The 139785-nt window shown below is 43.6% G+C and overlaps 12 protein-coding genes across 20 annotated transcripts in view; 6 read left to right on the top strand and 6 right to left on the bottom strand.

Moving 5' to 3' along the window:
• The window catches only part of oga (O-GlcNAcase), a 14415-nt gene extending 5846 nt beyond the window's left edge, over positions 1-8569 (top strand). For both annotated transcript variants that reach the window (XM_071903868.2, XM_078288597.1), the window contains exons 13-18: positions 2474-2559; positions 3724-3828; positions 4259-4350; positions 4452-4644; positions 4768-4927; positions 6009-8569. In XM_071903868.2, the coding sequence (XP_071759969.1) occupies positions 2474-2559; positions 3724-3828; positions 4259-4350; positions 4452-4644; positions 4768-4927; positions 6009-6145 (773 nt within the window). In that variant the 3' untranslated portion in view covers positions 6146-8569. The remainder of the gene's footprint in view (positions 1-2473; positions 2560-3723; positions 3829-4258; positions 4351-4451; positions 4645-4767; positions 4928-6008) is intronic.
• A 597-nt stretch (positions 8570-9166) lies between these two features.
• Positions 9167-11806, top strand: npm3 (nucleophosmin/nucleoplasmin, 3). Its single transcript, XM_071903845.2, has 5 exons — positions 9167-9304; positions 9519-9604; positions 9921-10040; positions 10149-10242; positions 11059-11806. Exons 1-5 carry the CDS (start codon positions 9232-9234, stop codon positions 11163-11165), a joined length of 480 nt encoding a protein of 159 aa, XP_071759946.1. The 5' UTR covers positions 9167-9231; the 3' UTR covers positions 11166-11806.
• Positions 11598-17178, bottom strand: LOC139915278 (sideroflexin-2-like). The gene is made up of 12 exons (XM_071903857.2): positions 17154-17178; positions 15659-15823; positions 15395-15565; positions 15189-15287; positions 14385-14460; positions 13806-13891; positions 13614-13674; positions 13406-13472; positions 13226-13275; positions 13076-13125; positions 12857-12904; positions 11598-12713 (listed from the first exon to the last, which is right to left on the bottom strand). The coding sequence occupies exons 2-12, from the start codon at positions 15811-15813 to the stop codon at positions 12614-12616; spliced, it is 963 nt and encodes a 320-aa protein (XP_071759958.2). The 5' UTR covers positions 15814-15823; positions 17154-17178; the 3' UTR covers positions 11598-12613.
• Positions 17179-21667: 4489 nt separating this feature from the next.
• Positions 21668-31506, bottom strand: trim8a (tripartite motif containing 8a). Of its 2 annotated transcripts, none has more exons than XM_071903974.2 (7): positions 31250-31506; positions 29889-30492; positions 24560-24655; positions 23816-24049; positions 23579-23610; positions 23350-23465; positions 21668-23165 (listed from the first exon to the last, which is right to left on the bottom strand). In XM_071903974.2, exons 2-7 carry the CDS (start codon positions 30456-30458, stop codon positions 22510-22512), a joined length of 1704 nt encoding a protein of 567 aa, XP_071760075.2. In that variant the 5' UTR covers positions 30459-30492; positions 31250-31506; the 3' UTR covers positions 21668-22509. The 2 variants fall into 2 exon arrangements, with proteins under 2 accessions (XP_071760075.2, XP_078144946.1); XM_078288820.1 differs by having other exon boundaries at positions 31254-31506.
• Positions 31507-32210: 704 nt separating this feature from the next.
• On the bottom strand, positions 32211-41888 carry sufu (suppressor of fused homolog (Drosophila)). 2 transcript variants are annotated; one of them, XM_071903945.2, is made up of 13 exons: positions 41549-41888; positions 41067-41201; positions 40545-40681; positions 39029-39171; positions 38219-38304; positions 37507-37579; positions 36594-36750; positions 36287-36389; positions 36034-36072; positions 35715-35849; positions 34188-34326; positions 34023-34091; positions 32211-33927 (listed from the first exon to the last, which is right to left on the bottom strand). In XM_071903945.2, exons 1-13 carry the CDS (start codon positions 41695-41697, stop codon positions 33838-33840), a joined length of 1455 nt encoding a protein of 484 aa, XP_071760046.1. In that variant the 5' UTR covers positions 41698-41888; the 3' UTR covers positions 32211-33837. The 2 variants fall into 2 exon arrangements, with proteins under 2 accessions (XP_071760046.1, XP_071760054.1); XM_071903953.2 differs by lacking the exon at positions 36034-36072.
• Positions 41889-47204: 5316 nt separating this feature from the next.
• zdhhc16a (zDHHC palmitoyltransferase 16a) lies at positions 47205-54334 on the top strand. Of its 4 annotated transcripts, none has more exons than XM_078288730.1 (11): positions 47205-47251; positions 51319-51576; positions 51678-51872; positions 51985-52073; positions 52192-52220; positions 52360-52493; positions 52677-52760; positions 52862-52947; positions 53086-53209; positions 53318-53388; positions 53534-54334. In XM_078288730.1, exons 2-11 carry the CDS (start codon positions 51343-51345, stop codon positions 53634-53636), a joined length of 1149 nt encoding a protein of 382 aa, XP_078144856.1. In that variant the 5' UTR covers positions 47205-47251; positions 51319-51342; the 3' UTR covers positions 53637-54334. The 4 variants fall into 4 exon arrangements, with proteins under 4 accessions (XP_078144856.1, XP_071769439.1, XP_071769448.1 ...); XM_071913338.2 differs by lacking the exon at positions 47205-47251 and adding an exon at positions 50354-50487; XM_078288731.1 differs by lacking the exon at positions 47205-47251 and adding an exon at positions 51135-51183.
• On the bottom strand, positions 47790-50250 carry mettl18 (methyltransferase 18, RPL3 N3-histidine). Its single transcript, XM_071913572.2, has 2 exons — positions 49889-50250; positions 47790-49551 (listed from the first exon to the last, which is right to left on the bottom strand). Exons 1-2 carry the CDS (start codon positions 49991-49993, stop codon positions 48580-48582), a joined length of 1077 nt encoding a protein of 358 aa, XP_071769673.2. The 5' UTR covers positions 49994-50250; the 3' UTR covers positions 47790-48579.
• A 2318-nt stretch (positions 54335-56652) lies between the features above and the next one.
• ubtd1a (ubiquitin domain containing 1a) lies at positions 56653-64581 on the top strand. Of its 2 annotated transcripts, XM_071913372.2 has the most exons (5): positions 56653-56924; positions 57393-57479; positions 62379-62606; positions 63156-63341; positions 63639-64581. In XM_071913372.2, exons 1-5 carry the CDS (start codon positions 56873-56875, stop codon positions 63851-63853), a joined length of 768 nt encoding a protein of 255 aa, XP_071769473.1. In that variant the 5' UTR covers positions 56653-56872; the 3' UTR covers positions 63854-64581. The 2 variants fall into 2 exon arrangements, with proteins under 2 accessions (XP_071769473.1, XP_078144886.1); XM_078288760.1 differs by lacking the exons at positions 56653-56924; positions 57393-57479 and adding an exon at positions 58515-58741.
• Positions 64582-64910: 329 nt separating this feature from the next.
• On the top strand, positions 64911-75517 carry rrp12 (ribosomal RNA processing 12 homolog). The gene is made up of 34 exons (XM_071913360.2): positions 64911-65097; positions 65877-66106; positions 66636-66719; positions 66849-66925; positions 67044-67149; positions 67248-67364; positions 67532-67670; positions 67778-67905; positions 68010-68108; positions 68198-68289; positions 68384-68495; positions 68934-69034; positions 69130-69244; positions 69359-69501; positions 69613-69734; positions 69844-69908; positions 70014-70176; positions 70293-70447; positions 70736-70803; positions 70938-71031; positions 71163-71321; positions 71438-71518; positions 71626-71731; positions 71852-71959; positions 72050-72207; positions 72305-72396; positions 72933-73088; positions 73190-73362; positions 73521-73631; positions 73722-73771; positions 73884-73962; positions 74404-74459; positions 74572-74654; positions 74781-75517. Exons 1-34 carry the CDS (start codon positions 64959-64961, stop codon positions 74881-74883), a joined length of 3864 nt encoding a protein of 1287 aa, XP_071769461.2. The 5' UTR covers positions 64911-64958; the 3' UTR covers positions 74884-75517.
• An 827-nt stretch (positions 75518-76344) lies between these two features.
• On the bottom strand, positions 76345-99296 carry antxr1d (ANTXR cell adhesion molecule 1d). Of its 2 annotated transcripts, none has more exons than XM_071913082.2 (18): positions 98886-99295; positions 94504-94575; positions 94337-94408; positions 93543-93624; positions 93366-93396; positions 93205-93278; positions 93018-93086; positions 92855-92935; positions 92625-92685; positions 87378-87476; positions 86723-86792; positions 83228-83306; positions 82808-82903; positions 82686-82724; positions 82314-82412; positions 82037-82201; positions 81826-81906; positions 76345-77717 (listed from the first exon to the last, which is right to left on the bottom strand). In XM_071913082.2, the coding sequence occupies exons 1-18, from the start codon at positions 99035-99037 to the stop codon at positions 77418-77420; spliced, it is 1722 nt and encodes a 573-aa protein (XP_071769183.2). In that variant the 5' UTR covers positions 99038-99295; the 3' UTR covers positions 76345-77417. The 2 variants fall into 2 exon arrangements, with proteins under 2 accessions (XP_071769183.2, XP_071769199.2); XM_071913098.2 differs by lacking the exon at positions 76345-77717 and adding an exon at positions 79650-80077 and having other exon boundaries at positions 98886-99296.
• Positions 99297-101199: 1903 nt separating this feature from the next.
• znf488 (zinc finger protein 488) lies at positions 101200-105215 on the top strand. Its single transcript, XM_071913761.2, has 4 exons — positions 101200-101320; positions 102211-102430; positions 103021-103252; positions 103638-105215. The coding sequence occupies exons 1-4, from the start codon at positions 101310-101312 to the stop codon at positions 104735-104737; spliced, it is 1563 nt and encodes a 520-aa protein (XP_071769862.2). The 5' UTR covers positions 101200-101309; the 3' UTR covers positions 104738-105215.
• A 3391-nt stretch (positions 105216-108606) lies between these two features.
• On the bottom strand, positions 108607-113263 carry gdf10a (growth differentiation factor 10a). The gene is made up of 3 exons (XM_071913481.2): positions 112796-113263; positions 109856-111033; positions 108607-109679 (listed from the first exon to the last, which is right to left on the bottom strand). Exons 1-3 carry the CDS (start codon positions 113043-113045, stop codon positions 109488-109490), a joined length of 1620 nt encoding a protein of 539 aa, XP_071769582.1. The 5' UTR covers positions 113046-113263; the 3' UTR covers positions 108607-109487.
• Positions 113264-139785: the final 26522 nt, after the last annotated feature.

The following is a 139785-nucleotide window of genomic DNA, read 5'->3' as shown; positions in this document are numbered from 1 at the left end:
TAATGAGGCTATTGATGTAAATATAAACCATCTGAATGATTTGCTCAAACTGTATGATGGTGGGCTCTGTCACCTGGTATAAGAAACAAAACAACACTTCTCTCTCTTGCTCTCTCCCTCATTCCTACTCTCTCTCTCCCTGAAACACACACCACACACATTGATTCATACAGAATCTCATGCAAATGATGCACCATGATACAGTTTGAGTGACATTCAGTCTTGTGATGATATCTCCAGTTTTTTGGAGTGTTCTTTGATAGTCTAAAGCACCAGCATGGCCTGTAAGTTACTCCCTGTAACGCAGTTTCATTCGCAGGTTTCTGTCCTGTCGGGCTATATGGTAAAGCTGAGGACTCTAGCCTACAGTACACAGCAGGCAGCATACCCACACTGGCAAAGCCACATCAAAACTGGACACCACTGGTATAATGCATCAGAAATTGATTATAACCACTCTACCAACAGTGGGGTTTTCCTTAAGCAGGAATCCCAGATTTTTGATGAATATCCCTACGAATATGATTATTTTTGATGAAAACCATTTATCACAATTGCAGTACCCAACAGTTTACCTTGCTGCAGGTTTTTACACCAGTCCCCCTCCATTCATCTTCTTCCTTTGTTTGAAGCTGTGCAGCCGGCACTTAGTCACAACCTCCCTGGTTTTTGTACTGCGAACACTTACTAATGACTATTTTCTACTGTTTTCTCCCTTCACCATGTACAGATGGAAGAATCCTCAGTACAAGTTTCTACTGCTGTTGGATCGACAGTGGGCGATGTATGCACAGTGCAGGCGTTGTCTCTTTCTTTTGTACATGTTTGGATTTGATTTATTTTATTTTTCTTATATCAGACCGATAAATGTAAAAGATTGATTTGGAGGAAAGGAAGCAGCCCTCCGGATGAAGTCACATTTTGCGCAGCGATTTAGCTTTGAATGATAAGTGTTAACTCCCAAATTTTTCTCTCTGACAGCTTCTCTCTAACTTGTTTTTTGTTTCTATCAGTAGGCTTATACAGATGGCTCAGACCAGCCTGATGCACCTACTCAAGGGAATTCACACCTAGCTTTGAAATTTAACTGTGACAAATGATCTTCATTCTTCTCACAGATAGCTTTAACTGTATAGTTATGGTCAGTGTGCTAGCCCAAATGTTTATGGCCATGTTGGTTGGACCATGCAAGACCAAGAGTTGCAGGTTTGCTACCTAACAGTGACCGCATCAAGCAGACTTGGTAGATAATTCAGGTGGAAATATTCCACTAAGAGATCATTTCTTAGTCCCTTATTTCACTTGGGAACGCTGAGTGAAGCAAGTTCTGAGTTCCTCCCCGTGGGTGCATCTGTGTGCTGTGTTGTGCCAGCTCCTCAGAGGAATTGTCTATGGTGTCAGGGTGAGGTTGATACTTAAAAGCAACAATGCTAGGTGTCATACCCGCGCGCTGCATTTGTCTGGTCACATGACAGGGCTCCCCGTCACCACTGTACATAGCCACTCAAGACTGAGACGTGATGCCACCTTGTAGCTGTAGAGAACTGTGACAAGCCGCTGTAACTTGCTAGCAGCAACACTACTGTATGTAGTCGCTAAGAACCAAGTGTTTTAGATATACTCCTCTTATATGCTGGGTCCCTGCAGCGCACCCCATCTCTGGTCTGTCCTGATCATGGCTTTGAATAGGAAGTTGAGAGGCCCCCTGATACAGGGGTGTTCATACTACCTCTCATTCTGTCTTCCTGGTTTGATGACTCATGCTCCCTAGTCATGTGACAAGGCAGATAAGATGAGAATGTGACTTCACACGAGGGGCTGAGATCAGTGGGGTGATGGCAGCTGAAGCTTACAGCTTAGAGTTTGAGTTGTATGGTTTTGGCTTCTGATAGCCAGTATAATATTTGTCAGCTCAATCTGCTCTCTTAAAATGAAGCAACGTACCCTTACTGAAACACCAAGGCACACCAGTTCTTTCCTTATGGCATTAAAATGGCATCCTCTCTTTGATCATTGTCCCTCTGCATGAACGAGCTAGATTCTTGCAAGACCGTCATAACATGTTATATGAAGCTTTTTGACAGTTTTTCATTGACATAGTCAATTTCAGGGTGTAAATCACAGGAAAAAAAAGTAGATTTGTTTTAAGCGATTCTTTAAGCATACGAAAAAGCATTAAAAAAAAAGCATTAAGCATAATTTAGATTTTGCACCAGATTCCTCCTGAGTTGCACACACGTAAGCTTTAGTTGCTTGAGCCCCATTTCATCATAAAATATTTCCTTTGATAATTTAACTATTCCAAACTAAGTCCTTTTGCGTTTTTCTGAATTCAGAATTCGATTGATTCGTTTATTTGGATTATGCTAATAGATACCTATGACCCCCTTCCTCCCCATCTCCCCACCCCATCATCTGTGTCAGAGAGCCCCATCTTGTGGTAACAATGTCCGCTTGGCTCTGCTCCTAACAGGGTGTCGTAGTCAGTCCTCAGCACAATTCCTTAGTGGAGACCAAGAGCCCTGGGCCTTTAGGGGAGGTCTAGCAGGAGAGTTCCAGGTATCCAATGCACTGAATTCACAGCAATCAAATGGAAAAAGAGTGTTATGAGTAAAGAAGACAATGGTATTGCGTGCGCAGGTATGAAAGGGTTTGGTCTGTCTAAGGTGAGCTGATTGTGATGTTTCGGGCTCTAAAAAAATGTGGTTTCATCCCCTTCCCTTGTACCCCAAAGAAGTCCATGTCCTGAGCTATGAGAAAGTGCCTCAGTGTATTTATAGACATTTGTCATCAGTTTGGGATACATCAATCTGTCTTAGGGGAAAGGGTGACCTGAAACCCGTCCATGCAAAAGAGGTTACAGCCAATGTTTGGCGCGGCATTTTCTAATTGACTCTCTATTTTGATTTCTTTCAGCGACTGCCCAAAGGAGATGCTGCTTTTCCCTAGCGCACGCAGCGCAAGCAAGCATGGCTAGGTTTTATTTTCATGACATCTCATTTCTTTGCAGGAAAGCACAGCGCAAAAATTACCCCCCCCTAACCCTTTGCACGCGCAAGCGCAAGCATCGCAGCGCCAGCGAGAACGCAAGCGTGTTCGCAAATGGAAAACTCCATGAACAAACACACTTGTCCAGCCTAGAAATAATATCTCCAACTTTGGAGAGTAGCAAGACTCATAGTGGCAATCGATCCGCTATTGAATTAATTATCTCAGATAACTCTTATTTCATTTACCTCTTTGGTTTTGTTCCTGGAGTTCTCTCTGTCTCTCTGCGCAAGCATCATTACTTTTCTCAACAGGAGGGTCCTGCGCAGCGAAATATTGCGATGCCTAACAAAAGGGAAAGGAGCATCTCCTTCAGCCAGTAAAACCTTACTCAGACCAAAACGCTACCCTCATTTTGTTTCATTTTATTTGAAAAACAAATATGGATTGCCTGTTGTGCTATGTTCTTTTAGCAAAAGTCAGAAAGGTGTTGTGTGACGTTTGCTGCTGTTGTCCACTGTCAGATCAACAAGGAACATGGGTCATTTTATGTTACATCTGTATATGATGTGGGGTTTTTTTTACAATATTTGTCAGTCCAGAGCACTGTTTTCCCCAGTTCCTTTTGGTCTGATAGTAGCTCAACTGCAGCAAATAGGCTGTGAGGCAGTCAGCCAAGGCCAGCACAACACCTGGTCACCTGGAAACTGAACCTGTCTGTTTTGATACCCACAGCGATTGTTGCCAATAGATGGGGCAAACGATCTTTTCTACCAACCTCCACCCTCAATGCCAACCTCCAAAATCTATTCCATAAGGCCATACTTTCCCAAAGATGAGGTGAGATGTGTGAGTGTGTGGGTGTGTGTGGGGGGGGGTTAATGACTTGAAAGCAGCGATACCCCTTGTTTTTGAGCATCACAAACCAAAAATGTTTAGAACCACTGCATTACATGTATGATTGCTGAAATGATGTTGGCCAGTCACTAGTATTCCCAGCAGAGCCGGCCTAGTTTAAACAGTGCATGCTTTGCGCTTAATGTGCCATGCTGCTACACTTAACCATTCTGTAGACAGCAGACTTATGTGCTGAATGTAAAGGCAGCTTTAGGTAGCTTCTTTATGTATATATCTGTGTGGCATTTTCTGGGCTTAGCTAATTTGACGTTAAAAATGCACTCTTGGAGGGTGCCATAATGGGTTAAGTTATTGTGTGTGTGTGTGTGTCATCTCATACCCTCCTATGCCATTTGTGTCTGTCTTTTTGCAGGCTTCTATCTATAAAATCTGCAAAGAGATGTACTCTGAAGGAATAGAAGAACTTCCTTTCCCTGACCAGGATCCCGACCTCATAGGAGACAGGTAAGACATGGAGTTGTATTCTAGTAAATGTTCACAGTCAGCTTTTCTCTGCAGTGCAAATCAATCATATGGCTCACTAAATTCTCACTATCTGTTCACAGGTTAGTAGGAGGTTTCCTGACTTTGAGTCCGGACTATGGCTTTGTGCTAGAAGACGAGGAAGGGATCTGCGGTTATGCTCTTGGTACTGTGGATGTCAAGCCCTTCATCAAGAAGTGCAAGTTGAACTGGATTCCCTTCATGCAAGAGAAATACCACAAACCTGACTGTGAGAAGGACCTCTCAGAGGCTGAGGTAGGATCAGCCTCTCTACCTATCATAATCTTTATACCATGTGGCATGTGATTGTGTCACCTCTTTTGAATTCATGCAATTCAATTTTACATTACTATCTCTGTCTATCTGTCATCCTTGTAGAAGATGATGCTGAGTTTCCACGAAGAGGAGGAGGGTCTTCCAGAGTCGTTCCTCTCCAACTTCCCCTCTCTCATCAAGGTTGACATTCATGCCAATGTCACTGACCCCAGTGTGGCTAAAAGCATGATGGGATGTCTGCTATCTTCCATCAAGGCCAACGGTAGGTGGCAGCCATCATCAACTATGAGGACTACTACTGACTACTACTTACTACAACTACAGGAAGAGTGTGTGAGCAAGACGAAGAGAGAGATCATCTATAGTCAATGTGAACATATTTTTAGATTCTTTTTGAAAATGGCCACTGAGTCCGCCTCATGATCTGGGATAGAATATTCTGTAGCCTTGTTGAATAAAACAAGAAACTTGTCATCACTATTAATTGAAAAGTTAGGCATGTTTTAAAGTCCTGCAGTGGAAAAGCCAATCCAAAGTCTTCTACACAATTAAAAGAACCTAAAAGTCTAAACGACACATCGTGTCTGTGCAGGACATTTTTAAAGAATTCTGTTTTGAGAAAATGCTGAGGATTTCGTATGAAATACTAATACTAATACTAATTATTTGGCATATCTCCACATTGGCTATGGATAGGTCTGTATTCATTATTTATGCTCGTGTGCCATTTGACAGTAATTGAATACAGGATTTTTATATTTTTTAATAGGGAACAGGCCCATCTGTTTTGTTTTTTGTTCTGCTTAAGTGGCCTTGCTGTTTTTAATTTCAGAGCCTTGGTCATTTAATTAAAACAAAGCATTTTGGGATCGTTTATATTAATTCACTATTTTCAACTGTTAATAAACACTGACAGCACGCATATGTTCATTTCTGACATTGTGTTATGAATTTCATAGCCTATATGATTAGAAACAGTTTAATGTATTTGATAGAAGGTATAGCCTATGCTGCTGAAGACCTTTTTCATGTGTTACCAGCAGCAAGAGGCGAGTCGGCACCTCAGTCATCAAGCACACACTAACATATTTAACTGTTTGGATAAAAACTATACATGGTTAGACCAGCAATGTTATGTAATCAAAAGAACATTCTGTTCAACGCAGTGCTATAGTGAGATTTTACTGTTTATGCTTGCTGTGCACTTTTACATGATGTGCCATTGTAAGTAGAAAGTCTGTCAGTAACTGGAATTTATGGTGTTAAAATCCCTCTGATAGGTAATGCCCCCTCTTTTGCTGACTGCCTTTGTTTCCATCTGCTTTTTTGTCTTTCACTTCCAGGGTCCCACGGTGTATTCTGTGAGGTTCGTCAAAGTGATAAGAGGATGTTGGACTTCTATAGTAAGCTGGGCTGCTTTGAGGTAGCCAAGATGGAGGGGTTTCCCAAAGATGTCATCATTATGGGACGCAGCCTATGAGGAAGTGTACTGCTCCAACAACCGCTCCAAACAGACAGAGAGAGCAAGCAGCAGTCAACAAGGCTCTTGAACATGTTTGCTACCTTCATGAGACAAACTTCCATGATGATTTTATACTACATTACCATCTGGGCTAGCCCGAGATAACCTGTTTTTAAGATTGTGTACAGAAGCACAGCAGTCGCACAGATTCTCAGTGCTATTCCTAGATGTTATGGCTCTGTTGGATTCAAAGAATCCAAAGCTAAAGGGCCAAGAAGTGATCTGTAGTCTCAGTAAGTCAGTTGATTTGAGCCAACATGGAAGAGTCGCCCTCCAGCATTGAATTCTGGGCTACCTCTACTCGTATACCTCCAGGAGGCAGGAGGTGACAACTCCATAAGCCTTTCTGATTTAGTCCAGTAGCCGCTACATGGATTATGGCCCGCATGCCATAACGCAAAGTGTCTGTATCTGAAATGGAGAGAGCAGAGCTGTGAAATGAAGGCGACCTGTGTCTCACGTAGTGCCTTACTACCCTTAGGTCCTGCTTTTACCAGCTTTGACAAAGAATGCAGCTGTAGACAAAAGTAGGACACCATTATACGGGTTGTAAGGTGTTATGTGAGATTTTGCCTTTCATCATCACACCATGGTATTTCCATTGGCTCTTCAACAGGTTTGGGGAAAGAGGCCTTAAGTATACCATTACCATTTTCTCCTGATTTTAAGGGGCACGTCTCTAACAAAAAATCTGGCATTTATATGCCATAAGACGCCGCGTGCATGCGTATGGAGGGTGAAAAATATGGCTTTTGTGGTTTGTTACAGCCCTAAATAGTTGATAGTGACAGACCAGCAAAGTGAAGTATTTGTTGAGACTTTTGAAGACTCAGCTAGAAAGTCCTCTGAATTTGGAAAGTGAGAGAAAAGCTTCTATTGTTTAATAAACATAGTTCTCAGCCAATCCCTTTCCAGCGCTTTGCTTTTGGCCATACCTTTTTTTTTTTTTTTTTTTAAATCAACAATTTTTAATTTATATTTCCCCTTTTAACTATTGCCTTTTGGTTCATTGCCTTTGAATTTTAGGTTTATGTTGCAGAGCCCAGTGTCTCAGGGGCTTGTTTCTGCTTAAAGGCTTTCTCACCTGTGTCAGTCAGTGACAGCTAAAGATTTGTGACTCACACATCGGCCTTATGGCTCAAATTCTGGTCGTGCAGCCTGCAACTCCCTGGCATTAGCTGTCAAATGTCTTATCAATAGCCTACCTGATCTCACACTCCAGCACAGACCGCTTTCAGGAAGCTTGAACTGATTGACACAGGGTTCCCACGGTCAGAGAAAAACTCGGATGGTGTGGAAAAGTTTATGGAAAGTGATACATTTTCTAAAGGTTAGGGAAACGTTCTGTTTTTTTGTTTCATAAATGTGTTTTCAATTGGTTAAGTAGTTCATGTGAAACTTGCCCATTGGTATATCTCGTTACCTTTTGAAGAAAACGAAAAATGTCCTTACAAAAGCCCCAAGTGATAGCTGTGCCCAGTGAAAAATGCATTCAGACATTCCGATCAGCTATTCAGCGGAAAAATGTAACATTTGAAATTGGAGGCTGGCAAATATTCACATTGGAATATGATGAGTAAAAATATATAGGAATCCTGTCGACAATTACGACTAAGCTTCAACCCTCCCACTGTAACGAGCTGCTCAGTTCCTCATGATAACCACTATACCAAGACCTGAACTGTAAAGCGGAAGGTAATCTGGGCTATATTCAAGAGATTGCAGTGTTAGCACATGTTCAGGTCTGCTGTGCTAAACTATATCTTTTGCTTGGCACGGTAGTAGTGAGCGATCATGTCACGTTTCTCAGTTGCATTTGGTTGCATTCCTTCCTGCATTGTTTACAACATTGCACACTCTTGAATGTATGTTCTCTCAGTGAAGCCTTGGGCAGCGCACTTAGGACCGCTGAGGTTATTGAATCCTGTCACCAAAGTGGCACTGACTCCCACACCATTGTACTAATTGTGGGGGTCTGGAACTAATATTCCTAGGCCTTTTCGTATCTCTCTGTTGAATGTTTTATACTCCGACGCATTTCCCATTTCTTTTGAGTTAAAAAAAAAAAAAAAAAAAAAAAAGCACTTTGACCGTAAACGAGTGTTCTTCTGTTGGTTACACGAGGATCATCTGTTGCTCATGCTCTTCAGTAGCTGCCTGCCAATGTGATGCTTTGATACTGTGTACATTCATGATGTGCATGAGGTGTATTGGATTTGCTGTGGCAGCCATTAGAATAACCTCATTTTATGCTACATAGGGGGGAAGAAGCATGCCACGCACCTCTATGTGCATAATACGCTAGTACATAGACAGTCTGTAAACACTGTTAATCATAGTGTTATTATTTTGTATATCTGTTTATTAAAATTATGTCCAGCATTCTGTTTTTCTTAAAAGGATGCCACACACCGCCCTGTTCTGTCCAGCCGTCCCACCTGGCTGTGTCCCAGTGAGGCGTGAAACTCAACATCAGACTTGCTCTTCATTCTGAGATGAGAGCAAAGTCCTCACGCTTGTTTTAAAAAGGTTCTTTTTGCAGTTTGTCTAGAGCTTTCTCCTCTGCCAACTTGATTTGATAGACATAGGCTGTAACTGAAAGGGCTTCGATTGTACATTTTGATTGTTGGAATTTGAGTTTAGGGTTGGGGGAGGGTGGGGAGGGGGGTCATAAAAGTAACAATTTATGTAACATTTGTATGTAAGATAAGATTCAAAACTAATAAACCATGATAAGTGTTACTCCCTTCCTCTTCTTATTTGTGTTGCACAGAACTTTGTTTGGATTGAAGGGGTTAAGATCACATGATCTATTTAAACCTCCTTCCCTTTAGTGAACTTTCTGTTTTGTTTATCAGTCGTTTCTGTTTTTGACGGATGAAAGAAAGGAAGGATGTGCCCACAAATGAAACACACCTCCCTCGCCGTGCCGTGGCGCATAGTGATGACGCGTCAGACACGCTCATAATTTGCGACGCGCTTGTTATTTTTGTGGAGGCTTCATTTAGCGAAAGTGTCCGTAGAAAATCCCAATCTCAGACAAAATGTCTTTCCACGATGATGAGTCCTCGGATATCGGACGTGTTGGCCAGTCGAAGTTGGAGAGCTACCTTTTCAGTAAGAGCATTTTACAGACCGTGCAGCTAGCGGACCTAGCTATGATTGTGTTGTAGCCAGGTTGTCGCACACGTGGGTTTTCTCCATGTGAACCAGACAGCGAAAAAGATGTGCTTGTTTTAAAAAAATCCTCCATTTTCTGTAATATGAGCCAATGCTGTACATCAAATCAAACGTGAAACACTTGCAATAAAATGCAACATTGTCCCTTCAGGCTGCGAGCTGTCGTCTAAAGTTCCCTTCTACACTTTCCAAGGGGATGAAGAGGAGGACTTGGAGCACTTCCTTGAACTACGAACGGTATTTGCAATGGCAACTAATTTACATGTTTTAGCCAGTAATTTTGTATCATCAGATCACCTGGGATGCAAAAGATTATGTCCTCATTGTCACTAAACAACCACCAAGCACTCATTTTAATGCAGTGGTTACAAGGCAGTCCTCCATAAAAAGTACAAGTACCCAAGCTTGTTTAACGTTGTTTCAGTGTCCTCTTTATTTCTGATATAGTGACAACATGAATCCAGCAATCAGATCATATGCTGAGCAGACTAAGTGTGAGTAAAGGCTTAAAGGCTGGATGAATGTAAACTGAGTTGATCTGTGTTACCTGTAGGTTTGTCTGGGAGAGGGAGCCAAGGAGGAGAGTAACGTGGTGGAGGTGACAGCCATGAACCACCAAGGAAAGACGATCTCAGTGCCTATTGCTAACCTTCATATCAACTGCCTGCCTACGGTACAGTATGATGACTGCTCTCTATAGGCACACTAATGTGCCACAAGTGAAAACAGTTTCAACAGAGCCTTTTGTTCTGCTGTCTCATCTCCTCCCTCCTCTCTCCAGGTGAGTCTGGGGGAGTTTGAGCTGAAGGCTCCAGTGACGATCCGGCTGAAGTCTGGGACAGGACCGGTCACTGTCAGCGGTTTACACCTCATTGGTAAGAGAGGGCTGGGGCCTAATTTCACTCATCCATTCCAAACACACATCCAACCTGCCTAGCATTCTGCAAGCCACACTTTAATTTGACCAATATGGTCATAAACACTGTATTCAGATCTACACAAGTTGTGGATTGTTAAAGTGCAGCTACTGGTTAGGCTGTTGGTCATTCTTGTGTCATTTATTGGTACGGTATTGTTAATAAAGAAATCTAGCATCATCTTCACAAAGAGTGAAAAATGTACACAGTGCATTTTATGAAAAATCATCTTATTAGCCAAAGACAATAGGCTTATGTTAGGTGTTTGTCAATCACTGTATTTAACTCAAAGCACAATGTGCTGTAGGTTATATTTAAATTGTATTACAATCTTAGGTTTGAATCACCTGAGTGCTCCCAAAACAATATTAGAATAGCTGGGCTATGATGCTAGAAAACTGGGATTCTTAAGGTTCAGAGATACCTTGAGTATTACAGTTTCAGAAAATATTGTGATTTTCTTTCAGTTGACCCGACTGCAAGAAAAGCTGAAATATTCCTTGCAAGTGTTAAATCAATAACACTTGCAAATGAAAATCCACAAATTCATTACTTTCAGACTTTCAAGCTGTATTTCAATTCCCATTTTTAAGAGTTCAACAAGCTTGGAATGGGTATAAATTTATAGATATTCCAAGGAAACCACAATTCCACAATTGTTCTACCCCTACTACAATCCACTGACTGTAATGAGTGCATGCAGCTGCACATATAAATGTAATACCTGCATGCCATCTAAAGCAGCGATTAACGTCGTCTTCCCTCCTCCCACAGCCTCAGAGGTTGCAGACTCCGACCTGTCTGACGAGGATGATGAAGACGAGGATGAAGAGGAAGAGATCATCCCCATCAAACCAGCAAAGAAGAAGCAGAAGCTCTAGGCCCCACGAGTCATCGATGGGTTATAAGAAATGCCACAATCCTCTTGTACCAGATGGACACACTTTACACAGTTACTTCTTCCACAGCTCAGTGAGGGCAGAGTGTGGTCAAGGCTGAACATGCTGCTGGAGGAAGGGATATTGAACTGTGAGCTTTGTATCTCGTGGGGTGTCGATGTTCTCGCCTCACCGTTCTTCAGTCTCTCTTTGAGAGCTCTTGGTCTTGGCAGTGTATTAAACTGCAGGTAGAGCAGCCGTTGATAGAAGAACTTTGTTTTTGTTACTAAAATGCTGTTCGGTCTTTTATACTGTATAATATACAATCACTGCTGAGATGAATTTATTGCAACAGTGGTGGAGAAACGTCTTTTACCACCGGTGGATCCTGGTATCGTGTCTGCAGCTACACTGTTGTCATAGTAAAACAAAACATTGTGTGTATACTTCGCATGGCAATTTTTAATTCGATCATTTTTGAAAATTGGGTTTCCAGACAAGTGTGATTTCAGCTGGTCTCTGTCTACAGATAGGCCTGGGGGTTCACAGTGTTCAGATGATTTAAACATGAATATTGAAATTGTATATTTGTCATACATTAAATGCTCTCAGTTCACCAGAGCACCTAATTGGTAGTTCCAAAATACTTTTTATTCTTTCTATGCGAGATGGCGATCTTGTAGCGTGACATATTTTGTACATTTGGAGATTGCATCAAAATAACAACTTTGGATTGTCTCTAGTTTCATTTATCTCTTATGAAGTCACACTAACTGCACTGATTTTTAGCCTATCGCAATCATGAAACATGTATCTACATGGCCACCTAAGTATAACACACACTCCCTTACCGCCGTCTCTGGAATTAAATGAGGCACAGCACAGGTAGTTTGTAAATCAGATGTGTTCAAGAAACAGTCAGCTTAAGTGAATTTGAATCAATACTGAATGACTATTTGCGTAGCATTTTTCTAAAACAAGTGATGAATCAGAGGATGAATCAATGGGATGAAAAAAGTGATGGGAAAACTAAAGAACCATGAGCTGAGAGCAAGATATGTCAATAGATATGGATCTATGCCTGGGAAGCACTTCTACTTCAAGTCAGTTGTTGTGGTGTGAAGCCATTAGCCAAGCTGACAATAAACCGCAACAATAGATAACTCATAGGACTGGCTGTACCGTGACATAGCAAAAGATTTGATATCATTTAAAGCTTTACAAAGACAGACATGATCTGTCGACTCTGCATCTGCGCATACACATTATGATCCCATCTGCACAGCGCAAACATCCTCACTGTAAACACGCTCTTTGTAAGACAGTTGTAAACTTTAAGTCACTGAGAGAGAAAAGATCATCTCCAGGGAAATATTACAAAACACATTTTCAGGGTCGCTGGGGGGGAGGGGGGGAGGGGGGGCTGTAACCGGTTCATCTGCAGAAGATTATCAGAGCCCCTTGTTGAAGTAGACATACTGCACTTTCTCTCCATATTGAGACGCAATGGAGTTCCTTAGCTCTGGTTCCAGTTTGGACACGGCAATGGAACTAGAAACACACACACACACACAGAGGAAAGACCTTCCTGATCACCTATAAGCGTCTGACAGAAAAAAGCATTTAGCTCTACATTGATGATTTACAAGGGTTTTCCTTTCTTCTATCCATTTGTCAGCTGTTGTTTAACTCACCAGTTCTGTGGGAAGAGTGAGCAGGCTGCTGGCACCATGAAGATAAGGCTGGGAGAGACACAGGGCAAGACATGGGAGAGAGCGGGGAGAGAGCGGGGGGGGGGGGGGGGGGGGGGAGGAGATGCAGTGTTTAAGCCCAACGCTTCCCACAGTCCTGTCCGGCAGATAAATGAGAATGTATTGTATGCAGAATTAACCAGCGCGGCTTTGTTCACTTACAACACTCCCACCATCATCACTTGCAGAGGCGCGTGGAGGAATGTGATCCTCTGGAAAAAGAAAAACGTAAAATCAGTTCTCTGTTTACTCTACAGAAGAATCTAGTAATACAAACCCACACTACACCGTACGCACACACACACAGCTCACCTGCATGAATTTATACTTCTCCAGTCTCTGCATGATGATGGGCAGTATGACTGGAAGAGCGGGACAGGAAAAAAAAAAAAAGGGGGTAAGTTGAGGGAGGGAATGCTAAACAAGATACCGCTGAGAGCCAGATGTCCACATGAAGGTAACGCTAACACGACTTCTGTCCTGACAACTTACTCATGCCAGGGGCTGCCATGGTAACGCGAGAGATGACCACCTGCGTGATACCCTTGATGGCAGCTTTCTGTTAGTTTATAGCGGAGGAGATGGAAGTCAGGGGGGGGGGGGTTGAAGGAGGGAGGGAGAGAGGGAGGGGGGTCTAATTAAAGGAAGCTTGAATAAATATGCGGGGTGAATTATTAGTGCGTGCTTCACAAGCCCTCACCCTCGAGTGTCCCAGCTTATTGCCGTTCTCGTCTGTGACAGCGATGCCAGTGAGAATCTCCCTACGGACGGAGACAAAGACACACCCATAGTGAGTCCACATTCACTTGAGCTCACCAAAAAAACCCACATGCACACACACACACACACATATATACACACACACACACACACACACAGCGGTGGTACTCACTGTTGTCTCATCATGGGGATGTTGACACAGTTAGCTGCCGCCACCGCTGCGAAGGGCACCCAGCGGGCCACCAGGGGGGGGGCTCTCTGGGAGGGGAGGGCGGAGGTAAGAGGAGGGGGGAAACCAGGGAGGGATGAGGAAGGACAGGGAGTGGGCAGTGAGTCTACAGACAGTGTCAGCGAGTGAGCTGATGACCTGATATCACATGATCCGTTTGGGGTTTTGATGTAACTGTGCGCATTTACAGCGTAGGGTCATCAAAGAATCTGGCTTCTCATGTCTCAGCCCTTCCTTTAGGGGGCGTTATAGGGAGCGGGGGTGAGTTTTGTTGGGGAATTACCTTGAAGTTTCATATGACAGCGTGACAGTGTGTAACAATCTAATATTAACTAATTAACGTCATCATGAAAGTATGCTTCCTATTATTTTCCAGCACAATGAATGCATATCAAACCATGATTCACAGATCAAAACACACCCAACTACACTGAGAGGAGGTTTTGTGAAGCTTTACACTACTATCATGAGGTAGGACAGCTTTATGGGTCCAGCGTCAGTGTGCTGTTGTCAAGTCCTTACCTTGGTGTAGAGGTTGAGGCCTACAGCTGTGGCCAGAGCAGTGCTTGTAGCTGTGGCATAAGCCACTCCGATCTGCCTGTTAAGAAAAAAGTGCATTAAAAAAGTGCAGAAAAGTGCATTAAAACAAAGTAATTTCATTGAGAAAAAAGAGACAGACGTCACTCACATCAATATGTGATACCCTGATACAATGTCTTAAAGGAATAGTTCACCTCAAAATCCAAATTATATCATATATCATTAACTATTGAAGTTAACGATCTTTTTACAGCTCCAAAAGAAACATAAAATCTCCATCCAGTGTTTTGTAGTCAAACAACTGCACAAGACCAGTATTTTCCCCATTATCTCCTGTATTTTCCTCACTGACCATGCTCTGGTCCCACGCTCCCTACAGTAGCAAGCAGAGTCTTTCACCAGAGTGCTGTATGGGTGCATGCAAAATCTGATGGACATTTTATGCTTGTTTGGAGCTGTAAAAGAGATATCCGCATTAACTTCAATCGTTTGGGAGAAGGCTGAGATGGAACTACGGGGGCTAACTCTCGCTGTGTGATTGGTGGTGCGACAAACTTCAGTGGAGTTTTGAATGACATGGGGGTGAGTAGATAATGACTGAATTTTAATTTTAGGGAGAACTATTGTAAAGTACAGTGAGAATAATGAGAGTAGCTATGAAAGAATCGTACATCCGCTTTGACAAAGGTAACTGTGGTCTTTTCTGTGTCCTTCATTTCTGGCTCATGTAATAATGGGAGATCTGCTGGCTGATGTTATGACCAGTACCACAGTGTAGTTACTTACGTGTTGGAGATAGGCGATGCAGCATTGCGGTTAGTGTAGTTGACCAGGGCGTTGAAAGACTGGTTCACCCACTGCCAGAACACCACTGCCGGTACTGTCCTGCAGAACAGCACAAATAAACACACACACATACACACACATCCCTATCGTCATCCTCCCTTGTGATTCTCCACCCTGCTGTGAACGTGGAGTTTCCGGGCTCTCACCTGTAGAACTGCAGCATGAAGCCAGTGATGGCCATACCACCAGGCACCTGGAAGGACATGCGTCCAATCAGGTTCATACGATCGCCGGTGTCTGGGTGGAAGGCAGAGTCGTACAGTTTCTTAGCGTAGAACAACTGCTCCTCTGTGGTGCCGGGTGGTACACTGCCCGCTCTGACACACACACACAGACACACACACACAAACAACGTATTACAACTGATCCAGCAGACATATGCCATGGATAGGTGAGCGTCATCTCCCCACCTGCAGCTCTCCACCAGTTCTTTGGCCCGGTCCAGAGTGGCATCAGGCAGCAGGGCAGTTCGACAGTCTGTGATGTTGAAGAAGTGTTTCAGCCGGCCGGTAAATGTAGTCTGGTCCCACCGGGGAGCATCGATGTCAAAGTGGCTCAGGTCCATTCTTAATGCACTGGGGAGAAGAAGGTGAAAAAAAAATGTACAGTCCTACGGCATACAGTATTTCTAACTCCTGTGGCCCATGTGGCCTACTTTGAGCCCTGAAACACTATAGGAAAATCATCAGAGAAAGGCCTGAAATTGCATTTTTCGATCTCTCAAAAGAGGAAGTGCGTTTCTGTCTTGTTGGAATGTTGTCTGTTTGCCCTGCTGTTTCCTTTCAGCTGAAACTTCGAAACAAAACAAAAAAACATAATTTTCCCATAACGTAACTTATGTATATATGGTACTCCATAGTTAGTATACAATGGCCTTAAGGGGGTCCCCAGCAAAATGAGGAATAATGTAATTTCAGTGTAATTTAACTCACTACAAATTACCCTAGAGAAATGAAAATGAAATGAAAATAATAATCACAGGTTTGACTCTCACCACTATTATCTCCCCACTTACAGTGTGGACAGTTATGCGATTTAACACTAAATTCCAGCCTGATGTTGCCTCAGACAAAATCTTATCAGAAGGGGGTCTGTGGCCTAATGTGTGTCTATTTGGGGGTCCCTATCACTATAAAACTCCTATTACCCGAGGGATTTATGGGTTTGCTGTGATATTTGTACAGTAAACCTCTAAAATGTCTTAGGAACTTAGGACTCCAGTTTTTCCTGAACCTTTTTGAAGCGATGGGCATTCTCAAATCTGTCTCGTTGCCATTTAACAGCATGAAAAACCTGACACGACACATCTCCATGCAGTGAAGTATGCCTATTGACTCATCTGACTGCCCAGACTTTGAGCTCTGCATGTTTACCAGCAGCCCTGCCTGCCTGCCATATGCTGCTCATTTACACAATTCATTACCGAGCGCTGGAAATCTTTCCACGCAGTTCATTTGGCTCATCAGCGAACATCATGTTTGAAAGTACACGGGGTTTTTACATACCGATAGAAAGGGGAATATTACTGTATAACTCGGGGAAAGCACAACTTGGGGGTTTCTGGCCGCTGCTGTTGTCAGCTGGTGGAAAAAAGAAACTTCTGAAATGAGAGTTGCCTGTTGGTTGTAGCTGTGTGTGTTTTTATGCCCCGACACATTGCCTCAGTGCGGACATTCAACATTTCTAATTTAATCTAACTTCATCTGACCCAAAGCGATGCGGTAAAAAGGTGATGAACGTGGCAGGACAAGTTCCACTCAGACGCAGAAGTAGCTAATTATTATTCTATCATATACAACTTTCAGCAACAGTGAGTTTAAATCAGGCATTCAGATATTTGCGACATGCATTGATCTGAAATCGGTATTAAAAGCAAAAATAACAGAAGTTTGCTAATGTAAATACCTGGCTGAAACAACTTCCTGCTCGCTTTCTCGTCAGCGTGACGTCACCAGGGGGCGTATGTTTTCCATACCGGGATGAGCCTCTTTGGCTATTCAGATGCATCAAATCAGCAAAATCAATTCATAGCCGAACAATTTGTACAGTTGAATGGTTACAACAAAGCTGCTGGTGAGTCTTCCACGCTGTCTGACTGTGGAAGTGAGATCTTTACTCAGATCACAGGATCCTTTGATATGGGCTCTATTCAAAATTCAAAATTCAAACAAAAAATATTAGGCTACACATAACATCTGATCATTACTTTGAAATTAAAAGTTATCAGCAGAAGCTTTTGGACACTGTACAGTGCACTATTCCTTTAAGGAAAGAAACATTGCAATTCATTACAATAATTCATTCATTCATCAATAATTCATTCATTTCTATAACTCTAATTTCCATACCTTTTATGTTATTTTGGACGTTGGGGCCACAGAATATTTCCCACCACAGTATGGGGTCACCAGCTAAAAGAGGTTGGGAACCATTGGTATAATATATCAAACACTTTCCTAATGGAGCAAGCTCACAGGTGTGTGTGTGTGTGTGTGTGTGTGTGTGTGTGTGTGTGTGTGTGTCCCATACACATGTGAAGGAGAGGTCTCCACTTGTGTTTTGTGGCTCCGCACACAGACACACACACACACACACACACACACACTCACAGGGTGGAACCTGTGTCACAGCAATGTCAAAACCTGGAGTTACTATGGCAACAGCTCAAGCATGCCACTTTGTATTCTCACTCAAAGATTGATACAGCTGTTCTCCACAGAAGGACTCCGAAATGCCCTTTAATTTTGCTTTATGCCTCTCTGAAATGCATGTCACGCTCACCTACACTCAAACATGGACACACTGTTGCAATTCAGCAGTCACACACACACACGCACGTACGCACACAAATACACACACACACACACACACACACACACCCTTTCCGTCTGGTTGTTTTGGTTAGATACATTGTTGTAATATTTTTGCCTGTTTGCCCTGTTGTTTCCCTCCAGCTGAAACTTGACAGAGGACTGCTTTACGCTCCACTGATTTACAGAGGAGCAAAAATAGACCTGCAGATCAATAAACATTGCCATGGATCTTTGTCTTTGATGTTTGTGTGCTGAGTGTGTGCGCATGTGTGTACGCTACTATCCCGGATTTGAGTCTTGGCACAGATTTCAAAGGCCTTATCAGATGAAGGTAGTTATCAGCATTCTGCATGATTGATGAATTGTAACTCTCTGTGTGTGCATACATATGTGCATGTTCCTGTGAACATTGGTGGAGGACTGCTAAGACTGTGTGTGACTGTCCAGAAGATCACACTAATACCCCTCCACTCACTCATTTATTCCATGGACTATCATGCATTATAATGCTGCTACTTCTCCCCTCCACAACTGACTTGATGGAACAGTTAGGCACGCTATTAGCTGTGCAATAGTACTGGAACTGTATCAATCATTCATCAGAGTCCAGAGAGCAAACATCCATCCGTTATTTTGTGATGAAGTGATGTATTTTACCTTTTTGTTGTACCCACTTTCCCTCAACCGCCTTGTCTAGATTTGCTTCAGTTAGTGATTTCCCAACATGACTTTCTCCCCTTAATCAAAACACAACATGTCTTGTGGCCGCATTGCATTCTGGTCTATTGAGGCTACTGCCTGTGATTGCTCTCTCTGCCTCTTCTACGATGGATTTCTCCCTGTATGATTGTTGAACCTCGGTGCAAAATGGCGACTCTAGAAAGAAGCCCTTGTTCTTTGATTGAGGCTGACACCAAAACCTGACGTTTACGTTGATGTTTTATGCATTAATTCATTTTCCATACCCGCTTATTCCTATTCAGGGTCCCGAGGTGGGGTGGGGTGGGAGGTGGGGTGGGGTGGGGGGGGGTGGGGTGGGGGGGTGGGGGGGGGTCTGGAGCATATCCCAGCACGAATTTTCTGCTATCAAGCTCCATTGTAGCTGCGCTGGAAATATCTCCACATGATGTCACATTGTCTACGCTTGCCAAGAAAAATACACCAAACAACAAAATGGACCCAGAAATGCAAGATACATCGCCAACAGCTGTTTTGTTAACAGTATGGTTTAGGGTGGATTTTTCCTTTAATATAATATAGTTCTCTAAAAACAACATGCTCTTCCAACCTGAGGACAAGTAGCAGATCCATGCTGCATTGCTAATATTGCAGAGATATTACTGATATTTAATGATACAAACACCTGTTCCTGTGTCTCAGTTTCATCATATGGAAACAGACTCAGAGGAACATAAAAGACCTTCTGGGTAATACTGTAACAACCTAACTCTGTGTGTGTGTGTATGTGTGTGTGGTGTGTGTGTGTGTGTGTGTGAGAGAGAGAGAAAGAGAGAAAGAGAGAGAGAGAGAGAGAGAGCGAGAGAGATAGTGCCCACTGTAACTCCAACAGCATCCTCAGCCCCCGGGTAAAGCACACAAACAACAGCTGCACAACAGCTGAAAGTGCCCCATGCATGGAACATACACACACACACACACACACACACGCACACAGTCTCAGGTCCTGCTGCAGGCAGGGGCGTGTTATACTCATACATACACAGCTCGAACACACCTGCCACAACAGAGCACAGCTGTCAAGTGCATCATCCTTTACCCTATACATAACCTCACCAAAACACACACACACACACACACACACACACACACACACTAAGCCTACTTCTGCGCAAATGGGCAAACACACACTAACTGGGTGATTGTTCGCTGACACCTGAGCACACATTCGCTCCCACAACAGGATTTGACTCGTACCGAGCCCAAACCAAACACACATGCAGGCTACATGCTTTTCTTCAAGCCTAATATTGGTGCCAATACTGAAATCATTGCCGATGTTATGTCACTGATTGTGTAATGATGTGCAGTGACTGATACTGTGATGCAGAAAGAAAAGAAAAATGGAGGTGATTCAAAAATATTGCTTCAGAAATCTTGCATCTCAAATACACTACTTAATAGCAAATGCGATTTTTTTTTTCTGTTTTCACGCTGAATTAAATTTCCCTTCCAGTCAAAGCTCAGCTTTCTTTGAAATGAGAATCTCCTAATCCTGATATGTTTTGCCTCCTTAAAATGGAAAAGTTGATATAAATATGCAGATATATGAATGAATTTATATGGATTAAATTAATAGTATGGCCTCCTTCTGAATATCTATGTTTTATTAATAACACACACAGAGAAGCGAGCAGTGCACAAGGGGAATGCTAATAGGCTGCCACATGCATGCCCCACACACACACACACACACACACACACACACACAATAAATGTCAGAATGATGCCACACTCTTCACACTGTAACTAAACCTCGGCTCCTCCCACTCCTCTGCCTCATGTATTCAGTGCTAAAGGGGCCGGGGTCTTGGAAGGCATATCACAAATCTTCCTTATTCACTCTCTCCAATTTGAATTAGACAGGAGGAGGGGAAAAAAGAGAGAGGAAGACTGGACTAGAGAGGAGGAGGAAACAGAGAGGAGGGCAGAACATTTTATAACCCATAAATAAGTGATGTGCCTCACATGCACAGTATCCCCCCCCCCCCCCCCCCCCCCCCCCCCCCCAACCCATCTTCTCCCCTTTCTAACCATTCATCCCTCTCTCCTCTCCTCCTTCCCGGCCCTCTACTCCGCCCCTCGGCTCATTCCGTCTATCTCACCGTCTCGCTGGGGGGGAGGGGAAGGATGAAAGGAGTATGAGTGACAGATAAGTAGATGACTATACCGTCCCAGCCCTCATTAAAACTCTGCGCTTATATCATCCGCCATCCTACCCCTCCTCCTCTGCGTTGAGACCCAGCAAATGATACCCCAGGAGAGGGAGGGAGGGAGAAAAGGAGGGCGGTGCTACTCATCAGTTATTCCTGTTCTGTGACCTAACTTGCCAACCAGCTCCAATAATGAGACAAAGAGGGATGAGACAGTGATTGTGCCAGAGACCAGGATGTTGACAAGGAAGTGAACTGTCCTAAATTGGCAAATAATGGGCCTGCCTCGCCGGGTCTGTAACAAATCATTGTCCAAACCTCCTCCATCATGCTCCCGGATTCCTCCGAATACAGTAGATCCCGTGTCTTTTCTGCTTTTATGAGCCACACAGTCTTGGCCTATGAATAGACTGTGGGCCGGTTACAGGGTGGGGTGCATTGCAATATGATGACGCTTTTTTGACAGGAAGCTTCGACATTTCAAATGTGACCCGGTGAGCCCGAGTCCAAACTGTGAAACCTCTTCACCTAAACAAATAACAAAACCTCTTGCTTCTCAGTACAAACAGACATCCAAATATAATCATCATGGCCAAATCATGTTTGAAATAATAAATATATGTCACTTGGTTTGAAGTATACAGTATAACCACGGAAGATAGCCCATGAGATTCCACTCAAATTTTCAGACCAAGGCTTGAAATACAACGGAATGTAATATAATATGCTTGTTTATTCAATATTTTCACTGATTTTGGTCCTGTATAAAAAGTCATGAAAAACCTGACAAGCATTTGTAGTCCAGTGTGTTTCTAAGCCACGTGGACTTTGGAGTGCATGGAGAGGCTCCCTGCATGCTTTCAGCCGCAAACAGGAAATCAAGAGCTAGGAACTTCCAAGTACAATAACAGCAAGTTAACAGTCTTTAGGCACTGAAAGTCTCTGGAGTCCATATCAAGGCTCTTGGATGACGGATATGTTTTTCCTTTAAGGTGTACCTGCTTGAATGGATTTAAGACTACATATTCACATTAGCACTTCCAGTCAAACTGAAACAGAAAATAAGGAAGAACACAAATGATGACTGGTATATGGTTTTCAAATTAAACCATTACTTTTGTTGCTGTGGTAAGAGATTCTGTTTCATTCCAGATACAGACTCTGGTAATGTCAGTGGCTCAGATGCCTTGAAGCTACCAGACTACCAGAGCCTTGTTCCAACCAGACCACCAGTACAACTCTAGCCACCCAGCCCCAAAGCCTACACAGTGGCCTTTTATATTTAGAACAACCACACACTGATTTACCCTTATTGTCATAACATGGAAACGATGAGTGCTACCAAAGTAAATAGGGCACGTTTCCTAAAAATAGGGTCAAGTGAATGTTAAAATAAAGTCATCTTGGAGGAGAGCGCGAGAGTAAATTGGCATGAGAAAGGCAGAAATAGGAAGTGAGGAGGTGGCAGAGGCAACAAATCTTTCAGCGAACCAAAAAAGGGAAAGGAACAAAAAACAAAGATGGGACAAATTCTGATGCAATTGCTGTTCTGGTTTATTAACTGGTTACATAGTGCTTGGCTGAGGACTGGCCGTAGAGCCCATAGAAGCCGGGGGCTCTGGCTGTCTGTGAGACGTCCATCAAGCCCCTCATGGAAAGACCCTGCAGCGGCTGGCCGGAGGGCAGCTGGGCATGAGGGTTAAACTCCTGAGAAGGTATCCAGGGGAAGGAGTTTGGTGCTGGGTGAGCGGGGCGGCCGCGCGGGGCGGCTCCGGGGCAGCAGCAGTTATCCAGAGTGCACATCAGTACTTTCCTCCCTTCGTACTGCGGCAGCATGGCTTGCTGAGAGGCGCCTCCGCCGGGGAAGTGCAAGGGGGAGAACATGGTCCCTGAGTGGTGGCTAGAGCTGGACCCCAGACCCACGATGTGATGGGCCGAGCTGCCAAGGCCCCGGCTAGGGTTGGGGCCAGTGTGAGGAGTCTGGGAGAGGCCCCCAGAGGAATACAAGGAGGAACCACGATGGCTCTGGTCCGCCACGAAGGCTTTTTTGCTACTGGAGGCCAGATCCTGGGAGGTGGAGGTTCCAGGCTTACTCTCCGGGAAAGCCATGCCGTATTTCCTCTTCTCTGTTCCTGGACCAGCCCCTGCGCTGGAGCCAGTGCAGCCGCTGTGAGACAGAACAGTCTGAAGAATGGGCGACTCACTGAATGGCTCTGAGAATGGAAAGTGGAGAGAGAGAGAGAGAGAGAGAGAGAGAGAGAGGGGGAGAGAGAGAGAGAGAGAGAGATAATACATAGTTATTTCTGACCATATTAAATCCCCCAAATTGTAGTTCAACATCCTAAAACCACACTTTCCCCCCCTTATCTTTATTTTCTCATCGCCCCTCTCTCTTACCCTCCAGCATTTTGCGCAGGTTCTGCTCTCTCGTTGACAGTCCGGAGAGGAAATGATGAGAGTTGAGCTGGCTCACTCTGTGTGGCGGGAGGGCACTGCCCAGGTGCGAGTTTGACCTGACAAAAGACACACACACACACACACAGTCATACACTGAGCTTCTTACATACAGTGGGTACAACTATGTGACAGAGAGTCCTCATGCAGTAAGTGAAATAGAAATGCTTACCTGTCCTTTAACAGCTGGTAGGGTTTTGTGTTCTGAAAAAGACAATCAGAAGACAGATGAGTCATTCAGGTCCTCCATCTGCTCTTAAACCTCCCACCAACAGAGCCGGTAATGTGAGGTATACTGAGGAATACATATGGCTTCACAGCACAGGAGGGTTTTGCGTGTGTGTGTGTGTGTGTGTGTGTGTGGCATGCATGCGAGGAGAGGAGAGAGAAAACGGGGGAAGATTTCTACCTTCATGAAGTTAATGTTCTCTGCTCTTTGGAAGAACATCTGTGCTGAGCTCAGGAGTTTGTCTGCTTCCTGACGCCTCTCCTTGAGCTGCAGAGCCTGATGGGAGTTCTTCTGCCGGTGCAAACTGTGAGCGCTGTCCAGCAGCTGCATGGTTTCATTCAGGTCCGCTTCTAGCAGCGCATGCATCCGCTGATACTGGGCTCTCACACGCTCCTTCAGTTCAGACACTGCGTCCTATAGAGAGCAGACAGGTTAGACATGTCACCCACAAGTGCAAAATAGCTTTGTCTTTTTTGATGGTTTTTGCAATCTCTCAGCATAGCCTCCAAATTACATAAATTGTTATTAACACTATTGAACAGAAATCAAATAAAGACATGGGTTCAAAACAAAATAAATTATACTATAAAGATTACAAAATCTTCAACTGAATTGACTGGGTTTGCTATTCCGGCTTTGAAGAATCAATGCTTTTGTAACAGCACTGTAAAGACTAAAATTGACGTGGGAAAGCTATTTTGTGAAATACATTTTCCACCTAATACACCAGCCACGTTCAAAGCCATTCAGAGATAAATCACAATTTCCTTTCATTTCTCAACAGTGAACAAAAGCAGAAACTCATTTGATTAAAGCACCCACGTAAAATGACTGGTTCAGAGGACAAAGACGATAGAGGGTGTGCAGTGCTGATATGTAGCATTGTGTCTCTGTAACAGTGTGTGCGAGTGTGTGTTACCGTACCTTCATCATTGTCTTATCTGACTCCAGCTTGCTGAGCTGCTCATCGATGTTCTGAACACGACCATCCAGTCTCTCCTGCTGCCTCATTAACATGGTCTGTGGATAGATGAGATAGATACGTGAGATGGATGAGACCGATAGATGAGACAGATAGATAGATATCCTCTGTCCATAACAGAATACATTGAAGGTAGAAAAATAGAAAGTCCACCCCTGAAACACACACATGCACACACACAGGAACTCTCACACAAACCTGGCCTGTGCTGTGACCTCAGCAGACCTGACTGGTATTCACGAGTCACTAAGACAACCTCCTCCAGAATCCTGATTAGACCAAGGGAACAACAGCTGCCAGCAACAACCACATGCATTCATCCATTAGGGGAGCACCGGCAAAGGCAAACACAAACCACACCAACTGATTCCCATGTCTCCGATTCCCATTTCTAAGTTTATCAGGGATTCTGAAACATCAAGCGCAGTCTGATGTTGGGACCAGCCAACTTCCCCTGTGAGCTGAATCAGAAGAGAAAGAGAGAGGGAGCGAGAGAGAGAGAGAGAGAGAGAGCCAAAGGCCAGTAAAAGACCCAGTAAACATAATCCTTCTCCATTTACTGCAGGAGATGGAAATCAATCTCCAGTCAGAGGCTGACAGCTAACTAGGAACAGGGGAGGGCAGGTAGGCTTTTTAATGAACTGTTTCTGCATGGGAAAGGCACTATGCCCAAATAAGAGAAAAGCGGCTGTCATGGCAACAAAGCGCTTGTGTATGTATTTATATGTGAAAGCTAATGTGTGTGTGTGAGAGAGGGAGAGAGCAAAAGCGGGGGAGTCTCACTACCCCTCTCTGCTTTCTCATTTTGCCACATGCATTGCTCCCATTGTTTGCATTGGCCTCTGTGTCAGTGACAGATTGTCATGTCTGTGTGCATAACGCTGGGGTCCGCTCTCTCCCTCCCCGCGAGTGTGTGAGGGAGAAAGGGAAAGAGAGCGGAGGCAAAGTGCTGTGGGGCTCTGCTTGCACATGCCAAGAACGAGGCAGAATGGAAGTGAGAAAGACATACAAAAAGAGAGTGGAGGCAACGGAGAGAAAGTTAGAAACAAAAAAGAGATAGGGAGAGAAGGACATTCCTGCGGTCTCTAGTGAGTGGGTCTCAGTGTAGCTACATTGTGGTATCACAGCAACAGGCCTCTTCAGCTGCTTACAACACTCATGGAGTCCTACAGACAACAACTGGCTGGTTCCTCCAGTAGCCACTATACTAAACTCACACTGCAATACGCCTTACCACAACAAGTCAACACTGCATCTCATCGCTACACAAAACAACACATCAGACCCCAAATGAAATAAACACCGGCCAATGCATAATAATCCTTCCACTTTTGCTTGTTTGTGCATTTCTTCATAGTCTTTGAAACTGTCAATCCTTTTCGGTGAAGATGGCTAGTCTTGTCAGCTGAAGACTGTAAAAACATTTCTGGTTCTCCCACTTTCTGTTCTGTTTCAACAGTTTCAAATGAAATAGACTCCCACCAGCAGGGGACCTCATAATAACCAAAAGTGTTATTTGAGTTGATGAGTGCTTGGAAGAAAATATTGCATTTCAAATAATAATTGAGAGGATTATGCATCCGTTGCCACATGTGTTTAACGGGGTCCCACTTGAGCAATCAAGAATGCATATTACCGTATGCTTTGTGGTACTGAAATCTCCACAGTGTGAGAACGGGAGATGGGGACTTACCTTAGCGTTTGAGGCCCCGCAACATAAAATGCCTGTGTTTTAGAGCTTTCTAGCTGTTCTCACGTCTTTTCTACTGGGGCAATAAACCTGCCTTTAATTAGCCTTTTTTGTTAGGCTGTGTTGTTAAATTTGTACCTTGGTGGAATATAATGAATAGCTCGCACTTGCAGGGCATTCTTTGGTTTCCATGGACAGAAACTGAGTTGTCAAATGTGATTCAAAAATAAACGCTCAACTATTTTCCCTCTAGCCCTGTTTGTCAGAAGGCCCGGCAAGGACTGAGGACAAATCACATCCAAATCGAGGGGTGCAGAGTACCAGCCACAGTCCCAGGGAGGCTATTCCTCTACTGTTCTTCTCTTCTTACCCTCCCACTCACTCTCTCATAACCACTTCTAGTATTCACTCCCCCTCTCTCTTTATGTCACTTGATATTTATCAATATCGATTTCCTAAACCCCTCTTCCAAACCTAGTCTGTCACCCTGTCTCTAAGTGAGGTCAGTGCATATCATACATCAATATTAATGTAATCCTATGTCACACACTCATGACACATGTCCTGCATCTCTACCACATCTACCACACTGTATATATCTTCCTATATACAAAAGCCAAGCAATCTGATTGGTCAAAGACGTATTACAACTGTGCTGATAATTCCCATAAAGAATGAGCCATCCTTTATAGGCTTCCATGCTAACTCTTGTGGTAACCAGGGAGTTAGTTGATTGTCTTTCTCGTTTTCTCCTGTTTTTTATTTGAATGTACGTATGCGGCTTTGAAAAAACTTTTCAGACAGTACACATGCATTGGTAACCATTGTATAAAACATTGTATAAAAGCTTGGCTGTGCCTCACACCCCTGGTATCATTGTCGTACCAACAAAGAACATCTTCCCGGGTTATTGCTATAGTCATAAAATGCTGCTTTCCGTGAACTGCTGTAAGCGAGTTGGCCTCACATCATGGCCACAGCTTGTCTGTGCCTGGATGCTTCCGCTCTACTATCTTCCTCATTTTGCCATGTTTCCTCCAATTCCCCCTTTGTCTTGTTGTGCGCCTGAAATAGCAAGAGGGGAACATTCGGAACTGTCTGGTTGCTGATCTTTCTGTAGCAGCGTGAAAGCCTACCTTTATCAAGATTAAACCCGCCAATGATCACTTTCCCCACTGTCCTATTTAGGCATCCAGACACCCGCGGGTTGCCAGGAAGCTCATGTTTAAATGAAGAGCCTCGGGCTCAATGAACAGAGAGCCTCTTTCACAATCAACTGACAACTATTCCCCACGTCTGATGTCATTGGACTGCCCTCAGCATTCTGGGGAACTGACTCACTCAAACCCAGATACCAAAAGCAGCAAATAGCAGAGCTTCCATGAGCAATGGTTTCCTGCTGGGGTTCCTGAGAAAACCAAGGTGAGGTTGTGTGGGTGGGCTCCTCCTCCGCCTGTCCCAGGGATGAAATTACTATTATATTACTCTTCCTTTTTCCTGCTGAAATTATGAGTATGCCTACTGAAGGTCACTGTGAAAGTCTTGCTTGAGAGCCAAAGAGCCAAAGATAACCAAAGATATGAACATAGCAACATTGGTCGTTCCTTCTTTGTTTATCACATAAGCAGCTAGAGTGCTGCCAGGGGAATTCAAATCCATTCACCAAAATAGACCACAGCTCCTCCGAGGAGAACAACCTCACAGTAAGGAGCAATGAGAAGAAACTTTGGCCTCAAATTACTTGAACAAATGTCCCAGTGTACGCTAAAGCCCAACTTCTCGGTTGATGCCATGTTGATCAATATTAGACTTCATTCTGTGTGTGCGGGTCCTCGCATGGACACTGTTAACTGAAAAGAACCGACTGTATGTAAAGCAGAGAGCCCTTCTGTCAGAGCAACTGCCTGCTCAAGTCCCTGCACACAGCAGAGGCTAACAGGGGGGGGGGGGGGGGGGGGGGGGCAGGTAGGAGGCCCACACCCTTTTTAAGGGACAGAAGAGGAACACCTCTAGGCCCAACCCAACCCAGTCCACCCACCCTTCCCCTTGTGCCACAGGCAGGGGAGGAGGAGGAGCAGGGAGAGGCTGCTGCCAGGAACTCTGACTCCTGGATGACTCGATTTACCCTACGAACAGACAGTTGTGAAAGAACAGAAATATGTGTGTGTGTGTGTGTGTGTGTGTGTGTGTGTGTGTGTGGAGAGCAGCTGTGGAAAGGGCTGAACAGACAGCTTTTGTCCCAATAATAGCTTTGAACCGGAGCAACAGTTGCAATAAAGACTTTAAGAGATTTAGAACTTTGTGATCCACACACTGGAAAGAAATGCTGCACGCGTCCATACCATTCTGAAGTAGAATAACACGACCATCACCATATCAACAAGACCGCAACATGACAGATGCTAAAAGTAATCTGATTCTCACTCCCGCCCATCCACAGATCTGATAGGGACGAACAGGGAAGAACAGTGGGCGGCTGAATCACACCTTGCCACTTATATTAGACTTGTGAAAAGAGAGCAAACTGAAATGAAACATAGAATCTGAGGCATCTCTCTCTCTCCCTTTAGCCAAGCGGTGACTACAGTTAGAGCCATGACACGTTGGCCTTATGCAAGAAGCATTCCTCCATGCATCCTGAGGCCAGGCCGGCCAAGCCAGATCATTATTCACCTGTGGCCAGTTGGACTTACACACATACAGTAGAATCTCTCTCTCTTTTCTCCCTTCTTTTTTTTTGCCTTTATCTCCCCCATCATTTCACTATCTCACACTCTTCCTCCCATGAATGGTTCAAGCAGAATTTTCTAAAGTTGTTCGCCGATGAGATGTATGTGTCAGTGTCAAGATTCATATACTGTGTAATTCCATGCTACTTGTATGCTATTACTTTCTGATCAGCAGTTAAGTTAATCCATTAAACAGACTCTGAGCACTTGCCAGTATATATTCGCTTATTGATAAATAATCCTGAAACCATTACCAGAACTGATTAGAGACTTGCATGAACAAACCAGACTACATTCTGATGTGGAACCGCCCCCACAGCATGTAATCATCATTTCCGGTGGCTACAGATTGCATCACAGCACTTAGCCTACCCGAGGGCATAGGGCTGGTAATGTGAAGGCGTGGTATGGAGTGGGTGGTATGATCAAGGTCAGGAGCAATGTGTAATGTGTGCATGCATGTGTGTGCGGTATGTGTACGTGCGTGTGTATGCCCTATCCATGTACCCTGGGGGGCGGCTTTCACCTGTCCAGTCCTTTCACATCAGTTAAGATTAAAGGAGGAGGCAAGGAGAGGGAGCCTTTATAGACTGGTGAACTGCGAGAAGTGCTTGCTTCCCCCGACATTCAAACTAAATTCCACGGGAGAAAGGGAGGATTAACAAGAATGGTGGACAGATAGAGGGAGTGAAGTCTATTTGCCGAATCCTTTGACAGCCACCTGCCTTTGAGTTGATAGTTTTAGGTCAGTCGGTACGAGCAGGTGAGTGAGTGAGTGAGTGAGTGAGTGAGTGAGTGACTGAGTGTGTGTGCAGGTTTCATTGCTCACTGGGCAGGGTGCAGTTTACCTACCTGCATCTGTGTGCGCTGTGTATCCACGTCGCAGACTGTGTGTCTTTGGCTAGTGCAGCGGGAGATACAGCAGAACGGACATAGAGCCACCTGCTCCTCCTCACAGTGGAGCAGCCTGTACTCCTCATGCTTCGGGCAGGTCCAGGCCCTCAGCTCCTCCACATCGACTAACAGGTGTCCCGGGGCTGCGCATGGCTGCTGCAGGTGTGTCTGGATATGAGTTTGGCAGCAGGGCTCCTTGCAGCGCAGACAGACCTTCTGCACAGGCAGCGGGGGGCCCCGTCTGCAGAGGACACAGTGCAGTACAGCGGGGACTTTCTCAGTGTTCAGAGCGTTAAACTGTTCCACTATGTTGGCGAGCTTAATGTTCTTCTCGAGCGTGGGCTTCTGCTCGTAGTCGTGGTTGCACTCGGGACAGCGGACTGCTGCGGCTTCTTTGGCCCAGGCCTCGGAGATGCAACCCTGGCAGAAGTTGTGCTTGCATGGCAGCTGAATGGGTTCATCAAAAACATTCAGGCAAATAGGACACAGAAGTTCCTCTTCAAAGCAGTTTTTCCATCTCTCGTCCATGACTTCTAATTCAGTCCAAATGGATGTCCTGTGTCTGAAGGGAGAAAATTGACAATTAGTTTCAGAATATGAGTAGCTGATTTCTGTAGTGAGCTCCTTTTGAAATATAATCCTCCTCAAAAAAAAAAAAAAAAAAGACATCACGAGAAAGAGAGAAAGAGAAAATTGCCCTAGTCTACTCTGGTTTCTACCTTACTTACATCTCGTCCGAGTTGGTACAGACAGCTTTGGGCCAAACAGCCCGCTCACAGGTGACGAAACTCAGTTGCAGTAAAGGCTTACTGGCAACTTACTGACAATAATAGCAAATCTTGCGTTAGTAGGCGACGGCTCTAATCAAACAGGTAACAGTTCATATTCAAAGCGGCAGCAAATTCCCAAACGAAGTGCAGTAGCCTGGTCCTGAAACTACAAAGACAAACATTCTACCACAGAATCCTATAGTGGCAAGAGACCGGAATACCGCTGTAAACTCCCTATTGAATACATCAGATTCACTTTAATCCCTAATAGTATATTATAGGAAAATTATATTGATTTCTCGTTAGGGCTGAATTCTTGTTAAAGTCACAACAGCGCGACACAGGCTTGCGTTGTGGCGTTTTAAAGCAAGTGACAACTTGCTTACAGAATAACACTGTGGAAACGGGACTAGTTTTGCCCAATAAAATGTCACACTACGCTACATTTTCTTTAACACGACCTCACTGCTGACTATACTGTTAATAATCAATTTGAGCAGCCTAATCAGCCATTTTAGATTAATTCTATTAAATAAAAAGCAACGTTACCAACTATTTATTTTCCATGTCGTCGGCAGAGTCCGGTGCACCTATAATGCCGTAGCGCTTCGCATCAACCCCGCGATGAGATCCCAGGTCCTTTGGTTAGATTAGAGCCGGCTGTCCGACAGCTCAGCGCCGGGATTATCAGAGTGTCCCTCGCTGTTATTCGGCTGGTTTTGTTTTCCCATGGACTCTTTGACTAATATTTAAAGGTTCGCCCAGGCAGAATGTAACTCGGGAGGGAGCCCATTGCTCTCGCACCGACTGCCCCCCTCCTATAACGTGACCCGTCAGAGAGTTGATACATAAACGGGGAGGAGCCGAAGGGAAAAGGGGAAGGGAACGGGCACAGCAAACTCTACCGGAGAGATTGTAAATGACCAGGATACATTTGACTATAGTCACCTTTTTGATCAGTGGTTCCTAAAGTGGGGTCCTGGCTGGGACTGGACCCCCAGGGGCCCGTGAGGGCATTGTTGGGGTCCGCAACACTTTGAGAAACAATGTTATTTCACCATTTCTTTTTAAATAATTGCATATGAAAAATGTATGAATTTGGCAATATTTTGAATACCTGTCTACCTACAGCGTAGGCAAATATGCAGTTTCCACGAAATCATATATAACCCACAAAAAATCTTCTTAGATGGGGGTCTGAGATCAATTTGATCAAATGGTGATCTGTGAGCTAATATGCAACTATATGGGGGCCCATGCATGAAAAGTTTAGGAACCCCTCCTTTGTTCCCATACACACAGCGAGAGAATGCACTTGTGGGTACATACGAAATTATTGCTGCCTTTATATCACCAAATAACAAATCTCATCCACACACTACTACCATAGTGGGATGCTATAACTTACTATGCACAATATATAGTATAGAAAGAGGGTCCTTTGTATTCTTGCAATAGTGTGGTGTCAGTGTAATTAATAAGTCAGTCTTGTTCCAGCTTTACTGTGTAAATATCTATAACCTTTAATGCACTTGGGATTACAGACAAACAGGCAGATCAGTGAAATAAGACAGTAATTACAAAATATTGTATGAATGCCCTCAAAACTTCTTACGTTGTCACTCTGAATAAAAAAGACAAACAAAAATAAGATGTGCCAACACATGTTGGACGAGTATTTTTTTGTAAGAGGACACTGTAGTTGAAGTAGTCTTTGCTCTGTGGTTAACAAACATGGAATGCAATGGCAGTATCAGAAAAACTCATTGAATACAGCAGCCTTGATTCAAAGTGATGTATCTTAATAATCCAGCTGTAGGCAGCATGAACAGTCCACAGAATGCATGGTCCTTTTCAACTCAAGGCACTGAGGAATTTTACTCTAACTCACTTCCAAGCAAGTCCTACTGATAGGGAAAAGCAATTCAGAAAATAAATTTCATATTTATGTGGCCACTGGAGACAACATTTGAGAGAGGATACTGAACATGGATTGCCATTAAGAAGTCTTTGAACATGTATAGTGGACCTTGACAATTGCTCTGTTCAGCCTGTACTAAAAAAAAAACCTTCTGAAAGATCAACTTATGTCATTTCATGACATTAAAACAGACATCAAGCTCAACAAAATTGCAATAAAACACATTCAAAAATATTGCTCGTTCTTGGCACAGGGGGAAAAAAGGTGGTTGTACCTGTAATATTTGACAGATATGAGAAAACAGTTCAAATGCTTGTTTATCCCAGACAAAAGCAGGTAAGGAATAAAAGTTCAGTCTGTCACGTCAACATCACAGAATCATGATGCATATGACACACAGACAGCATTGGCAGCAGAGTGTCAACTGCTATAACTTTGGTATGACCATAAACACATAAAAGAGAAATGTCCAGCATTTGAAAATACTATACATAAAAACTAATTTGAAAAGAACACCGTTAAAAAGGTTCAATGGGTGGCTTTTCTGCCCTTACTATGGCCACTGGAATAAATATAACTTGACATTTTGAGGAGTGCAACCCAGTTATTGCTTGGGACTATTTTATTTTGCCTGTCTGGTGATCTTAACTCAAATTCCTAACTCCATTAGTGATGTCTTCTGTAGTGTGTCTTAGACCTGAGACCTTGGCAGGCTTTATTGGAGGAATGACAACATCCTATTACGCCCTACGGCTAGCATGTCACCAATAATGACTGCTCCACCAGGTCAACCATCTGGAGAGGCAGGTTTGAGGTTGACTGAACATTTTCCAAAACATTCAAGCCTCAGAGCGACGTTGTAAACAGTGGGGCTAGGCTGAGAATGCATTAATAATCAACAGTCTTCAGATCAACCCTCTATATTGGATCATCCAGAATCTTCCATAGGTGTCACCAGCGCAGTATAATCTGATAGTCTTTATGAGTGAGGCAGTCTCTGGCCGTCCAGTGGGGGAATGCAAGAGAGATCTGAGCCCCTTGACAGCCCAGGGTCCATGGTTGTCCTGGGACGTCTCATGTTCATGATAGTCTCGTCTGGGAGTGTGTGTCTACGTGTGTTTTTGATAGTGTGTTCTCAGTCAGGACAGAGATGTATGTAAGGACACAAGGATAAAGTAGTGTGTTTGTGTGTGTGTGTGTATATATAGTCCCTGTCTCACTGCAGTGGGTTGTCAAACACAGAGTCTGGTAGGACAGAGATCTTCAGCTTCTTCTCTGGCCAACTGTACTCCTTTGGTAACTTTGTCTATAAAAACAGAAAGGAAATACAAGGTACTTAAAATGTGAAGTTGAACAAAACCAAAACTTAACTTGTGAAAATATAAAGGAGGTTTAACCCACCTCTTCGCGAGTGTTAAGCTCCTGTAAATCCCCAAGCATCTGCTCCACAAACTCTTCAGTCAACAATATCTTAAGGAGGAGGGAGAGCAGTCAGTCAAATACATACATTAACTATGAAAGCACCGCATGGAGACCATTTGTGTGTGTGTGTGTGTGTGTGTGTACCTGAAGCCAGGGGCCATGGGCTGCATATGGATGCTCTTCAGTAGCAAAGGCTCCTTCAACTCCTGTAGACACAAAGGTAATGGCCGTGTCTCCATTGATACTCTTGTAAGTGAAGTGTCTCCCGTGGAGCAGCCGGCCGCTGTAAAAGACAGTGGATAGGTGAGCGCTCCATGAGATTTGCAGTACATCATGCTCCTCCTTGTCAAATGTGCCATTCCTGTCCCTAGCTCATCTCCAGATTTGAGCACCCATATGATAGAGAGAACTGAAATCTGCTAAGTTCTGTTTAGTGTGAAATTCTTTTCACTTTCACAGCCTGTTTGGATTTTAAAAGTCACACAGTCTGTAGGCGGCATTTGACGTAATCAAACTCAGATCCTGTGCAGGTATCTCATACTTGGGCCCTTTATACTGTTCTCACTCTTAACTCCCTGCACATCTCTCCCTCTCTGTCTATCTTCCCTCTCGCACACAAAGGCCTCTCTGTGAGATGACTGTGGCCTTGTTCTTTCCCACAGAGACAGCGATTACATAAAGCAGGTTCATCCTCGTCTCCCGGCTGTAGAGAGAAGCGCCACCAGAGAAACGTTTTATCAAAATTCCATAGTTCATATTAGACAGTAACTGCTGTGTTTTGCATTGTAAAAATGAACCAAAGAAATAGCAGTGTGCCAGCACTCTTTAAAACAAAGTCCAGATAATCATCAGCTACAGGTGTGTAAATTCCACGACATATAGCATATCAAGAAGCAAAGAGCAGAAATCCGATGATCTAATCTAAACTGCAATATCTTTGTTCTCAGTTTTTTGTCACCATAGCACTTCATATATTCAATTTTTCTTTCTTTTTGTGCCATAAGCCTCTGTATGTACATTGTTTTTGTTGTGACAGGGTGCAGGCTCCTTTCCACTCTTTAAAATTAAAAGCCAAACACATGTTGTCTAGCAGAACATAAATCCCCTTTCTTAGGCTTACTTAGCATAAACAGCAGGAGGCCACTTTACATCTCTTTCCTGCAAGCTATAGGTGATCAACAATGAATGCATGGATGCATACATTATTCTGTGCCCCAGTTCATGTTACAATTTATGCTTATTTTCAGTCAAGGTGGTTTGCATTTTGAAAACATTGTTATTTTCTTCACTTAAAATAGCATCGGACACACTAACAATACCTTCATGACACTTAAGTGGAGTGAAAGGGAGAGTTGAAAAAGAAAAAAAAAATGCTTCGGTGTTTTTCCATTTGTCAAAATCAGGTGGTATGAATCATGTTTGTTTGATGTTTAGAATAATCCCAAATTTTGTTTTCAAATAGGTTCATATAAATAGTACAAAACCTTATTAGTAGTACAAAATCTTATCAGGATAATGTTACATAAGCCTATAATTTAATACATCCATGCACATACTGGTGAAAGATTAAAAAAGAAGTCCTTGTATGCCCATTCATTTGGACTATTATTTATCTGTCTGTCTTTAGGGAAAATATGGTGTGTGTGTGGGAGAGAAATAATGGCGCCGTACCGCAGGCAGAGGGGCAGCAGTGTGCCTGACTCCTGGTTGAATTTCAGATGGACGCTCTCCAATTGTCGTGTTCGCACCAACTCATGAGGAACAATGGCTGCTGAGCTCTCACTCTCCAAACTGTCTTTCCGACTCCTGAGAAACAGACAAAGAAGAGAAAAGGAAGAGTGGGAGGAGACACAGAGAGAAAATGATAGTCAGAAAAGAGAGGATGGCTGTTTGGAAAACAACTACTCTGTGACGGAAAATGGCAGGTCCTTGGCCTTTGTCTGCAAGTGGGCAGAAACAAATTTCACAACTCCTCGCAGAGTGCTCTTACCTTTGATACTGCTGGCTCTGCAAATGGCCCAATGATTGTCTATGGAAAAATCACAAAGGAATAGCTACAATCTGCCATATTGTGCTGGTAGCTAAGAAACAGGCGTGATAACAGTTCAGACGCCGGCTGGGCTCTGAGTCACTGCACATGTTGGAGAGAATTATCCGTATGTAGCCCTTGCGCTGAGGTGAAGCGAGGTGAGTGTGACTTTATGTGTGTGTGTGTGTGTGTTGGTGTGTGGGAGGACACTCACTGAGGTTTCTCATGGCTCTGTCTCTGGCTGCTGATGGGTGGTAGTGCTGCCTTGCTGTTGAACTCCAGTCCTTTCCTCAGGGCCTCCCTGATCTGCTCTGTGTCTGTTAAGCGCGCACACACACACACACACACACCACAAGATCACCATGGAATTATCCCATCATGCACCGTTGGCAGCATGAGGCCAGAACCCCTGTGTACACATTATTTAAGCTTTCTTGAATCTGCTCAGTCTTCATTAGGGGATCTGCTGCCTTGGCTTTGGCTCGCCTGCCTCTGACCTGCTCCTTAGGGACTTAGCGTACCTTTGTCTGAGAGCCTCCGCGGCTGTGATCCTATGCAGATGGATCTGCTGTCCTCTTCATCCTCTGGCGGTCGACTCAGATCGTCCCACACACACTTGGCGCTGACCCCGCTCAGGTTGGAGCCTTCTGTCTCGATGCCCTGGTCCACTCTCTCCTGCTTGGATGAGCAACACACATACGCAATCATTAACACTAGCTCACACAAACATGAGAAGTGAGAAGACGTCGCATCAAGACTGCTGAAACAACAGGGGCTTCTAAATACTGCTCAAATAAACTGAGTCAAATAAACTGCAAGTTCTTGAAAAATAAACCGTCTATATAGTGTTCTCTTTAAAATATTTTATAGATGTGAAGGGTAGGGGTTATTTTGCTTCTGATACCCAGGTTTGCTCCTGGGTCCCATACAGGATCAGTTCCAGTTGGTGTTGCAGTTTACAAATGTTTTTTTATTTGGCTATTTATACCATGATATATGGACAATTGTGCTGAAACTGTAATTGTTTTGGTCATAGCACTTAAACTTCAAATCCAATTTTTCCAATTCCTGTAATACTCCTCTAATGTAATTTTGATGACGTCACACAATGTGATAATCTTTGATGTTCATACTCTAGTATTTTATAATATATGATCACATAAACTGATCATTATTTAGGTCTATATGTCACCACCAAGTATGCACTGTGAGACTGTACAGAATCTGTACTTGTTCCAGCTGTGGGGGCAATTTTCCAACTCTGGGGTGGTACACAGCTAATTGAGTGCTATAACTGAATATAGACTTTGTTCTCGACAAAGTATCATACACAAACAATTAACAGCTGTGGAACAGGGAATATAATTTATCTCCCCTTGTATAAATATGACAAACTGCCCTCTGCCAAGTCTGCAGAACTTAACAAAGCCTTACTTGTAGGTGTGGATCGATGTCAAAAATGGTTTCCCCTCTCCTCATGTCTGTGATCAACCAAGGGCCACCAGCACTGCACACAGGAAAATCATTCACATAAGTCTCACATGGTGTTAACCTCAAGTCCCTCACACCAAGTTAATAAATGAACAAGTAAGAACTCTGTTTGTTTCACACAACAATGGATGTATTATGAAGGGCTCCAGACTTTTAGACTGGTGGCACCAACATTTGTAGTTGGTGACACCAGTCTAAAAGTCTGGAGGCATCAATATTTTGGTCCGATTGCGTCACACACAGTAACAAGTACGCGGTCTACTGAACTAGTATGTTGCCTGTTGAAATGAATGTTGTTCCTAGAATGCATCATTGTGCAATATCACCTGGATAAAGAATAAAGATAAAGAATGTGCTACAATAGATAATAAAGTAGGTTATATTTGGCAACTCCATTCACATCCGCTTTATAACCTGGTTTTGACTGGTTCAGTCACTATGTGCTGAAGAGTTAATACTGTATCAAATCATTAAGTGAATTCTCATTTGTTTTTAAGCAAAAAGATCAATCCCAGACAATCAAGGCTTGCGAGTTGGTCGCACGCAGGAGACATGGCTATGTCTGATGTAATTTCACAATTGTTCCTCACAAATGCACTTAAAAAGCCTGATGATGCCTTGCAGTGTTTGTGTGTTGATGTGCAGTTCTACTCACACATGGACTCCACGCAACAACTCCAAGATGCCCTGGCCGTTCCACTGCTGGGCTGCCTGTAGCTCCTCCGTACATACACCCACAATCTATAGGAGACAGAACGGAGCATGTGAGGGTGTGGGCTGGATTACAAAATCTTCAACCATTACTATTTTATTGATAAATCAACTGTTAAATCAATCTGAAATCATCACCATGATTGTGGAAGACACTTTGTCTCAAGTAAGTAGATAATTTACTTATTTTTCTCGCAGCTTGTAGGTAAGAGGATCTTAGTTAGATTAGCTATGTCTGCTGTAGTCTTTCTATCGGTGTTAGCTACAACTCACATTATCTACCATGTTAACCGAATGCCACTCAACCTAACCTAGATGGATGGCTAAATATGAATAAGTTTAGTCAGCTATATAAATCAGGTTAGGTGGCATTCAGTTAGCATGTGAGCTAACGTGAGTTGTAGCTAATGTAGTTCCTCTTAACTGCAATCTGTGAGAAAAAATGTGTACATTATCTACTGACTAGTGTCTTCCGAACATGGTGATGATTCGATGAATGCCAGTCTTTCCCAATTCCAACGTGAAAAGGGCCCTTCGGCAAGCTTATCAAGCCAGCAGCAGCACATCATTGCTAAAACTGAAAGAATCCCAGTCCATTTCCCCTTGAAAACCTCCTTTACACTGCCAAACACATTTTTCAGTCATTTTGCTCTAGTGTAGTCTTACACTGGTTTCAAGTTAGCAGTAAAGAAGAACCTGGAAGTGCCTGACGCGTAGCTGTTTACACTACGTGAATATCACATATTGTCCTCACCTGGAGAAAGCTGATTGAGCCAAATGGAGTTTGAACTGGTTGCATCTGTGGGTCCTCTGTTAGCAACATGTGCTGGATGCGAGATTCACTGTTGTCCAGCGGACTGTGCCACGATATGTGGTCCCCACTGCAAAATGTGTTTTCTGTAGAAGAGAGGAAAGAGCAGACATGAACTTCGAAATTAAAAAAAAAAAAGGCTTTTCAAGTTGTCTAGAATACTCTGTTCCAGGAGTGTTCCTTTGCAGAGTGCATTTGGGTCACTGGCTTGAGCCACCGCTCAGGAGCACTCTTTCTCTCCTAATTCACCTCATTTGCCAGTACAGAATTACTGCTGGAAAGTTAAGAGGAAGAGAGGGGACACAGATCAGCAAGAGAATGAGAGTGAGTAAGAGAGAGAGAGAAATAGAGACCCAAATGGAGAGAGAAAGTAGAAAACTAAGTTTCTGTCTGAGGAATCCATCTGCTTGGGAGGTAACATGCACCCAGTCCAGATTTGCTGCAGGAGAAAAGAGAGGGGAGAGATGGCCAGGAATCAGCATTCATTTAGCTCAGGGGCCCAGCCCACCCACGCGCAAATTGACCCCAGCTGGAGAGTAGAGAAGGGGTGGGGGGTGAGGAGAGGAGAGGAGAGGAGAGGGGAGCCGAGCCTGGAGAGAATGGCCTTCTTCTCTCCCTGGATGGCTTTTAAATACACCCCTCCCTCCTCGACCACCCTTTAATGTATACATTATATACACGACTGGAGGGTTTAAGCAACTTAACAGCACAGTGTATACCCATTTCTCTCACACACATACAGAGTACACATTCACAAATGACAAACACTACAACGGTGCTCTTGTTTTGCACTGGTAAAAACAATCCTATTAAGAGGGTAAAGGGAAAGACAGGGGAAATTAGACTTCCTGGCAATGCCCAGAGCTCTGACAAACACAAGGGCGACGTATTAAGCCTATTCCTATAGCCTGCAGCACACTCTTCTGTTCATGTATGTCTCTGTGTACCAATGGCTTTACAAGGTGCCTTTACAAAGAACACATTCTTCTGTAAAGCAAAGACATGAATAGGTGGCATGGCAGCAGCGGCCACAAGGGAATTGTTGTATCATGACCAGTGCAGATAAATCATTTACTAGACTATTAAACTGTTATTAAAATCAACCACACAAGTCATGAGTCTTTGTCACAAATTTTCCAGTTTGAAGGTTAAATAAATTACATTCAAAATGAAATTATTTCCCTTATCAATAACACACACAAGTGCACAAATTCTCGTCCCTACCATATCCCTACAAAAAATCCACCTTAACAAGTCATTTAATCTAGTATTGAGTGATTTTACAACTGAATATGAGACAAAATGTTGAGATGGATGGTGGTGGAGGTGATCAGTTCCAAAATGTATTGCTTTCATAATGTTTGTAGTATGTAGCTTACTACAGTCGAAACCATAAAAGATAGAGGAGTGCCACTTTGGGTTTTTCAAATACAGTGATGCACATACTGGTGTGTCTTACCTGACTGGAACACGTAACGAGCCAAGCCTTGCATGAGTTCAGCCGGCCAGGTTGGTGGTGCCGTCTCTCCCACCTCTCTCTTCAGTCTAAAGGTGAGCTCAAAGCCAAACCCACTGGATCCCTCTGCCCCTGTGAATCTGACACACACACAGTGGGAAAGTGTTAAGTGTGTAAACAAAACAACAGCTGCTACACTATTCCCTCTCTCTTCTGTGTTGTGAAGCAAGCTTGTCAAAATCAACAGAATGCTGTAGAATAAAAGAGAGGATCACTCATTAACACTGAATCTCTCTAGGTGGTCTCCTACTGAGAGAGGGCTCCTAACATAAGTATTTAGCATACTCGGAACAAGAATAATGCAAGATCACTGATAGCTCTGGCTTTGCAGAATGTAAAAAAAACATCCCAATTACATTTAAAAAGCTGAAGACCTGCACATCAAACAAAAATGATCACACTCTCCCAGTTTCTTTAGACTCCCCTTCCCTGTTCAAGTGCAAGTCAGAGCTATAGAGTACTTACTCATGAACTCTATTGTCCCCATACAGGTCACTCAGTCCAAAGCTGACATAGTGCCAATGTTCCTGGATGTCCTGGGCTGGACAGCCCATATTCCGGTACATACTGATATAGTCTAATGGGTCTGGGCCCCCTAACCTGTGAGAAGCATAGGACGAAAAACATTTAGTTATATGATCACACATCGTTTTTGTTGTCACTGGACTTTGTTTACATCTCTTTTGATATACATAGACTGCAATCTAACCAGGGAGATCATTAGACCTGTGGAGCACTAGAACAAATGTAAAGTAAGGTGATGTTAATTAACTCTGGTTCTGAATCCCACACCTCCCCAAAACAAAGTAGCCGTCGTCGCTGGGCTGGATGTATAATGTTAGCTTGCTAACTGTTATGCATCTAGCTATCACTGAACAAACTTGTTGGAGTAACGTTAGCTCAACTCTTGACGACGTGTCCGGTTAGTAATAGGACGGGGCACCTACCAATATTTTACAATGGCTGTAACTTGAAGCGGGTTGGCCTGGTCGGGGTAGAGGCGCCGGCATTCCCCGTAGATAGCCTGCAGTCCGGGGGGGAACACTGACGCTAGCCCGTGGGCTTGAGCCCCACTGGTAGGCCGTACTTCATCCATGCCACGGCCTCAAAAAGATGTGGTTAGTCTTTGAAAAACAACGCAAATGTAGTTATCTTTCTGTTAATTACCCACAATTCAACAAAAACGTATTATAACTAAATAATAAAGACTTCCCACTCTAACGGTAATGTTGTCTAACGGAAAACTGTTTTAACCCGATCGTTGTGCTACACTCAACAGGGGCCAAGCCTGTTGCTCAGCCTTTGCAAAATACTACTTAACTATTGGTTGAATGAATAACCTGACGTCACTGAGCGACGGCTATTGCAGCCAATGATCAAGTGGTTTTAAGTTTGTGCAGATTTATAGATGGAGATAATTGGTTAATAAATTGTCAATCAGATAGTAGGAAGGTGTGATTTCAGAGACATGGCACCAAAGTTTTTCAGGGGCCAAATGGACCTTCAAAGAAAGAGCCGGGCTATTGTTGTAGCAGTTCTTACATTTTTTTTAGATAACTATCAGCAGTTTGTTTAGATATTTTTCATATTCCAAGCCCAGACAGTTTAAAAGGTATGGGAAGTCATCTCTATATTTTTTTTTACAGTAGGTTGCCAGCAAACATGTCTCTCATGTGAAAGCAACTATATATTATACCTGTCCGCGGCTATGCAGCTTTTCTGGTTTAGTGCGCCTTCTACTGTTTGCTCTATAAATTGTTTAATGGGACAAGCAGAAGGGACTGCCAGTCCACCTTTGGAATAAAATTCTTACTGTGTCTCTTAAATCAATTAAAAAAAAAAAGCTAGAAAATATGGAATATTCACATATGATAATGTTTACCTATATGGTATAGTCATCAAATCTTATCATGATTTAGATTTATCCTACTCATTTGTTTACCTGCTGCCTGGATACTGTTACCTTTGGGCCACATGGCAGAGACCTCATTCTATCCTAAACATGTGATAACAAGGAAGGAGTGCCTGTTTGTTTTGTGTAGATCATTATTTCAGAGAAGTATGCACTATTAGACACACAGCCTACTCATCTTAAGAAAAAGCATGCTGAGGTGAGGAACTTTATTTTTGTATCATTACTGCTATATGGTAAAAGCTGGTTTTGTCATCTCTTTCGTCATATTGAATACAATCAGTAAAGCAAAATAATGAAGTGATATGTGATTCCGCTTCTGTTTTTTCAGCTGACAGGTTCCTGCTTGGACAAAGATTATTTAAACCTGCCTGTGCGGGATCAATGAGCTACTCCTGTGCGTACATATTACCTCCATTGTGCTACAACAGAGCCATGTTTCCATTATCACCCACTCCACACATGCAGTGGCACAATAGCAGCCACCTTTTTCCGCCTATTACCACCCAGTATACACAGCTGTACCCGGTGACCAGGAACATGAGGCCTCCCCAGGAACTGGCTTGTGAAGAATACCACCACTACTATGGACCCTCTCCTGTGATATGGTCTAATTCATGCTGGAGCTACCCACATATGTATTCAAATCCAGCAGCTGCGGTTCCTGTGGCTTTGTTTCCATCCAGACCGCCGAGGCTGCAATCCCAGATTGGGGCTTGGCCGGAGGGCTTCACCCTGAGAGGGGAGCTGTGTTGGGGGAGGCTGGAAAGGGTGTATGGTCCTCGCAGGGAGCTACCAGAGTTTGTCAGAGAGGACCTGCGCAGAGTGTATGGCACCTATCCCAGGACGGGTTTGAGCATCACCTATCGAGGAGGGGAGTATGTTGTGAGAGGGAGCCCCTATATTGGAGAGCAGGAATACAAAGTGGAGAGGCGAGTGATTCGACAAGAAAAGAGCGCAGACGGGGATAATGTGAGAGGAGTGGTGAAGAGGAAGAAGAGGGAAAAGAAGAGGTGATGACCATCCTATTTGAAAATACCAGCTCAGATCTCACATGGCAATGACTTTATATTTGGTTATAAAAAATAGCGTGGAGAACAAAGGGCAGGCAAGGCGCTCAGGGGGCGAAAATGTAACCAAAAAAGGACAAGGAAGTCGCCAATAATTCCAAACTACATTTATTTGGGTACCAAACACACCCAGTATTTAAAAAGCACAAAATATAAGGCTGTGAAAGGCTACATGGACAGTGAGTACATCCTGTCAGTTTCAATAATTTAGTTATGGATTATGAGTATAAAAATTACAGTTACAGTTTCAGACCTGTTTGTTGTTGACGTTGAATAGCATCAGTATTGCTCATACTGTCCAATTACTTTATTGTTATATCTAAATGACTTACAATTCTCACTACATCTACTTTCTCTGTCTTTACTGCATCATATCACATTGTTTGATCTGGGTTGCTCTTTTATGAGTTTGATCATGTTCGGATTATGGTTGAGTAACTGTTACCGCAAAAAGAAGTGCTTTAAAATAAATCGTACTGGTGTACCGAGATGATATTAAAGTAAATCTGTAGTTGATTCTTCCTCTCTTAAAAGGCCCGTAACAGCATGCTATGTTTTAGGTTTTTATGCTTTACCAGTCAGAGTCATGAAGTCTATTGGATTCCCAATAATGTTGTTTTATTTAAAAATGATTTAATTGTCTCTTTACTGGTATCATGTTCACTGTCATATCTAACCATAATGTTTATAGATCATCCAGCTAACTGCCATCTTTATGGCTGCAAATTTTATGGAACTAGATCTGAGATAAGATCTGAATATTTGTGGTGTGCATGAGTGGGTTGAGAGTGTGGAATGCTATTTCTGTAGTTCTCTTATTTCTGTAAATCCTTTGTACTCGCTCTTCCCTGTTTCTTGTGAACTATATAACATACATTTACATATATATGTTAAAAACCAAGCATAATCCTTCAATGCCTGAGACCATTGGTAAATAAAATGTTACGAGACTTAATAAATGAAAGGGAAAATTTATTTGCTTTACCTTCATTAACAATATATACGCAATATACATCAACAGTTTACTTCAAGTTACTCTGATCAGCAGTTATGTATTTCATTTATTCACAGTAACATCACATGCAATTTGACTTTACTGCCTTATTCATGATTTGAAGATAGGTGATATTATACATGGCAGCAAATACATGACATGGCGGCACAAATCTGCGTCACAGACAAGATATTTTTCTGGAGGTACGATTTCCATCCTCTGTTGCTGACAAACTAGTACCATGCCAAAAGAACTGAGCCCATAGATGATACCTGAAGTAGCCACCATCTATGGAATTCAGTTCTCATAGTAGAGCACTTCTCACACTTTGGTCTTCATGAATCGCTTTTTCTTTTGACAGTGCCTTGCCCATCAAAATCCTACATGACTCTTTGACGGTAATGATAGTACTTCGATCGCACCCATTTCAACTCAGCTAATAAATTGGCCATACATGTATGAATGAGATAAAATCAAAATATATAGCAATATATATATATATATATATGTATAAAAAGACAATTTAAACCACCAGAATTAAGAGCAAATGCAGTTAGGAGATATGTCGAACAGCGCCTTGAGTTTCACCCACTCATGACCTTCCCTATTCTAGGGAAAGGCAGGGAGATGATGACTTGATAAGGTCAGCTCTAACTTCCTTAAGACATGGCGGGAGATTGAGCAAGAGGGCATTACAGTGGCATTGGATAAAGCTGATCTTAAACATCGATCAGTAATAGTCCAAGGAATCGGGATCATATTTCAATAATTCAGAACATACTTTTTTTTTTTTTATCATTTGGCAATAGATTGTGAGGCATTTTATGTTAATTCAACATTTTGAATCAAAGTGAAAAACAAACCTCCCAAATGGAATTAAAATCAAACTGTGGCGAGATTAAAATCCAGTTCTGTGGTGAGAGAGAGCTTCGCTGAAGGTCGTCTGAGGAATCCAACCATCCTCTCAACTTAAGAATTCCTGGAAATGCTTCACCACCACTGAAATGAAAGTCAGTCCTCTGAGCTGATGCAAGCCTTGAATCATGGTGATACTGCTCTGGACAAGGCACGAAATGACTCATCAGTTACAGAGAAAGAACTTTGTATAGGACAGCATGATTACTGACGTACAGTCGATTGATGCATCTTTGAACCTTCCAAAGCGGGCAAAGTTTTCCATTAACTATTTGGGCTGTATTACAGGATCTCTTCCTCCATCTCAAAGCAACCCACTCGAGGACTGGAGTCAATATTGACAGTGAGAGTACATTGAGATGATTCTTCTTTATCTCAGTCACGGTAGTTTATTCATTATGTGAGTACATTCTTTTAGGATACACGCAACACAGCACAATGACTTCTGTGAGGAAGGCCACACCTGAGCGTGTTCAGGAAACTCCTATCTTCCCGGCAGTTGGACTGGGAAACAACCGGTTCTACGGCCTATTACAATACAAGAAATCCCCCATGAAGGCATTCACCCGGTCTTAAGGCCTACAGACTCATTTTAACACCCCTCAAAGGCAGATCAGATAGATTAACACAGCATGACAGCAGAGACAACAGATCTGCCAGTTCTCAGAATAATTTGGTTGGTTTACTTTCTTTAACATTCCATTCCACTTCTTTAAAAGCAGGGTTTGTCATTTAAAGGCTGTAGCCTACTTTTAAAGGCAGTTACACAGATTTGACAAGTAATAAAAAAGGTACCCAGTGCCCTAAAATCAAACAGTCAAACAGTTTGATATATTTGTTACCTAAATACTTACCCCAATCATTCACTGACGAGTTAACTCTTCGGGTCGTGGATATATCAGAAATACATTTCCTCATAAAGGCTTCCCAAGACTGCGCTCTTCAAAATTCTAACTTAAAAAACACATCGGTACTCCCATCTCAACAAAAGATGTCTTAGTGTTGCATCAGCAGTAAGGCTGTCCAAACTGAATGCACACAAGCCATTGTATTTCTCTCCCCAGTTCACCTGCATGGTCTGCTCGCTCTCCCATGTCCTCCAAGTCCCAAGGAAGGATACAGCATACTGCCTGACATTCAGAACCTTAAATACCACCACCTTTCACATCACACATCAGCCTCCCTCCCTCTCTATCTGTTTTTCATGCACTCCCTCCGTACGGTAAGCCTGACAGTCACTTCCCAGTAAGAAGGAAGCAGTGGGAGTGAACACACGCCCCCTCACAGTGAATCAACACATAATAGTTTCTGAGGAAAACCATCTGACCGGCCCTGCCCCCTGTTCCCATAAAGAAACCAGGGGAAAGGCTGCGTCTACTGGAGGAACCAGGAATTCCCCCACAGGCCACGAACAGCTGTCGAGAGGAGAGGCGATGACGAAGCGGACACGCTGAAGTATGACGGGTAGACATATGCAAACAGAAACCTTGTGTGGTATTTGTATGTGTGTGTGTGAGAGACAGTGTTAAAACACTACAACATATTTACATAACAGGGAAATGGAAATTCTATCCACACACTGTGGGCGTTGTAATGCACAGTCATGTTTGAGCTGGTGACACAATATGTTCCAAGAAAAATATTTGACCTATGCTCAATAGTATTTGTCAGTATGCAAATTCTATTACTTGCGTCAGAGGCATATTTAGGATAAGGTCTATTCATGTGACTCTTTGTGTGGCTGTTTTCATTTATTCAGGTAAGTGTTTAATAGGGGTGTATTCAATAATACAGCCTCCCTAAAAAATAACTTTGTTTGCTCTATGGTCATGTTCAAACAGGACAGTGATGTGATACTGAATGTGTGTTAAATCAGAGGAACATGACATGCCTAGACCAGGAAGGTAAGACCGGTTTCCTTAATAAACCAGCAGACCCTATTATTCAAACAATGACATTGTTTGTCATTGTTTGGTGAACCTGTGTAAACTTTTTAAATTTCCTCATCATATTCTTTACCCAGTCACTCAGGTATGAGAAACTAGTCTGGACTGGTACTGGACTGGATATACACTTCCCCCAGAAAAAGTCCAGCCAGCTTAATTCTCATTGATTTCCGTGATCTGGACAAAAAGGGGATTCCACATCGAGTTGGTCACCTCCCAAAAGAATCTAGTTCCCCTCTTACATTTGGAGGATGTGCATCAGCATAAATTTCCAAAATGTCTACATGCATGATAGCATGTCAGGCCATTCTTGTTTTGCAGTGTATGAAGCACATAGAGTACGCAGTGAATGTTTACCTGTTTGTTTGTTCAAAAAAACAGAGAAGAATTGAAGGTAAAATCCCACAAGACCGAGAGGATCCATTATTAGAAAGAGAGGTACAGAGACCCCATAGAGTCCCACCATTGATGTGCAGTGACTCTAGAATCCACTTTCAAACTACATCCTTGGGCTGGTGGGATAAGTTGCAATTGACATTTTGCGCCGGACTTCAGAAACAAGCCGGGCTTTCATGCTGCTGTTTGAACACTGGGGAAATCACTTGCAAAGGTCACTGAGCCCATTTCCTTTCTTTCCTCCCCATGCATCTAAAGACCTGTAACAGCCCCTTTCAACTGCACTTCAGTTACTGGCAGACATATTCAAATGTCTATATAGGAAGTGAGAGATGGTGTAGGTAACCAAAGAGCAAATGGAAGATGAGACAGCATCTTTTATTCCAGAACCTCCTTCTTTTACCACTGTTGTGGTAATACAGCTTTCATATAGCAGACTAAAAGGCCATCATAACAAATTCAGTATTAATTCATTTGGCTCCAGTAAATCTAGTGGGTTTGTGCATGTGTAGTACTTTGTGTTTTACAGCTATTTTAATTAATTGCTGTAGTGATTACACCTTGCCTTTTAACACAGAATACACAGTCCATGACAGTCCTTGTCTGTATTCACTACACTGCTGCACTTTTAAAAAAAACTTCCACTTTTCGCCCACCTGGCATACATCAAGTGACGGAAGTACCCTAAATGTGAAAACACACTGAATGAAGGCACATGCTATATATGTAGGACTGCTTCACTAATTCAAGAGGCATTTACCATTTTGAAGCGCAGGCCTACTACATGTCTCTGAAGTCCTTCCTCCACATCCCACAGATGATCCACAGAAAAAATACCCCTCTGCTCCACAAACTTCTCAAACAGGTGTAGTCCACCTCCTACCCCAAAGTAGTGGGATTTGGTGGCCAGGTAGACCAGTCCGTCTGGCGCCAGCAGTCTGTGGAGGGTGTCATGCAGCGCAGGGTAGTATGCTGTGTTGTAGATGGTCTCTGAGGTGAATATAATGTCATATTTGGGCGATGGGTCTTCTTTCAATGCCAAAGCAAGGAACGCGGTCCAGTCGCCAGAGAAGAAACGACACCTGGTCATTAATGAGTGCTGGGATGGATCTAAGGCTCTTTTCTTAGGTGGAGGGTCTCCATCCCTTGCCTCCTGTTTCTCCTCATCTTTCACTTTCTTCTTGCAATCATCCTCCTTCTGTGTCTTTCCCTTGCCCTTTCCTTCTTCATCATCTTCACTCTCCACATCCTCCTCTTGGCAGTTCAGCAGTACGTTTGGCAGTGTGAGCTGCTCAATAACTGTAGTGTTATAATCTTGGAAGTGGACCTGCCTGGCTCCTCTCTTCATAGCCAGTATTCCCAGCAGTCCCGCCCCACAGCCCAAGTCCAAAACCCTCTTCCCCCCAAACATCTCTCCGTCTTTCTCAATCAGCTCCAGAAGGTCATAAGTGCACTCCCACACCTTCAGCCCACCCTCATACACGCCAGAGATGAGATCAGACCTCTGACCAGCGGTGCGAGAAAGAATATTCTCCCCATCCTCCCTCTCTAAGGCCGTCTTCTCAAACACTGTCTCGTTTAGGAAGTGGAGAGGAGGAAGAGCACCCACGGTAACCGTTTCAGGGACAGCATCCACAAGGAGGAGATGCGTGTCCGATGGTGGTAGATGCTCTTTGGCCTCTTTTACTGGCTCTGCTGGTTTGGTGTTGTCCTCTGTCTGACAAATACAAACAACATGCATGGTTAGGGTACAAATGCGAGGGCTCAGATATATATGTGTCTGTGTGTGCAACTGTACAACCAAGGCAATCAGCTAGGTAGTATTTGCTTAAAGTGGACAATATCCAAATAATGCATCATGACTTGAGGGACACGTGGTAGTGTATATTCTAACTTAGCAACAATAAGCTTGGTTGTTATGTAGCTAGAGGTAACTAGCTGCAGCCTACAAAATGTCAGGTTTTAATTATCTTCGGTCTAACCCATAGACTGTAGGTCTACCCTTACTTAGCTAGGGGTAAGTAACAGTAACTTCTTATTAGTTAGCTACTCACAGGTTTAGCTGCATAGTCTGGCTTTCCATTTTGCAATTCACTCCCATCCACGTCGCCTGGACTTGCTGTTTGTGCATGCACATCGAAGTTAAAACTAAATGACATGACTGACAAAACTTGAACTACAGCTACGAATGCTAATAGCTATCTATTCACTGTCGGCTCCACATGTGAGAGGCGAGTACTCGCGTGCGTGAGGCAAGCGGGGGAAGAACTACAAAACCCAAAATTCTGCAAACCAAAGCAACCGACCAACAGCTTGTTTCATGTCGCCTGTTTAAATAAAACATCAGCCACCGAGCTATTTAAACAAGCCTAAATGTGGGGGTTATGCTATAATTTGGCAGATTTTTCCACAAAAACGAAACAGTCAGTAGAAACGTCTGAAATATGTACTTCCTGACTCAGATTACCGTGATGCCTTTCGCCACCGGCGCCTGCGCATCAACTGCAGCTCAGGATTCAGGAATCAGGACTGTCAAAAGCTATTTTATGCAGCTCTTCTTCGCTAGTATGCCGCAATAATCTTTATTTTCTCCTCGTTTTGACAATGACTACGTTAGGCGTGGGTTTCACAATCTGCCTGCTGTCGTAGAAAAGTGAGTATTCCCTACAGAAATCTGAAATGTATTTTATTTACTGTGAGGCGCAGCGCACAGCGTCAGTTATTTGAATGGGAAAATATGATGCCTAAACAATAGAGATTTGGGAGCCGTTAAGCTTCTGTGAGACTGCTTCGAGCAATATCTACAAAATATTTTCAATTGTTCATGGGTTTTATAAGGCGACTATCATAATTGCTTATAAATGGTTTTTCTATAACGTTGCTTGATGCAGTGGTGAATACCATTGAAGTCAACTTCATGACAGCCCCTATAGACTGTCCTCACCTAAGGTGGCTCTAAATCAGACTCCACCCTGTCTCATTCAACACACTGGAATGCAGAATAGCAAGACTGTCTGTTATGTTGTGTGTTGTTAGGCATTTGCTTTATGTTTTAAAACGTGTGTGAGCCAGCTTAATAGTTTTGTCATCTCTACGCACGTGTTATTAGTTCTCTTTACATTTAGAGTCATTTATCACCTTCAAGCCTATAATTTTTAACTGCACATCATAAACGTTGAAAAGTTTGAGTTGGCACAGGCTTATGTGATGATGGTAGCAATATAAACAACTGTATGGTCAAACCCAAACTCCCAAATTGCACAGTTGTAAATTTAATATATTGTTAACAAGTTATTGGTTGAGATTATTCTGTATTTACTTATTGCTGAAGACGGATGGATGGACGGAGGTAGTTCATATAATCATTGCTTAATATTTGGCAACATAGATCTACATCTTGTTAAGAAGCATGTCTGTAAACTTGCCTGCACTCCCACCTGGCACTTTATGCCCAGTAAGTATTATCTTGTTATTTTCCTTGTAGGTGTGTGCATCTCTCAGACGCAGGATGCGGTGGTGGCCCAGCTGCGTGCTCCACTTGCTGCGCTGCCTGCGGTTGCGGGTGTGCACCAGGAGAGGACGGAGCAGGCTGCCGGGGTGGCTGAGGGAGATATGGGCCTACATGAGACTGTTGGTCCAGTCGCTTTACTTTAACTCCCTCACCAACTCAGATGTAGTCTTCGACTCAGTCTTCGAACCAGTGTTCTGGACGGTGGATCACATCACTCGCTGGTTTGGGATGGTAAGTGTGTGTCTGTGTGCTCATACTGTAGAAGTTGCAGGATGTCTGTTTTTCCCTGTGAAGAAACCTCTCTCTGTCTGTGCCCCGTCTTTGTCTGTTAGGTGTTTGTGTGTCTGGTGGTGATACTGACCAGCTCCATCCTGCTGATAGCCTATTTGGTTCTACTGCCTCTGGTCCTCAACACCTACACCCCGGTGTGGATTGCTTGGCACCTTTGCTACGGACACTGGAACCTCGTCATGATCGCCTTTCATTACTACAAAGCCACCAAGACCTCCCCTGGATACCCCCCTACAGTAAGACCTGAACTCCGTAGTTCAGCAGTACCACACATAGCCTGTAGCTTTGCCAATCTGGGCCTAAGTTAAACTTTGAATTGTGTCTTTTGATCGTATATCTTTCTTTCAGGTAAAAAATGACATTCCGTTCGTATCTGTCTGCAAAAAATGCATAATTCCTAAACCAGCCAGAACACACCACTGTGGAATCTGTAACAGGTAAGTCAGTGTCATCTTTTCTGTTCCCTGTAATTGACGTTTTAGCAGTGGTTTTCGGACAGCCTCGACAGTATGTTTATACAGATATTGGACTGAATATTTTCTTTTTACTTTGCAGGTGCATTCTGAAAATGGACCATCACTGTCGTATCCTTTGTGCTAAAAAACATTTGCAATTGATTCCAAATGATTGTTTTTCATGCAATATTAAAAAAAAATACATAATGTGACTTTATGGAGAGATGTGAAGGTGTTCGGAAAACGCTCCTTAATTTCAACATCTCAGCCTGGTTGAATAACTGCGTGGGCCATTTCAACCACCGCTACTTCTTCTCCTTCTGCCTCTTCATGACCATGGGCTGTGTCTACTGTAGCGTCAGCGGCAGGAACCTCTTCCTAGACGCATACAATGCTCTTGAGGTGAGACACTTGTACTCTGTACGTGAGCTTGGTGTTGGTCCTTGTATGGCTTGTTAGGGTTTGTCTGTTGCTTTTTTTTCTACCTCTGCTGTCTTTCTCTCTGGGATGTAACTGTTGCCTAACTGATACTGCTCTGTTTCTGTCTTTAACACCGCGGTTTGTGTATCTGGGTTGCTCCATTAGCGCTTTAAGCATTTGGATATGGAAAAGCCAGGGGTACCGGTGACAGGGATGGGACTTCTCATAGGGATTCTCCCCCCTGGCCAGGTACACTTTCACAGGCACACACTCAAGGAACACATGATTAAGTTGGTCTGTTTTTTTTAGCTGGTAGTTGTGTAATGGTTGTTCTTTCTATTCTTGTCAAGACCAATTATCAGACACCCCCGCCTCCCTACACCTTTAAGGATCGGATGATTCATAAGAGCATCATCTACATGTGGGTGCTTACCAGGTAAAATATGTCAGTGTTTCGCAAGTAATTTTGCTGACCGGATCTTGTTGCCACTTGCCATGCACCGCACCTTGGCATCTAATACTGTCTTTTATTAACTTTCCAGCTGATAAAATCAAATGTGGTTGGTCTTTTCAGCACAGTGGGAGTGGCCTTGGGAGGTCTGACCATCTGGCATGCAGTTCTCATATCCAGAGGGGAGACCAGTATAGAACGACACATTAACGGCAAAGAAACAAAACGCTTGGCAAAACGGGGAAGGGTGAGCATGTTCACACTGATGTGAATTAACAGATTGTGAAAACATGAAAGTCAGGTGAAACATAACAGTGATTTTTGACAAAGTTTTTTTCTTTCGCTCCTCCACCAGGTATACAGAAACCCTTTCAATTATGGCAGAATGAATAACTGGAAGGTCTTCTTTGGTGTGGAGAAGAGAAGGTGAGTTTCTCTTCTTTGTTCATAGAGATATTCTGTTGATGAACATCCTCTACATTTAATGCTGCACCCCCCCCGCTCCTGTATAAGTCCTCATGATTATAGATTTTTTTGTTAACTTCTGTCTCGCTTTTTCTGTTGTCTGCAGTCACTGGGTGACACGTGTTCTCCTTCCCTCTGGACATGCCCCACATGGTGATGGTCTGACGTGGGGCATCTTTCCAGTTAAAAAGGACATGATGCCTGTATGACCCCTTGCCCCACAGACTCCTGTTTGGCATAGCCTGCTTCCAGCAGCCTTTGCTCTGCCCAGCCCACTGTGGTCGGCTACGAGGGTCTTTGTATGGTGGTAGAAACGGCTCCATACAAGTGAAGAAATGGCATTATGTCGACCTCCAATACCTCAACAACATGCTGTGGAGTAGCCAGCTGTGTCGTGGTTTGACGATCTGGAATATTAAGCAACGCGAAGGTGTGTCATGGTTAGCTTGTTCTCCACTGGATTTTTCCTGGGCTAGTCTTACAGCAGGTCTTACATGACTCAGAGCATTGTGCTGATGATGGGTTAAACGATTTTTTTAAACCACATATACTGACTGACATATCATCGGACTGATGTGACTGTAAAATAATGATCAAATGATCAGTGACTACAATAGGATTTTTTGAATTGGACTGAATGAATCATGGCTCACTGCTTGTTCTCCTGTGCTGAAAATTTATCAAAGCCAAAGAAACAACACAGCTAAGGTTTGGGCCAGAATGGTTCCTCACAGATCTTTGTGCATTGCAGCCATTCCATGCAGAAAACATTGTCTCTCCAGCCCTAAATTACCACGTTGACTTCAAACATCCAAGAAAAACAGCAGTACCATGAGCATTCACTGTTTATCTGTATTTTGTACTTGTTAAGTTAACATATCTTCATAAATTGCTTTATTTAAATCATTTTACTTTGTGAGTTTCCAGTTATTGCAAAAGAGACACACCACACACAGTATTTAGTCACATTTTGGTAAACAAACCTCAACAGTTTTAAAAGGATAATACTCACTCTGGTATCTAAGGATATGGGCATGCCCACCTATGGAACTGTCTCCTATTTGTAGTTGTTGTTTCCCAGGATCATTTTATAATGCCAGACAGACAAACTCCAGCTCTGCTCTTATGTCATAGTGTTGCTTAGGCAAACGGACACAGAGACAGGCTATCAGTAGTAGAGGATTAACTGGGATGCGCGCCCAATTTGATCTGCAGATTCATGCAAATGTATGAAGGCCTAGAGAAATTAACAGACACAGTCAGTGGTGGAGAGGCATGGACTGAGAAATGAGCAAGAAGATGAAGAATATGAAGAGTTTAATTCCAAATGAGATATTCACCACTTGAACAAAATCTTGCTGGCATGTTACTAAAGTGCTGTCGGTAGTAGAAGTTATACCTCATTTTTGCTCACAACATAGTTACATTTTGGAATTTCTTCCAAAAACGTATATATAAGGTTTTGCAAATAAACCCTTTGATGAGCAGAAAATAAGCAATGAGTGGTGGTATTGGCAGTTAAAGGGGGAATAAAAAAGAAAACAGATTAGAAGATGATGAGAGCAGCGAGGGATTAGGGGATGATAACAGATTCTACTGCCTGTTCCATTCATCCAGCCACTCCTCACCCCACCCCCACCACTCTGGCTCTGAAGCACGCACAGTACACACACACCTGTCAATATTCAATCTTCCAGCAGAGGTCAGAGTTAAACAAGTTATGTCTGGTCAGAAGCTGCCCGTTGAAAGGACAGGGACAGACTACAGTTTCATCAAACAGACAAACAGTAGAATCCTGTGGTATTGTTAGTGATTTTCACACCAAGCCAGTTTAATAGGGGATTATCAGACATAATGATAAATACACAAAATCAATATTCCAATATTGGTATGCTTATAAATGGGTACTCCTTTGATTCATTCAGACCATTTTCCTGTCCTGAATGTTCTTCTCTTGCTGTCTGATATTCTTACAAATAGCATAGCCCCTCCCACTTTATACTCCCAACGTATATATAAAAAAATAAATCAAAATGTTTTATATACGTCAACTACTTATTTGACATGAAGATTTGATGGCATTTATAAATAACAGCAAAAATATTGTTATTAAATAGCATGTGAGGTAATATTTTTGATTCATTCTATCCAATAAATTGGTATTTTATTGTTTTGAATAGCTTTATTCACAAAATTTAACAAGTTTTTACAATGGTGTGTATAGGCTACAAAATCATTTCAGACAGGATTCACAAAGGCATCAAGCAAAAGTCACAACACCTGGATACAGGGGGGCCTACAGATGTCAGAATGTAAATTCTCTCATAAGACCAAAATAGCTCCATAAAAGAGAAAGAGCTCCATAAATATTTGGACAGTAATACACTTTTTGGTTTGGCTTCATACTCATTATTTTGATTTTAAAGTGACACAATGACTATGAATTTAAACTGCATATTGTCATGTCCAATATGAGGGATTTTAATTGATACTGAATAAAGAGTCAAAGAACTTCAGTCATTGTTGATCATTGTCCCACATCTCATGGTGACAAAAGTACTTGGACAGAATAGAATAGTATTATATCCAGTAATGTTGTAATTTTATAGGCTACATTCAAAAATTCTTATTGTGCAGTGGTTTGTGGCTGAATGGCATTTATTGTAAATAATAGTTTGTAACCTAATCTAATGAATAACGACTGACAAAGTTAACGAACAGTAGCTTAATTTAAAATCAAGCTATAAATTATATGAATAAAAGTCCAGAAATGAATTTTATTGCAAATGCCAGAAACACTTGCGGTCCATTTCCTTGCCCCTTGCTCCCTTTGGCAGGCAGCCCTGGCTTTCAGAGTGACGTCAAGACGACCAGAATAAAAAGACTTTCGGTCATAAGTTTCAAAATAAAACCCCTATTGAGGAACTTTTGTTTTTAGCATAACATATATTTCTAGTGTCTATTTTACAGCTATAGTTCCTCTCTGTATTTATTCTAACGATTAGGTTACTTTGGATATTTTGATACGATGTTTGTTACTCTGTACACCCAATAGTTAATTATTCTTTTTTCCAAGTGGCAATTATTCTGCTTTTATTTTGAATGCAAAATCGCTCAACTTCTGGTCTGGTTTTCTCTGGTTGGCTTGACGCAGGATGAGAAGTAGGTTTAGATTGCGCATGCGTACCGATCAAAGGGATTTGATTCTGGGTCTGTGCAAACGGATTGTGCTGGTGAGCTTCACTCTCACAATAATTGCAGTTTTTTTCGGACAAGCATTTCTGTTTGCTTTTTGTTCAGATCTGCCCGAGGCTCTGAAGGACCAGAACTACAGAACCAGCTTGGCTCCAGTTTCACCGGCTGTGTCAGTGAAGCTGCTGACTCTCATCCTCTGCTGGTCGTCGCGTCAGGATCCACTGATAACTTTACTTTGAAGCAAGTTCGGATGTGGCAAGCAAACTGCAGACGAATGCATCATTTAGCAGACTGGATTTCCGGTAGGCAACATGAATCATATTTTTTTCCCCAGACATCAATTAGGCTGTAAATCGGCAGGACGAGTGCATTTGCATTTTTGCATTAGTCCAAGAAAGTAGTACATATTTTGTAATAAATTAGTAGGATAACATACATTATAGGACGGCATATAAGCCTAATGTCACAGTGTTTGGATGAAGCCTTATGGAAAGTCATAGCAGTGATGGGACATGAAGATCAGGCGCATGTCCGTGTCAGCTGGCTGTACACGTGACATAAACATCGCAGTTTGTCTGACCTTACAGCAGCGAGGATTGCTGAGCTGTCACAATTCTCACATCATGTATTTCACACAAGGCTGTTCATTTTGCATCATCATCATCATCAGTTTCACATTTGTGGATGTAATTGCATGTACATTTATAAGCATGTGGGTTTGAACATATGGCACATAGTTCCTGACTTTTTGTTTTTGGTATGGACTGTAGGGACAGTGATGGGAGGCTGTGTGGGGAGGAATCGGATGGACAGACAAGGCAGCCCCCGAAGCTCGGCAAGGAGCAAAAAACGTGGAGGTAAGAAGCTGGGACATATATAGGATTGGCTTCTCAGCTATTAAAGGAAACACACATTGCTGTGTATGCATTAGGACAGTGCTGCTCTGAGACTGGTTTATGTACCTGCAAGTTCTCCTAGGCCAAGAGAACCACAAGCTTTATGCATAACGACCCTTGACCTTAAGCCAGGATCCGGGGAATAGCCCAGACAATCTTTATGCATTCACTGTTGCGTGTGTGTCATTCTGAAAGCTTATTGTCTCAGGTGTTAAATGTTTCAGGCCTCGCAGCTTAGCCATGTCTCTAATCTCTGTCTCAGAGGGAGGCGAGGATCTGTCCTGATAGGACAGTTTATATAAACACTGTTACAATCCACTCCCGGTTAGAAAGTGGCTGGGCACTTGGCTAGATTGTCATGCATAATGCATTGATAGCAGCAGGGGCCTGCACAGAGAGTTTTCATATCAAAGTTTGACCTATTTGGAGCATTGCCTTATGTGGAGTTTCTGTAAAATATGCCTACATGCACATAAACATAGTTAAGCTGCAACACAGACACAACTTCTCAGACACAACTTCTCAGATAATCTGTGATAATGCTGTGACTAACAAACAGACATGCATTCATTAATAATTCTTCCTCTCCTCAATTTGCCAACAGAAAAACAAGCAAAATAGTGGACTTTTTGGGGAACCAGTTCATGGAAATAGGTTCCACTTCCACTTCCAACAGATTGTAATAGTCTGACAAGGGTTTACTGTGTATTAGTAGGTCCACCATCTTGCCTTTGGGTATTTGTATCTCCTGTCTCTAAATAGAGCTGATAGGATTAGGCTTCTTGTGTACAGAAGGTAGCCTCTGGCTAGGACGGTCAAATTACGCTCTCCTGTCACTGTACCTCTTTCCATGAATTGATCCTGTTGTTTTTTTGGGTGGCGAAGTGTTTGTTATTAGAAGGGAGAAAAGTGGACAGAGTGGGGAAGTGTCACTGCGGTTAACTGAACTCTAAGTTTGCACACCCTGGGAATCTAGATCAGTTGGTTGAAGTTTTGGTCTCATCAATCCAGCAGTGAGGCTTGTGTTGCAGCAGCCTGTTTTGACACAGAAGGGACTGTCTGGTTCCTCGGGGTCGGTCTCTCTGGGTCCTTCTGTCTGATGCTGACTTTGGATCTACTCTGACTCACAACAAACCTCAGAAAAAGAAAAGCTATGGGAGTAACAAACTCCAGGGAATACAGCTACTATGCTGCTGATACGCCCATTAAGGTCATGCTGAGAAGTAAGTATGGATTTAGTTTGGGGGCAGAAGAAATTTCTGTTTTCATACTCTGTTGTGCCATAATCCGTCTCAGAATGTTTTATGTTGAGGTCGGGATTATCAATGCTATTGTTGTTGTCTTGTGTTTTCTATGTTTTCTCGTCAAGTTGTGTAACAATTTATATTAATTATATTATTAATTATTTATATTAACTAACAGTTCGCAATTCGAGTTCAATTATAGATCAGTCACCCTAGCTAAACAACACTAACACAGGCTAAAAACACAAGAAAAGCAAAACAGAAAGAGGTCATAACTATGTAACGTACCGCTCCTATCCCACAATTCCACCATATTAGATGCTGCGCTCCGTCTTGGTAAAATGTATATTTTCTTGGACAAGTACACTCGCATCACTCTGATGGACTGTGAGGATTTCAGGTTTGCAAAACAGACATGTAGACCAATTGCTTACTAGCCCAACTGTTGATGTTTCTGAGCACATGTTGCTCCATGAAAGCAAATTGGAGGTGTTATTATTACTAGTATTAGGAGGTGTTATTATTACTATTAGGCTCGTATTGCTTCCACTGAGAAGGGAAAGAGGAACTCTACAGGTTGTTCTTCAATGCATGTTTTTTTTTCCACAGTCTGAAGGGTATTTGTGTAAATTAGTATATTTGTGCTTTATATAAGTAGCACGTAAACCACTGTTATAATAATAATCATGAATGAATTAATGTGGGTTTGCACTGCCACGTTCCCCCCATTGGTTTGCAATAGATAGTGATTTCATGAAAGGGAATTCATGAATTACTTTTATGATAGATTTTGTCAGTGTTACTATTCACCATTCATTGTTTTAGCCTGATGAAAATGCCTTGATCCACTGACTGCATCTGAAATGACCAAGCTTGGTTTCCAGGCTGCTAGGCTTATTGCTGAGGACTCTGTGTCAAGGCTGGTCTCTCTGGACCTGTCCCTTCACTTTCAGGGTTTGTGTACAGTGGACTGGGAGGCCATGGGAGTCCTGACATACAAAGTGGAAGTCATTCATATGAAGGACAACCAGTTTAAACTTTAGTCAAACACGTTATTTTTAGTTCCTAATGTTCTGCTGGGAGCTGTCTCCATGCTTTCAAACTGCAATGACTTAAAAAAACAAAAAACGTTCCATTAACCTGTAACTTAAGGCTGTAGTAGGAGTGAGTCTTCACCCCATGTTGCTCTCTGCTCTGAAGTTTAATGTTTTTCTGGATACTCAGGCTTGATAATTGTTTTTCTGTAGCTGTTGCCCAGATTGCTCTGGAATTCATCTGTCATTACATCAGATCTGTGCAACCAGCAATTATCAGAGTGTAGCTTCCTGCCCCTGTCTGGCTAGTTAGCTCGTTACAGGTGCAGTTAGGATTCGTGAGAGCCAAGTGGATGTACGTGTTTGACTGATGTTAATGAATTCCTTTGCAGGCTAACACATGCATGCAACTGTCTCAAGTTGCCTATTCACAACAACAAGGGCTTTACACTGGCACAGAATGGACATGGAGGCTAAAGCCCCATGTGTGCAAGAGGAGAAGAGAAATAAAAAGAATGGAGTATGCATTAATGTACTAAAGGGACAGAAAAGGGATCAGAGAAAAATAAAGATTTTTCATTGCAGTTTATAGTCTGCATAGTCAGTAAAGAAGACTACTGAGATTTTGCAATTATGGTTTTGGGAAAGGAGGATGAGTTCATTATGTAAACAGAAAATCTAAGTTGTAAAGTTAAAATGTTTGAATTGAGGTTATTTATGTGTGCATGAATGCAGGCACTCATACAAACAATACACTTAACCAAATTAGTGACGTAAAACTCAGGTCATTGTTATCTCTCAGGTTCACTATGTCACTCTTTATCAACACAGTGGCCCACAGTGTGGATTGTTAAGTGTCATAGAAAATATTTTGAATCTATGCATACTATAATGATAGGACTGGCACTTTTTTTAGTCAACAGACTTATTATGCATCGGATACTACTGTGTGTAGTTGGCAAAGGCTAGGCCAGGTTTTGGATAAATTTAGGCTATGTGATCATACGATGATATACGGTGATTCATCATAGATTGGCAGTTGGATTTCCGCCTGCTTGCTGTGTAAGACTTGTATGAGTCCTTGAATGTTTTTGCTATCTTCCACTGGCCAAAGAGTGCTCATCTCCCCAACCAATGCCTTATGGGATAGAGGGAGATAAATCCTGTTATGTGGAACCTGATTACTGCCTATAATCCACTGGTGTGTGCTTGCGTGTGTGAGTGTGCGCGTACGTGCATGTATGTGTTACTGGTTACTGCAGTAATCCACAGCACTATAAATAATCACTTTGATTTTCCTCCCTCGGTGAATCAAAGTGACTTTCCCGGTACTCTGGTACACTGCACTCCATTATGTCTGCCAGCACTCACACAAGGCAGGACGGAAACACCAATAAGTAGTAAAAGTGGTCTGTTTTTGTGCTCTCAGAGATCTGACAAAAGCAGTTACGCATAGGAGTGAGTGGCTTTATTTAGCCTGTATGAGTAAATTACATAATATGGAATATCACAGATGCAAGGGGGCATACACACATGCTGTTTATGCATAGGTTGTTTTTACTAATACTGAAACTCCTTAAGTAGGGGCTTCCCTCCGGGTCTTAAGACGAGCCTTTCTGTCCTTCTCTGACCTCATCGGTGTTTACATAAACATTTACATTACATTTCAGTAATTTAGCTCATCTAGGATGTCTTACAGTGAGTGCAACAGTGGAATAAACTCTAACTAGACTGAATGTTTGTGAAATGTATGTTCCGGTTAAGATGGTCTTTATTTTCAATGATAAAACACATACAGGGTCATACAGGGTTATGCTGGCCTATTTCAAATTGTTTTCTGTGATTTATTGTCTGATAAATGCTGCTTGACACAGCTCTGCCCGTAGCTACAGGTAACTGAATCCACATTTGACCCATGAATTACACAAACACGTTTCCTGACTTTCACTCACGCCGCAGGTAATAGTAAAGAGCTCAGACATTCTTACAGCAGTGGAGTTTGGCCTTGATCCAACCTGGCAACTATAGTAGATTCTAGTAGGTTTTCTCATTGCTCCAGAATAAGACGAACCAGTACAGATAGATTAGTTTTTGCTTGTTGTTACTGCCCTAAATCCCCATTAGCTGTTACTTTGTGCCATTATGTAATTATTTATGTTGTGTATGTCCTCTTAATGCTTTGAATGAACGGTTCATTTTACTTCTTATGAGCATGTTTGCAGGAGCCAGCGACATCTTGCTGCTTTATTCTATAAGAAGATTTCCCTTGAACCGTAATTTCTCATCTCTTGCTCTGTGGAGAGTTGTCAAATCACGTGTGGTTTGAAATGTTCTCATTTGAACACGGACCAGGAAATGAGATGAGGCTGAGTTGTGTATTACATGTGCTAGCCGAGGGACAGGGATATGTTAAATGAACTGCAAGTGGTAACTACAAATTTTGCGCTTGGTGCTTTTCAAAACTAAAAGTGGTTTGCTTGAATGTGGTGCAAAGGACAGCAAAATGTTTTAGCCGTGATTGTATTGGTTTACTGCCCTCTGCTCAGTCACAAATTTAACCCCGTCCTCCTTCTTTTTCTCAGCACGGAATGAGCCCCTGAAGAAGGAGCGTCCAAAATGGAAGAGTGAGTATCCGATGACAGAGGGCCAGCTGCGGAGTAAGAGGGATGAGTTTTGGGATACGGCACCAGCCTTTGATGGGAGGAAGGAGATCTGGGATGCACTCAGAGCAGCGGCCCTGGCTGCAGAGTGCAATGACCTGGAGCTAGCACAGGCTATAGTGGACGGAGCCTGCATCACACTGCCTCATGGTACGTAAACACACACACACGCACACACACACACATGCACCAACATAGTCCTCTCAGCATTATTTTCCATGCAGGTATGGAAATGTGCTTGATCCAACTATGTATTGTAAGCTGTAAATGTCCCGGGACTTTCCGTGCCAATACACAACTCACAATTATAATTCTCAAAATGTCAGAGGGCAGTTTGCAGAATCCCATGTATCAGTTGGTCAGAGATTACTGCTGTAATAGTTACATAATAGTCGCAGCGCTGCGTGACCAGACCGGCAGAGTTGGATGGAAAAAAATTCCTTGTTAATGTGTATCTGCGCACGTGCAGAAGTGATTTTTACTCATAACCTTCTTACTGGTTCGAGGACACTGATGTTCTTGATGTAGGAAAAGAAATGTGATGATGGCCTCATCCTTTCCACTGACAAGATTGAGTTATGGACACTGGTTGGGATTAGAGACAGGGTTTGTGTATGAGGGTGATATTCAGTTAGTGGTAGTCACCATTTGACTGAAATGGAAACAGACCGTTCAAATTGTTCTCCCTTCCCTCCACAGGCTCTCTAACAGAGAGTTATGATGAACTGGGCAACCGCTACCAGCTCCCAGCCTACGCTTTAGCCCCGCCCCTCAACCTCATCAGTGAAACGACCAATGAGAGTGAAGTCTCTGAACACACAGAGAAACAAGCTCCACCCCCTCCGCCCAAACAGGAGTTCCAGCTGCGGGTGCGGTTGTCAACAGGTAAGAAACACCCAGCACCAAAGTAATGGCTGTTTCCAGTCCCCAAAACACCAGACAATTACCATATAATGTATAATAATATGCTGTAAAAGATTTGAAATTTCTCAGATTTTTGCCTGTGTCTGTTGTTCATCTATAGAACTACATGTTGCCCAATTTCCCCACGCAGATCATGAAATTTTCATCTTCTCTAATTTAATCTAGGCTGGGGACTGATTCATTATTCATGGTTTTCAGCGTCTCACAGCATGTTCAGAAATCAGAATCAAATTTATTTACGCCTCATGTCTTTCTCAGGCAAAGACTTGCGCCTGACAGCCAGCATGGCGGACTCCATCTGCGAGCTGAAGAAGCAGCTGGAAGGACAGGAAGACATCGACGTGGCCCATCAGAGGTGGTTCTTCTCTGGGAAGCTCCTCACCGACAAGACCCGCCTCCAAGACACCAAGATGCAGAAGGACTTTGTCATCCAGGTCATTGTCAACCAAAACCCTCCAGCCATAGTTAACTGAGGAGAGAGAGAGAGGGATGAAGTGAAGAAAAGAGAAAGGACAACCAGAGAGAGGGGCAGGAATGGGGGTAGAGCTTGAGTTTGTTTTTCAGCAGGTACTGCAGTGAATTTTTGTGAAAATTTTTATAAAACGTTTGTTTGCTTTTGTATTGCTCCTTTTTGTATTTTTCCTTTTTTTTCCAAATGAAGTCAAAAATGTATTGCAAAGCACTGAAACACTTTAGATTAAAAGTAGAATCCTAAAATGCACATCCCCATGTCTGTCTGTCTTTCTGTCTGTCTGTCTGGACGGACATCAGTCTTCCTTAGTAAGTCATCGACTCACAGCCCTTTTGTTTACATGTTTACGTGTTCTTCTCCGTGTCATGTGTGCTTGTGCTTGTGCTCATTGATAAAACTGAATATGATCAGCCTGAGGATCCAGATAAGGAAAAGCCATTCTCTTTTTATGATTTCTGTCATTTTATTTGAGACGACAGAATACTGTAATGAAAAAAAAAAAGTTTTGTTTCCATGCGTGTTGTTCCATATGTATCATGTAAATATGTACATTTTGTTAAATTAATGCACACAACATTTTCAAATCACAACTGTAAATGCATACTGAAGACACGGAATGTAATGAAGGGACCTTTTTAAAAGGTTAAAAGTAGATGATTTGATTATTTCTTTTTATTTCATCACTCCAAACAGGATTTGATGAAATGCTGTAGTTTTTTATGTGCAATATGATGCTCACTGTACTTTACTAAATTGTGAATAAATATTGTACATTTAAATCAAATCATTTTCCATGATCCTGATTATTAAGTACCACAGACACGCTATAAGTCCCTATGGGAATAATATAGAATTATTGTAGTGATTTTTGATTAAAGTTAGCACTTATCCTCAATTTTTGCAGGACTAAGAGAATACAAACATAAAGACAGAGGTCTGAAGCTCTCAGACATGTGACTCTTGTTGTCTACTGGACAGCGCCCTCTGCTGGTAAAATAACAGCAAGGCCAGACACGTGAGTCCGCCCGTGACGTCATCCGATAAGCGACAGAGTCATCTGGAGGGGCTACGGAGTCGTGGAAACGTGATAATTTTCAACATTAAAAATGGTCAAATCGGGGAAACTTAAATCCGGGGCAGCATCCAAAGTGAAGCGGTGGAAGAAGGGACACAGCAGCGACTCAAACCCGCAGACGAGTCGCTTCCGACAGGCCGCCAAAAGCCGCTTTTTCAGCCGACCCACTGGTAAGCTGCTCGGTCTCTTTCCTGATCACACGTGGGTCTCTGCTTGGGCCAGTCTGGTGCTGCTAACACCAGCTAGCGTTAGCCGGTTAGCTTGTAACACAGCCCGGAGTAACGTTAGCTAGATCCATTACGATACGTGCGAAACTGCATAAACAAAGATTTAATATAGAAAGTTGACAACGAAAAATCTAATAACTGTCTGGTTTTTCCAGGCCAGTTGCAATAATTTACGAGTTAGCTAAAGATAGATTTCTAATGTTGGATATGATTGTGTTTGTGACTGTGGGAGGCGTTGTTGTGGAGTCCATGTTCATGACAGGCTTCACACTGAGCTTTAAAGTCCCCAAAAATTAATGGATTTGAGAATATAATAAAATAAGACCATATACGTTTTTGAAAATGAACGACAGTACTTGATTCTGTAAATTAAAATACAGCACCCAAATTCATCAATATGTCTCGGCTCTGGACCTCTCTCCTTACCAGGATCAACACGTCCTGAGGAAAACTGTGATGGAGATTTGCTTTGATATAGCAGCAGTTTTAAACTTAATGATAACACCATGAATTCTTGAAAACTTGACAAAATGCCTTGTTTTGACCAATGTCATGTCTTAACCCACAACATGCTAAGTTTGAGAAAAACAAGAGCTTTAAAGTGCTTGAATTTGGTGTCAAAGTGAGTGTGGAAACCCTATTATGCCCTAAGCTCACCCTTGTTTAGCCTTGGGGGAGATCAGCTTGATATAAGAGTATGTCTCTTTTCTTTCTCTCCACAGAAAAGAGTGATCTAACAGTCGATGCTCTTAAACTACACAATGAGCTGCAGGCAGGTCCTCTGGAGTTGGGCTCGGGTGTCCGTGGAGAAGCCCGTATGGAAGAGGAGCCAGATCAGGCGTTTTCAGAGAAGACCTCAGGCACTTTCCTCAGCGGCCTGTCGGACTGCTCCAACCTCACCTTCAGGAAGGTGCAGCGCTACTGGGAGTCCAACTCAGCCGCTCACAAAGAGGTGGGTGCTACAGAAGATTATCATGGTAGATGTTGACGTCCTAGTTTGAGGACTTCAGCATCTACTCATACGTGTTGTGCCTCCAGATCTGTGCTTTTTTTATAAGATAAAGTGCAGAATATGTGATTGTTAAATATACAATCTGGAATAATGACATAATTGGCATCTAAATTTGGTTATATTTATATTGTGTATGTTCTTGAAGAATAAAATATGTAGATGGAAAAGAAACATTGTCGAATGTAACGTAACCCTGATCAAAACTCAAATTGCAAGTACATTTTTCACTGTTGTTTACAAATATTCCAAATGTAAGCAAACCTTCTACAACCTCAAAATACCTGTAAAACTTATGATCAGCTGTCACATAAGGCCAGTAAAATTAAGACTGGAAAAGTGTCTTTAATCCAACAAATCACTATGTAAACAAAGCCAGTAGTGGGGTGACAGTGTTTCGACAAGGGGGTATTACAGAGGTATTACAGTTAAATATTGGGCCTTTAACACTGTTCCCGGATGTGCCTCACAGATCTGTGCAGTGTTGGCAGCCGTTACTGAGGTGATCCGCGCTCAGGGAGGGAAAGAGACCGAGACGGAGTACTTTGCTGCTCTGGTAAGTACTGCCGCTTCTCTTATGTTCAATGAGACGTAAGTTGTGGTGTATTAAATCCTGATAGTGAACCAATTTCCCTGGGAGTTTGTGGTTGTGTCAGTAAATGCAGCGTCTCCCTGCTCTTTCTAGATGACCACCCTCGAGGCTGTGGATTCAGCAGAGTCGCAGGCCGCTGTGGCATACCTCCTTAACCTCGTGATGAAGCGGTTAGTCTTTCATGCTTCTGCTCTCTCAATCAAAACCCCCATTCTCGTCAAGACTAATTAGAAATGGACGATAACATGTTATATCTGATTGGTGTGTCTGTTGCATTGTGTCCCCCAGTGTTCCTGCTCCAGTGCTCCTCTCCAAGTTCTCAGACACAGCGAAGGCTCTGATGGACGTCATGTCTAAACAGGCCACATCTGACACCGCCTCTGCTCTCCGATGGGTGAGTAGACTTGTCTGTCCACGTTGTTTCTTTTTATACTTCACTGTTAAAGACCCGTGCGACAAAGATTGATTTTGTGTATTGTGTGTGTGCCCCAGATCCTGTCATGCCTGGCCACTCTGTTGAGGAAGCAGGATGCATCTGTGTGGACGTACCCCTCCACCCTGCAGGTTTACCACGGCCTGCTCAGCTTCACAGTACACAGCAAGCCCAAGGTCTGTCTCACCTGCCTCATCCACTCCTCATAAGTCCCCACTAGTTACTGCTGGCTCACATGAAGTGTATATATTGTGTCTTGGCATTTCAAGAGCATCATAATGATCAGTTCATCATTTAGAGAGAAGCTGAAATCTTACACTTCTTATTTTATTCCCCCTCTCAGGTGCGTAAAGCAGCTCAGCAGGGCGTGTGCTCCATTCTCAGAGGGAGCGACTTCCTGTTTACAGATAAGGCCCCGTCCCATCACCCTGCCGCCGCCACCACAGCCAAGTTCTGCATCAAAGAAATGGAGCAGGCTGGGGGTAAGAGAACATGGTCACTTACTGATTTTGTAAATAGTCGTAAATAGTTAATGTGATCATGGAGTTGTGCAGCGAGTTGTAGTTCATGTGTTTGTTTTTCTCTTCAGGCAGCAAAGAGGACACCACCACACTGCACGTGCTGGGCCTTCTAAAGGAGCTGATGGTGATGTTTCCTCTGGGAGCCGTCAAGTCCTGCTGTGAGACTCTGCTCCGAGTGATGACCCTCAGCCATGTGGTGAGGACACAGAAACACACACAGGTGCAGCCAGACACCATTTGTTCATACGCATGGATATTCAGATATACTCTCTAATATTCCCCATGTGCTTCTGCCTGTAGCTGGTGACGGCGAGCGCCATGCAGGCCTTCCATAAGCTTTTCAGTGGGAAGCCCAATGCTGCCACATTGTCACCTGAACTCAATGCGCAGATCATCACGGTAAGAGAATGCAAACAAAACAAAACAAAGGTGTCAGTCATATTGTGAGATTTGGTGTGGAAAAATAATACACCATTGCACATCCCCAGGCCCTGTATGACTACCTGCCCAGTGAGAATGACCTGCAGCCTCTGCTGGCCTGGCTGGCCGTGATGGAGAAAGCTCATGTCCACTTGGCAGGGTAAGATACTGTGCTTCCTCCCAGCAGCATAACAATACTCTCTCGTAAGCATTTTCCTGCAGTTTGTGGATCATCTTTGTCTGTCTCTGTCCAGTCTGCAGAGTTCTCTGAGTTTGGGCCACCTGCCTCGCCTGTTCTCTGCTGCCATGTCCTGCCTCCTGTCTCCTCACACACAAGTGGTGTCTGCAGCCACCAGCACACTCAAGGTAAGGAAATGGTCCAGATGGATCTTCACTCCAGAAATCCATACTGAGTAACATTCCGGGTTTATCATGGTTCCCACTGGTCAGGGAAGTCCTGGAATATCAGGGAATTTTGAGGTGTATTCCAGACAGGGGAAGTCAGGGAATTTAATACTTCCTTTTAGGAAGTCAGGGGATTTTATTGGTCACTTTACCTGAAAGTATTTTACAATTTGTTTCACACATGTATTGCATTACATGGCGGTTTTCAGATGGGTTTTATACAGTGTATGGCCACTTCTACACAGAAAGCCCAACTGTAATGGAGACCAGACTGTCTGAATGTTTCTGAGCTGGAAAACATCATTAATAAACCATGAAGGAATGCAATTTTACATTAGAGCCATGATGGGCACCCTGCAAGGTTTTAATTATTAATGTGTGTATGTTTGTGTGTTTCAGACTCTGCTGACTGAGTGTGTGGCCCCTCGTATGGAGGAAATTGGCACAATCACTGCCACGGCCTCTGCAGGGAACCCCTCATATGTCTGCAAAATGTTCCGGTGAGTCAGTCGGTCTCGGCCTCTGTCCTCCCTCATTTCATAGGCAACGTGAATTCTCATCATGGTAATTATGTGTGTGTGTGTGTGTGTTCCAGTATCGTAGAGGAGGGCTTGTCCTATCGGTTCCACGCCTCCTGGCCATTTGTGCTGCAGGTACTGGGCTGCTTCTACCGGGTTGCAGGGAAACAGGCTCACCCCATCATGACCAAGGTAACACACGCAAATGTTTGTAGATCGCTGTGTGACAAACCAAAGACAAAACTTTGTAATGGAACAGTGACCTAGAGAAAGGATATATCAGAGTCTGTGTTGTGTCTCTGCCAGTCCCTGCAGTCTTTGGCAGACCTGCGCGGCACCCCACGCTTCCCCTTCAGTGGCGAGCTGGACCTGGCTGTAGGAGGAGCGGTGGAGAGCATGGGGCCCGAAGTCGTGCTGGGAGCCGTGCCGCTCAACATCACCGGCTACGAGTAAGTGCTCGCACATTCACAGATACACACGTAACGCACACTTTGGACAGTGTTTTGCGATTCTCTTGACAGCGATTATGATTTGACTGACTGTGTGTGTGTTTTCATCAGGGATGACCTGGAGTTCCCACGCAGCTGGCTGATCCCGGTCATTCGAGATCACGTGAAGAACACCCACCTTGCCTTCTTCTCCTCTTATTTCCTCCCTCTGGCTACTATGCTCAAGCAGAGAGGTAAACCCAATGTGCGATGGTCCACTTGAGGGAGGGGAGAATCTGGGACGGGTGTTTTTAGTTTCTCTCTATGTGTGGGACTTGATTGCTCTCTGTATTTGTGTTGTAGCTGAACAGTTGGAGCAAGCGGGACAGAAACTGGAGGCCAAAGTCTACCAGACTTTACAGCTGCAGGTAGATTTACATTGACTTAACTTGGTGATGTACCCAGTGTGAAGAGCCGTCTCAGTGAATGAGTTGTTTAGAAGTGCTGTGACCCTGGCTTTGCTCTCCTTTCAGATGTGGACCATGCTGCCTGGTTTCTGTACAGGGCCTGTGGACCTGCTGGCCTCCTTCAAGGGCATTGCCCGCGCGCTCGGCATGGCTATCAATGAGCGGCCAGACCTGAGACTCACAATCTGCCAGGCTCTACGTACCATCATCGCCAAGAGCTGCAACACAGGTAGGCGCCCGCACACATTCACACATGCACATACAGAACATACAAAGCTATTGGAGCTACTCTCTCTTGAACCAAGCCATTCAAAAAAGGTGTTTTTGTTTGCTCTGTGTCTGTAGAGGAAGAGAAAGCTGAAATGGGCCGCTTTTCCAAGAACTTCCTGCCCATCCTCTTCAATGTGTACAGCCAGCAGCCTGCTGCTGGAGAATCCGCCCCCTATAGGATGGCTGTCCTAGACACCATCAAGGTCTACTTGACTGTCACCGAAACACAGGTCAGTTATGTTTGCACACGCACTATCACACTATCTTCTTCCATGAGACAATGATTAAGCTCTTCTCAAAAAATCCCACATGATTGGAAGACAACAGTCCATTGCCCTGATGTTTAACATTTTGAAGTGTGCATGCCTGGAGCCCAGCCATCACTAGGGACACCCAGTCTTGTTTTATACAGATGTGATTATTTTTGACAGGCACCCCTGCACCTCTAAAGGCCGTGTTTGTTGCACCAGCACCTCACTTATGAAAATAGACTTACATCATCCCTGTTCTTTCCTCAGATGACCTGCACATTCCTGCAGAAAGCCACAGAGAGACTGAGCAGCACAGAGAGTACTGAGTTCACACGGTAAGACATGAACATGGATGTACTGCATCGGAATCATGGCTTCTTTTAATATTTGAATTTCTCATACACTTACGAATATGACACATTACAATATACTTATTTACTCATACCCTTTGTTTCCTTCTGTATCTCAGGCTGTCAGTGATGGACCTAGTGGTTGCCATGGCTCCCTGTGTGGATGAGGTCACCATGACTAAGACCTTTGAGCTGATGAAGCCATATTTGGAGGTAAGGACAAAAATATGCCTAATGCCAAACTCCTAGTTTTTAATTCAAACACATGTAGAAGCATATCTCCAGTATGTCTTCCGTTGTTAACTTTGTGTCTGTGTTTGACCATCTGTGCGTTCTGTTTGCAGACTAAAGAGCCGGGCATGCAGAAGAAGGCGTACCGTGTGCTGGAGGAGATGTGCGGAGGAGAGAGGGCCGAGTGTCGATCATTTGTCGTGGCTAATCTGGAAACGCTCAAGCACGTCCTACTGGAGACTCTGAAAAATGCTTCTTCACCTGCAAAGAGGGTAAGACCACTGTGAGCGAGAGAGACAGAAATAAATGGAGCACTAGGTTAGGAATGCATATGATGTTTTACAATGCTGTCTGGTTATATCTTGCTCTCTGCATTGCTTTTTCTCAGCCTAGACTGAAATGTCTGATCCACATTGTGAAACAGCTGAGTGAAGAACACAAGGACTTCATCACTGCCCTGCTGCCAGAGGTACACACACACACACACACACACACACACACACACACACACACACACACACAGACAGAGATACTACTGATACTAATCATTTTTGATGAGGACGCTCTCTCTTTCAGGTGATTATCTGCACCAAGGAAGTGGCTGTTGGAGCTCGTAAGAATGCCTACAGTCTACTGGTGGAAATGGCAAATGCATTTGTCCGCTTCTGTGGTAACGCGAAAGGTAACACACTTACCTATTCCCGCTCTAGTAAATGTGTGTAGAAAACTTTCTCATTTTGAAAATTTGAAGAGTGTACTGTCACGGTTAAAAATGCTAAACAAGTATTTGTCTCTCTCCTAGATGCCATGGAGCAGTATTTGGCGTTGGTGTATGCAGGACTGACAGGGTCCGTCACCATGATTACCTGCACAGTGTTGGCGTTGACCCGACTGGTGTTTGAGTATAAAGGTGGGCCCGCTGGATTGAGCCGTTTGCCGTTTGTGTCTTGAACTCTTAGATTTGCCGAGTGGATTCAGTCCGGTGTCTTTGTGTTCCCAGACTCTATAGAGGTGGCCACCATGGAGCAGCTGCTGCAAAACGTGTGTCTGCTGTTGATGTCTCGTACCAGGGAGATAGTCAAAGCCGCACTGGGCTTCATCAAGGTCATCCTCTTCATCATGGACCCCAAGGCCCTGGCCTCACATGTCACTGTCATGGTATGCAGCATAGACTCCAGATACTTGCAGTCCAATATTGGAGACAATCATGCCTTCATTTAGACAGATTTCACTCTCCTTGTTCTCTGTTGGTCAGATGGAGGGCATTGGGAACATCAAGGATGACGTGAGGAGGCACTTCAGAACCAAACTGAAGAACATCTTCACTAAATTCATCAGAAAGTTTGGGTAAGGGTTGATGAAATCTTTTGAGGCACTTTCAGCTTTAACTTGCCACCTTTCAGCTAGCTTGTGGTTGTGAGGGAGACGTTGAGGCGCTTCAAAAAAACTTTAGTCATTTATTCTCATTAAGTCTTAAAGTCTTATTTTTCTTAAAGTGAGAAATTATGCCAATGGGGTGAGATAATTCCAGAGATAATTCCAGTTTCCATAGCAGTTCCACTTTGAATTTTCTAGAAACAATGTCAAGAAAACGACACTGTCGACAAAGTCGTTTTCTTCAACAGCTGACATTATCTCACCCAGTGGCAGAGTTTTACAATTGTTTGAAGAAATTGTCTCTTTTTCTAGCCTGGTTGTTATATATTTAGTCATTATTTGCGCACAGCCACTGGACCTCCATGATGGAGCCAGCCATGGTTGCTGGGAGATTTGTGACGCAGCTGCAAATCTTACGTATTTTACAGTGCCATGTAATGTGTGTTTGTGCATGTGTGTGTGGGTGTATGTATTTGTTTTGTCTGATTGTCTCCCGTGTTCCCCAGGTTTGAGCTGGTGAAGAGCATGCTGCCTGCAGAGCACCACAAGGTGCTGGTAAACATCCGCAAGGCTGAGGCTCGCACCAAGAGACGCAGACAGGCTGCAGAACAGCAGGACGACTCCGAGAGCGAGGAGGACGCGCCTAAAGCCAAGAAGGAGAGGTAGGCCGCTGTTCCTCACCAAAACACACACAGACACATAAACACTGCCCTACCCGCTTTCACACATCAACCCTTCTTCTCTGCTCTCTTCTCCTTTCTAGTATTGAGGACATCCTGGCAGAGTCAGACAGCGAGTTGTCAGAGGATGAAGGAAAGGGCAAGAAGCCCCAGAGGAAAGCAGGCAACCAGCAGAAGGGACGGGCCTGGCTCAAGGAAGGAGAGGAAGACGACCCGCTCAACTTCCTGGACCCCAAGGTGTCCCAGAGAGTGCTAGGTAAGAGTCTTGACACTCAAAACAAAAACAAAATTCTAATTGTCTCGCAGATTCCTTCAAATGTCAGTCAGCTTGCATGTTGATTTGTAAAGTTAGAACCTAATACTGTCCTGAACAGAAGTCTGATTATTGAACATGGTGTTTGTTGTGTTTCTCAGCCACCAACCCAGGGCTGAAGAAGAGCGCCAAGGTTCAGCACGGCTTCAAGGTGACGTCAGACGGGCGGCTGATCATCAGAGAGGAGGATGATGATGATGACAAAAACAAAGGTAGGAGGAACCCCGTGGTTTATCTGACTGTCCTGTACATTCCCTTAAGTTTGAACAGGCTGTGACTCTGACCCATCACTCTCTCCACAGACGACGAGGGAGAGATGAAAGATATCCTAGAAGAGGCTGGAGTCAAGAGTGTGAGTATTTATCCATGTGACACATGGGACTAAATTGCCTTTGGCATTATTTTAGAGACTTTTAATACTGTGTTTTCTTATTCTTCCTCTACCATTTTTTTACTTCCCTCAGAAAAAGACACAGAAGAGGAAGTTCCACGACGGAAACTTTGATGATGACATGGACATTGAGCCCCAGTTGAAATATAAAGGTATCATGAGTACCAAACATTCTGTGTCCTCAATGAAATGTACCTGAAATTCATCAGGCAATATTTGAACAACATAAATGATTCTGTCCACAAAAATTAACTATTTTATATGCAAATGTCTTAAGATGACTCCCACCTTCAATACTAATCCATAATGTGATTAACTTCAGAGCAGCAGTCAGCATAGGGCAGTGGTGTCATTTTTTTTTTTTATTAAATGGTGTACATCTCATTTTGGAATGAAACTCTTCATATATAGCCATCATAGTCAAAAATAGCTTCAAAAAATGGGTAGAGGCTATGGTTTGGCATGAATTTAACTTTTTAGGTTAGCAATTTGACAGGTTTTGGAGTTGTAACTTGACCAGAAAGTAACATGCCATACTTATGACTTGTTCCTTATCCTTGTTCTGTATAACCATATGTTTTCTTCTCCCTCAGCCGGTGGCTCAGGCATCCACAGACCGCTGGGAGCCGGAGCCGACTACAAGTCCAAGGTGAGCCTGACAACATACAGAAACACACACACTGCATGAGGTCACTGCACAAAGGTTTGGAGTTGGTTGGGAACTGTAATTCTGAGTATCTGTCCTGTCATTCCCTTTCCAGAAAGGAAAAGGAGATGTAAAGAAGAAAGGGAAGGTGGACCCTTACGCTTACATCCCCCTCAGGAAGGCCCAGCTCAACCGCAGGTACGGTCAGCTTGTCCCAGCACTTCATCACAGCTGCATAGATCCTCTAAACATTCTTTGAGAAGGAGTCGGTCCAGTTCAGATTACATAGAGGACTAACATCTTTCATCCCATGTGGGTTTACAGGAAGCGTGCCAAACTGCAGGGCCAGTTCAAGGGCATGGTGAGAGGAGCCCAGAAGGGGGCGCTGTCTGGAAAGAAAATGCAGAGGAACAAGAGGAAAGCCTGAAGGGCAGACGACATTTTATGGACTCTTGTTTCATTGTGTGTGTGATGGCGTGTTCATGAACATACCCAAATGTAAACATACACCCTGGAAGTGTGTATGTGTGTGTGTGTGTGTGTCTGACAGACTGTGTCTACATGGGCCAGCCCGGTTTGTTTTTAAACTGAGCCATCTTTCAAAGTCCTAGAAATGGACAGATTGACATCATACGGCTTTCATTGGAGTCAGTAGCTGGGTGAGCATGTGTGTGACAACAAACATGTTGTATGTGCCATCTCTGCCTTGATGGATAGTGAATGACCAAATGGAAAATCATTTGGCATTTCACATCAATCTGTCAAGCTGAATAATTTGTGTATGCAATGGATGGCACTCTACCATCTGTTCAACATAAAAAATATATTTATGTATCCCGTGAGATGTATAGACAGACAATAAGACTACCGGTATTATGGGAAGAGTGGTGTGTGCCTTTGTTATTGCTCTGTTTGATCACTTGATGGCGCTCTAGACTGGTGGATTATAAAGTAAGTTAATAGGAGCATATGAGCATATGAATTGATTTAAGAACATTTTCCAGCACATTAGTGTGGTACTTGGGATGAAAAGTGTAAAATAAAGATTTTACTCTTCCACAATTTTCTTGATCAGTAATCCACTGTTCTTTACAGCCTGAATTAGAGATGACCTTGTGAAAGAGTGCACTCATGGTAGTTATTTTAGACAGAGAGAGGCTTTAAGTTGTTGTCATGCTAGGTGAGTTAACATACCATAAGACTCGTGTGAGTCATTTCCACAGATGGATTGCTGCATTCTGAGTCACGTAGCTACACACCGACCTCCTGATCGAGTTCTTTTGTGTTTGAACTCTGTCAGTTTCCGAGAAGGGGAGCAGATGTCCTGTCTGTCCTGAGACATTCCCAGACCAGGCATCATCAACATCATGGTCATATATAGATATAAGAAGGACTGCAGTGTATGACTACTTTGCCGGTTGCTTAAATGGAAAACAAGTGGCCAACAGATTTATATCAAAGCAATTATCTGTTACAGAAATACGACTTAAAACACACCCAAAAGCAGTTAAATTTTAGAACTCGGGGTTCATTTTGCAGACTACCTATATAAGTGTCATGGACAGACTATTTTACAGTGTGCTGACAGCAGTGCAAGTGTAATTAGTTTGATTAAAGAAGATTGCCTAAAGAGGAACACATTACATCACCAAATGTTGCATCCAATAATATCCAATTAACCAATAAACATGCCATTGGGTCTCTGTTGCCCAGACCCTAATGTGTTTGCCAGCTGAACCACACAGTATGACTTTGTAAGAGTTATTCCCCAACTAAGTGTTAGTAAAATAATTACATATAACAATACCATTATGCTTTTTACACATCAGCCTTTTTTCAAGATTCTTCTTAGTAGTCAATACCTATCAAACAGATCACTGCCGAACACAACATAAAAAACATTTTGTTTAATAGAAACGGACACAAAAGGCTTGTTAATACAGAAATAATGCAAATGATCATTTCAGTCAGTAAATGCGGTATACAGGAGAACCCTGACGATGCAGCTTTATGCTTTATGCAATCTCTCACTTGAAGGAGTTAAAAAGACCACAAATATGTAACAAGGCATGATAGAGCGCTTACTTACATCCACCTCTTATATTCCCCTCTCTTAGTTCCCCAAAGATACTAAAAAGAACCCAGAAATCAACCTGATACAGAACATAAAACATATGCAGACAGGCCTGTATTAAAATAAATTAAATATGTAAAACTGCCCTGCAGTTGTACTAAAATCACTGAATTCTTAAGTTGTGTGTGTTTTAACCATTGAGTGCTGAATGCAGAATAAGCTTCTGTATCAGTCCTATCTGTAGCAACCTATGATCTAAGATACTAAGATACTGTACAATCTTTTAAAAACCAAAGCCAACGTGCTCAACATTCAGATCATCCTTCACTCAGAGCCTCTACATGCTGCCTTTCTCATCACATCCTCTGTCAACATTATCATGCTCTACAAAAAAAACATTCCAAGAAAACAAGCAACTTTCCCACCATTGTTCAGACATGACCTGTCACAATCTCAACTTTCATCTACACATTACTCTACACAAGCCCTTTCTTCTTTCAAATTAGTGTTGAATTTTCAGGAAGGATGGGACTTCTTATTAATATTACCACATTAGTCAAGACATCAACAACTCAAATACATACAGGCTTAATCAAATAAGTACATGCTTGGATTTCCTATGATGTTTATGTGGCTTTTATAAAACATTATCTTTAATGAAACTCAGTAGCTGATTTTGATATTCTGATAAATATATATGTTTTTTGCTGTCCAGCAACAAAGCGCAGAGCTTCAAGTCGGAGCCCCTGGCTTTCAAGATTTTACGCCTCCCTGCTCCCTCTATGAGGGTGAGAGTTTTTGGGGTGAAAGGAGGAAAGATATGGAGGACAGAAGAACATTTGTGATGAATTGACGTTAATTCGTTTTTGGATGCCCTCTCTTTCTCATCAGAGCCTGGGTGGGGGTCGAGATGGTGGGGGTCCCGGGGGCCCCGGGGGTGCGCGGGTGGGGGGCGGACCCGGGTTGGGACGGACCATGGCAGGAGGGGCGCGGGAGGGTGCTGTGGTGCGGGGGCCTCTGGACGGCGGTTTAGAGCTGGGGGCCGCAGAGGAGACTAGAGGTTCCTGTTCAGGGGGGGGAGCAGGAGGAGGAGGAGGAGGAGGAGGAGGAGAGTGGTGTGAGCGAGGAAGAGACTGGGCTGGGATGGACTCTTCCTCTTTTACCCGGTGGAACCGTATACAGCGACCCTGCAACACACACAGTCAAGACAGAGGTTACACCATAGCTACACACAGACACATACATATTTCAGTGCAGAACAGAGAGATTAAAAGGCAGTGTGTCTTTCTGTGTGTGTGTCTGTGTGTGTTTTTGTGCGATCAATGAGCTTCTAAGATACACCAGCCAAAGTGGTTTGAGTGAGTCTCTGCCCAGTTCTGCTGACAGAGGCGTGTGTGTTCTGGGCCCCGGAGGGGACACAGAGCTGCTTCTGTCTTCTGTCCACACCTGCACTACAATAGTTGTGATGCTAGCAAAGACAGGCACTGACAAAGTTATCACACACACACACACACACACTCATACACGCAAACCCGCTCTTGCAGTCCGCCGTGCTCCCATCGCCCCTCCTCCCCTCTTCCATCCTATGCTGTGTCTCGGCCTCTCTTGATGCAGAACAGAAAGTGGTTTATGTCTCTTATGTGCTTGACTTGTTGGAATGTAAAGGGCGATTTCAGCTCCCCCACAATAGTTAACAGAGGCCCCTTAGCGTTTAACATAATTTACAAGTCAAGGAGAATGGAACGCTTCTCTTATTGTTCTCATTGATGGTCTTCCTCTCTTCACCCTCTCTGTTCCCTGCATCGCACCCCAATACAGACACACACACACACACACACAGAGTGTAGTCTCGGTCAGCCAGTGTATGAAGGATGGAGGGTAGGTCTCTGTGTCATAGACCCTTGGTGGTCTGATTTTAACACCTTATTAAACAGAGAGGCCCTAAAGTCACACAGGGGCCATTAAGAGGGCCCCAGCAGCAGTAGCTTTGTGACTGAGGGTCCATTGTGTGTGTGTGCGTGCATGTGTGTGTCGGGGGGTGCGTAATTGATTGGGGCAGCCTGGTTGGGGGGTGATTGCTTCGGTCTTGTCGGTGGGCTGCAGTGAAAAGGCCAGTTTGTGAGCAGCAGAGTAGCAGCACAACACCAGAGAGAGCATATGGACACAATGAGAACACAGCCTCATGAATATGAGTGTGTTTGTGTGTGTGTGTGTGTGTGTGTGTGTGTGCAAGCGGGCTTCCACCGGAGCATATGGCCTGAATGAAACCTCAACCTCATGAATAACAGAGAGAGATGGAGAAAAAGGGGAGGAGGGGGTTGCAAGAGAGCACCAAAAACAGGAAGAGGTATGGAAAAGAGCAGCGGAAAAGTAGTGGAGAGAGGGGGTTCTTCCACTTTTAAGCACGAAAAGCATGGTGTGAGCAGGCAGATGAGTTGTGAGAGTGGATGTGTGGGAGGTCAGCAATGGGTCAGTTGTGATGGTCAGTCTTCCCGTGCGTCCCCGCGGCTGTAATGGCTGTCACAGCATCACTCCCTCTCTCTTCCTCTTGGCGATTGTTTACTACTAACCCTCTACTCCTTTTTGGGAGAAAAACACAGCCCTAAAACACCTCTAGCATCCCTCGGCACCACTCCTCTGTCTAGTCTCCCCCCCATTTCTCTCCCTGAGCCCCAAGACTTTGCCCTCCCCTCACACACCCACACACACACACACACACTCACACACACAAAGTAGATAAACATACATACTGTTCTTGGTCTTTTACAGAGAAGCGACGTACACACACATTTGTCACCATTATAGTCAAGAAAAGGGGAGAACGATGGGCGAGGGAGAGAAGAGAGGGAGACGCACATCTGACCTGACAGCTCTGCCTGTCACCTCGCATGACATTACAGCGATCCACTCGCATAGGAAAACGGTCATGCACGCTCACGCACGCTCACACACGCACATGCACAAACACCAACGCACACGTACACATAGCGCGCACAGTAATAGGCTTCGTAGATTACATATTCCTTGACAGAATCGGTGATCCGCCCCTACACTCTGCATTGAAACACAAGCCTCAATGCTTAGACACTGTCAGGATAACAGGTCTGTTCCTGTCAGGATTGAATTGGAACATGGGAAGGTATTCTGGCACAACTTCACCTACTGACAAGGTGCATGGAATGGGCAGGTAACACTGGAAAAGAATAGATTCCAGCAACACTTGCAGTCCTGGGAACAAACGTTTATTAGCAAAACCAATGTGTTTTGGCTCATGGCCTTCATCAGGGTTTATGAATGATGAAGGGCATGAGCCAAAATGCCTTGGTTTTGCTAATAAACGTTTGTTCCAAGTACTGGAATCTTTTCTTTTCCAGGATTGAAGTGGACTCGGAGAAATCCAGCATTGAGTGAAGTGATGGAGAGAGAGAGAGAGGGGAAGGAGGGGAGGTGCTGTGCTCATTTGCTGTGTCTGTGTGAGGATGGAGGGATGGTGGCCGCCCTCTGGTCTGTGCTGTGCTGTGTGACAGGGCCATCAGTGCCATCAGCTCTGGGGACAAAAGAAGGGAATCTCTTCTGTCACAATATGGCTCGTGGCCTTTCAACTCCCCATCTGTTTGTGTGACGCTCACTCAGGAGGGCTGACACACGCATTACAGTGACACACACATTATACACACACACACACACGCGCGCGCGCGCGCACGCAAACACATGAAATGCGCACAGAGAGTGTGGCAGAAACTGGCAGCCCGCTGATGGCCGTTTGCAGAGCCGGTGAAGTGGGAGTAATGCGGGGAGAAGGCAGAGCGAGGCAGAGCGAGCTGCTGCTGCTTAACGCTCCAGATTGAGAAGTCTGATCCATGCTAGTTATCGCTGTGCTTTTTGCCATCTTGTTGGGACTTTTTGTCATCTAGTCATCCGGCTGCAGTTCATTGCTTTTGCCGAGATTTTGTACTTTGCTTTTGTGAGGAATTTACTTTGTCTATTTGGATCTAATCCCCGACCTCTTGGCAGATCATCCAGCATTCCACGATGAGAAAATCATCCTCGTCTTTCGTTTCTGATATGGCTATTAGCACCAATGCTGAGCAACTAGCTCCCTTGCAACAAAAGTCGATTTTTTCCCCCCTCATTTCCTTCCATGTGAGAAGGAGAGTTTTATTTTCCTCAGTTAATGACGCGTGAAGGGAGTTGTGGGGGTCATTGTTGACTGGCTCTGTGAACCGCAGCCCCACAGAAAGTGGCTGACAAAGACTCCAGAAAGTTCTGTCCTCCTGACAGAGATGAATCGTCCTGCTTAGAAAAAGTCCAAGATGAAGGGAAGAGAAGATGATAAGGTGCTGTAAACAAAACACCACCTACGCTGACTCCAGACACAGTACACACACACACACACACACACACACACACATACATAACTAGCTTTGCTGTTCCATAGTAAAGTTGAATCATGAATCACAGAGAACAAACCAATAAATTTTATAGCGATATCGCCACCGCCATGAAAAGACAATGAAACCATTTACAACAGAGCAGATGTTTCACCATGACAACCAATATGATGATGAAAACATGTCTGTGGGATTATGGGATGTCCTACACAAGGTCAAGGTTAGATAACACGGCTCTTTTCTCCCTCTTTATATCACACACACACTTGTCTGACAATTAGACAATGATGTCATGATTTAGGATTCTTCAGGATGTGTGTCTCGGGCCAGTAATCTAATACATGAAATAACCTGGCTGACATGGTAACTGGGTTTTTTTTAGTCTGACTGGAAAACCCATCCAGTCATTCTCTGGGAAGATCAGATTCTCAAGGGAAGTGTACAGTACTCCTTGTGTTTGAACAATGGCAGCTTTGACAGAGAGAGTGGTATCAGTAGCATTCATTCACTCACTGTGTGTGTGTGTGTGTGTGTGTGTGTGTGTGTGTGTGTGTGAGAGAGTAGCAGATCAGTAGTGAGCTGCTGTACTAAAGAGTTTGCTGTAGATGTTGTTCACTGGCACCTGCTGCCTTTATGCGAAGTGAGAGAAAGAGAGAAAGAGTCCAGATGCTTCTTTGTTCACATACAGACAGAAAACACATTCTGAAATGTTCCGCACTAGCTAACTTGCATGTTAAACGCTTTTAGTTGGATGTTTCCCACAGGGGAATTCCAACAATTACACATAATCACTATAATATGTTTTCTGAATCAGTCATTATGCCTGTTTGGTAAGACAGTCGCCTCAGCAGTTTGAGGTACGGATAAAAAATGAAGTTCCACTGCAGTTCAGTGCCTGTCTCACCTGGTCTCCAGACTGGGGTCTCATCAGGGACACCTGGTCATAACCTCTCCTGAACAGAGCCCACAGAGCGTCCAGCTTGCCCTGGGGACACAGAGAGAAACACTGGCTGGTAGGAATATCCATCAAAGGATGCTGGAAGCCATGAGATTTCCAAAATAAAACCATTCTTTGATATTCATGTTCAAGGAACAGTCAGAGAGAAGAGACTTACCTTGATGGGTGTGTACCACCTATTCTGCTGTGGGGGGCGACGGGGTGGTTTGCGAGGTTTGGGCTCGTAAGGCTCAAACTCCTGCTCCGGCATCTTCACCACTGCATTTTTAGGTTTGTCCAGCTTGGCACCTTCCTCAGTGGAGCCCTTCTCCCCCCACCGCACCTGGTGAACACAAAAGTTTAAAAAGTGAAATTGTGGAAAGGTATGTTCTTATCAGTGTTACAAACGTTCAAAGTTGTGTATGTGTGTGCACTGTTTGTGTGCGTGTGTGTACCTCCATGCGTTTGATGCCGCCCACTCCTCTTCCTCCATAGTAGGATGCATCCACTGTGGGCCACCTCTTCTTGGGCATCCCATCCTCGTCATCCGACTCCTGTGAGTGAAATGACACATAAACAGAGTCTATATTCTCTCACACATAATTAATAATAATGAATAATAATAATGTAATGCTGCCTGTAGGCACAAATCTCTTTTCGCTTGCCCCCCTCTACACATGGATGTCAGAGTGCAGGGTCAGCACCTCTGGAGCTGATAGGCAGTGTCTTGCTCAAGGACACCGCAGCAGGGTGTCCTGTTGATATTATTAGTATAATTAAAGGAAAATAAAATATTTTGCATCAGGTTCAAGTAGCTAGTGACTTACTGGCTCTGGGGGAGGAGGTGGTGGAGGTTCCTTGATCACCTGAACATGAGGAAAAACAATATTCAGCACGGCACGAGGGAAACAATAAGGGAAACTTTCCCAATGCTGATGTTGAAACTTACCACAGTGCAGCAGAGAGGCCAGAACCACCACATCAGCATTAGACCCAACAGCAGGAACAGCACCAGCAATGAGATCAGCACAATGGTGCCATCAAACTACATACAAACACACAAGAAAAGCAGAATCAAGTAAGATTAAAGTGAACAAAAAGCCAATACAAGAGAAAAGGTGACAGTGTGAAAAACACAGATTAAGAGAAAGTACTCACAGCCTCCTCTGATGACAGACAAAACAGAGGAGACCTCAGAGAGGAAGGAGGAGAAGAGGAGAAGACAGCTAGAGAACAAGGAAGAAAATGAAGTTTGAAAGAAAAATTGATTCAAATGAAGTTTCAATTCAAAGCAAAACAGAGAGAGGCAGTGAGCTAGAGTGTAACCACAGATTCTCATTATGAGTTACTGTACAGTGTATATACTCACGCATTCAGTAGTAGTGATGTGAACGGAGCTGGTGATGTAGGAGAGGCCTTCATTCATGCTCACCTGCAGGTAGATCACCCTGCAACACACACAAAGCTCATTACACATGGTCTCCGGACACAAATGCACACACATACATGCATACACACACATATGCACTCATGTACGCACACCTGCTTGTGCACACTTACCCACACACACACACACACACACACACACACACACACACAAACACACACACATGGTTTTTGATAATTATCAAGGTCTTGTTTGGGCTACTGTAGAAGCATGCCCAAGGTATGTCAAATACCATTCCATAATTTAGTCTGTCTGTACTTGCTCCCTTAAAAATGCACACACACACACACACACACACACACACACACACACACGCACACCTCTGCAAGCCAAAATCTTTAAAGAGGTCAGGGAGCTCTCCACCCACAGAAGGAATCTCTTCTGTTTGGATCCAGCCCAAAGCTCTAATGTGGAAACCATAGACAGCTGAGTGACTTCCTCTTCCCCCAGCGCTCAGTGCCGCTATCTCCAGCTCTGATTGCACAGAGACAGGCTAATGATATGGAATGCAGGGGAAATTTATATTTCTTGGTCGGGAAGATGACAGGATAGCAGTGTCGATGGAAGGTGAGCAAAGACCATCAACATTCTCATGCAGTCCATGGGGAGAGGGGGGCGGAGAAAAGGACAGAGCACAAAAAAAACAAAGGAATGTTGTAGTCGATAGATTATCCAACAAGATCTTAAAGAATACGAACAAAAAGTTAACCAAATGGGTGGAGGGTGGAAATAGCGGCCAGCTGGGTTGCAGTTCTAGGTTCGGAAAAGAATGGAGAAAGGGTTTTTGTGCTGTGCTTATGGTTTGGGGGGACAGAGACAAGGGGGGCATTCAGCTCCGGGTTCAGATTTAAGGAGGGGGGGGGCGATGGGGGGGGGGAGGTCACTGCAGGGTAGTGAAGAAGGGTGAGCAGGGAGCAGGGCAGAGGAGAGGAAACACAGAGGGGGGATGGTAGGAGGGGGGCTTTTCCTGTTCTACATCCCTTCAGCACCGTCCCTCCCTTCTGAGACCCCCTCCGATCCCTCTCTCCTTCACTTCCTCAAACACTAAACACACTGTCCTCGCCTTCCCCCCCCCCTCCGCAGCCTCGCCATACTGCTGCGGCTCATCTCCTAACGCATGCTGACACTGACTTGGAAGTAGGAAATTGGCGGTACAGGTGGCACTCATCCTCTCTTCCTCTCCTCTTACTTTTCTCTCTCTCTTCCCCCCCTTCCCCATCATATGGTCAGCCCTCCTTTCAGGCAGGCAGGGGGCACAGTGCTATCAGCTCCTCGGTGACAGAGAGATCTCAGCCCCTATCAATCATCAATCTGCCCACTATATATGTCTTTGCCCTGTGTGTGTGTGTGTGTGTGTGTGTGTGTGTGGGAGGGGGAGCTGCATCCGGAAGGTTCTCAGTCAACACAGATTTGCGTGACGGCAGCATCAATGACTTCATTCTATGCGACAAGGCCCGGGTGGAACGGGAGGTGAGTGAGGGTCTTGGGGTATGGGGTCTGGGTGGGGAGGTGTCGCTGGGAGCTGGAGTCCCCAAGATCTCATGTACGGACTTCAAAACTACAAAGCAAAACACAGCACCATCTGACAACTAATACATCTTAAATCTGAAGATCTCAACTGAGAATAGTGCTGAAATAATTAGCTGATTAATCGATTAGTCGATCCACAGAAACTTAATCGATTATAATTTTGATAATCGATAAATCATTAATTGTTTTAGTCATTTATCAAGTAAAAATACCAAATATTTGCTGGTTATAGCTTCACAAATGCTAAGATTTTTGCTTGCTTTTCTCCATTTCATATCATATTGGCTGCTAGTCAGACTAAGTAAGCAATTTTAAGACGTCACTTTATGCTTTGGTAACTTGTGATGGGCATTTGACATTATTTTTGACAAGACTAAATGATTAATTGATTGATTGAAAAAATAATCAATAAATTAATCGATAATGAAAATAATCATTAGTTACAGCCCTAACAGAAAGTACTGAGAAGGATGAGTCTTGTTTATGTGCAGCGGCTCAGAAGACGACAGATATCACATATTCCATACAGCATCACAGAACGAAACAGGACACTAAGGAGCTCCTCCTGTACCACAGACACCTGGCCAGGCAGCACAGCGGCACTCTGGCATTGCTGTTTATTTCCATGTCTCTCCCCACGTTATTGCATTACTGCACAGAGCTCATCAGCCAGCTGTTGGCCTCCTCCCTGGGCCCTTCAGCCATTCACAGCTGATTTCCTCCTTAGTAGCAGTCAGGGTGTTAGGCGGTGCTGACTGCGCTCTAATGGGCTGCTTCTGTTCCATGGAAGCACGCCTCCTTCAGGCACCACTGCAGTGTGTAATGATGCTCCCTGCCCCGCTCTGCTCTCCAGAGGAGCAGTAAAACCTGCCACAAAGCCACGGTGGCAGCAACTACTCACAGACACAGTGCCAGATATGTCCTGGGTGGTGTAATAGGCGACCTGTTCATGTATTATTATGACACTGATCTACAATTTGGTCAAATCCCAAACAATTAAGAGTGTATCACAATTCATATTCCATTTGCCACGTTTTAACATAAAGGGTGCGTGAAATATAGCGTGACACAGAATCCTAAATACTCTTGCAGCCACAGTGTGAAAACAAAATCCCTCTTTCCCCATCTCTAGGAGAGGCAATGAGTAGTTTTCACTGGCGGACAAGACAAGCTCAAACCATGCCAGAAATCTGAGTGACAGCAACAAGACAGATGATGACTGGGAGGTGTCTGAGGCCGCGGGCCCGAGTGTATAATTATGCACGGGACTGCAGGCGGTCGGGCCAGGAAGGCTGCCGGGCCTCGGCCCACAGCATCCCTCTGTCTGCCCCGCAACAAACTTCTGCTCAGTATCACCCACAGCAGAGCTGGAAAACCCTCGGAGGAAACTTTTCACTGCCCCGCCGACTCCACTCACACTTTCTCTCTCCCAAAGTGTCAGGCATAGATTGGGATACATCAAACACACGCACGCACACACACACACACAAATACACAAACACACATACACACACAGGCGGTTGTGGAGGTCCTCTCCAGGAGGCTCTCATTAAGTCGTGTTCCTGGGCTCTCCTCCTGTTGTCCCCTTGTGATTGGTGTCTGGCTTCGTTAGCTGTGACAAACACTGATTGATCACAGACACTCAGTGACTTTGGCCCTAATTTGTTCAAGGACGGCAATCTTCAGCGTCTACACCAAACTTGAGTGCAGCTGGTAAAGATTGGGCTCAGAGTGTTCCAGCTGTACATGCATAGTCCGGTGTGTGTCTTAAGGGAGGACTGGAGCCATAGCTTAGCCAAACCTACTGCAGCTCTTCAGCAGCAGCAGCTGAAGCACACTGTGTGGGGATGAAAAGCTGGTAAGAGCTAAAAGAGATGTGCAGCTTACCTCCCCACTTCCTCGATGACAGGAGCAGGACAGAGCAGGAAGGTATCTTCTATTCCAGCTGGCCTCTCATCTGCACAGGGAAAACCACGATAGAAAAATAAATTTAGCTCCACTGTCTAAATATAACTCCCACATTGTTCTTAAATGCACAGGTCGAACCAGTATCCCAAGATGCATCCCATCCAGGACTGTATTGCAGTCCAAAGACCAGTTAGCTTCTACCTTGTGCCTTCCTTCATACCCTTCTTGTCCTTGTTTGATCATCTCCATGTTCCTATGTTTTGTAGTCACTTTCTATTTGTTTTCTTCCTACAATTCTAATGCAATCAAACCAACACATTGCTGTCTTATGGTGGAAAAATTGCAACCTAAAGCTCGACACTCACTGAAATCAGGGATGCATATAAGCCCTGGGCTTACACTGTAAAAGCCCCAAACTTAATTGGAAGTCACTGGATTTTGTCTTGTTGCCTTTGATGCTTACTTTGATGTTAATTATTCTTGTTACCCTGACAACCTGTGCAAAATGTGACCTGCTATCCCTTTTAACCGCGTTGAGCCAAGTCACATCCTGTGTGTGCGTGTGTGTGTGTGTGTGTGCGTGAGTGTGTGTGTGTGTGTGTGTGCGCATGCTTCTGTGTGCTTGTGAACTTACCCAGAGTGTGTGTATCATTGAGTTTGAAGCTGCAGAGGACCTGGTCAGTGTTTCTGGCATGAAGAAATCCATTGCCTCTCACCACCACCTGGAAACTCTCTGAGAGAGAGAGAAACAAAAGAAGTGATGATACCCAATATGCACACAAATTCAAAACTCAAATTCCTGCATGATAAAATCGGACAATGAATCACAGTTCTCTTAAACTATGCTCACTTAAACATGTAAAAGATGTAAAAGTAAAAGACCAAAGCTTGTCTCCTATTAGGAAACCATTTGGGTCTGAAGTAGAAGGAACTTTCTGGTGTACCATTAGAGTGTTGACAGTCATGCCAATTCTCTCATGTGCTCTACTTAGGCAGTAGAAACTTGCGTATGCCTCATTAGTGCTTGTTTATATCTGCGTGCTTGTGCGTGTCTGTGTGGAAAGGCCATAATATGCTCCACTGGTGCTAATGCTAAAAGTGCTGCTATTCACAAATATCTCAGTCTGTGTTGTAGCCAGAAGGTGTGTATGTGTGTGTGTGTGTGTGTGTGAGTGTGTGTGTATGTGCGTCTTTGACCTTTCGTTTCCCCCAGGCACTGTTAAAGCGCACTGACGGAGGCTTGCCAGCATATGCTGGAGTGTGTATGTGGCTGCTAACCAGCATATGTTAGAGAGTGGGGAACAAACACTTGTTTTAAAACATGCCTGCAGGGCTGACAGCAGCACAGCAGAGCCAAAGTAAGTCTGACCTTACCTATGGCATCAGCCTCTGTGTGTGTGTGTGTGTGTGTGTGTATGTGTGTGTGTGTGGATGCATACCTACAATTGTGTATATACTGTATACGTGCACTGTCTTTCTGTTTTTCTGAGGGGCGTGCATGCATATGCTTGTGTGGTTGCACAGTATATACATGTATGTGTGTGGCCATATGTGCGTGTGTGTATGTCTGCATGTATGTGTGTATGTGAGTGTGTATGTGTGTGTTTGTGTGTGTGCGTGTGTATGTGTGTGTGTGGTCTTTGGCTGTGCACTGAGGCTTCCTCTAGCATTATCCTGGCTAATAGAAGTGAACATTCACCACACCTTTAACATTTAAAGCTCCAGCGTGAAGATCACTGGATAAAAACATCACTGAGTGTGGGTGTGTATGTGACAGCACTTCCAAAAAGGTCAAAGAACATACTCATGCTTTCTGACCAGCTAGTATGAAAAAGAAAAAAATAGATACACACACAGAGGCTGGGCTAAATGAAAAAAATCAATAAGAAAAATCTACTACTAGGAAGTTTATACACTCGCCTTGTCATATTTTTAAATTGTTGGTGAGACAAATCCAAATATCTATTTTGTATTTTTGCTAATCTGTCAAAATACTAGCTATGTGAACATTTACATATTTGTCTGTCTTTACTGTCAACACATTAAAATTGTAACACTAACTGACTGGTAGCATCATTAGTATAGTGAGTTAGCTGCACCTTGCAAGTGCCCTATTGACCCATATGTATCAATAGAAAATAGAATGGATTGAGCACTCAGACATAGTAAGTAGAAATGTATGAATGAAAAGGTGCAAAAAAAAGTATGGATTCCAGCATTAACACCATGTGTGAAACAGCAGCAGTGTCTGCAGCAGCAGAACTTACACAGACTGATACAATGTGACATTTGTGCATTATGAAAAAGGTGGAGAATTATAAAAATCATAAACATATCAATATATAACAATGAGATGAATATGAGAGCACAAGAAATACAGTATGTGAAAGATTACAACATACTGTATAGGTAACCCTAACCCTAACATTAAAGGGTCTACAGGGGCCTTACATACAGTATGTACACAAGTGTCAAGACGTGTATACAACTATACAACCTCCACATACGTATATTCACTTCACTTTACAGATGTAGATAATATGTTGAGATGTGCACATTTTCAGATAGAGGAATCCTAAGTACAGGGAAAGTGACAATGTGCAAGGGAGAACACAGAACATGTTATATACATGTATTCTGAAGACATATGAGCTGTGCAGGCAGCGCTGTATAGATTAGACCAGAGCACAGGTAGCCAGGATGGTTTGTACAGACAGTTCTGGTGCCTCGGTCAATATTTTGTCTTCATATGCTAATAACTATTTGAGGCCCTTGACATAAAGTGCTACAATGTGCACATAGCCTACCTCATACACCTGTGTGTGCGTATGCGTCCGTGCACGCTTGTTTAAAGAGGTTCAGTGACTTGCAAATTGTCATTACCGCTCTTGTCATTTCCCACAGCCAGATTAGTCTTCTGCATGTGCACACACACACACACACACACACACACACACACACACACACACACACACCACCCAATTAACCCTACTTCTCTGAATACAGACAACCCTATAATTTATTCCCCGCCCGCTGTCTCCTCTTCCCCCTGCCCCTACTTATCACATTTTACTTAAAAAAAAACCAATCACAACAATTAAAACAATGAAATACAACTACAAATGAATTAAATACTGGGTAATTTAAGCTGTTCTTATTTGTGTGTAATTTAATGTGCAATTATATGGTGATGTTATATTAATACAGTACTGGTTTGCAGCCATAACAACATGCAACTTAATTAGAGGTCTTAACACTAATTATTCTTAATGCTTGGTGCCTTATCTGCTGCGGCAGTCATGTCCCTTTCGCACAATGTTACCATCAAATAGCATGTGTTGTGGTCTGACAGTATGTGCATGCACACTCACACACACACACGCACACACACACAGAGCGCTTGGAAACTGTAATTAGCAGCTATTAGTCTAAATATAATTTTGGTTATTGACCAACTCTTGTGAATTACAAAATGTAATCCATCCCAGTGTGTTGCATTACATATTATTTGCTACTATTGAAAGACATCTCTCAGGGCAGGATCTTATTTATTTATATATAAAATCATGAGTCATTTTTCTGTTCAAACTGCACTGTAGAGTATTTCCAAGCCAAAAGTATTTCCTGAAAATAAACATTGTGAAATATTATATATCATTAAATCGGTATCAAATCGGTATCCTCTCATCTTTTTAATTTGATCTAATCTTAAAAAATCAGTGATGGCTATTGGATCAAAAACACCCAATCTGAGCATCCTTAACACACACACACTGACACACAAACACACACGCACACACACTTGATGGGCTGAAAGGTCAGTGCTGTCAGACACATGGTGGGCAGGGACTGGTGCTGCCCTGCTGACATGAACAACACATATGGTGCTGCTCTCTCCTCTCTGCTTCCTGGCTGCGACTGTGGCCACTTGTCCATTTCCATCTACACCTGGAGGTTTGACAAGGACCGGATGTGTATGAATGCATGTCCGTGTGTTTGTGAATGTGCACGTGTGCATGCATGTGCGTGTGTGTCTGTGTATGTGTGTGTGTGTGAGCGGACACTTGTGTGTGTGGAGAAAAGGGGGGTTATGGCTTGTCCGAACAGAGCCTCTTCAATCACGTTAGTGCGATGGGACAGTGAGGGGCGGGGAGGGGCAAGGAGGAAGGGACAACGGGGAGGAAAGGGTCAGACGTTAATGAAAGCAGCAATCTCTGCTGTCATATTAGATATAAGGCCCAACTCTCACTGCCCACTCAGTGTGTGTGTGTGTGTGTGTGTGTGTGTGTGTGTGTGTGTGTGTGCGTGGAATCAGTGCTGTCATGTCTGATAGCGAGGCCCAACGTTCACTGTCCAGTCTGATGGCCTGTTTGCAGGCAGCTCGGTCTGGTCACTTCACATCAGTGTGAGGGACATGTGTGCGTATGTGCTTGTGTGTGTGTGTGAGTGGTGACTAAAAGAACGTCTGTGTATGAGTGTGTGTGTGTGTGTGTGTTGGTGTAAACCACATGGCAGGCAGAGAGAGGGAGGTCCAATCTCACTCCTGAAGCAACTGTCACATTACCTATGCAAAATGGCCATACCTATGCAAATAAGTCTGAGTGGATGGTTAGGACAGATGATTATAGCTAAGCCTCTGGGGAATCCTGTCCAGTCTTACAACTCAATGCCTCTCATCAGCAGTCCCCACATTGCAACAAAATAAATACACACTCTTGCAACATGCAAGTGCTTAGGAAGGGATATCACATTATACTGTGAACATAAATTGTGTTTAAAGGACACAACTTTCAACAATTTCTCTGCTATACGATACCATTCATAATGCCATATATGCATAGGATGAGTTGTATGTTATTCATATACTTGATGTCACAAAAGAGGCGAAAGCAGCATACCCACTAATCAATGTGTGTTCAGCACATCACAATCTTTGCTCTTCATTAATTAGGCCAGAGCCAAGCCTTGGTAATGTGGGTCCTTGGAAATGGCCCTTGGTTTCTTAGTTCACTGACCATTAGGCTGCTCATCAATCGAATAGTAAATGAGGCTGTTGGGGGACATTTGGGCACATGTCTAGTGACACACTGGGGGTCTGGGAATTAATTATCACATGAGGACAATCATGATTCTTTATTATTCCTTCCTCTTAGACTTCCTTTTAGGGCATATATTTTTGTTTTGGATTGCTTATCGCTTGCTCCTACTCTCTCGTCTCATCTTGTTCATCCTTTCCTTTCCTTTCCTTTCCTTTCCTGCTTTCTTCTCTCATATCATCATATCCTTTGCTCTCCTTCATATCCCATAATGGAGGCTAATCTCCATTGGTTGTCGTGGTAGCAGGGCTGCAAATGCACTCTCTTAAGTGAGCCCTAATAAGGTCATGTCAAAGCTCATCCATCCTGCTGGCTACACATAAAGCATCTCTCTCTCTCTCTCTCTCTCTCTCTCTCTCTCTCTCTCCCTCTCTCTCTCTGTTCCTAAAACTGCTGTCCAAGGGCAGGAGAGCTAGACAGGGGAGGAAGAGAGAGGGAGAGAGTGGGTGGGGTTGAAAGGGCCAGAATGGCTATTTAGCATATAGGATGTGGCAAACTAGGCCAGGGAGGCAGCCATGCTTAAAGATTCACGACTAATTCCTCTGACCAACACCCCCCCCCCCCCCCCCCCCCCCCCTCACACATGCTGGGATGAAGCGGCTATGCTAATTTCCCCCGGCCGTGAATGACAATACGCTCTCTGTCACTCTGCGGTCATCAGCGTCCACGCGACCACTCAACCTCATGCTCCACTCCAGAGGCTTTAGATGTCTGTCATCTGACACAATCGCACACTTGCGATTGCCCAGTGTCTTAACAAACCCCTTGTTCCTCACACCTCTTACCTCCTGCACACACACTGGATGGCTCTGCTGCTAGAATCTCAATGCAGGACTTCTTGATAATCTGAGAGATGAATACAGAAGTCAAAAGAGAAGTCAGCAAACCTTCAGAGTCACAAGATAATTTGATTGTATAATATGATTTTGTGTGGGTGCGTGCGTCTGTGTGTGTGTATGCGAACAAGCATCTGTGTATGTGTATGAGTGTGTGTGTGTGTGTGTGTGTGTCATACCGAGTCAATGATTCCCCTGAGGGCTTGGAAGCCTCCCCATACAGGAAACACATGTTCCATGGTGTCTGCTATAGTAGCCAGCTAGGAAAACATACAGACAAACATTCAGATTTGTGTTTAGTGCTTGTTTGCAACATATTCAGTGTCCAACCCTGGATCCTACCTGGGTCTGGTTGAATTCTTTGACCCCCACACAGTAAACAATGGCTCCCATAGACCTGGCCCGCTCTGCCTGCAAGACGAGAACAAATAAACAAAGATGCAGTGAGCACAAAAACAGACCCATGGAATCATAAACAACTCCCATACAAGCACATCAGGCTTTTTCAGTACTTGAGAATACATCTTACCTCTCGCTGAGCCGTGTCAAACTGCCACTCGTTCAGTTCTCCATCAGTCAGAGCGATGATAACACTGGCTGTCCCTTTAGAACACATCATAAGTTTCACGTTCTCTGAAAACTCTGTAATGAATGAAATGTGCTGAACAGGGAATACCAGGCAGTACTTACCATGGTTCTCTTGATATATCTGCGCATTAGCCTGCAATTGCAAATAGAGTGTTACACTAATCAAGATCCTGCACTGAATCAGTTAATTGAAAAAAAAAAAGCAAGTATGGTTTCAGACATTACAAGAACCTGCACTGAGTATGAAATGTGCTGAATGTGTTGAGGCTTTAGCCTTACCATCTCCAAGCCTAAGTTCATAAAGGTGTCTCCTCCAGGGATGACTCTCCTCAGAGCCAGCAGGCCTCTAGTAATGGCCTCTCTGTGGGGTAAAGAGGACACACAACCCAATGAAAAAACACTGGGAGAAGGCTGAGAGACAGGACAGGGTGTTAGTCAGAGCAGAGGTTGAATGAGAAATATTAACAATAGAGACAAAGAGGAGTAAAGAGTTAAAGAGTGGTTGAGTAGCGTAGGAGTGTTTTTCTGGTGAAGTAGTATCCAAGGCTACTAAACTAGCTACATTATGTTACAAAAGCCCTCCTCAGTCCTTTACTTTCAAGTAGACTGAATAAACTGCTTTATACTGGTAGGTGCTAGCCAAAAACTGGGTACGTTTTGTACAGGGTAAAAAATCTGTTCCACCAAGGTGCATGGATCAAAAAGAATCAAAGGAATGAAGAGGATTGAGCTACTTTGGGGGAACAATTTGATAAAGCTTTAATATTAAAATCAACACATTTCTGCTGCAATAGCCTTTGTCAGGGTTACCAGTCAAAACACGTTGGTTTCAATATTAAAGCTTCGTCAAATTGTTCCCCAAGAGCAGCTGAATTCTTTTCATTCCTTAAATTTAGTATGTAATCCGCTTAGAAAATGTAGGTCTCCAGAGAAAAAGCTTTGAAATCCACTAGTGTGCGCTGTCACTGGAGATAAATACAAGAGAAGACATGTCTGGGTAGCACAGGAACATTGAGATTCAGACAGATGAAGATACTGTGACGCTTCAGATGCAGGTCATGTCCGGCTCCTACCTGTTCTCAGTCAGTTTCATGATGGTGTTTCCTCGTGTGGAGAAGACTATGAAGGACATTCGCAGCATGGGGCTGGGAACATACAGTTGTCTTATGTCAGTACAGATGAAAGGGGACAATTTAAGAAGCATCTTTCCAAAGACTTGAATAACTAATCCAGCTCGTACCTGATAAACTTCTCCGCCAGCTGCTCCACAAAGGAGTAAATCTCTATCCAGTGGTGCTTCACACTTCCAGATCTGACAGACAAAATGGACAAGAAAAAGTCATGAGCTGCAGCCACAGTCAATACAGTCTTATTGAATCCAACACAACAATATAAAGTAACAGCCTAGGAGGGACATTGAAAAAATCTCCATTTTAACAAGTAATTTAGTCTGTTATTGAGTCCTAAAATCAATAAAAAGTGAAAAAATCTGCCAATGGAGTTAGATAATTTCACTTGCATAACAACTAGAATCAAGAATTTTGTAGAATCAAGTTTCATTTTCTTGATAGTATTGCAGTGATCTGCCTTATTCTGACTTGTTTCAAGATATTGACACTCATTTCTAGAGTGGAACTGCATGGGAAAAGTGGAGTTATCTCACCTCACTGGTTTCTTGTTTTAAGAAAAATAAGACTCAAAGGTTGAATATGAGACTAAATGCCATGTCAAGATGGACATTTTTTGCAGTGAACTCATCCCCAGCACATCCATATAAGAGCAGAGGGCATTCCTCTGGCCACCCGGAGACATTCCACTATCCCGGACCTAGACTGTAACCTGTGAGCGGTAAGACCTGCTGGTTCGCCTGCAACATGCTGCTGCGTACATTACAGTCTCCTTAATGAAGGCCAGTCCCAGGGGGCTGCTAATGGGGGCTAATTGCTGCTGGGCCAGAGGGTTGAGGTTAGACAGGGACAGATGTAGCAGTCTGCCTCTAGCAGGGACCATGTAGCACAGGCAGCTGGGTCTGTGTGTGTGTGTATGTGTGTGTGTGAGAGCGTGCATGTCTGTGTGTGTGTGAGGGGGAACAGATGGTCCCAGTGAGCACAGCCAGTCTAACAACAGGTTGGGGGTCCGCAGAGTGAAAAGGCTGTGACATGAACAACAGAGGGACACAGAAGTAACACTCAGCAGGGTGTGTGTGTGTGTGTGTGTGTGTGTGTGTGTGCATTGCCTGTTGAGGGATGCAATGACATCAAAAAGCAGAGCTAAACAGGGCTAAAACACAGCAAGGGGCAGGATTGTGTGTGTGTGTGTGTGTGTGTGTGTGTGTGTGTGTAAAGAGGTCATAAACAGAGAGAAAGCCTGGCCTGGCTTAGACCTTAGATTCACGATGGCTCTTTCTTACCACCCATTTAGCCAGTCATGATTACAGTCTTGCTTCCTGCTCCACTTATCCATTTCCCTCCAAGTGAGCACATGGCACGCTTTAAAGCACTAATCCAGGATGATTCTTGTAGGACTTACAGCTGGAAAACAAGCTTCTCACTATTTACTACTACATGTACCAGCAAAACAAAATAGAAGTAAACCCTTTAAAGCTTTGAAACATTGTTAAAAGTAAAAATTCTTAAAATATTTAGCTGTCACATCCTTGATTCAAGTGCTCTACTGATCAAAGTAAGAATGAAAAAATGTCTCCAATACCAGGATTTGCATTTCTGTGGCAGGCTACTCTTGGTAGCATTATTAATCTGGGAATGTTTCATTTATGCATCACAGCTGTCTTACTTGTCAAATAATTCTTAGGACCAAGTTGTAACTATTTAACATTTTCTTGCAGGCTTCCATTCTGTTGCGTGGTTAGCAACTATCTGTATTGCAAAAAAAAAAATCCTTTCGTCTGCATGCTATCAACCACAAGTACTAACCTCCAGATGCCGTATAACTATGTGTTTAATGGCTTTTTATTATTACTATGTCTTCACGTTACATTACGCAACATTGCCATTCTCTGTGAATGAATCACGTCAGTTCACCTAAATGACATATAAGTGTGATCCTCTTTTCCAAGCTGTTATTTTATAGCTGGGCCATGTATCCCCACTGCCTCCAGAGCACTTAGATCAGTGAAAAAACATCATCGCTGCTCAGAACCCAGCCATAAAACACAACACCTATTATTCTATTTGCGGGCTACCAGATAGACAGGAAAAATGCAGCCTGGTATTTGGTGTGGGTCAGACATGGAGTGTAGGAATGCAGGGAACTGATGGTGCTTGAGTTTTCTAATGTTCCTTCTGTGTCTGCTGAGACGCTTCCAGTAGAGCAAACACTCAATTCTCCACTCAGCATGCCTCATATCCTTCGGGCCAATAGATGTCTGGATGAACATGTGACTTAAATGCTTTAGAGGTGAGGACCAGTCTTGTTTTGGAGCACACTTGGCTTTTCAGGGACACTTTACATTTCACTGCTCCTTTACTGTAGAAAATGTCCTTACACGCTAAATATCTTGATTTAGCGTGTAATTCTAAAACACAATTTTTATCAAACCATTTACAGCAATGTAATATACCAAAAGTGAACTTAATGTGTGATATTAGCCCGTACTCTATCACTGAGGGATTAGATAAGGTCACTGCGTGGCATTTAAGATGTGAAATGCCCAACAAGTCGACGCAGTGTTGGGAGAAAGAGCAGCAGCTTCCTGCAGGCCTGCTGGAGCATGCGGGTCCAGACAGTCAGACAAACAGAGGCGTACCAGAGGCTTGGCCATGCGTGTCGTGCCACACTCCCCAAGCTGCTCCTAAACTTTTCGAAGCAAAGGGTAAAGAGGGAAGAGTGGCTGACAGATGCTGCCGCGGACACCCGAAAGATCATCAAACGTGGGGGGGGGAACCTGTTCGAAATGTCACTCACCACGTCTATCTCAGAGCTCATGAGCGGTGAGCATTAGGGCAACTGAGGACATGTACCGAGCTTTTTCAAACCCTTATCTTACCGCAGTTTCATAAACCACATGCAAATATTCCCAGTATTTAGCTGCTAAACCACGAAGAACAAAATCACCGTACTCACACATTCCTCTGATAACGTAATCTAGAATTTTGGTATTATACCTGTGTTTCGCCAACACAAATGTGGGAAAGATATACCGTGCTGTGGTGTTTTTACAGTTCAGCCCAGCAGATAGTAAACATAGCTACTCCTCTCAAAAGCTCATTCAATCTCTCTCTCTTAGTCTCTCTCTGTCTCTCTCTCTCTGTGTCTTTCTGCTCACATAGCATGTTTTGACATGTCTGGCTGTTCTGTGTCCATGTGCATAATCTCACCTCTCAGCTGCAGCCAAGATATGACAAAAATGTCAATTATAATGTCTGGGCAGCTATGAACAGCCACACTGTCTGTGACTGCAGAGAGATCACACATGGATAGTCAGGACAGTCGGGGTAACACGCTCCAAAAAAGGTGGCAAAAACATCGAGAGGGGTGATGTAGCCTGAAAAATCAAAACGATTTTGAGATTTAGGAAATCACTGCATGTATTTCAAGTGTGTTTGTCCGGGCAGCAGGGTGGCCTAGTGGTTCAGCCCGATAATTTAGGTTCATGTCAGCAAACATCCCCCCTGCTGAAGTGACCTACAGCAAGCCACTGAACCCTGCCAGCTTCAGGGATGCTGCTCTGTAACCGACCCTGACCTCTGACCTCACTGTGGAGGGGGGCAAGGCAAAAAAGAATTTACCTAAAAGTATCACATTATGAGCTACATTTTTCAGGGTGGCACTTTAGTTGTTTAGGTGATACAATAGTATGGAAAATTTAAAAAAAAGCCTATATATATTCAGTGTCAGGGTGAGGGTTAATTTTAGGGTTAGGGTTACATAATCTAGAGATGGCAAATAGGCAAGTGACATTTTATAGAACATCTATATTTTTGTCACCTGATAGTTAAGTATCAACATTGGACTAAACTGTTACCCCTTCTAGCTTCCTGCTGGACAGCAACAAGGAACAAAGCATATTCCCACTCGCTCCATGCCCGGTGCAGGACAGACCCGTCAGAGCAGACAGGACGGCAGGGAGAGAGAGTGTGATCACAAGGCGGTGCGCTACAGCGGGGCAGCTGCTGCAGCTGTGTCCGCAGGCGTCATCGGCCTGAAACTCAATCCATCCTGCTTGCCCGGCCCACATCCCGTGGGGAAGGCACTGTTTGCCTCACGACTTTGAACCGGACAAAAAGAATAATATGTCCTAATGTCCTAAATACTTTCCTAACTTCAGTATAACGCTGTATACCTGAGCTGAGACACATTTTTAAGACATCCAGCGCAAAATTAAAGGAATTTTTGGACGTGTTCTCCATGTCTATTCATTCCGTAAAATTACCTCTAACGTATTTACGACAGATTTGGTAGCAGGCGTATAAAAGCGACGGAATTGGGAAATGTTCGCTTTTCCGCCTTTAAAAAGCTCAGACTTGTACTTTTCACTACTACCGTCTTAACAACAGAGACGTGGAGGCTGATGCGCTCCGCGTTTCCAAACAACTGGGTGGTTGCATGGCAATGCGCAGCGATGAGAAAGTAACAAAGTCATAAATAATATCGGACACTCACTTGTCCAGGACAAAATAGAGGTCGAAGGCACCCTGACAGGACCTCTCCTCCTCCTCCTGTTGCTCCTGCGGCTCTCCTTTCACCGAGGCATCGAGAATGAAAATTCCCAGCAAAGCCAAGGCGAGAAACATGCGAGTCTGTGTCCTCGCCATCTTTCCCGGTTATGTTGACTACTCCAACAGTGTGGCAACTAAAGATATTCACATTTTCTCTCTATCCTCTGTTTGTAAATCGGCTATGTACATATAAATTGCACTGTTTCTATGTGTTCTGTCCTGTTGAGGTGTATGCATTCGCTCTATTGAAGCCTTGTTTAGTTTAAGCCGGGCTCTCCTAGTCTTCTCTTTCAGCTGAGGAAAAAAAATGCATTGCAGCAGGGCAGGATGGAGGAGCGACACCCAAGGAGGAGATACAATATTCCACTTTCCGGCAGAAATCATTATCCCACAAATCCAGCAGTATAATGAGCAGATACAGCCTTAGGTATTGATGTGTTTGAGATAGACTTATAAAAAAAATCTATTTTATTATAGGAGTGTCTTTTAACCTCAAATCTGGGATTATGTTTAAGAATATATTGAAGAACAAAGTAAGGCAAAATATTAAACAAATCTAACCAAAATTCAATAAAAGGAGTTTATGTTGGCAACATTTTCCTCAAGCCTTTTGCAATTTGGTATATCTACTTCATTTTGTTTGTAAAATCAAAGAGGAGATCTATCTTGTATGGTCATGAATTCAGTGTGTCATTTTCAATAAATCTCTAATATAGTCTGCCTTGTTTTGAATAGTCAATAACTTGGCGTGCCTCGGAATTTGTGCCTTCAGTCCACCCTCAAAAAGAAAGGTGAGATAACTGCGCTGTTGTAGGCGTTTCGCCCCCAGATGAAAAGCAGAGGAACTGCAAAGAATAGCGCAATTCAATAGGGGGCCTAAATGCAAAACGGCCCATGAAGGGGGGGGGGGGGGGGGGGGTGATGCTGCTGAAAGGATGTTTTATGATTGTTCCGACAGTGGGGCCATTTAGACCTTTTTTGGAACATGATGTGGTATAATGTTTGGTAAAATGTTTGAGAATATTTTTCATCCTATAGTTCAGCTGGTAACCAGGCGGTAGGGTTAGGGGGTACACCAGTCCAGGAACACGCCCTGCGGCACCAGACCTCGTTTGGCCTGTGCCAGCTAGCAATTAGTCAGATAAGGAGCATTATGGTTTGTGTGTATGGAGTTATTCTGACATCTTATTGTCTGAGTGTCGGCACCATGATTTTAAAGGAAAACCTCTCCGTTTTCCAAAAGCCCACATCCACTTAGAGAATTTAGAATTGCAGATTGCACAATATACAGATGGAAATAAAGGTTAATCTCTCATATCAGTCTGCTACAGGCTATGGTTGCTGTGGGATTCAAAGAGATATATTTTTTTAAAGAAATCTCAAAAGTTTCTGGAAAAATAGCTCCATTAAATATAGAAGGGATAAAGATAGCTTATGACAATTTTCCAGGGTAATGGGCTATATTTGTAAAATTGGCCATGTTATGCCTACATGACATGATCCAGGGTGGTCTGGCTTTGCCACTGGGCAAATACATTATTCATAAATTAAATGCTTCTATGTAATGAGCATTTAATGGATTATTCTGCATCAAAGCTTTGGTTTGGGTAAATATCCTGGTAGGCTTATCAAGCCAAATGTCTATAATGAGAGAGGGAACACATAAAGGGCTTCCTGGGAATCCTAAGCCCATTTTTTTTTAATGAGATTCAGGCTTACGACCCCAAAACGTAAAATTCCTCAGTAGACCAGGATCATAGAAACACAAAAAGAGACTACAGATATTCAATTTAAAACAGTTAACATTGTCTAAACTGCGGAACTGTCATAGTCTTGGCCCTAATCGTTTAGTGCACAGTCCAGGTCAGGTGCATGAACGTAAAGAGCCTATAAACTGGATGAGATTGGATATAGAACAAGTAAAACCATACGAAAATGTATAGTGACGGAACCATTGAGTAAACATTTTAATTATTTTGCAAATTAACACAGTCTCTCCATATAAGCGCCTTCCTTCTGTGTCCCCATTTGGTTTCATTAGAAGCACTGTTAAATCAGACAAGGAGGAATTTGCTACGGGACTAAAATCCCGTGTGTGTGTGTGTGTGTGTGTGTGTGTGTGTGTGAGAGAGAGAGAGAGAGAGCGGGAGCGTGCACGTGCACGTGTTTATATCAGTGCGCCACGCTTCAGTGCGCTCTCTGACGGGGATAAGTGTGAGTGGGAGTGGAGACGGAAGGCAGTACCGAGACAGATTCAGTCGGGATAACTCGCTCGTCCCACGGCCACGGAGAATCGAAGGCACGTCGTTACCGAGGTCCACTGCACCTGCTTGCAACCTGCTGCCACACAGGACAGGAATCCTCCTTCATGTCCAGTGGGTGAGTGCACATGCAACACATTACAGCACTCTATTTACATCCGCGAATCGGGGATAGGCTACTCTTTCTTCAAGGCTCATTGTTTTTTATTGGAAAATGGGGATTTTTAATGTGGCATGGTATCATAATGTTTCCGTTATCATACTGGGTTGTCACCTGTCAAAATTCGAGAAACAGCCTGTAGACCCAATACTTCTGGTCTCCAAATAGAAAAAAAAAATCTAAATAGACAAAATAAATTACGTGAGTGAATATTGTTCATAAATAACGAAATAACGTATTGAACTTATAGACTGCGCACAGCAGAGGAGGCAGTTGGGCTGCACGGCAGATGGGGAGACAAAAGGAGAAACCGACTGAAAAACTGAGACAAAGGACGTTAGAAATCATTTTGCCTGGGCAGTGCTGCGCCTGCTTCACAGTCAGCACGCTGAATTCTGCAGAAAAAAAGCCTAAAAATACCACCTCACAAGTTAGTGTAGCCAATATCACATGCAAGGAGCTATAGGCTATGAAATTCAGTATGGTTTTAGAGCGTAATGAATCCAAATATCAGTTATCACCAGATATCAGACCACTAAAACCTATATTTTATTTCACATATTGAATATCTTGCTCTTTAATTTGTTTGACTAAAACAAATTAATTCAAAATATAGGCATCACGGTGTCTTTAACACATTATTTTGGGATGTCCTCATGATCGTTTTTAACCACTCTATTTCTATTAATATGTAAAAAGTGCTTAAGTTAAGCCTATTTATTTTAATTTTTAATTTGAAATAATAGCCTAATAGAGCTGATATTGTGAAGTACCACTTCATTAAACCATTAAATACTGGAATGCACATCCATCTGCTCTTTCACTAATAACAACCTTATTTTCTACAGTTTAACCATGGATCACACTTTCCTACCTCGGTCCATCTGGACCAGTGACAGTAAATTTGTCCAGCATCCTGCGGATCTCTACACCAGTGTGATCGTCACGCGCAGCATCCCTGCAGGCACGGCCTTCGGTCCATGTGTTCTCCAAAATACCTTCTACGACACCATTGCCTTCATAGCGCAGAAATCCTGCGACAAGAGAACCAAATCCTACGTATTTAGGGTGAGTTGAATGAAAGAACCTTTTGGTACTCAGTTCATGGAACAGATAATTTTAAACTGAAAGAGCTGGTCTCTCTTGGTGAGTTCAAACTGATAAAGAGTCTTGACTCACCAAAGAGATTCCTTTGCTTTGGTTGGTCAAGATTGAAATGGTTTTGGCCCTAAAGCATGCTGGTTTGATATTTGACCATTGCCTTTTGAACACTATAGAATTTTGTACTTTTTTCTTTCTTTTTTGGATCTCATACATTGTTTTACCTTATATTTTGACTTTGTATGTAAGCCTTTGTATTTTGACTTTATCTGTTGTATTATCTGTGTATGCAACTTTTATGTTTGTCATGATGCTGCTGTCTTGGCCAGGTCTCCCTTCAAAAATGGATTCTTAATATCAAAGGGACTAATATGGTTAAATAATTTAGATAAATAATAAAAAGTTCAATCTACCGGCAGATAAAAGTTGCCAGTTTAACAGTTTTACCTAGATTTGTGTTTATTTTGGAAAATCTCGAGATTGTATAAAAGATAAGCATAAATCAAATAGTTTTAAAATGTTACAAATTTCAAGCAAATCGTTCATGATTCCAACAGGTGGACCCCGAGGCCATGCGTAATTCTGCGCTGGTGTTGTCCTGGCTGCGGCTGGTGCAGGCTGCGCGCAACGGAGAGGAGCAGAACACCGAGGCCTTTCTGACAGCGGGCCAGCTGTATGTGCGCACCACCCGGGACATCCGGCAGGAGGAAGAGCTGCTGGTGTGGTACGACCAGGAACTGTCTCACCTGCTGGGCTTCACAGACATGACTACTAGAGGACCAGCTGAAGGTGAGACACGATGATATAATGTGATACTTTATTGATCCCCAGAGAGTTTCCGAGTAGTACATGATCAACGTTCCTGGAACTGGTAGAGATTCAGTTTCTTGCGCAAGGACTCTTCAGCAGGGGGGATGTTTGCAGACATGGGGTTAAACCCGGGTCGTCCGGTTGAAGCCTCTTTAATTAGTACTAGCCCCAATAGACATGAGCAGCATGTGATAAAAAATAGAAGAAGGATCAGTGGGAGTATTTTATTACAGAATGTGCCATGCTCTGACAGGAGTAGACTAATGTAAACTTTAATTGAATTGCCCTGCAATCGAAAATACATGTGGATTCATCTGTAGACACACTCATCCATACCTTCATATGATCTTTGTCTCTTTTACAGAGTTAAAATGTGCAAGATGTAACCAGGTCTTCAAGCATGAGTATCCGTTCCTGGCGCACTGCCGATTCCTATGTGCCCAAGTAAAGAATGACACCTGGAGCCGCGAGGCGTACGAGCACAAACACATGGAAATAAAGAGGCAACATCGAGTGACAGATTTCCATAACATCGCCAGAGATTTGGAACATAAAAAATCTTCCACTAATGAGGATGCCGAGATTACCTCTAAGAAAAGGAAATACGAGGAAACTCTTTATCCCAAAGGACGGAAATCAGTGCTGCTAGAAAAAACGAATATTTCAAATGATGACAATATCACGCAGCTCACCAAGGACTACGACCAAGCAGCAGATGCATCTGCATATTCTCTGAAACTGAAAGCAGATAAGCTCAAACTGGACTATTTGGGATGTAAGAACGGCGCTTTTACTCAAGTCGGAGAGACCAAAAGGAGTTTTACGCACGACAAAGAGGTGGACGCACAGTCGGAGACGGGAGAAAGCTCTGGTGTGCGCTCAAGCAGCAGCAGCGCATTTTCTCTGGTCCTGTCAGGTGGTCAGGGGGAGCAGAAAAGTGCTTTCTGTAAACCGAGCAAAAGAACTTCTCCCAGTGACCCCCCGTCGCATCTAACCAGCGCACCAACAGCCCCCTCTAGCCGCCTTGAGGACATGGCTGATGTTTTCAGCTCGAGGACTGTTATGGGATACAGCAATCTGATGGCATCCAGTATCATGAGCGGCGACTTGCAGGGCGCGCAGACGGTGCCCTCGCCAGTTGCCATAAGCAGCGCGTTCCATTACGCACCGGAGCACTGGTCGAGGAACATGGGCGCTCAGCTTCAGACCACCTCGTCTCTCACAATCCTTCCGCCGACTTTCACCTCGTTCGGAGTGTCGGTGCAGAACTGGTGTGCCAAATGTAACCTGTCCTTCCGCATGACCTCTGACCTCGTTTTCCACATGCGCTCCCATCACAAGAAGGAGTTCGCGGCGGAATCCCAGGTGAGGAGGAGGAGAGAGGAGAAACTCACCTGCCCGATCTGTCACGAGTACTTCCGAGAGCGGCACCACCTCTCCAGGCACATGACTTCTCATAACTGAAACTACAAAGGACAAAAAAACACAACTCTATTTATTTCCTAAATGATGCTTAGAGTGTCTATATTTAACTGCTTTAGATTCCAGATTCATGGTGAGACTTTGGTGTGTAACAGTGAATGTAGGTAGCTGTACAGAAAATAGGAGATTGCGCACCAGGGCGCAAAAGACACATATGGCCATCAAAGCCTGTCCACTAGATGACGATAGAGGTACATGTAAGCTGATTTTACTGCAATTTGGCTGTATGTCGTTTAGTCCTGATTGTTTGGTTGATGATTAAATTCTGTCTGAATTGTGCCTTATGAAACTCAGGATGGAATTAAGAGAGAGATCTTGAGGACAGCTCATGATTGTCATAAATATCTCGACGCAATTCTCTTATTTATCAGCTTACTCTCTGTCTAATAAGCCAATGGTTTGCTTTGTACAGTAATATAGACTGAGTGTGTTTGCACATTCGTTTTCAAATCTAAAATCTTCAAAACAAAACCGACGTTGTTCCGAGTTCTTTCTTTCACCCTCACACAGCTGGTTCATGCTTGTTGTCTCAATTCTTACTTGTTCCAATAGGTGGCGTTAGAGACCAACTTTTCTCCAGTCCCAGCAGTGGGCATATTCATCATAAAGATCCATCCATCAAATCTGTGCTTTGTGGCTACACTGTCATGAAAGCTATCATGACTGTTTTGTTTATGGAACAATAATTTATATAAGAATACCTCCATAATCTTGACATGAACCAACAGACAGCTTGCAGGTCAAAATATGGAAATGAAGAGCTTTTCCATTCTCTTATTGAGCTCTTGATGCAAAAACGGACAATATGTGACAGCTAAATATTCTTTGGAACAACTGGAGCAAAATGCCTGTTTTTCCACTGAACTGTTCCACTGAACATTTGAGTATTTGAGCGTTTTAGCTGAAATGGGATGAGGAAAAGGTGAGAGGATTTCCAGGCTGCCTTTCAAGAATCTGCAGTTGATATACAGCAACTCAAACAAAATCAGATCCTAGTTTTAAAAGCTTCACGCCTGTCATTCATTTCCATACCGACTGTGATGGCGTCCATAAGCCTAGACTACTGCTTATGAATTGGTGATTTTATTTTTCTCCACGAACAGTGAGCACTTCACGGTCCACTCAAGTTAGGCTGTGGATAGATGGACATAAATAACCTTCTCTGTTGCAGGTAAATGAGGCGGGAAGAAGGCATGAAGTTCATGGGAAAGTCAAGCCTCGACCCTGCGTGAAAGTTCAATCACTGTAATATAAGCAGAGATGTAAACCCACCCAGACTCAGTTTATCCATATATTTTATTTGGGGAATACCCGCCTTTTTATGGCTGATATAAATCTTTATGAAAGAAATTGATAGTTAGTAGTATCAAACTGATGATCAACAACTGGAAGTTACATTACCCACCTTGTTACTTACAACTCCATCACTGAAAATAAGTGACCAAACCAGAGTGTACCATGAAAAACGCATTAAAAACTATCAACATTCGACAAAACAGTTTTTACTGTTCCAGATACGGAACAAATATATTGCAAATGTCCATATTGGCATTTAATCTTGTGTTGAGTTTTAAAATCCCATTTCTCTGAACAGGCTGCCAATGGGGTGAGATAATTTAACTTATTTCTAAAGTAGTTTGACTTGTTTAATGAATTCTTGTGACAATATGAGACAGCAGTGACAATATAGAGTGATGCCTTATTTCAAGATATTGTTACTTATTTCTAAAAGTTCTTGAAACAAGTCAGACTGCTTTGGAAACAAGTGGCAGTTTTTTTGCAGTTTTAAGAAAAATAAGATTTTATAGCCTACATTAAATGACTGTCACTATTAGCCTTGTCCTAATTAACACAACGATTAGCTTTCTGAGCTCTGCAATCATCTGAGGAAAGAGCCGTTTCAGACTGGACACAGAAAATCCTCTGTTGTCTAATAATGGCTACATTGCTCTCCTCTAATTGAACAGCCATCATTTGGAAAAACAAATATTGTTCTTGGTTCCCTGCTTGCCGCGTTTCGTTTTGGCTTTGAGGTGCTTTGGGCTCTGAACACGAGCTGCAGTGCCCGCTGTGGTTTTCTCGGCTGGAATTGACTATTGTAAGTATTCTCCTGTGACTGTGATTGCGGTTGACATCGGGTTCAGTTTGTAATAGCAGGCTGTGGGTCCGGACTGTAAAAGGGATCAGTCAGGAATTGAGGAAAAAAAAAGGAACCTGAACGTGTTATTACAATTGGGCTACTTACTTTGGTGACTGTGGGCTTTGAAGCTTAAAACATCTATAAATGTAAACATGATTTATAATAACTCAAATTACCGTCATCATAATTCAAGACGAGGTTATAGCCGAGGGTTTAGTTGAGTATTTCAGAGACTGGGTGCAATTACAAAAGCGGGGTTAGACAAGGTTTGTAGCAACATTCCCAGGTTCTCCAAATTGGAGTAAACTGAATCATATATATATAATTTCTCTCTCTCTCTCTCTCTCTCTCTCTCTCTCTCTCTCTCTCTCTCTCACACACACACACACACACACACAAATATTTTTTCACGGTTTTTCAGGGTTAGGGTTGTGTGATGCTGCTTATCATCACATCTAGAACTGTCCTTTTACAATAGGGTTACCTGTCTCCAGGCTACTGTAATTCTAAACAAACTCTTCCATTCACAAACACCCATTTAATTCAATTCTTGTAATGACAAATAGTAAAATAAGTTATATTTCCATGCTTTTTCCCCACTCATGCACACAAGCATGCTTGTACTCGTACATAGAAATATGTAATGGACAAAGAAATGCAGACAGGAGGGAAGTCACAATCTGTTTTTGGAGATATGATAACAGCTGACTGGTACCACAGTGTTCCTTTTTTAGCTCTCCACACACATGCATACACACACACACACACGCACACACACACACACACACACACACACACACACACACACAAGCAGAGAGACTTACAGCATTACCCTGCTGTTGATAGATGTTAAGACAGCCACGTTGGCATATTATGTATATTTAACTGCAGTGTAATTGCCATGTAATTATGGATTAACAATGTGTGGGCTCAATTTTGGCCCTTTCCCCCAAATGGTTCCTGAATGTCTCTCTGTATTTGAGACGTATGTACCTCAGTGTTGGCAATGGAAAAGTTCAAAGGATACTGTTGTAGCAAACAGATGTAGGTGCTCTGTGCCAACTTGTGCTGGCTCAAGGCAAAACAACCACAGAGCACTGGGTGAATAATCAAAAGGTGTTACAACTGTCCCCTCTCTCAGAGGCGTATAAGGAGTATAAGGAGTAAACATGTCACTCTTTTTCTCCTGAGAGTAAGATTGACAAGCACTTGAGTTAAAGTGGTTGACAACTTCTTTTTTATAACCATCTGTTCAAAAAACGCCACTGAAGTGAACATCCTGCATTTGGAAATTTTCTGCTTTTGAAGGGGGCACAGATGGGTAGAAAGGGAAGTGCACCATGTTTTGAAGTTCAAGTGGATGACGTCTTAATTGGTGCACACCTGCTTCCTGCACCAACCAGTAATCCACAGCAGCAGCATCAGTCACATCATTTGCTGGACAACAGACATCCGGGCTTTTGGTGTGGAGTGGTAATGGGTTCAAGGGGCTTTAGGGGAATGCTCGCTATCTTTGAGTGGAACCTTCCTGCCTTTGTACTAAGTTATTTGGGAACTGTTGTGCCCTTTTAGGCTTGTTTTGAAAATGAGGTCCCAAGAATCAAAGGTTATGCACTAATGACCAAAAATAACACTAATGGTAAGAAACAGTAATATTCCAGCAAGAGTATTGGATTAAATTACTTTTTATTCTAACTTTTATAGATGGCTAACTTTTCATAATTTAAACAAGACACATGTACAAAACACCAGCTTCTAAAATATAATAATACATAGCCTAGTAACAAAGACAAATTAATTTCAACCAAGTTTCACATACAATATAGAAAAATATTTCTGGTTTCATTATAGCATTCTTGAAGTGTTATGAGGGGGTGGCGGGTGGTAAATGAATTCCAGATGCTCTCTTTACAATTCATTGGATAGTTTCTTTTTAAGATACAGGGCAAGAATGTACAATAACTCTTTTCTGTCTCGCAAACAAATTAACATTGCATGTACAATGTGGAGTAGTATGCTTAGCTTAACTGTAAGCACATCTGTACACAATATGTAAAAATGTAGACATACTTTTCATATTTTCTATTATCTGTATGGTATAAGCTGCCCAAGTGACACACTGATAAAGTCTTTAATTTATAGTTTGTGTGTCCAATGAAAACATGAACACTAAACCACTGTGAGCTGTTTGAAAAACAAGTGCAATCTGATATAAAAGGGAGATAGCACTCAAAGATTTCTGTCCGTGAAATCCTCAACGTTATCTCAAACACAGAATCAAAACAAAGGGCTACTGAGACGTGTGGAGCCCTGATTTTAGATGTGCGGCTCTGCTCCTCTTGCTAAGGCAGATGCCAGACAATGTGTCTCTTCAACTCTGCTGCCGCAGGACAAAGGAGATGGAAGTGATTTCTCGACGGCCCGTGTTCCGAGAGGAATTACAGCGGCCTAAGTAACTCTGTCAGTATCAAGAAACCACTCCACAGAGGAATGGTTTGGTGAACGCATGAAGTCCTCTGTCTCTGTTAGTCCCCTTTTTAATTTGCTCCCAATCCACCCTGTTTCGTCCTCTGCCCCCTCTGCCCTCCCTTCCTATCTGCAGGAGCAGGACTGGACGGACATGTTGGGGTAAACCTTGAGCACCGGGTTCCTGGCTTCGTCCTGGTAGAGCACAGCCAGGGGACTCATCTTCTCCGGGACGCAGCAGGGCTCGGGAACCCCAGGGATGATCCCAACAGCGCGGACTATGCTCTGGATGGTGGCGTGGTTAGAGGGCCTCACCACCTGGGAGAGAGGCATGTAAACAGGACATTGGATAAAGGAAAAAAGACCAACACACTAGAGTCAGCACTGTTTCATCCAAGTCACGTCCAATAACACAACTAAGCTGTTTCTGAACCAAGTAAAATGACGTATAGAGTGAAAAAGACATCTAATGTACATGAGATTTGTGCTCCTACCTTGGGCATGGGAAATCCACAGGTGCCAGCGCAGTAGAAGGCATCAAAGGCCTTGGGTGCTATGACCCACTCGTTCCAGCCAATGTCTGCAAAATCCACTCGGAGGTTCCTCCTGGAGCAGCCTCTGTGCTGGGTGTCGCCCCACTGCCTTCTCCTGGCCTTACGCATTGTTCGCTCATCAAAACTCAGAAGAGGTGGCTGAGGCTTAGTTCCTCCAGCTTTCCCTTTATGCTTTTTCCCATCGTTCCCTTCATTTCTGCGCTCTTCCCCCTGTCCGTCACTGTTAGCCAGCGTCCGACTGTCTTTGTCACTGGGCTTTTTTACAGACTCATCAGAGTGGAGAACCTGTGATGTTCTTTCTCCTTCTTTGAGCACCTGAGGTTCATCTCTGTCATGCTCCCCTCTACCTTGCTCTAAACCTCCTTGGCTTTTTCTCTTGTTCTCCTTCCTTCCCAATTTAGACTTGGGTTTGAGTGCCAGGTACCAAGTACTCTCCCACAGGTCGTCTTTCCTGTATCCATCAGGCCTGTAGTCAACCTCAGGCAACTCATTGTTCTGAATGGGGTCAGAGAGCAGAGCTGCTTCCCTTCTCACTCGTCCTTTCAACTCTGGTGAGGCATTAGGGTTGTGCAGGAGGTGAGAGGAGTGCGAGGAATGTGAAGTCTCTCCTCCCTCGGGGAAAGGGTCATATCTCTGAAGACTTGCAGCCACGCTGTTGGGCTCTGCCAAGGCCTGGTCATTAGCATACAGCAGCAGGTAAGGCAGGCTGCCAGCAGATAGTGCCTCCTCTGGGTTCCCCTGGTACTGCTGCCCTAAGTCCAACTCCACTGACACTAGGAGATGACCCTTGTCCCGCGCCTCCTTTATGACCTGGGTCACATCTTTCATCTGCCACACCCCTCTCCTGTGGGGGTGGAAGGTCACATTGCCTAGGAATGACTCCGTTGACCCAGGGCTGATCCCTGACCCAGAAGAGACAGAGCGAAGGAGAAGGCTGATGGACGGAAAAGGGTGGATGGGTAGAGAACGACAGGATGGGCTCTTGAAGCGTTTACAGAACCAGGCTTTTTGACGTGGACGCCGATCCAGCAGGAAGTGGAATGTGGCAGAGAGGATGACCTCTGAGTCCTGGAGGGATGTAAGGTTCAGTTGGTACACCATCCTGTGGTCGGCAGAGTCTGCAAAGAGAATCAATCAATCAATCAATCAATCAGTCAATCAATCAATTAGTCAATCAGTCAATCTATCTATCAATCAACCAGTCAGTCAGTTGGAACGACACTACAATGAAACCGTGAATATTGGAAGAACCAGAATTTCTTGAGATTCCACGCTGCTGTTTAAAAAAAATGGTGGGTCCACATAGGAACAATTGATCTGCAGTTTTGTAGTTCACAAGTAGTTCTGTGTGGAGCCACAAATACATACATGCAGATATGCAAAGCCAATATTTGTTTTACATGTTACACGATTCTTCGGTGGTTCTTTGATAGTTCCATACTGACATGACAGACCATTAGATGGTACCATTAGATGACGAAAGTGTTTGCCGTAGGAACCAATGCAGGCACTCCTAACCTAGGTTTGAACCTCGCTTGAACTCACACTTTTGAGTCTCCACCATAATGTATAAATAGGAGTGCAAAGATTATTTTTAGTACAAAGGAAGGAACAATTTGGCAATGAAGTACCAAATGAATAGGAAACAATTAGAAAGAGGTTCCAAATCGCACCAAAAGCGGTTTGCCTATGGTTACAATCCAAAGAACAACTAATTGGTACTATTAAGCACCTTTCCTTGTTAGGGACTATGTTACATGGCCTGAACCCTGTGGCTGGTACATGACTGCACGCCTTGGTAGGATTTCAGAAGGTGCCCTTAAGAGGAACCAGACTCGAGGGATCTGGCTGGCAGGGGCAGGGGAAAGCAGAGAGCTACATATTCATGATGAACATTAACTTCAACAGCAGAGTTATTGTTCATTGTGTAAGAGTTCAACGGAAGTATGGACTGACTCAAGAGATATACATTACCTCGGATTCAGCCTGCATATGGAAACGCTTACCTCAGTTTCCCTTAAAGCTTCCCCTTAAGCCTAATACAGCCAGCACTGTCTGCCCAGACACCAAGACATAATCAACTGTTTTAACAGATTTTACATTGTTGTGAAAACTCTCTTACATCTCTCCTTGGATTACACCCAGCTTCTGCAGTAAAAATACACACGTGTTATGATATGGCATCTGAGAGCTATGTGGGATATACATGTCTATGTGTTGTGTTTATAGAAACGGCACCAGACAGAGGAGCACCACGGTGCTTTAAGCCCCCTGACTCCAGGACGTGGAGTCACGTGTATCCTGTGGCCACAACAGGAAAATAGAGGCGACAACAATGACGCTGGGCCGTGCGTAAATGCTGCTGTGTTTTTGGCTGTGCTGAAGCTGGGCATTGCTCGCAGGGAATCGCAGGCATTCTTGCGCATATTGCGCGTCTGTCTGCGGTAGATGGCGATCTGCGGCAGACACCGCGCAGCGGGGGCACAGCTGGTGCCACAAAGTGAGTGTGCCCACAGCGTCCCGAAATCACTTAACGGCATTCTCAGACTGTTCCAAAACAATCCTACCTATTTAGGGCGTCTGGTCGAGCCATGCAGCCCCACTGAGTGCTTGCACTTTTAATAACCATCCATGGAGTGGATCAAGGGCACTTTATGACTTTTTCTCTCATTTTTGCCGGCGCCACATGAGAATATGTGTTTTTGTGTGTCGGATTGATTATGCACTAAAGACACACTATATTTTTTAGGTTTTGGTTCCATAATGACATTTACATGAACGCAATTTGAAACTGCACCAGAATAGGGGGGGTGCTTTCTTTCTATCAATTGCATTCTGTTGTCAATTGTAGACAGGTTGATGAAGCATGTGTTCACACACCTTGGCTGGCTTTGAAACCCCTGACAGTGTTTCCCTCTCTGAGGCGGTTTTCTCTGTTGTATTTCTCATACAGTTTGAACATGTGCTGGGAGACCATGTCCTGATCCAAGCCGTCTGAGAAAGGTTCCGATGGGGACTGGAGGAAGCCACTGTCCTGTGCGCTTTTCGTGATCCTGCCCGATGCAGCAGCCAGGTAACAGTTTAGGACCAACAGGAACAGGTGCGATGAAAACATAGTCAGAGCTGCCATCTCAGTGCTAAAATTAATACAATATCAAAATCCAAGAGGCAAAAAGTGCAGCGAAATCTTGGTCAAAGGCATCCAAGATGGGCTTTAAAGACGCGCCAGAAAATCCAGACTGAAAAAGGCTGTGCGTAAAGTTTCCACCTCTCCTCTCACTTTCCGCTTCTCTCTCCGCTGTTCCTCGGTTAGCCGTCTCACTCCTCTGTGTCAGACTGTGTGGGACGTGGATGTTGAATGGGCTTTAGTCCGGGCAACAGTTGTAGCTGCTACTTTTACACTTGCGTCTGCTTGACCGCCAGAGGCTTGGGGGGGTTATACTAGAGCGGTGAGAGGTGCTGACGTATATTCCTGTCAGCCAACGAGCTGTCTGCAGAGCGCACACACTGAAGTGGAGGTCATGATGCTGATCTCTCTCTCTCTCTCTCTCTCTCTCTCTCTCTCTGATGATGATGATGATGATGATGATGATGATGATGATGATGGTGATGTCTTATTTTGTTATGTTGTTTTGCAATGGTGCAGTTGTGTCACTGCTGGTGATCCATTGGCTAAACAAATGAATTGAGAACAGAGCTGGTTAGACAAAGCCACTGCTGAAGTGCAACACGCTGTGCATTTTTGAACTCAAAGTAATGCCACCTCACAATTTCCAGCTCACTATATTATTTCCAGTAACTGCTTTTGACATGATCTCAGTCACACATAATTAGCATAGAAACACCTACAATAATAGTCTGACCAACCACCCAAGGGCTATTGTTAGCAATAGTGATGCACATTTCATACAGCTGTGTGCATGTGTTCTGTGTGTGTGTGTGTGTGTGTGTGTGTGTGTGAGAGAGAGGGAGAGGGAGAGAGAGAGAGAGAGAGAGAGAGAGGCTACGGTGTCGCTGTGAGATGAGACTCTTTCGAGGGGCTCTCTGTGATTTTATTCATGGCATTCAGAACATGACCTCTACTGGGGTTGCCAGTTTCAAACTCACCACCGGGCATGTTTTTGTCTCTGGTGTGTATGTATTTGTGTATGTCTGTGTGTGTGTGTGTGTGTGTGTGCATACGAGTTGTTTCCAATGTGTGTCTCTGGTGTCTGGAGCTCTGTACCAACAATGCTTGTTCTGTGGAAGTGGTGGTCTCCAGCAGAGAGGCTGTAACTAGCTGGGCCTCTCGGGTCACTCTCTGCCACTACACACACACACACACACACACACACACACACACATGCACGCTCACACAGACATGGACACACACACACACACACACACACACACACACACACACACATGCACGCTCACACACACGCACATACACGCACACACAGAGCCACTAAATACCTTTCTGGCCCCCAAGGGCCCCACAGGATACTCCCTTTCACTACGCTCAACACCCCCGACAGGTCTTAAATCTGGGCTATTTTGGAGATGTGTTTGAAAATGTATGTGTGTGCGTGCATGTGTGTGTCACAGTATAGGAGCATTATGAAGGAGTTGGCTGGAGTGGCGGGCTCCATGGTTTTGTTATTGCGCGCAAACATGACTTTTCCCATACCATCACACCATGTTACGTTATACTCTGTTGAAAAACAAAATAGAATTGATTGTTGTGGTTATTTATGGGAAGACATACAATGCTGTTTCCCACTTGGTTAAGTGTCATCTTTGAAAAACACTGTGAGAGAAATCCAGTGAGAAAACACAGTGGCATTTGAGAATGACCACCCTTTAAATCAATATCCGTGGCTACATAAACATATATTGAAAGATTTATTGTTGTTTTTTTTGGAAGTAATAAATTTTAAAACCAAGCAAAAATTGCCCAACTGTAAGCTGTCATCCTCTGTCATTAACATACCATTAAAAAACCCTTGTCACGAATGACAAGGGTTATCCCCCCGCTGTTCTCTAAAGTGCTGCATGGCGATGAACACATAGAAGAAATACCCAGTGGCTTAGAATTCATAATCTTTTTGATATAATGTAGGGCTATACTGAAATATTTCTGTTGTCTCTGAAACCAAAAATGAATGGCAGGCCCACAGACATGCGAATGGAGAGACAGAGAGAGAGAGAGAGAGAGAGAGAGAGAGAGAGAGGGAGAGAGGGAGGGAGAGGTTAAGCGTTATCTGAAACCAGGGCATTTGGGTCACATTAAGTAGGCCCGGGGAGGAGCCCAATAGAAGTTAGAGAGTGAGGACGAGAACATTAAATGACTTTGACCTCTAACCCTGACTAAGTAGGGCGGCGTGAGATTAATGTTGGGCATTATCTACCATAATGCTCCTCTCTCCACCATGGCTTTAAGGACAGCAGCATCCTGACTAGACCCAGCGCTCACCTCACTAATAAGACAGGAACAGCAGAACAGAAAAACCAGGACTCTTAACACCCATGATGTGATAGGCACTTAACACAGTTTAGTCCATGGTCTACAGGACTTTGGCTACTTATCTTTTCAATGTGACTTTCTTCATTCAGTCTGAAACCAGGATGCATTAAGTGACATTTCGTGCCACACACAAATCACATTTTGCTCACACTGCTATTGGATCTTCAAAGCCACATGTGGAAGTTGTCAGACTTGCATTGCGATCAGAATCCTACGCATCTTGATTTAAATAAATACAGCCACAAGAGACACATAACAACTATTTTTCAGGCCAAGTGTGGACATACAGCAATGTGATCTCAAAATTTCATCTTTGAAATCTGAGCAGAAATCATGTTGAAATGGCAACTGTAACTGTAGCCATCATCATACACAGCATGCGTCAGTGGACTATAGAGCTGAACGAGATGGGAACAGACATCACCAGATGGATGCAATGTGGATTGTTACATAACTGACATATTGATACATACACTGATGCAAGGCTTACACGATAGAATGCAATTGTTTTTGTAGGTTTTGAATGATTGGCTTATAGTCCAGGGAGGCGCTACTGCCCATTGATCTCTGCAGTGCGCTGTGGGATTGAACTGTGAAGGCTGTTGTATCTGACTACTTGGACTGTGTTACAGGGCCGTGGTGTGTTATAGTTTGTTCAACATGGAGGTCCCCTAGTAGGGCCGTCCAAACCAAACAGGAGCTCTGTTCTGCTCTCTGTGGGGGTATAGAGGAGCGTGAGGAATTAACATGCCCGTGTGTGTGTGTGTGTGTGTGTGTGTGTCTGTGTGTGGTGCAAGAGCTGAGGGTTGGTTCTGGAAATACTCCTAGTTTAACACCTTTGTATGCCATCGGGTGAGACTTTCTGGTTCCAGGGTTGTGCAGTGGGGGTCTGATAAATGTTTGTGTGTGGGCGTTTTGGGGATTTGTATGGATAAGATATTGGCCAAATATACTCTACTGACTGATATTGTCATGCTTTGTCCAAAAAGAGCAAGTCTTGTGCATGTATGGGGGATGAACTAATTGGCAATGTTTTATGCCCATAAAAATAGAGGGGCAGAAACACAGCGGTAGGTTGAGCTGTGTGTGAGCGGTGTGTGTCAGTATGTTGTGCGCCCTCCAGGCTCTTTACAGCTGATGTAAGTGACTTTGCTGTGTACCTCAGGAATATTTTACGGGTGGACAAACAACAGGTCAGACTGTAACGTACAAGAGGTCACTCAGCATTGCAGGAACGCGAGTGGAAAGCCGTCATCGGTTTTAAAGGCTGTTTTAAGACTTTCAGGATCCTGTTGGTGCAGACAGAAACCTCCAGGTGAAACTCAACCACAGTCGCGGTTCAACCGCTGCTGAGGCAAACCCTCGAAGACTTCTAAATCATTGCCGGCATTGTTTTAGGATTTTACTGTTGGGATCTCTCTTCTGACTGACATATGCATTCCATTAATGCCTGTGGGTGCCAGAGAATGTCCTGTTGTTGTCTCAGCAGTAAAACCGATACCAGTCCGACCAGCGGACCAGGATCCAGTAAAACACTGACTCGCCGACAACTAGGGCTCCATGGGAGTGGGCCAGTCTCAGACACTCTGCCCCGACTAGGAGACACAGGTTGGGGGGTAATGAAAGACCTGGAATCCCACCATGTGAATGTCATCCACCCTGCCTGGTAGGTGTGTGAGTGTGAGAAAGAGCAGGAGTGTGTTTATATGTGTGTGTGACTATGGAGACTATAGTTATGCTAGGGGGTGTAACTCTGTGACCCATTCACATGGTTAATAAAACATTCATAGAGGCAGAGGAATGCTATGGTTTTTGTGTGTGTGTGTGTGCGTGCATGTGCACGCGGATGTGTGTGTGTATGTGTGTGCATGCATGTGTGTGTGCGAGAGGGAGAATGAGTGTGTGTGTTCCTCTGTCTGTGATGTTGGGCCTCCTGCAGTGACCCCACGGAGTGCACCATTCTGTCTGCAAACAAAGGGCCGGCTGTTCCCCCCCACATCAACCGTGGACTGCTCCAACACCGCCGACCGCTCGCCGCCGAGCTAACCAAATATTTCCCTTCCTGCGCTGAATTTGTCTCAATAAATAGTTTTGTGTTTGGGGTTTTCTTTCTCCTCTGGCTCTCTGCTTTTGATAGAGGACTCCTGAACACACAGGTGGTCGCTGGATCTCGGTCCTCGGGAGGCAGAAAGAGACGTCTTGTTTTCAAGCGGTGGACAGAGGCTGGCTTCTCACAATGGCACCTCATGTGATGATGTCCCGACTTCTGTGCGGAAAATTCCCCACCGAACCGTACCGCAGTACACCGGGCCTCTGTGGGAGTATTATTTCATGTTTAATTGACATGTGACTGTTTCCGTTTCATTTTGCTTCACTTCTTGTCTTCACAGCCCAAGGAGAGGCATAGAGAGACGTATTGTGCTTCAGATCTCACTGACCGACCAAGTATTTTCTCTGAGCACAGCTCAAACCGCTTGACAGGAGGGGTGATCGGTGATTAAGGAAAATAAATGGTATGTGTGTGTGTGTGTGTGTGTGTGTTCGTGTGTGTTTGTGTGTGTGTTTGAAACACTTGCAGGGTTGACGTTCTTTCCCAGGACTGACATACAGCCTTTGTTCTGTGTCTGTCCTTCATCTCTCAATGGCCACTTTATTCACCAGCAGAGACATCAATATTGTACTGTGTGCTCCAACTACCAGCTAATAGCTTATTATTTTTGGTGGTTCAGATTCATGTTGTTAATGTGTGTTTATGTGTGTTTATGTTTGTGTGTGTATTTTCATGTACATGCCAATACCAATTGCCATGCCAATTGGGTGACTGTGATCGCCTCCATAAAGGCCTTCTTTCTAGCCTTTACATTTAATTGGTCTCATACTGTAAAACTGTTGTTTGTCAATAGCCGTGGCCTGACTGTCCCTCCATACAACACAGTGCGTCTCCAGTTAGACTCAGTTTACGGACACTACTAAGAGACTTTGTACTCAGGCATTGAAGCAACTGAGTGCACAGTGTTTGCCAGAGCTGGGAATGCAGAATATTCTAGGGAGAGTGTGATCTGAGCTGTGACTGGTGGTGCTGTGTTTACTCTGACGCCCATGATATTCATTACAGGCTGAGCTGTGTGCTGCTACTTCCTGAACACGTCCCATAGGCCCGTGACCTTCACCTCCACAGGCTGCCCTTAAACCCCATTGGGCTGGAGCCAGGATGGAGGAAATTGCACTGGGAGATTGATTGGCTAAATCCTTTAATTATTCGGATTTCACAATGGGGCCTGAGCGACTGTGCCTTTGGTGGTTGGGAGTCAAACAAAGATGGGAATGTTCAGCCTTCAAAAAACATCTTGACAGACCTCATTGTGATGTTTTCAAAATTCGAGGGAAATTTGAGGTTTTATTTGAGGAATGGGAATTCCAGCGGGTTTCATAATATTGACAGAAAGTAGAGATGAAACACTTGGGATTGAGTTTTAGTATTTTAACTGTAAAGCGAATCAAAGAGCACTTATTTGTCACTTCCTCCCCACTTCACATTTCTTGTGTTTTTCTAACTTTAGTTTTGAAATGGTGAGGATGGAGGACATGTATTTCTTCAGTGGAATGTAATCTTTTGGTGTGTGCTCATGCACGCATGAATGAGTGTTTTACCAGAATGTGATATGCCCACACACATTCAGTACAATATCCTGTTGAGATTTACATGGGGTTTGTTTCTGTTGGGTTGACTTTTACCCAATGGCCTCAAGGTTCCTAAAAGCCTGTTATCCTAGAGCTCAGGCTCTCTAAAGAAAGCAGATATGTAATACATGTTGGGAATATGATGGCAGGGCCTTTTCATAGCTTGATGGATCTGTCTGAATGACCCTTGCTCTAATTTGCTTCTGTCTCCATCAGTTAGCCAGGCGGTGGGTGATATTTCCCTATAAATTTGGCCTCCTAGCAGAGCAATAACTGCTATATCTATTTCCCATTAGTGGGGGTTCAGCCCTCCCTGTCTCTGTCTGGGCTCTAATTGGACATGGCCGTTGCTCTGGTGATGTCATGTCAGTCAGATTTCAGGAAGTGGGAAGCCCAGTAGTGCTGAGGGACCAGCGGCTGATTACTGAAGTAAGCAAAGTAGAGGTCTAAAAGGTGTTGTTGTATTTCCAAGTCATTTCGATTCAATTCGATATGGCATGATTCTGACAATCTTTGATGAAGCGCAACTACTTTTCATCCAGTAACTCTGATGGGACTCGTTGACTCTGGTGTTGTTGTAGGCAGGCCAACCTGCAGCACAGACATATGAGAGAGTGAGACCCATGGACATAGTCAGCCCCAGAAAGCCTGCTGTAAGGTCATGGCCAGAGCAGCGGTGGCCAATCTCACAGGAACGCAAATTCAATTAATATCAGTGGAGGCCCTTTGTTGATAACTTCCTGGTTTTAAACAAAGTGAACCCTCAGCTTTCTCTCTGTTATTGCTACCACTCTGGAATAAGAGACATCAGCATGGGACTGGGACAGATTGGCAGGCAGGGGGGAAATTTGATTTGATTAATACAGGCAGTTAATACCACTCCAGACACACCTACCTACAATACAAGACCTTCATACATTTCAACTTATTTCTTTCTGAATTAAATCAAGAAGGATCTAATGAATTGTAGCCTTAAAAATACGTAAACATCACACATTAATCATTTTTGTTCCTCATCTGAGCATGTTTGTCTAAGATAAGATGAAACTTTAATGATCCCCATTGCAAAACTGGATCATTGCAGCAGCAAATAGTAGGATAGGATACAGCAGAAAAAATAGGATATGAACATAATTATAGCAAATTTGGGTTATATAAACATACACAACTGACAGTTTCAGCACCACAACATGTTAAGTAGAAAGTATGAATGAAAGTTTGAATGAGAAGTATATATAGATATACTGTAGATCTCCTATACATATATATACATATCCCAAACTTCTCATTCATATTTTCTATGTTGTGGTGCTGAAATGTATGCAAAGAAATAAAGAAATAAAGATAAAAAAAGATTATAGGAATGAAGATATATGAATTCTCCTCAGTTGACCAATACTGTTGGTTTGAGACTGCTGGTTTGTTGTCAGTATTATATATCACAGTCATTGTATAGAGGAAATGATTTACGACAAGAGGGGGTGAGGTTACCAATAGTTACAGCTTCCTTGGGAATAGCTTCTCCACACACATAGCATAGGCAGCTATGGCAAAACTGAATCCTTACTAATGTCTCAGGGTATTTTTGCCATTCTCCAAATGTCCATTGTATCCATTGTCCCTTTAATTCCTGAAACAATTCTCAAGCAGTGGACACAAATGACAACAGAGTAACAACATCATTGTCACAATGATAAATAACACAGATGAAAAATGTGGGTTGAGAAGTGCTTCGGCAGTGTTGGGAGCTATGAGGCAAAACAGAGGTAAGAGGTAAGAATTCAAAGTTTCTGATATGGCGATCGATGAAATCAAAGTCGTTGGGGACAAATCTAATGTCATCACTGCCACTGCATAGGGGCAAAAAGAACTATAACTATATAAAAAGCAGAATTTTGTTTCAAAGTGAACTCCAGGACCTTACTATACATACCAAGACATTTTGAGACATGAACATTTCCTTTTTGCAATGTACTGTAGGTGGACTGAGGTTTTTGTGGCAGTTTTTCCTTCTTCACCTTGAGGATCTAAGGTTGGAAGTTTCGATTTCATTTATTGTTTCATAATGTGGGCGTTGAGAAGCCCTTTGAGACTGTAACTGTGATTAAGGGCTATACAAATAAACTTGACTGGACTTGACTGTATCAGGAAATGGATGCTGTAGTGTTAGTAACAGTCGAAAGGGCAATATGATCTGGAATCTGTTATTCTGCTATTATAAACTCACCCATCAATGTCAAGACTCCATCCTCTCTCACCCTTTTCTTCGCTTCCTCTCCCTCTCTCCACCCTCTATGTGTTTCATCCTTTCTCCATCCCATTTTTCTCCAAGTCTCTGTCTCTTAACCTCTTCAACTCTTTCCCTCTCTCCCCCACTCTCTTTGTTTCCCTCTTTCTCTGGCTCATTTTCTGTCATTTGCAGCGGACTATATTTTACAGCTTACATGAAACTAGCATCCCACAGAATGCCCTCCATTCTGTCTCACTCAAACACAAACTATGGTAAGGAAAACTGTTTGATTATGACTAGACACTTATCATTACCTCTTTTCTTAAATGTTGTATTTGCACTTTGTGTGTGTGTGTGTGTGTGTGTGTGTGTGTGTGGTGGGAGGGGGGGGGGTATGTGTGTGCAAACAGTCAAAGACATCCATCAGACATCAACATTTCTTAATGATGCATTACCTCTGGATGAAGCTCAAGGTTTGGTTTGTGGACGGGAAAAGCTGGAAGGGCCTTGATAACTGATATGTATGTTAGTTGTGTAACTGCTAAGAGATGTTGACATGCACCGAGTGTTCGAGAGCAACAAGATGGAATGCAGCACATTGTGTAGAATGAGACCTTGGCTGCTAAAGTTACTTCTGATGACCATACTGTTGAAAAATGAACAATGTTAAATTTCATGTTACCGTATTTTTATGGTTCCCGGCAGCCTAAATGGCTTCATGATAGATAGACCTAGTCTGCCTTATCATAGCTTTTGCATATAAAATATAAATATTATTTATGAATGGTATCAGATGTGGCAGACACAAGCTGTTAACATTCAGTCTCCATGTAAACTGAAACCTCAGTCCTGGTTTAGAGTCTTTCTGATTCACAAGGCGTTTTTCCGAAATGAATGGACTTCCCCTCCCTTGACACAGTGGGAGCAGCGGGGAAGTGGTGTCAGATGTTGTAGTGCATGTGTATGTATTGAGTGTGAGTGTGTGTGTGTGTGTGTGTAGTATGTGTGTGTGTGTGTGTGTGCATGTAGTACACACTTAGCGCACAGCACACGTGACTACTTCCAAGGCCATGGCCGTGGACCATGAGGTCTTCACATCAGAATGCCTGTTGTTTAACCTTTCATACCATCGCAGACGGACTCGACAATCCTCCCACTGAACTTGAAAGTCCAGTGTCCAAACCTTGGGAGTCCTGAAAACAAGCTCCAATCAGTAGTGACCTCCAGGCCGTATTATGAAAACCTCTTATCTTCAATGTTGTCTGTGAAACCCAAAACACAACACACACACACACACACACACACACACACACACACACACATACACAAACACACACACACACAAACACACACACACACCTCCTCCTGCACTCCCCACTCCTCTACCTCAGACATGACCTAAAGACAGATGATAGAGTCGAATAGGAGACGGGTGATGTCATGCTTGGCAGCTAAATAAGCCTGGAGCAAGAACAATATTCTGTCCAACAAGTCATTAGTACGGTGATTCTAATGAAATGGGAAATAAGCTAATTTGTTGGAATTGAAACATGGTGAACCTGTAGATTTTACTTTATGGCAGCAATAAGTAAAACTCTGTGCCCTCACTCTTTTTAAGGGGTTACGCTGGAAAACTCATTAAATTACAATTAAATCATCATTACAGCAGCATGTGTAACAAGTGTCACCAGTAGCTATGATCTCATCAACACGTCCTTTTTAATAGAGCCATGGGCCCACATTAGAGAGATAAAGCTGTTAGTGAGTGCAGATTGGGTCATGACAGTGTCAGGGGTGAGACATGTGGCATCCACCAGAGTGTGTCTGCTCACACCCAGACGTCTGCTGTACCACACAGAGCCGATTGTTCCGCGGCCATGGGCCCTTCCATTCAGGGCCTAGTCCCTCTCCGGTCCATCCCGGGCCCGCGGAGGACTCCCCTCTCCTGGGGTGACTAATGCTGAATGACAGGCAGACACTGATCAAAGCTGCTCCTGGAAGCCCTCCTGTCACAGTTCGGAGGGGGCAGAGAGGAGACGATAAGTGGGGAGACAGGAGCAGTATGCCGGGTCTGGATCTGGGCCAAGGATCAAGGATCAGACAGCATGGCTGGACTTTATTAGCTTCATCATGGACAATACACTCTCTGCAGTAGACCTCCACCATTGCCAGATTATCTCATCTCTCTTTACAGCCCGATGGCCCAGAGCCACACCACTCTGGAGTTCTGGAGCCATGAGGTGATGAGCTGCCTGGTTAATGGATGCTGAGTCTGGTCTTTACACTCTAGTCCTCCATCATCTCCTTCCTCTCCTGCCTTGTTGCATTTGTTAATATAGGGAGGGAACCATTTCTCCCCACAGTATTTTGTTATAGCTGTCATGCCAGAATGTCATCCAACCTTGGAATCATGGTTTCTAGACCATTAAACTACAGTTTGCACATGAAATGCAATTCTCAGATTCCCGTAGAGGTGGTTATGTTAGTTTGATGAGTCTTTAGGGCAGCAGCCGGTCAAAAGCTTTCAAGAAACACATAACATAACCATTCTGTCTTTGTGTAAGATATAAGCAGTGAGGGATAATGTGTGTGCGTGCATGTGTGTCTGTGTGTGTGCGCGCACGTATGGTTGTTAGTATAGTGTAAATCCCCCATCAGTTCTTTCAATTCAAAGGAAACTTCTGAGCAACAGATCAAGTAAATGCTGTCTCCTGTTTTATTTTGCTTTCTGAAACATGTTTATATTTGTAACACAAAGTAAAATACAGCATGTCATGATATATCCTGAGAGCATGCTTTGCTTCCAGGCTACCCATACTGTGCTCTGGCATGCCTGGAGCCAAGGAAAACGCTATGCTTGGCCTGGACTGCTTCTCTGAGGTACTCTCTACCTATCCCCACCGACACACTCGCTAAAGAGAGGGACTACACAACAAGAAAAATGTCTTTTTTCCAGGAAACATACTGCCAACCTTTGGCCGATCTATCGTGCAACATGTTTGTTGTCAAATCCTATGTACATACCTTTGTAAGATTGGTTTATTTGAAAAGATAAAGTGGGATTTGCCGTGAACGCAGAAAGTCCTTGGCTGAACTACTGCTCACCTCTGCTGAGGACGTAAGCCACTTCTCAGCTGAATGAAGGAAATCAAGGCTTTGTGCAATCAGTGGCTAAATGGAACATGCTATGGAGAGAAATCGCTCCAGGGGGTTTATGAACTTTATAAGCAAGTTCTACCTTGCAACACACTGCTTTCATGCCTGTGTGTTGTTTCCCCTACATGGGCGAGGTTAAGGTATAGGAAGTGCTGTGTGACCTCTAAGTTCTGTGCCTCAAGGCAACCTTTACACAGAGCAGCACCCAGCGCTGGGGTTCAGTGGCATTAATTGCTTGTAGGAGCTCTGCATTAAGAAAGCCCTTGATGTGATGGATGAATGAAGGGCAGAGAACAGCTCTCTAGGCCTGATTGTGTTTCTCTTCAGTCACCACATTGCCAATACAAACCTGGACGGGCAAAGGCAAACAGGAGAGAGGCCAATAACTCACTCTGCTTCTCAGACGAACAGACTGTGGTCACCAGCAGTTACAGATGGCTTGTTAATATGCATCTGCACTGACTCCAGATTCACTGAGGTGCTGTGAGAGAAGCTGCATTCAACAAGACCAAGCCATTAGTAATTTTCATTAGGGGCAAACACATCAAAATTGTTAATGTACAACTCAGTGACAAACGCCATTAATAATCGTCAGTGGTAATCGTAAATGTGCCCATTTAGCCTTTTTCCAAACAATCACATTTGTAGCAGTCGGGGTCATGGGCCAAAGTGGATCCATTTAGTATATAAACAGGAAATAAAACCATCCATCATATACTTGCAAGTGTGAAGTTGTGTCTGAAAATATCCTTGACCTCCCCTGTTGGCTCCACGCAAAGAAGGAAAAACAATTCATACTCTGCCTTGCCTCTCTCACTTATAGCTCAATATATCATTAGGATTGTTAATGTTTATGTAATATTTCCCTTTTATGGAGCTTTTCTGTAGGAATATTTAAATATTCTAATATTGCATTTGATCTGGAGATCTTCAAACGTGTTCTCATAAATCCTCAAATGCAAATCATAGACCGGGAGGATTGCTGTGGTGCCTTGAGGTCTGACTGCAGTTTTGATGGGGTGAAATTCAAAAGAATAATCATGGTTTTGGGGAATGAAAACTGAAACCACAGCCAAGCAAGATCCCCTCTGAAGTGCTTCCGTATGCCTCCTGAGTCAAAAGGCCTATGATTTCATTGTTCTAACAGTATGTGTTCAGAATTCATATCGTTCCTATTATTATCCACCCAAATCCACCTCATTAAGTCAGCCTCTCCTGGTTCCACTGAAATTGCTTCAGTGAAGCTCAAAAGTGGCTTGTTTAATTTCAGCTCCATCCACAACAATAAAAGACTGTTATTCTGGCCCCAAGGCCTGCTCCTGAAATAGCACTGTAAGTGTCTGCTTTAATAGCAGAGATCAGCGTGAGCGTCTTTGAAAATAGATCTGGTCCATTGCTCTGTGGTCTGGCCAACCACAACGACCAGCTTAAACAGTGTGTGAGGGCTAATCCATATGGAACCAAAATGTGTTGGGTGCATTTATGCTGTACGACTCCATACGTCTGTCTGGTTATGATAAAGATGGGTACAGATAAGGCATTCCAGAGACCCGACCCGGGGAGATGTAAAATATTTCGGTACTGAGTAGTTACTGGTAATGCATCATTACTTCATGATAAGCTACCTTTCCATGAAAAACTGGTAACTAATGGAAAGGTAATCGTGAAGTAATGATGCATTACCAGTGACCACTCAGTATGATGCATTATTTTATTTGAGGGGACACAAAAATAGTAACTAATATGGAGGTAATAAGGAAGTAATGATTTGTTATTGGTTACGTGCCATTTAGTACCTTATACAGAGTTAATCAGGAACGATTCATTAGGTGGTCATTATGCAGATTCACAGATATCCAGGAACTAATCACCAGATACTGGATCATTCACATGGTATCTAACAGTCTGTTCTTAAGTAAGTTATCATTATGGAACTAGTTCGTTCCTTATTTGTTCCTTACTCTTTTTCTGGTAACTACTAAGATTTGGTGTGTAAAGTGTTATCAATATTTCTGCTCATGTTTTCTGAGATATCACAATGTATTTTTGCTCTGATTGATGAAATTCACTTAAAAAGATTTACAGAAAATCACTAATCAGTTATGCTATGAATATGCCTGGAAAGGAAAGAGAGAGCAACAGAAAACAGAGAAGAAGAAGACAGCGGAGGAGGATACAGAAGAGTTTGGTGGAGGGCCAGAGGACTGGGGTCCACTCCCTTCTGAGTCCTTCATAAACACACATGGCACATGACCAGCTGTTTTGACAGCACTAGAGGAAGTCATCCAATTCTTTTTGGAAATTGTAGCATTAGCAAATGCGTCTCTTGCTGTCACTCTGGCCACAGTCGCATCTCAAACAGCTCTCAGCCTCTGCACTGTTCCAATATTATTGTGATTGATCATAGGAGTGTATGATGAGCTACAGAATGTCTTTCTTCTAAAAACCTGGCTGCTGGGAGCGGCCCGGGAGGAGGGGAAGAGGAAATTCTTTTGACTGTGAGTCTGTAAGGAAGATGACAGCTGACAGATGCATCTCTCTTGGTGGCTGCTGGCACTGTTTGAGGACTAGGACCGGATCAGAGAGTGATGCTCATCAACCACTCCATTCTCTCCCAGCTGAGCCAGGTCTGGACGGTGTGGAGCATGCCATCCAGCCTTGTGAAAAAAAGTGTGTCCTTCATTTTCACACTCCCCCTCTTTTATCTTTTTCCCTGATTCCGCTCTTCTGCCCGGGAACTTTGGTGGTGGGCGGGTCATCAGGACCTTTAGTGTTCGAGTTCCCATGGGAATGGTTGATCTGCCCACTCCTCCAGAAAGGTGATGTAGTTCAGCTGCTTCGTTTTCTTGCTTTACCACAGCCGGGCTCTCACATGACCCACAGTTAATTTGGATTCCTGCGAACCCAAAGCCAGCACTTTATTCTCTCTTTGTGTTTTATGTTCCTTTTCTTCGGCGGAGCTGCTACTGAGTGGAGGAGCTTTATCAGCCTTGCTTGCCTGCTGGGGAGATATAAAACCCCCAGTGCTGGGCCCAGTGAGTCCAGCTTGCTGATTTATTCCTCCTCAAGATCCATGTCCTGTATCTCTCTCTCTCTCTCTCTCTCTCGCATACACACACACACACATTCTCTCGCGCTCTCCTGCTCTCTGGTTAGGTCAGTGGTGCAGGGAGGAGTAGATAAAGTCATTATTCTTTTAGCACATACATTTTCTGTTTCTCTCTAAACACACACACACACACACACACACATACAGACACGCATACACACTTACACTGGCCACTCTCACCAGCTGGCAGTCTCGGGCTGTGGAAGAAGAGGGCTTTGTGAATGGGGGAGGGCCTGCTGGGCCTGCTCTAAACACACCCACAGTGCTTCAGGGGAGAGGAGCTGGGAAAGGAGAGGCCTGAGAGGACACAGAGGCCTCAAAACAGCAGCCAGTGACCCGGCCCGCACTGCTAACGCTTTACATTACGGGGCCGACACCATCACAAAACACTAGTGAGAGAGAAGGGCTAGTCACAGGCTTGGACACTCCATCCTGACTGGAACCTTCTGTAAGAAAAAAGAGTTAGAGATGCTGATGGAGTGGGCGACCAGAGAAATGGGGGTTGGTTCATAAAGTAAACCAAAGTCCACTAGAAAGTTCTATAAATTGTGAGTGCCATTATTGAGGAGAGAGAGAGAGAAAGAGAGAGTGGGGGTTTGAGGTTTGACAGACTTCTATAAAGTGGGGGGCACCTCGACATCTCAAAGCAAAGCCAAATAAACCGAGTGCTGGTGCCAAATGTATAACTGCATTTCAAAAAAGGCTTCATACATTATTCAAAGATAAAAGAACACATAACATGTCAGAGGAGAAAGCATAATAAACTCCCTGCAGGAGGAGGCCTGAGCTGAGGGGAGAAAGGCCTGTCAATTGCTCTGTGTGTGTGTGTGTGTGTGTGTGTGTGTATGTGTGTGTGTTTGTTCAGCGCTAAGACAGCAGAAGATTGATGAGCCTGTCGTCCTTGGTGGGATCGTGGTGTCGTGGCAACGGTGTAATAGCGTAATGGAGTGGAGATTTGCACTGGGAGGTAATGGCTGTCAGATGTGGAGGTGGCAACGTCCGACAGGTGTGCCTCGCCTACACCACCCCAGGCTCAACCAGCCTTTCACTTCTTTCTGTTCTACTGTTATAGAGTGCTAGGTTTAGACCAATATATCGGGTCGGTATTGGCCTTTATACTTGCCTGTCTGTGTCATTCGCTGCTGGAGGTGATGATTTTTTGGACTAGCTTCAGAGGTGGAAGTTTGTAAAACCTGGAATGAAACCTGCCTTAAAGAGCTGCTAACCCACCTAAAATTTGATTAGTATGGGTTTCAGTGGGGACTTTTATTTTCCCATGGTCCCATGAATGCTGTTTCAGAGGCTTTTCCGCACTGGCAAGAATTCAATTCTGGAGGAGACACTTCTTGTAATTTGGGGGAATTTTTCTGTATGAAAATTATATTGAATATCAGCACAAAATATCAGCTATTGGCAGCTTCAAATTAAAAATATCCATATTGGTTTAATCCTAATGAGTGCCTAACAGACCCAATCATAGCCGCAGAGGTGAGAATTTTTTTTTTTGCTTTTGTCTATTTACCCATGACATCAACATGCACTTACCAAGTGATCCATGATATTCCACTAGTTCATGACACAATTCCATCCTGTCAGGAGCGATCAGGCAGTGTGATGCTGGATGTGTGACATCATGGAAACTATAGCATAACACAGCGATGACATGTTGCACTTCAGCCTCAACACTTTTCAGTCTAGCCTGGTCAGAAAAAGTTCGTCAGTTTTGAACAGTGGATGCCAACCGTTCTGTGTATCAAAAATCCCATGCACTGAATAAAAAATCAACAAACTGCTACCCTCATCGTTCTCCCTCCCCTGCGGGGTCAGAAGCGGTTGTGTTCCCCTACCTCCTGTTGTTTCCACACACTCTTAAAGGCCAACTACATTTGCCATGATGTGAAATCAAATTGCGGGGCGCTTTTTTTTTTTTCTCTCTCTCGTTAAACAGGCTTTCTCGTTTAAGTTTCCAGCCTGTGTTCTCTCTGGGGCCTTTACCTGGTAAACAGCAGAAACATCTAAATCAGTGGAAAATGTGCCTCATGGCGCTGGGGAGCACTAGTCCCCTATTGCCCAGCAATACTGCAAAGGCATTAAACATTACAACTACATCAGCTGGAGACCACGGATTGACCAACATTAATGTGATGAAATATGGATCTCATGAGAAGGATAAGAGGGATTAAAAAGGAGGAGAGAGACAGGGAATGAAAATAGAGAAACTGGGTGAACAGGCAAAGAATAGGTGAATAATATAATGTTGGGAAATGTTGGGAAAATGGTATCTTCATCTCTTTGCAGTATATTTATATATACACACAGACACTGATACGCCACCATCATCAGAGAAGCTATGAGCTGGGAGATTCAGCTTCAGTTGAGCATCATTCCCTTTCTGGTGTGGCTCTCACTCAGGTTCCTCAGAGGGTGAAGGATGAAACAGAGTCACAGTGAAGCACGGTAAAGCCATGGTCCATGTGTGTTTTCTCTACGCTCCGGCTATTTGATGTCTTAATAACGCAAATGAAGCCAAACAACCGGCCGACATCCTGCACAGTTTTATCTTTGTCCAAGAGAAGCAGAAATTAGCGTGCCTCACTCTCTCTCTCTCTCTCTGTGAGTGTGTGTTTGTGTGTGTGTGTGTGTGTGTGTGCACGCTCGGGTGGAGGAAAAGGATGTCGAGGAAAGCCCTGGTGAGGTGTTTTCACATGGAATCCCCCTCCAAATACTGCTAGCTCGTTAGAGTTTCCAGTCACTTAAAAGAAACGCTGTTATTTCAATACACGCACACATTCCTGCTCAGTCACATAATGGCACACACTCACACAATCCCGCTGACCAAACCATACACTACCTTTTTGATGAAGACAAGGCATTAAAGTTCTACCGATTTTGTCTTGGCTGGTGATCAGATTCTGTCTCAGCCTGTATCGTCAGCGTCCCAGAATAGTGTACATACAGACGAGACTGTTAACGCTCTAAATTGTTTGCTTTCTAAAAGAGGTTGGCGGTGTGATAGGAGAATGCTGTGAGACTCTAAAACCAAAATGAAAGCACCCCCCCTATGTGTTTTACAGCCCCTTTATAAGGTCACAGCGCAGAGTGGTCACGGCTCAGTAACGGTTGCGTGGTCATGGTTGAGTTCAGAGCTCTGATTGATGCTCTCCAATAATGATCCCCCGTGTGCCCATGTCCCGAGCTGTGAGGTTCACTAATTGTTAAATGGACTGAAATATGAGTTTGTACCTTAAGGGGCTTTTGACCTGGAGCCATCTGTTAGTTTCAGCGAAAAACTGACGATTATTTGAGTCTGAGAATTGTTGGAGTCATAGTAAAGGCAAAGATGAGTTCAGTTTAGTTCATTTTTATGCTTATGTTAGTGGATATCCCAGAAGCTCCTGCACATACATGTCAATGTATGCGTGATAAGTTTCCCTCTAAAAGGCAATGTCATTTTCTAATGGCCCACTGTCGAGCACTTTGAGAGAGCTGCGCCTTAAATAGCACCCTATAAATGAAATTTGATTGATCATGTGTGTGGGTGGGAAGAGGAAGATAATGAATCTATCAAAGTCTTTTGGCTGTCATCTTGCAGCTTCCCTGACGTGTGGGAAAATGTCAGAAAGTTAGGGTAAGGTCACATCCACAAACACACACACATGCACACACACTCATATGCACACATGCACACCCATACAAACAAATGCAAACAAATAAACACACACTCACCCACACACAATTTTGTGCACAGATTTTCACTCAATATAGTGTGATTAATGACCATTCATTCAGTCTTTATATTACTCTGATAAATGATGCTTTAAATAGGTATTAATGATCACCACAGTCCTTGCTTACATGCAGCTAAATGGTAATTTGCATCCGTAATGCCTCGTGTGAGAATGAAGATATTTAGCTGTCAGCGAAGCCCTCAAGTAAGGGGAAGCCTTTGTCTTCCTCTGCTTGTGGTCTCACTTCAGATGAGACCACAAGCAGATTTGCATGAAAATACAGCTTCAATGTAAACATGTTTTCTAATTCCATTACAACATCCAAAGCCGTCATTGCGGCTCTATTCATCCATCCCACTGGACATTAACTGAACTTTTAACTCAATGTTATGCACATTGCATGCACATGCAACCATCATACAAACTCACGCACATGCAGAACGCACAAGACACACATTACAATAGCGGCCTGCACTCCTAGATATACACATCTTTATCCTCACCAGTCTCTGGCATGGTCCTGCTGCCCTCTCTTTGTACTCCAAACAACATCTTCAAGTCCCTAAAGAATGCCTCTGATGGGCCTCTTTGACATGCATTGTTTGTGCAAGAGAATTTAGACCCTCAGCCCCTGGCCTTGGCCCTCATCTGCAATCCAACCATAGGCAGAGCTGCCACTGTGACTAATGCCTTATAGACCTGCCTCTGTGTGTGTGTGTGTGTGTGTGTGTGTGTGTGCAGATTATGTGCGTAAACGTGCTGATGTGTGTATGCATACGTGTTTGTGTGTGTGTGTGTGTGTGTATGTGTGTGTGGGACAGAGAAAGAGAGAAAGTGTGACTAATGCCTACAGAATGGTATTTATACATTAGGGGGCCATTAGTAGTTTAGGCTCCTGGGTGGAACAGCGGGGAAGGAGACAGGCATTGTCGTGGCCCCCGTCACCCCTATCACAGCCAGCCACCGTCATTCCTGCAGCACACACTGCCATTTAGGGGATGTTACAGAAACAAACAACAGCTGCCTTTGTGGACTGGAACATGTTGGAAAAACATGCTACTTAGCATCCAAATCAGTAGATGTCGGTTGCCTTTTTGTTTTTGTTTTTTTAAGCAGGTTCCTTCATTGCACAGGTTGCAACAGCCTACTTCCAGGATTCCTGTTACACTCTACTTCCAGGTTTTGAGCCTATGTTGCCCAAAAACAACCAAAATGCTATGTACTCCATGTGACGTGACCCAACTTCATGGTAACACTTTTTTTGAAACATTGATTATTCCTGAACAACAGCCTGATTCAAGCCTAATGTGAACTTTTATAAGACATAAATGCAACATCAATGCCATAGAAGTCAAGGTTGTGCTTCTTACTCAATCTTGCAGAGAAAGTTATCTATCTACAATAGCACTGTTATGCCTAAAAGATGGTGTAGTGGTTCTCAAAGTGGGGCCTGAGAACCCCCTGGAAAATGACAAAAAAATACTTTTGCTCTCATATTTTTACCATGATTCTTTACTGAGAGAGCAGGGAAAGTTGTTGTCTCTTCTCATAATGTTGTCACAAAGTCTAGACTAGAAAAACTCCAACTTGCAGCTAGGGAAAGGTCAACTATTCAAGAGCATGTGCTTTCCACCAGGAGTGTATTCAGATAAGAGGTTTGTATAACGGCTGCAGAGGAAGTCAGTAAGGCCCAAATGAAGCAGCAGCAGCAGAGAAAAACTTGGACAACAGTAACAGACAACCGATAACAGATGAGAGACATCAGTGCAATAGCAACCTCCAGTGGATCACAGGAACTACATGTATACATTAAAGCTACATAAATACATCATGACATAAATACATAGACTACTACCTAACTAAATATTGACGTAAGGCTTGAATTAGCACTTGTGAAATGTAGCTGTTATGAAGGTCTTTTTCAGGTGTTAAGAGCATGCCATAAACCAGGTTTCATGTCGTGTTACCCATCATTTACTATTATGGATATTGGCTCAGATCTTGGCATTTGGTGAAAATTTGCGTAGACATGAAAGGATGTCTCGGGTCTCGGAGCATAAATGTTCAAGTGTTATGGTATTTTCATGTTATGTGCAGTGTGGAGGTGGCGCACTGAGGCCAAGACTTGCCCTTCATTGGGAGGGCAGTGTTGGAAGACCCAGGGTGTGTGTGTGTGTGTGTGTGTGTGTGTGTGTGTGTGTGTGTGTGTGTGCGTGCGTGTGTGTGTGTGTGTGAGAGAGAGAGAACGAGAGAGGCAGTTACGAAAGGTGTAAAAATACCATCCTGCTCCAAGATAAACCCTCTCTCCCACGGTCTGACATTTACTGAGGCCTGGAGCGTGGGAGTATGTGAGGGGGTTGCCCTGTGAGTGTGTACCAGTACGCACGGTGTATATGTGTGTGTGTGTGTGTGTGTGTGTGTATGAGGTTTCCCTCCAGCTAAGAGAAAAGCTCCATTGATGTAAGTTGGTGCTGGTCTCCTGTCCCTGTGTCAAGTGTGGGCCGGGGTCAGAAGGAAACTCTGGGATTTTCCACAGGTATCGAGTTGTATGTGTGTGTGTGTGTGCATGTGTATGTGTGTTTGTGTGTTTCCCATGTTTGCATAGGAATGTGTGACGTTTTAAAGTGTGTGATTCATGCGTAATTGGGAAGGGAAATCTGTTTTTGTGCAGGGGTTCTAGGAGGCGGGCGGTTACCCCTCTGTAGGCCCTGTGTTGGAGGAGGATGTCTGATAGTGATAATGAATCATAATGAGTTGTTATGGCTGTTCCTGCTGTGGTCCCTTTTAAACACAGCACCTTAAGGGTTTATTTGAAATAACAAACAACACCATTAAAGCTTCAAACCAATGTGGAAAAAGCATCAATACAAAAGGCACATAATTGCTGGCTTAAACATTTGTGATGAAATATCAGTGCGGATCACATTCAGGTGCCTGATAGCTTATGGAGTATTTATTGAAATGATATTGACTTCAGTATCATTTCAAGTCAATGATACTGACTTTTATCATGAATCTCAGGGGATTCAGAGAAAAGGTGAGAACATCAGGAATTGTAATGACAATGAGGCCTCTTAGCTCCATCTACTGGTATCCCCACCAACTGAAATGATGAATGGCTATAAATATAATAAGGGACATAAAGTAGATTACTAAGTAAACAAAATGCAGTATCCCAGTGCAATTTATACAAATACATAAAATATGTTCAATACAAAGTTTCAATCCTTCCCATTTAAATATTTACACAGCTCTACAGATGAAGACTGAACATTTAGCCACATGAGATTCATATCGCTGCTTTTGGATGAAAACCTTGTATCTCTGACAATACAACTTTTCAGGAACTAAGAAAACAAGGCTTGTTTTCAGCTTGACCACCATGCATTTTTGTGTTTATCTAATCGCTTTTGAGAAGATGTCATAAACCCAAGATTGTGTATAATTTTCTCAACCCATAGAGGGTTATATATATATATATATATATATATATATATATATATATATATATATATATAATACTTCAATTGAAGTAAAAAAATGCAAATGACCAAAATTGGTGTTACAGAGTTTTACCCGACAGCGATAATATGTGGGTTTATAAAAAAAGAAAAGCCAAAAGCAAAAATCTAAAAGAAAATCTAGTTTGTTCTCTCTCCCATCATATCCAACACAAACAGTCTTTAACCCCCATCGCTCCCCTGGAGCCTTGTCAACCCTTTCCAGCGGGCCCCAGCCTGTCAGATCAATAATATATGACCTTTGGCATTGTACATCTGATAAAGTTCCTCACTTTACGCCACGACAGCGTGTATTGGAGTAATTTACCGTGCTTGGCTAAAGGAGCACTCAGCTCTCCTGCCTCGATCCTCTGGCTCAGTGGTTTGTGACAGGCGGGCAAGTGGAGGAGCGGCCCAGTCAGTGACCCGCCATGGTTGATGTTCATCACAGTGACACTGACCTACTTAACTGCCATCTCCTCTTGGACGTCAAGGAAATCACTGCCTGACATTTGGAGAAAAGCTTCGTCAATGTTAGTCTGGCATGACAAATAATAACCTGCGCTTTGCTTGATAACAGCTACCGCCGGCTAAATAGAAGAGAAAAGAGAAGACTGATTCTCTTCTGGGTAGCGCCCGCGTCTTATCCTGAATCTGATCAGTGTTGTCTTTCAGAAGCTAGGTTAATTTGCTTACTGAGCGCGCTCAGTGCATACACACACGCCTAAATAGAGGCCATCACAGCTAACGTCTCAACTTGAATCAGACACAGATTGATGGTGGTGAGGCAGAGACGGGTCCTCTGCGGCGCACTTAGTAAGGGGCGAATGTGGGAGGCAGTGACCCGGAGCAAAGGTCTCATCAGTGCCTGTCCCCGTCTGAGGCCCCTCTGCCTGTCAAAGTCACATTTTAATCGCAAACATAATTTGAATTTACACTAATGAATACAAATGACTCCCAGGACTCCACAAGCTGAGAGTAATAAATTATTATCGCTGCTAACAATCGCATTTCTGAAGCCCTTTTTCAATTAGCCGCCCCTGTGGAGATGATCATGGAGGGCCTGCTCAAATGAAGATAAACGACGCCCCTCGCAACACCGTGCGTCTGCTCCTCTGCTTTAATGGCTTTCTAATTCAGGAACATCTTCGACGTGACGAGGCGTGAGGGTTTTTTTTTTTTTTATTCCTAACCGCAGCTTGATGAGAAAGTCACTTAATTGAAAGCAGGTGTTAATCAACCTTGCTCTGATGTGGCGTGTGATTTAGGAGGGAGTTTGACAAAGAGAAGATCGTCCTTGCCACTCAGGTGACACAGACCTACATCTAGTAGTTCATGAAAAAGGCCCTCTGCTCCACTCTGCCATTGTTGTACTGTCCATCATCAACCTCTTTATCGAATCAGCGTAATCCCACCCACTTGGGCATGGTGACATCAATATCACATGATTAATAGCAGTTCTTGAAAATGACAAATTGTAAAAAAGAATTGTATCTACTTTTAGACAAGAATCATTAAAATAAGCACATATGAACATTACAGCACATACATTGTATTTACTTTATTTATTTGTTTAATTATTATCAAAGTGGCTCTTTAAAAATGTCTGTGAGAGAATTTAAATGTAGTTTTAATTTCTCTTGTCATATATACGCTCTTGTTCCCTCCTCTCAGGAGCGTCAGCCAAACCGAGGTTTATGCCCTTTGACAGATGCTCATTTACTCTGGCTTCATGGAGAGGTCATATGATAATTACATGGTGATGCAGTGGAAAGAGGCCTCTCTCTCTCCAGAGCTCTGAAGATGGACTGAGGATCTTGCTGGTCCAGGCAACACAAACCAAACACCTCAAATACCATAATTATTCACCTTCTGCAGCCTATGTGATGGCTGAAAATAGCCCTGTTGGTTGGTATTTCCATTTGATGTGGCTGTGTTACAAAAGAACTGAAGAGCTTATCGCAGGCAAGCAGACGACAGTTGGAAGTGTATAGTGCCACAGATACAGCTTTTTCAATGTCGTAGTTTAGGAAGAAATGCTCCAGAATATTCTTGATTCCTTCACTGTGTTTGCTGTATTCCTAAATTATCAGCACCTATGGAGTTAACACTTAATACTGGTCAGTGCCAAGAGGCATGTAGGGCACTGTCTGTCCTCTCTCTCTCTCCAGTTCATATATGACAGGGAATAAAGGCAGTATTATTCACTGAAATAAAATGCCAACAGGTCTTTATTTGGCTGAGGAGTGAAGGCAAGTAATAATACATCTTACAAAGAACCCTCAACCTCGTTTTTTTTATATAGAGCCTTGTTTTCTATCACTGCTGTAGCAACACAACTAACTTCAACTCACCACAGCTGTGACCCTTCCTTAGCAACTGACTGTTGCAAACTAAATCTGGCAAGCCCAATCCTCTGTTGCGACTTCACCTTCACTTTGCTAGTGGTTTAATCCTCAGACAGACTTTTGGGAGATTCTCATAAAGACGTAATCACCAACGAGCTGTGAGGATGAATCTGTAGAACTCAAGTCCTGCAAGAACTGCTCCTGTAAAAAGGCCAGTAAAATGAACTTGAACTTGAGATGTTCCCTTCTCTTGCAAAAGCATTCCATACTACTTCCATAGTGTGTTTCTCATCTGAGTGATTCTCTGTCCAGCGAAGGTCCTGTGAAGCATGAGCCAAAAACGCACTGCTGTATTTACTTACAGTACCTCTGTAAGTAAATAGTATCTTTGAAACATAACTAAATGAATCAAGGATCAAGCCGTTTTCCCAGGAATCCAGCATTGTGTAGTGTTGTGGTATGTGTTTTGTGTTGTCTTGTGTTATATATAGTGATAGGTTGTAACCACATAGTCACAAGAGAACAGACCAGGAAATGACACAAACTGACAAACTGGATGACTAACAGTCTCAGAGAATCAAATCCCTCACACAGAGCACCTCTGGATGTAATTCTAGACCCCACATGCAGCTCACCGCAGAAAACCCAATGGCGAGCCCCGCTAACCCCTGCATATTCAACTTCAGATAATTACAAGTGAACATACAAGAGGAGGCACTAATCATAATCGGCTTCCCTTGACATGTGTGTGGTTTTTGGAGTCTGAAAGGCCACAAAAGTGACGTGCTATTCAGAGTGGGAATGAATGGCTCTCTGTGTCTCTGTCACTGGGCTGTCATCACGGAGAAGCCTGTGGGGTCTGCTTACAAAGAGCATGGCCAACAACAACAACAACAACAGCAGCAGCAACAACTTACACACTCACAAACACATTAATGCTCATCAAGGTTCCTGCTTTCCTGTTACCACATTAGTGTTATTATTCGAAAAAGTGTGTAGTTATTGCTCTAAACTTTGCCAAATAATATCTTTTGGAGTTTAGGGACTGTGCAGTTCTTGTTCTGGACATAACGGCATCCACAGCGTGATATAATTGGTGTCCGTAACATCGGAAAGGTTTTTTTTTTTGGGGGGGGGGGGGTGTATTAGGCCCATTCACTGAGTCTGTTGATGACAGTGAGGTATTTCCTGACTCCTACTCAACATAGCATACAGGTGGGTCAACATCACTTTTCCTCCCATCGTCAACTTAACACTCAACATGTGGCTGCTTCCGCAGAGCCGGCTGAAACACACACCTCCCCAGGAAACGTCTGATTTGGCAGCGGGGCTGACCCGCTTATTAAACAACCCCATACAGCTGCTTTAAAGCCTCGCTCCTTTGCTTTGCTTCACCTGACTCCATCACCTTCTTACCGTGACACTTTTCACCTTGTCTTCTCTCTTCCCTCCCTCTCATCCCACAATATGTACCCACGTTAAATTCAACTGATGGGCCTTTTCAGCACAGAACTACCTCATCTTCCAACTTCAGGCTTCTGATACTTTCTCCTTTGTCAGCTTGAGTTTAATCTCTCTGGTTGATCAGAAAACAAGCGTTGGACTTCATTGCTGGATTTCTCTGAGAATCCAAATGGTCTATGAAGAAAAGCTGTTTTCCAAGGACAATAAGTCCTTCACCTCCTGAGTACATTTCAGTGGGAGGATCATACTTACTGGTGGTAAACATAGAAAAAACACTTGGACAATGTTTTGCACACATCCCGTTCTTGTTCACAAGTGAATAACGGCAGGATGGAGCCGTATCAATCCCACAAAGAATATGAATGTTCCACATGATTTTAAAGTCTCTCAAGTGCTTGCAGCTGCCTGATAGGAATTCAAGGTGAAATTTGACAGGAGGGGACAGGGAATCAGTGAGGGAGGTTGGGAACATGGTGAAGGAGTGGTGTGTGTGTGTTGAGGGGGTGTGGGGGTGGGGGTGCAGCAGCACATAATTTGTGTGCTATTTTTAATCAGTACACAGAGAAAAAGAAAACAGGCCGTTGTCTGTTTTACACTGTGAGCCCAGTGGAGAGCAAGAGGATTTACCGAGAGCATGTGAGCTCATTTCTACACTTTCTCCAGGCCTTTAAATCACACACTCCTCCTGACTGGACACACTTCTGCTAATGACTTTACCACCGACTTTGTCCCTATAGCTCTGCATTCTCCTGATGGCGGTATTATCAGACTCCCCATACACAGATATTCCACCCTGCTCCTCACTGCTCTTCCTCTTCAAGTGAGAACAGTCTTTATCAGTTCACTTTGGGCTTAAAGAGATTTTTCCAATATCGCCTTCTCTGACTTTTCAATATCACCTCTGAGTCATTGAGTCAGTCATTAATTTTTCCATTCGCCCGCAGTTTAAAATTGAAAGGACAACTGTTTAATAAAATGACACAACCGTAAATGGGAATGGGCTTTGAATAACCGCGTTGGTGTCAGTCCTGCCATAACTTACAGCAATAACAAGGTCTGAGTTGGGGAGTAAGGAGAGAAAGTGTGTGTGTGTGTGGAGGAGAGGGGGAAAGAGGGAAAGGGGGGGGGGGGGGGCAGTGGGTGATAAT

The sequence above is a fragment of the Centroberyx gerrardi genome, chromosome 15 (genome assembly GCF_048128805.1).
Source record: "Centroberyx gerrardi isolate f3 chromosome 15, fCenGer3.hap1.cur.20231027, whole genome shotgun sequence".
Lineage (NCBI taxonomy): Eukaryota > Metazoa > Chordata > Actinopteri > Beryciformes > Berycidae > Centroberyx > Centroberyx gerrardi.
This window is presented reverse-complemented; position numbering and strand designations above follow the sequence as displayed.

Excerpts from the sequence above, each read along its gene's own strand:
- ubtd1a (XM_071913372.2), top strand. The coding sequence starts at position 56,873 with ATGTGGCAAGCAAACTGCAGACGAATGCATCATTTAGCAGACTGGATT. Across the intron at positions 56,925-57,392 it reads TTTAGCAGACTGGATTTCCG|GGACAGTGATGGGAGGCTGT; the intron begins GTAGGCAACATG and ends TATGGACTGTAG. Across the intron at positions 62,607-63,155 it reads CTGCATCACACTGCCTCATG|GCTCTCTAACAGAGAGTTAT; the intron begins GTACGTAAACAC and ends TTCCCTCCACAG.
- zdhhc16a (XM_078288730.1), top strand. The coding sequence starts at position 51,343 with ATGCGGTGGTGGCCCAGCTGCGTGCTCCACTTGCTGCGCTGCCTGCGG. Across the intron at positions 52,221-52,359 it reads GAAAATGGACCATCACTGTC|CCTGGTTGAATAACTGCGTG; the intron begins GTATCCTTTGTG and ends TCAACATCTCAG. Across the intron at positions 53,210-53,317 it reads GCTTGGCAAAACGGGGAAGG|GTATACAGAAACCCTTTCAA; the intron begins GTGAGCATGTTC and ends CTCCTCCACCAG.
- npm3 (XM_071903845.2), top strand. The coding sequence starts at position 9,232 with ATGTCTTTCCACGATGATGAGTCCTCGGATATCGGACGTGTTGGCCAG. Across the intron at positions 9,305-9,518 it reads GTTGGAGAGCTACCTTTTCA|GCTGCGAGCTGTCGTCTAAA; the intron begins GTAAGAGCATTT and ends TTGTCCCTTCAG. Across the intron at positions 9,605-9,920 it reads ACTTCCTTGAACTACGAACG|GTTTGTCTGGGAGAGGGAGC; the intron begins GTATTTGCAATG and ends TGTTACCTGTAG.
- trim8a (XM_071903974.2), bottom strand. The coding sequence starts at position 30,458 with ATGGACGAGAGATGGAAAAACTGCTTTGAAGAGGAACTTCTGTGTCCT. Across the intron at positions 23,611-23,815 it reads AGAACATTAACTTCATGAAG|AACACAAAACCCTACCAGCT; the intron begins GTAGAAATCTTC and ends TGTCTTTTTCAG. Across the intron at positions 23,466-23,578 it reads TACCAGCTGTTAAAGGACAG|GTCAAACTCGCACCTGGGCA; the intron begins GTAAGCATTTCT and ends GTCTTTTGTCAG.
- znf488 (XM_071913761.2), top strand. Across the intron at positions 102,431-103,020 it reads CCAAATCCTACGTATTTAGG|GTGGACCCCGAGGCCATGCG; the intron begins GTGAGTTGAATG and ends TGATTCCAACAG. Across the intron at positions 103,253-103,637 it reads TACTAGAGGACCAGCTGAAG|AGTTAAAATGTGCAAGATGT; the intron begins GTGAGACACGAT and ends TCTCTTTTACAG.
- gdf10a (XM_071913481.2), bottom strand. The coding sequence starts at position 113,045 with ATGGCAGCTCTGACTATGTTTTCATCGCACCTGTTCCTGTTGGTCCTA. Across the intron at positions 111,034-112,795 it reads GGGTTTCAAAGCCAGCCAAG|ACTCTGCCGACCACAGGATG; the intron begins GTGTGTGAACAC and ends TTCTCTTTGCAG. Across the intron at positions 109,680-109,855 it reads GTGGATTTCCCATGCCCAAG|GTGGTGAGGCCCTCTAACCA; the intron begins GTAGGAGCACAA and ends CCTCTCTCCCAG.
- LOC139915278 (XM_071903857.2), bottom strand. The coding sequence starts at position 15,813 with ATGGACCTGAGCCACTTTGACATCGATGCTCCCCGGTGGGACCAGACT. Across the intron at positions 13,892-14,384 it reads GCCTCAACCTCTACACCAAG|AGAGCCCCCCCCCTGGTGGC; the intron begins GTAAGGACTTGA and ends CTCCCCTCCCAG. Across the intron at positions 13,126-13,225 it reads AGAAGTATAAATTCATGCAG|AGGATCACATTCCTCCACGC; the intron begins GTGAGCTGTGTG and ends TTCTTTTTCCAG.
- sufu (XM_071903945.2), bottom strand. The coding sequence starts at position 41,697 with ATGGATGAAGTACGGCCTACCAGTGGGGCTCAAGCCCACGGGCTAGCG. Across the intron at positions 40,682-41,066 it reads GGGGACAATAGAGTTCATGA|ATTCACAGGGGCAGAGGGAT; the intron begins GTAAGTACTCTA and ends TGTGTGTGTCAG. Across the intron at positions 34,327-35,714 it reads CTGCTGCCCCTCTGCCTGCG|CGGCCGGCTGCTCCACGGGA; the intron begins GTACGGCGCCAT and ends TGTCTTTTACAG.
- mettl18 (XM_071913572.2), bottom strand. The coding sequence starts at position 49,993 with ATGTCATTTAGTTTTAACTTCGATGTGCATGCACAAACAGCAAGTCCA. Across the intron at positions 49,552-49,888 it reads CAGACTATGCAGCTAAACCT|ACAGAGGACAACACCAAACC; the intron begins GTGAGTAGCTAA and ends TGTATTTGTCAG.
- antxr1d (XM_071913082.2), bottom strand. The coding sequence starts at position 99,037 with ATGGCGAGGACACAGACTCGCATGTTTCTCGCCTTGGCTTTGCTGGGA. Across the intron at positions 87,477-92,624 it reads ATCCAGTGTGTGTGCAGGAG|AGAGTTTCCAGGTGGTGGTG; the intron begins GTAAGAGGTGTG and ends TCTCTCTCTCAG. Across the intron at positions 82,202-82,313 it reads GCGGCATCAAACGCATGGAG|GTGCGGTGGGGGGAGAAGGG; the intron begins GTACACACACGC and ends TGTGTTCACCAG.
- rrp12 (XM_071913360.2), top strand. The coding sequence starts at position 64,959 with ATGGTCAAATCGGGGAAACTTAAATCCGGGGCAGCATCCAAAGTGAAG. Across the intron at positions 67,150-67,247 it reads CCGCCTCTGCTCTCCGATGG|ATCCTGTCATGCCTGGCCAC; the intron begins GTGAGTAGACTT and ends TGTGTGCCCCAG. Across the intron at positions 68,496-68,933 it reads CAGCCACCAGCACACTCAAG|ACTCTGCTGACTGAGTGTGT; the intron begins GTAAGGAAATGG and ends TGTGTGTTTCAG.